At 40.8% G+C, this 144179-nt stretch overlaps 3 protein-coding genes, 1 long non-coding RNA gene and 1 pseudogene across 9 annotated transcripts; 3 read left to right on the forward strand and 2 right to left on the reverse strand.

Annotated features, from left to right (window-relative positions):
- Positions 1 to 7318: 7318 nt before the first annotated feature.
- LOC113444883 (nuclear receptor subfamily 1 group D member 2-like) lies at positions 7319 to 70085 on the reverse strand. Of its 4 annotated transcripts, none has more exons than XM_087925394.1 (8): positions 69532 to 70085; positions 19768 to 20058; positions 18629 to 18717; positions 17288 to 17432; positions 15519 to 16039; positions 13763 to 13948; positions 12758 to 12968; positions 7319 to 10508 (listed from the first exon to the last, which is right to left on the reverse strand). In XM_087925394.1, exons 1-8 carry the CDS (start codon positions 69593 to 69595, stop codon positions 10312 to 10314), a joined length of 1704 nt encoding a protein of 567 aa, XP_087781520.1. In that variant the 5' UTR covers positions 69596 to 70085; the 3' UTR covers positions 7319 to 10311. The 4 variants fall into 4 exon arrangements, with proteins under 4 accessions (XP_087781520.1, XP_026569597.1, XP_087781521.1 ...); XM_026713812.2 differs by lacking the exon at positions 69532 to 70085 and adding an exon at positions 48247 to 48745; XM_087925395.1 differs by lacking the exon at positions 69532 to 70085 and adding an exon at positions 46883 to 47124.
- On the forward strand, positions 49174 to 54624 carry LOC113444885 (uncharacterized). The gene is made up of 3 exons (XR_003375308.2): positions 49174 to 49323; positions 50825 to 50858; positions 54336 to 54624. It is a non-coding gene; the product is annotated as an uncharacterized LOC113444885 (long non-coding RNA).
- A 14180-nt stretch (positions 70086 to 84265) lies between the features above and the next one.
- Positions 84266 to 88624, forward strand: SLC61A1 (solute carrier family 61 member 1). 2 transcript variants are annotated; one of them, XM_026713718.2, is made up of 2 exons: positions 84266 to 84410; positions 86685 to 88624. In XM_026713718.2, exon 2 carries the CDS (start codon positions 86734 to 86736, stop codon positions 88090 to 88092), a length of 1359 nt encoding a protein of 452 aa, XP_026569503.1. In that variant the 5' UTR covers positions 84266 to 84410; positions 86685 to 86733; the 3' UTR covers positions 88093 to 88624. The 2 variants fall into 2 exon arrangements, with proteins under 2 accessions (XP_026569503.1, XP_087781531.1); XM_087925405.1 differs by having other exon boundaries at positions 84398 to 84721.
- A 6769-nt stretch (positions 88625 to 95393) lies between these two features.
- On the reverse strand, positions 95394 to 96208 carry LOC113444831 (pseudouridine-5'-phosphatase pseudogene; annotated as a pseudogene). Its single transcript, XR_015741461.1, has one exon. The product of XR_015741461.1 is annotated as a pseudouridine-5'-phosphatase pseudogene (transcript).
- Positions 96209 to 97954: 1746 nt separating this feature from the next.
- Positions 97955 to 143586, forward strand: ESPL1 (extra spindle pole bodies like 1, separase). The gene is made up of 31 exons (XM_087925385.1): positions 97955 to 98048; positions 101015 to 101104; positions 101893 to 103008; positions 103527 to 103631; positions 104794 to 104914; positions 107441 to 107571; positions 109109 to 109302; positions 110219 to 110461; positions 111428 to 111572; positions 113642 to 113798; positions 115942 to 116081; positions 118550 to 118684; positions 119959 to 120078; positions 122771 to 122942; positions 123864 to 123992; positions 124898 to 125054; positions 125455 to 125564; positions 127380 to 128518; positions 133153 to 133534; positions 134423 to 134575; positions 135809 to 136022; positions 136743 to 136930; positions 137915 to 138042; positions 138135 to 138257; positions 138871 to 139026; positions 139322 to 139495; positions 139621 to 139725; positions 141298 to 141413; positions 141592 to 141675; positions 142590 to 142748; positions 143065 to 143586. The coding sequence occupies exons 2-31, from the start codon at positions 101024 to 101026 to the stop codon at positions 143264 to 143266; spliced, it is 6579 nt and encodes a 2192-aa protein (XP_087781511.1). The 5' UTR covers positions 97955 to 98048; positions 101015 to 101023; the 3' UTR covers positions 143267 to 143586.
- The last annotated feature ends 593 nt before the right edge of the window (positions 143587 to 144179 follow it).

Raw genomic sequence — 144179 nt, forward strand, 5'->3', positions numbered from 1 at the left:
AGCACACACCCCACTCCTAGAAAATTGAAATATCCTAGGAAATATTAAAAAGACAGAATATTTCCCCTAAAAAGAGTAGAAACTCAGAAGCAGAAACTCATCTCAGAAGCAGAAGCTCACCCCCCCACCTTTGTTAATGGGTGGGCCATTAAGGCCTGGGCCAGAATATTTTACATAACAAAGATCTCCAGGTAAAGCTGTAGCAATTGCCCAAAGCCCTTTTTATTACATCATCATCCAGCAAGGCTCAACCAAACCTGGAACTCAGGACAGCCTACTGAGTTCCCCTGCATGGCCCCATGGGAGTCTGACAACCAATCAGAATACAAGCTCAAATTCAAATCTCAATAGAGGGTATAAAACCAGGCACTTTCAGCCCTTCTCCTTCTTCTTGATCTTTTCCTTCACCTTGAAGTATTATGTAATCATCCTTTTCATTTTGGAGCTCCAGGCCATGTGGTCCTGTCCACCATTAAACCATCTTCCCAAACAGCCTCCATGTTTCCAGTCTTTTCCCCCACTTGGAACTGAACCCAGAAGGATCATTCTTCCAAGACTACAAACAATTTTCTTGTCCGCATTTTGTTGTGCTAAGTATTGCCTGACTCTTCGCAACCCAATGGACCATATCATGCTGGGTCCCTTTACTGTCTGCCAGCATTTGCCCAAATTCATGTTTATCGGGTTAATGACACTACCTAGCCAATTATCAAGCCCAACTGAGCCCGCTCTGGCTTGTGGCAGGGAATCAGTGTGTATGGATTTTGCCCTGTGGCAGGGATTCAGTGCATATGGGTTTTGGACCTACCAAGTAAAGCATCTGGTGGATTCCTCCAATATTGCTCTCCCACCAGCAAGAGAAAAATTATCATCTAGTCCAGTGGCCCCCAACCTTTTTCGAACCAGGGACCGGTTTCACGATTATTTATTCTTCCACGAACCGGTACCTGAGTAATGCAAGACTCCACCGCCATCGGGACGGCTCTTTGTTCGAAGCCGACCCCACCCCCCTCAATGAAACTAAGGCGCGAGCACCCAAATGCCGCTTTCCAACTGAAAAACCAGAAGCACTTTCCAACCGAAAACCCAGAAACGCTGTTGAAACAAGATGGTGGCGCCCCAGCTTTGCAGCCCGGTAAGAAATGATCCACGGACCGGTACTGGTCCGGGGACCAGTTGTTGGGGACCCCTGATCTAGTCACAGCAGGGCTGTAACAAAAGGAAGCCTGAAGAAGAGTTTCACCTTGCCTGAGATTGTAAAGCTTGAAATCAACCTGAGCAGACAAATTGTCATGGATGCTGTCCTTCTAAAGGTTCAAAAGACAAACTGAATTCAGATAGTCCTTGTTTAGAGTCCCAAACCGGGGAGTGGTAAGTCAGTCACTAAATAATACAGCTGATAAGTGAAAGCATGTGTGTGTTTATGATCTCACTTCAGCTTTGCGTTATGGACCTACAGACTTACAATTATTTTTTATGACTGTTGAAAAAGTGGTCATTACATGAGGCAGTCACTAAGTGGGGACTATCTATTGCTCTCTTTGACCCCATGGCTATTTGCACATTGCTGCATCATTCTTGCACAATAATAGCTGTTTTGTGCAAGCCCACTTTTGCAGGTTGTTCTCGTTTATCCTTCCTGTGGCCCCAGGTTATAATCAACCACAGTCAATCCAAGGCTTTCGAACTGACTGGGTGATTGGGAGACTGACATTCCTTACATGTTCCTGCTTCTGTAACATGGCAGAGGATATTCCAATGGAGTTTCTGAGGGCATACAGTATCTGTTATTTCAACCTCCCTGGAAACAATTTCTCTGCCTTTGGGTGTTGCTTCCAGCATGGCTCATATAGCTAATGATCCAAGAGCTTAGTCACAGCATCCTTTGCAGTGTTGAAGTCTCAAAGGATTCTGGGAGATGACCATGATAGTTTAGTGGGTGCAGACGAAATTATATTACCCAGCGTGATCAAAAACTGATGGTACAGTATGTTTACCAGGCAGGAATAAAATAAGTAAGATGGCCTTGAAGTGCATAGCTTGGTCCATTTCCATAATTTATGTTAAGAAGTTACCTGGTTATCCAGCTGTAATAAGACAGTGGGAAGAGCGGAGGGAACTGATAAGGGGCAGATGAGCCTCAAGTATTTTAGAAGGGACCCGCTCCCTAGTTTCTTGGGCCATGAAGGTGAAAGGAAGAAATATATGTTCAGACTTACAATATTCTATTACTATAACTTTACAGTAAAAATATATTTAATTCATTTGGGTATCTTCCTGTCTGGATAAACCTGTTGTAAGACTAACAGTGTCAATGTTTTGCTTAGAGCAAATAATTTACAAAGAATGGGAAGTTCTGAGCTTTTAATTCAACTCACAGTGACTTCTAACCAGTGGTGGTATTCAAATTTTTTTACTACTGGTTCTGTGGGCGTGGCTTGGTGGGAGTGGTGTGGCTTGGTGGGTGTGGCATGGTTTGTTGGGCATGGCTTGGTGGGAGTGGTGTGGCTTGGTAGGTGTGGCATGGTTTGTTGGGCATGGCTTGGTGGGAGTGGTGTGGCTTGGTGGGCGTGGCATGGCTTGTTGGGCGTAGCTTGGTGACCATGGCAGGGGAAGGATACTGTAAAATCCTCATTCCCTCCCCACCCCACTAACCTGCTTTCCAGCTCCGTTCTCTTGTGCAGGGCAACAAAAGAAGATCAGCTGGGGCTCAGGAGGCAGAGAATAGATGCGGGTGGGGCCAATCAGAAGTGATATTTGCCGGTTCTCTGAACTACTCAAAATTTCCACTAGAACCTGTCAGAACTGGCTGAATACCACCTCTGCTTCTAACATGGCTCAGTTCTCTGTGCTCTGAGCTGACCAGTTCTTATTCAACAAATCACAACTGACTGCAATGTGCAAATCCATCCCTTATGTGATCCTACACTTGCCATAAGCCTAGCTGCTTGAGTTCAACCTAAGCTCTCATTATTGGATTGGCTTCGGCTTGATATAACCCAGAAATTGTGGTTTATAAATCAGTTTATGGTTTAGCATGAAGGGGGAAACCTATCCAATTTGGCCAGCAGTGATTTAAAAAATCCAATCACTTAGCTCACTCAAAACAAAGTGAGTATGAGTATAAAGGCAGTATAAATGCTGCCTTAACATGTATTACAGTATCAGCAACAGCTCAACATTGAAACTAGTTAACTTTAGTAATGAAATCCAGTAAGTAAATCCAGTTATATTCTTATTTTTAGTCATAAAGGGCTATTTTGTACCATGTATGTTTACAGTGATCGATAGACTTTCCAGCTTATTTCAGCTCTAGGAATTTGTGCCATATGTTTTGCAGTGAGAAAAAAGAATAAATCCACAGCCGGAGTGGAACTCACATAGAAACGTTTGGCTTATTTAACCTTTTTCAAGTGTTCAAGGGTCTGGAATAGTATTAGCACTTTGAAGAGACAGGTATGATGTACAGTATGTTTAATGGTGATTTCAAGGGGATCCTATTAAAACGTCAAAAATATCCATGAAAATACATGGCTAGCATCGGTAATTGCTAATACATCATTATGCAGAGAGATACGAGTTGCAATGTTATGGTGTTTTCCGAGAGATCATTTATCAAACTCACAAGGAACCTTGCAGATCTGGCTTTTATTCAGATGTCCCTTTTGGAAGGATCTTGGAAAATAGACTCCTTGTAGTATGCTTTACACCTTAGGCACACGCCTGTTCTATCCTTCCCTACAGTGCGCAATGAGGCCTAGAAGAGGGGAGAGAAGGTAAGCTCTGGTAACCGGATCGCAAATCAGAGGAACTTCTCTCTCTCTCTCTCTCTCTCTCTCTCTCTCTCTTTCTCTTCTCCAACCACCTCCCAAACTCTTAACAGTTCTTGCCTTGTCCAGACCTTTTGGCTAAGTCTCAAGTCAAATAAAGTAGATGGCTGGTTACCGCAGGCTGAGGTGATGCTGGGGGCTGCAGAACCAAGCTAAGCAGCCAAGGAACAAGAGGCCTATTGAGGAAAGGGGTTTTATGTCCTCAGCTGGGCAAACACACAAGCTTCGTGTCTGGCTAGATTGGACTTCTGGGGTTTGATGGGCAATGAATGTGTGCAGAAATAGGAACCCAGGTCATACCATAGAGAGTGTGTACTGCAATAACACAAGGAGGCAAAACTGTTTTAACTGTAAAAGGCATGGCTCAGTTTCCAGGATGCCAATATTTAGTCTTCATTTTCCAGGATGCCAATATTTAGTCCTTAGATTCGAGACAACCTCACCCAACTCTGTATGTTTTGTTCTGTGTTACAGATCACCACAGTAATATGTCCAGTGAAGATGAGAGCTATAGGCCAACACATCTGGAAGAACAAAAGCAGAGCTAATCCTAAGACAAAAGCAAATTAGGAGTATATTAGCACCTACCAAACAGAGTTCTGTTTGTTCCGTGCAACTGCATGGAAAGTCAATTTAAACCAGGAAAGAAAATCAAGTTCTGGGTGTTTCTCATTCTATCCTCAGCCTCTGCTGATTTTGCACGACTACACTTTTTGTGAGGTCCTTGATGCTTTCTCTGCTTGGCTGTTTGCTTCTAGACATTTCATTACCAAGCTAGGTAATTTCATCAGTGTTGCAAAAAACAAACTCAGAGAGCACCACAGACCCCACAGTTCAACCCTGAGCGACAAATATTCTCTTCGATCAGCTATACTTATTCCTTCATCTTATTAGGGGACAGGACAGCACTGTTTTGTCTTTTCCACCACCAGTTTATGTGCTATTTCTAGGTGCTACCAGACACAGTCACTTGCTCCTTTGTACCCTTTTTGAATTCGTAGTAAGTAGGAGCTGGAATGAAATAGGTAAGAACTTTGTCTGATTCTCCTTGTAGCTCAATGGATGAGAACAGAACAGAATAACAGAGTTGGAAGGAACCTTGGAGGTCTTATAGTCCAACCCCTTGTTCAGGCAGAAAACCCTATACCATTTCAGACAAATAGTTGTCCAATCTCTTCTAAAAAACTTCCAGTGTTGGAGCATTTACAACCTCTGGAGGCAAGTTATTCCACGGATTAATTGTTCTAACTGTCAGGAAATTCCTCCTTAGTTCTAGGTTGCTTCTCTCTTTGATTAGTTCCCACCCATTGCTCCTTGTCTTGCCCTCAGATGCTTTGGAGAATATCTTGGCTCCTCTTCTTTGTGGCAGCCCCTGAGATATTGGAACACTGCTTATCATATCACCCCTAGTCCTTCTTTTCGTCAGATTAGATATACCCAGTTCCAGCAACCGTTCTTTATATGGGTTAGCCTCCAGTCCTCTAAACATCTTTGTTGCTCTTCCCTGCGCTCTTTCTAGAGTTTCAGCATCTTTTCTATATTATGGCAACCAAAACCGAATGCAATATTTCAAGTGTGAGCTTACCAAGGCATTATAAAGTGATATTAACAGTTTGTGTGATCTTGATTCTACACCGCTGTTAATGTAGCCTAGGGCTGTGTTAGCTTTTTTGCAGATGCAGCACAATTTGGCTCATAGTTAAGTAATTGTCCACTAGGACTCCAAGATCCCTTTTGCAGTTACTACTATTGAGCCAGGTACCACTCACAGCAACAGCAGGAGAAAGCATAAGGAGGACGGTTCTTCCTCATACACCTCTACTGCCCAGTGACATACCACTGAGACTATTTCTGAACCCACACATACGAAGAGCCCACTTTTTTTCTGATCAGACATGATGTAGGAGGCAATGTCTCAAGAGGCAGATGATCCAATCTCTCCTGCAGCACAAGCCAAACTGGCCATGGTACCTAGAAAATGGGAGGGGGATACTGCTTGTACTTTGGCACCAAGAGTAGTTGCTGGGCATATTCCAGCCTAACCTTATCTTCACTAATGTCAGAGACATTGTAGATCACGTGCCTAGCAAAACTTTTGCTAGGAGAAGTCCATGGAGATTCAGTTATCCAGGTCATAGTTGTCCCAAAAGTGCTTTTCCCAGGAGGCAACTGGAGTATCTTTCTTTCTTTATAAAGACTCCATAGATTTTTAGCATCCCAACAGCCTGTGCAGGGCAGAAAACATCCTTCAGCCAAGAAGGCTCCACACCCATTTGCACAACTCAGGTGACCCTGAGGACACAGATAAGCCCTCAAGCGGCCTCAATGACTCTCTTAAAAAATGCAAATGACCGGCTGTCTGCAAGGAATATAAATCCTTCCATTCCCCGCCATCCAGTCTGAGCTGAAGAAGCTTCTTGGATGAGAAGTGAAATGTCTTCAAAGCAAAAACAAGAAAGTCCAGTTGCCTCCTGAAAAAGCACCCGTGTGTTGGGAGAAGAGGGACATTAGTGCTTTCAATCTGGGCAGCTAAAGACAAATTGTAAGTTGGCTGTGCTTCAGGCTGGAGATAAAATGGTCGAGAGACCATCTCCATACCACAGTCAATGGGACATGAGGATGAGCCTTCATTGTATCATGAGAACACAGCAGAAGTGGAGGCACACAGATAAGTAGCAGTCAGCTAACAATAGACAAGTGCCTGGGATCCATTGAAGTAGTCTATGAATTTAAGATTATCCTATTTGTGTATAATATTTACAAAAGTCCTTCAAGGGGGAAAGGAATATTATTGTGGCCTTCATTGGCCTCTGGTGGTGAATAGAGGCCATTACAGTTACAAAAAAAGCTAACTGCAGACCATAAACCACTTGCCTAAAATAAATGCAATATAAATCCCGCTTTGGGACATTTTTAGAAATGAAAAAAAAAAAAAAGATAAAAATTTAATAAATATATTGCTTATATGATCTCAAAAAACATGGGAAAATCTCCAGAGAAGGAAAACCCCAGGATACAGAGGAGCAAGGACTGAAATAAATCAGACTAATTCATTATTAGCCATGTTAATACTTCCACCTTAAGCAGTTCCTCCTATTTAGCCCAGGAGAACAGCAAGGCACTGCATTTTTGGAATGGCCAGGAAGATTTCCAATGCAAATCTTCTCAGTGCATACATGTTACAAATACACATTCCAGAATGCTGGACAAAGGAACTGCTTTTCATAGCAAAGACAAATACTGGGCCTCCGTCATTACTTGTCCTTCGAGCATCAGAATTCGTTTGTCCCCTGCTCAAGCAGGAGACTCTATACAACTGGCTATCCAGTCTTTTCTTAAAAACCTCCAGTGATAAAAGGACTTCTGCAGGCAAGCTGTTCCACTGGTTAATTGTCCTCACTGTTAGGAAGTTTCTCCGTAATTCCAGGCCTTTTTTTTTGGACACAATCCTAACTCCTGACGACAAGAAGGACAGAAAGCTTGTACTGTTAGCAAATATTTATTTTATTTCTCTTTTTCATTTATTTATTGCACTTCAATTTTAGACAAAAAATAAATTCTCTCTTTTCTCTGCCTTGCCAGCATCTTTTAACGAGTCTTTTGGACTCCCAGCAGTAGCAGTAGCAGCAGCAGCAGCAGCAGCAGCAAATAAACCCCTCTCCATTTTCCCATTGCAGCAAATATACTTCAATTCAGGGAGGGGACTCTTCGTTCCTACATACATCTCTAAGAAAAAGTGCAACGTTTGGTTTCATTTCAAAGCAGTGTTGAACAGCAGCAGCAAGTGTCCCTCCCACCCTGCAAAGAACACCAAATACTCCCCACATCATGCAACAGGAGGGTGATTCAAACATGCTATGAGAACTCCTGTAAATGGGATGGAAAGCCTGTCGTATATCAATGTAGAGAACCAGGCAGGGCTGACCACAACCAGACAGGGACACTGGGAGATCCTACTGGAGAGAAAAGGGAGTCCAGGATCCCCACCCCACCCCATCTCTCTCTCTCTCTCTCTTTTTTTTTTTTTGTCATCTCCAAGTCTTTTAAAAACATCCCAACAGGTCGGCTTCTTCTTTTAAATCTGTAATTCGATATGGGGGAAAATAGTTCCTAGGTACTCAAGGGCTAAGAGCGCTCAAGCACTCTAATTAAATCCATGCATCCCGCAGTTCCATCTTGTTCGTGGGCACAGAATTTGGGGTTATAGAAGTTAGCATCCTGAACATCTCTGCTTTCATTCTGTTTCTATTTGTCGTGGGAAAACACGTTTTCTATTCTTTCAAGGTTGGGCTTCAGCGAAATCCAAAGCCCCAAATACACATCAGAGCCATTTCTCCATGCTGTGTCACAATCGGGCATAAATAACCATAATAATAAAAAAAAATCCAGAGAGTGCAATTGAATCTACACACCCACGTGACCCTTTGGTGCTCCTAACCACATACATGTTGCTCGAGACGCTGATGTGCCATTGTGATGTACAGTCTCAGAAATCCAGAAAAAAACATAGCAGAATTTTTAGAGATTTTTAGAGAGGATGAAACTTCAGCATTCAACATAGCTTCCAGTGCCACCTTCATCCTCACTGTCCATACTAGTGGAAGCAGAATAAATTATACAAAATAAACAAATATGGCATCTGTTTAAGTTGAATAATTTACTCAGGTCATAATTTACACATTGCTTGGCACAGAATCTGGTTGCTTAAAAAAAAAAAAAGTAATATAAAGTGCAAAGAACACATCACTCCCCAAGGAAGGCAGTCTACTGATGAGTGGACTGAGAATTAGCCAATAAATTCTGGATTTCTATGGGAAATCTAAAATAAAAGACAGTGCTGAATAGAATAAGAAAGGCAACTTGGAGAGTGCTTGGGATTCTTGGCCCCATCCTTAAAAAAGGAATGGGATCTGGAATTGAAATGAGAGGCCGAGGGTTTCTAGGATAAAATATCTCAAACTTCACCCTTTAAAGGGAACATATAAAAAAGCACCAAAGCCAAGAAGTAATCAGAAAAGCCTGAGCAGAAAAGTCTTCGGAGTGTTATAGGCCCTTTCTTCCTTAAGGCTGAACCTTACAGAGTTGGAAGGAAGACCGGCTAATCCAAATCTCTTTCTCTCTTCCAGTGCAGGTAGTCCTCAACTTACGACCACAACGGAGTCCCAAATTTCTGCTGTTAAGACATTTGTTAAGTGAATTTTGCCCCGTTTTACCACCTTTCTTGCCACCGTTATTCAGTGAATCACTGCAGCTGTTAAAGATAGCCACGTGGTTGTGAAGGGAATCTGGCTTCCCTATTGACTTTGCTTGTCAAAAGGTCACAAAAGAGGATTACAGGACCCGAGAATCCTGCAGCCGTCATAAATATGAACCAGTTGCCAAGCATCTGAATTTTGATCATGTGACCATGCTGCTGCTGCAATGGTCGTGTGCAAAATGATCCTAAGTCACTCTTTTTCAGGGCTGTTCTAACTTCGGTCACTAAATGAACTGCTGTAAGTCGAGGGCTACCTGTGGCTCCAACAACCATCAAGTCCCTATCACTTGCTGAGAAACTAGACTTCCAATCAATTGACATTATCTCCATAGCTTTTCTCCTCCATTACAGCCTCTCTTTAATTTGCTATAGGCGCAAACAGAGAACGGAGACCAAATCCGCCATGAACTGGTGGAAGACCTTTTTGTATTTTACCTAGGCACTCATACCTGACAAGATGACAGAGAATGGGGGCTTTTGCTTAATCGGTTGCCGAGATGAGGTGGGGGGTGGAAAACTTGAGTAGTTCTAGTTCCTATTTGATGAGACCATCTACTTAGTAAAATCTCTTTCGTGGGTGTGCGTGTACACAAACACACATACATACTTTCTGAGAACAGCAGCAAGGGAACAGAGGCTAACAAAGGAAAAGGGGGGAAAAAAAAGAGTTTTGAGATTGGGGCTACACTAGTGCGCAGATTAAGCTGGGTTTGGGAGTAACTGCCTTACCAGGTGGTCCTACATTTGCCCCACCCTCAAAAGATTACTGTTATGTACAATGTAGCTGGTGCTTTTATATACAGGGTAGAGCCTCAAAAACAACACCGTATGGAAATATATGTGTGAATATATGCATGCGTGTGTATACACACCCACACCAGTTTAGAAACAACGGATGTGTCCAGTTTGTTTGCCTGATCTCTCTTGGCATGTAAATGATCTTCAGTCTGCATTGTGCTGTGGAGAGCGCTATCTGGGAAATGCATCCTTCCTCCTTTATCCCATTTCTCTCCTCACTGGATCTACTCCAACAAGCGGCCAGGGGCCAGGGCCTTCCTGCCTTTGTCGTATCCTTTCTACACCTCTTATTTCATCATTACCGTCATTTCCCAAAGAGCAACATTTAAGTCCGCTGCAGTAAATTTACTTGATGGTGGATTCTTTTGTGTGTGTGTTTCCTCTCCTTGAAAGTCTTAGGAGCTTTATGAGATCGATGGGCTGGAATTAAGGGTTGATCCAGAAGGCAAGAGGTTTCTCTGAATGCTGCTTGTTGAGAGTTCTCAAGTCGGGGAGACGGAGAAGCAGCTTGGGGAAAAGCGTGGAGTCATCGGGATGCTTCTTGGTTACTAGAGTTCTCAAGGCCCGGATTAAAGTCTCCTGAAGAATTTCGACAGCATCCACATCGGAGATCCCAGAGCGATCTGGGAAAACCAAAACAAACGTGTTAAAAATTAAGAGGAATAAAGAAGACATTAAAAAGAGGGGGTGGGTTTAGCTGTCTTGAAAAAAAAGAAAAAAAGACAACGTACAGGTGTAGTCCTCAACTTACAACCACAGTTGAGCCCAAAATTTCTGTTGCTAAGCACGGCAGTTTTTGCCCCAGTTGTTAAGTGAATCATTGCAGGTGTTAACTTAGTACCTCCATAGTTAAATAAATCTGGCTTCCCCGCTGACTTTGCTTGTCAAAAAGTTGCAAAAAGTGTTCACATGACCCCAGGATACGGCAATGGTCATAAATATGAGCCAGTTGCCAAGTGTCTGAATTTTGATCATGTGACCATGAGGATACCGCAATGGTCGTGTAAAAAATGGTCATAAGTCACTTTTTCAGTGCCATTGTAACTTTGAATGGTCACTAAATGAACTGTTGTAAGTAAAGGACTACCTGTATTAGGGAGAATTAAACCACTTATAGTCCTCAATTTATGAGCAAAATGGAACCTAGAATTGCAGTTGTATGTCATTGCAGTTATAAGTCGAGTTGCCACATGACTAAACTCAATTTTATAACCATTGTGACATTGTCATAAAGTGAGTCATCATGGTCGTTAAATAAATCAAATGGTCGTTAAGCCAACCACATAGTCCTTAAATGAATCCTGCATATCCAAGTGGCATTTTTGCTGAAAACCAGTAAAAATCACAGTCACATGACCATGGGCCACTGCAACCAATTGTAATTTGGCCAAGCGCCCAAAATCTGATCACTTAACCAAGGAGGAGGGGGAGATAGCAATTGTAACTATAAGAACAGGTTGTAAGTAGCTTTTCTGTCGTAACTTCAAATAATCATTAATTGATCAGTCATAAATCAAGGACTACTTGCACTATTTCACTAGACTGTCAGTATCAAACACAGCTATTGGAAAGATCCTGCTATTATCAAATATATAAAATGCAAAATGGAAAGTGATTTGAGTTCTACATAAGATGATGCGCAATACAGTGTATACGCATGCATGGAACGTAACTAGAATTACACAGTATATCTAATTATATTATATTGCATTGTACTGTTTTTGACCCTTCATGATCAATCTGTTTCTTCAAGATGCACAGAAAGGACAGAATAGACTCTTCTGATAAACTTAATACTTGTTGGGACTTCTGAAATTTCAATAGGTATTTCTCACACACTTTCTTGCTCACTAGGCAAGAGGAATTTTAGCAGAATCCTAAGAAATGTAATCTTGCATCTTGTGATTATAGCTTTAGCATAATCACAATCGCATCCACATTTCTAAATGCCGAAGCCATTAGAACCTGCCTGTAAGTCCCTATGTTGACTTTTCTTTATGTGAATTACTTAAATCTTTCATCAGAAAATGTCCAAAAAACCCCAAAAAGCAGCTTAATTGCCCCTACTGCTGGGATGCACTGGGGGATTGTTTTTTTCTCCCCAGACTCCAACTGAATTTATTTCTTAATTCATCCTTCCTTTTGTAGGCTTCTTCCATCATACCAAATTGGGTTCCATTCTGTTTTGGTTACAGAAATGACCTTACTGGCAAGACAAACTCCACCTACGAGATCCTCCAGAAGGCAGGTAGTCCTTGACTTAGGACCACTATTGAGCCCAAAATTTCCATTACTGAGCAGGACAGTTGTTTAGAATAGAATTAGAATTAGAATCAGGATTTGGTATAGAATAGAATAGAATAGAATAGAATAGAATAGAATAGAATAGAATAGAATAGAATAGAATAGAATAGAACAGAACAGAATAGAATTGAATTGAATCAAATTCTTTATTGGCCAAGTGTGATTGGACACACAAGGGATTTGTCTTGGTGCAAATGCTCTCAGTGTACATAAAAGAAAAGATACATTCATCAAGAGTCAAGAATCATACGGTACAACTCTTAATAATAGTCATAGGGTACAACAAGCAATCAAATCATACGAGGAAACAGTCAATGTAAATTATAAGCATACAAGCGACAAAGTTAACAGTCATAAGTGGTCGTAAGTCACTTCTTTCAGTGCTGTTGTAACTTTGATCACTAAATGAACGGTTGTTAAGTCGAGGACTACCTGTACGGCCTCCAACACAGGTTTACAGAGAGGGAAAAAGGCCTTTAGCAAAGATTACCAGAGCTCTTGCAACAAGTCCGTATCATTATCCAAAGCCTTAATCTGCTTGTATCACTGCAACAAAGCTGACACCCACCTGCTGAGACGAGGACTACCGCCATGAAGAGGGCCATCTCCTGTGCATCCAACCCCAAGGAACTGAGCTTCTCGCTGAACTCAAACATGGCATCCAGTAGAGAGCCCATGCCCATGGAACGCAGACTGCCGAGGGAGTATGTTTCTCCACTCAGAAATGTTACTTTCTTCTCCTTGGGACTGAAGAGGGTGGAAAAACGCACCATCAGCACCTAGGAAAGGACGAATGGTGGAACAGGGTCACTTTAAGCAAAGACACCCGGTTGTTGTTTTTTTGACTCAAACACATTCTCGACTGAATGAAGAAACAACGAGCGACTCATAATTTCCCAGAGCAAGCTTGTTTTCATCTGCATTTGAAGAACCACAAAAAAAAATTTGGGGGGGAGGGGGTGTGTGTGCCCAGCCTGGAAAAGTGAGGCGGCATCTAACATGCGTGCTGTTTACATCTTTTGGGAGCAAGCCAAGGCCTAACCGGTAATCCAGTCCAAGTATAAAATTGACAAAGATTTGTAGGTTCAACTTTCTTGTCCTTACTTGCTTGTTTTCCACAGTTGGGCAACTCCTGGAACACAAGAATGCTATTTGGAAAGCGTTCCAAATTCTGAGGAGAGAATGCCCTACTTGTAAAGAAAAACTCCCTGTTCCAATATTAAAAGCAACAAGGATGCAGTCTGCAGGGAGGTCTCAGCTTCAGCTCCCATGAAGCCTTGCCAGCAAGAGTTATGTTCTCCAGATGATAGCAAAACTATTTGACAATTAAAAAGCAATTTCATAACCCTTGAGACTGTGGAAAACAAACCTATCCCAAAAAGAGCCGTATCATCGTGCTTCCTCATTCTTGCTCTGTGCCCTCATAAGTTTCTCTCCAAATCAAAAAATTCATGCTGAACACTGTTGCAGCGCAGAAAAGAACTTGAGGCTAACTAAGGTTGCATCAATCGTTTTTTGCACAGACTTTTTTTTGGGGGGGGCTGCCCACAGAAAGGACGCACGCAGCGCTGACCTGGAAAGTGCCTGCTTTGAGGAGCATGACTTGATCCTGTTGGCAGAGTGACTGGAAGCCCGGGATGCTCTTGGCAAACTCGACCACCTCCTTGACAGCTGGTGTGAAGCATTGTAAGAACTCTTCCCACACTTGCTGGCTGCTCTTGCCACTGCCACAATAAGGGGTGGCATTCAGAGGACACGCCTAGATGCCACAAAGAGATTGGTAAGAAAGAGGTTATGTTTGGTCAAGCAAAGCTCAATGCAAACGATCCATTTTAACACTCCAACGGTAATTATTTAATACTTTTAAAAGTTGTTTGTTCTCGCAACACATAAACAGGGTGGCTTTGTTATTAGAATACATAGTAAACTAGTTTCACTACAAAGGCGCATCCAGATATAATGAAAGGACAGAATTGGTAAAGGGATACGAGGAGAGGGAGAGAGAAGAATGATAAAAGGGTAATTTGCCTCACTGGCTATTCTTTTGGAAAAAAGAATATTTGTAATTCCAGCCCCCCTTGCAGTCAAGGCTATTTCCAAAACACACACACACATATTCTCTCTTTCTCTCTCTCTCTTCCTCTCTCTCTCTTACTTTCTCTTTCTCTCCCTCTCTCTCTTCCTCTCTCTCTCTCTCTCTTTCTCTCTCAATCACTCTCTCTCCCCTCCTTCCCTCTCCCCCCCCACCACACACATGGAATGAAAATATTTTAAAAAATATCTTGGATTACTAGAAAACATTGCTGGAAGGTAAAAGGGATCCATTTGCCATTCTTCACTTGAAAACCCTTCCACGTGCCACCATTTCAAACAGTTTTAGCAGTAAACTCTGTAGCTTGCCAATGTGGACCTGCCATCAACAACTAATTGTCATTTTTAAACTGTATTTGAGAAGTGGCCAAAATGCTTTTATAAAAACAATGGATTGGCTCAAAAAATTGTTCAAAAAAGAAAACACTAGAGTTTTTCATGCAGATGATTTAAGAGAAAACACCGCATTTGTGGGTTTTATTTCTTACTTTCCTTGGTAAGCCTAAGAGCCACGAACAATTGCATAATTTGCCAACACCCGAGGCTATTTTACATTTGTGGTGGCAACTGCTTGTGGCACACAGCTCTTTACCTTGTACCGTCTGATCTGGACATAGCCATTCCATCTGGAGGGCACGCCTTTTACTATTCAATCCTGGGGTTCATGTTTTTAAAAATTAGAAGAGCAAGAGTCATTCCTGACTTAAAGCAGGGGCAAAGATGGGAACTGGCAATGGGAACCACAGATACTAGGCCAGCTTGTTCTGCCAATCCAGATACAAGCCTGTTTGGTTTGCTTTCTTATTTCCACTGCACTACCAATACTATACAGCAGAGGGAGGTCAAGGATTTGGAAATCGTTTTTCTATTGGCAAAGCTGATCTTTTAAATCAGGTATCTAAGGAAGCAGACCCAAATCAGCGCTCTGCAGGCTTTTCTCAATTGTAATATCTGAGGCTTTAAACTTCTGGAAAGAAACACAATGTGGCTCAAGCATAACCAGCAGGGACACCAGAGTGTCTTACTATTACAGCTGCTTTTTGGCTGAGTTCTGGTTGAACAGAGATTCTCTGGGACAAGATGGCATCAGTCATCCCCTACTATTTCCCATGATCGTTTGCAGGAAATAGTTCCAAAGGGTGTGTGCAGAGCGATTATTTCAAGAAAGCTGCCTGTATGCAGGCGGATCTCTCCCCATCCCCAGCCACCACTCCCCAGTATAAGTCTGGCCTACTTACAATGCCTCTTCTGCTGGTTCCCCGCCATGGACAGCTCCTCTGGGCATTTTCTTCAGAATAACCAAAATCAAAGGATGGGTAGCATCCAGCATTTTGCAGATAATTGGCCTGCTGGGTCTGGAAGATCTCATTGCCATAGCACGAGGGACTGTTGTCAACATAACAGGACGGTTCTTGAGGGCTGTAGCTGGAGAGGCGAAGAGTGGCTGATTCGTATTGCCCATAACCCAGGGAATGATTCAGCTGCGGCTGTTCGTTGTAGTTGGTCAAAGGGGCAGCCTCGGCCCCTGGGGAGCTACTACGCCTGCCCAGACGGTCCTGCCCACTGAGGAAGATGTCATGGTAAGCCCTGGAGATGGTGTTTATTGCTTCCTCTTCCTGGGTGTTAGGGCTGGGTGGAGCATCCGCCTCAGAGCTCAGGCCCACATCCATGGGGACCTCATTCAGGCTGTTCATATAGCTTTGCATCTCATCCAACAGGCGCTGCTTCTCTCGCTTAGGGATGCGCCCAAAACGCACAGCTGTGGAAGGGGAAAAGGAGCGTGACAATCTGAGGGTCAGGGAGACATTAAGCAGTAACAAGCAGCAATAAAATAACTGAACAGGCAGAACCTTCTTCTGTGTCCTAGCCCTACAGAAAGAGAAGCTGCACCCTAATATGACAGTACCGCAGGTGGCATCTCTAGCTGGGGAAATAAGGAAAATGGCACAATTCGTAAACGTCACTTAATACGAAAATGATGACGCTCAGGGAAGCCCACGCAAATTCTCTGAGGCACACAAATGTACAACATGGTTGTCTTCCCCAATTTAGGAGGTGGTGGCAAAGCACTTTGTCTTTGTTCATTCTTCTCCAACAACGAGAGGGAAGATCCAACCCTGCTTCCCAAACCAGCAGGGCCGCCACAAAGCCAAAATTATACGCAGATTCTCAGGCCTCTGGGTCATGTACTTGGGAGAGGCACTGTGCCATTAATCAAAGGACACTGCTTGGTCTCTGCATGCAAGCGGCTCTTCCCCATCGTTCTCTCCTGCTTTGCAAATTCTGACACAAAAGCATTAATCAGCCCAGGGTTTCATTTATCAACCAAGCATTTGCTGACATTGTACCCTTGTGGGAGAATGACTGCAGAGGCAGCACTGCAGGCCAAGAGATGGGACTAAGCTTTTATCCCTCTAAATACACGAACAGCAAAGCATGCCTTGCTATCAGCCCGGCCTTTGCTTGTTTCCTTACCGCTCCCTGACGTTTCCCAATCATTTCAAGCAATGGCAACTACCAAGTTATTGTTCCTTCAAAAAGGGGTGAACAGCCTTCCCAGAGCTGGGGACCGCTGTATTTTATAACACTGGGGAAAGGGAGGAACAGGAGGCAGGTTTCTCATTTCCATCACTGAAGTGCTTCAAAACAAATCGTTCTGCCAAAATTCAGTAGCTAAATTTGGGCAGTGCGATTTGGGGACATGGGAGGAGGGAGCTGAGCCGGTTTTCCATTCCAAGGATGGAAACGGGAGCACGTTGCCTTCTCCTGCTTCATGTCGTCTGTCTCGGGAGCTGTTCAAGAAAAGAGAATCCACTTGAATGGCTCTCAGTGTTAGCCAGTGAATTCTAATGCGCTTGAAAAAAAAAAATGCCCAAAGCCTGATCATGAAGCAAACATTCATGACTATAGACTGCCATTCAAATGAATTCATCATAAATGCCTTCAAGCCTTTAGTTACAGAGCCATGCTGCTGCAAAGGAGAGACCAACCCTACCCAGATGCTTACCATCTCTTGACATCCCCACCGCCAGACATTTCTTGAAGCGGCAATGCTGGCAGCGGTTGCGATTCATACGCATGATCATGCAGTTTTCATTCTTCACACACATCTTGTAGTTGATGTTCTGCTGGATGCTCCGGCGGAAAAAACCCTGAAGGCCCCAGGAAAGAAGAGTGAGGAGAAGGGAGGTGAGCTAACGAATGGACACGTGTCAAATGAGTCTACTGGTTTTCAGATTTCTATTCTGGTGTCAGCTTTGGAGTATCCCTCATGCCTTTTTTCTGAATGCTGGATGAAGGTATCTAAGGAGACAAAAACTGGTTTGTCTTCCCTTGGATTCCAGGGAGTCAACTAAACAACTAAGAAGTTGATAGGCTCTAGCTCAGAGTCCTCAAACTTGACAGCTTTAAGACTTGTGGACTTCAACTCCCAGAATTCCTCAGCCAGCTATGAGTTTAAGTCCACAAGCCTTAAAGTTGCCAAGTTTGGAGATCTCTGCTAGCTACTTGGAAGAAAATACATGACCGAAACATTCCTTGTTTTGTCAACTGAATTGCTGGAAGACTGGAGGATACTGGCACAGTGCTACTGCTTTACCAATGGAAATTCTGAATCCAGTTGTGGCCATAAATTGAGAATTATTGGTACTGTAGTTCTTATTTTAGAGAAACCAAACAGCCAGTGTAGAATCCAACTTGTGGATTAATAAATTAAAGAAATATGCGTGTTGATGGAGAATCCATTAACTAAAGTAATTTCTCTTTAGCCTGGGATTGAAACCAAAACCCTGTTTCGATTCAGGTTGCACATGCCACCAATAGGCCTGCCAGTGTAGGATTTTATATTAAGTATCCTAAATATTTTGGACTTTGAAAAAACAGGATAATTGACTCTTTTGAACACTAGCATTGGAAAGGCTCCTGAGAACATCAATGGATAGCTAATAAAACAAACTTGTGGATCATCAAATAAAACTACCCAGAGTTTACAGGGCAGACTGAAGTGACCAATTCAAATTAACATACTTTGGAAACTTATATGCTGGGCAAGGTAGCAAGAAAGATAAGAAAAGGATAAGCAGCATCAAGGTTGATGGACTCAAACTGTGGTGGTAATGGGTACATAGGGAGACCTGAAGGGCCAGATTAGGGAAAGGCCATCCTGGAGAAAACCCATCTACATGGTCACTAAAAATTGACACCACCACACTTCAGGGCACGTAATCAACCAATCGATCCTGAGCGTTTCAATGTGAACTATTTATAAACAAAGATGTTTTTAAACCTTCTACAGTCTTGTCATAATAGAAACAAACAAAAGAGAAAGAAAGCAAGGGGATGAACCTACCTTACATCCTTCACAAGCATGAACCCCGTAGTGGAAGCCTGAAGCAATGTCTCCACAGACTTTGCAAAGCAACACCATCCCACCGGTCTCTGCAAAAGAAGAGAGGAACTGATCTTAATTCCCTGCCAGGTCCAGGTTTCTGATCCAACCTCCCTCTTCTCTGACCCAGCCCACTGGTGTAACTTTCCCTAAATTGTCTGTAGAGATTCTCAATCATCCAGGTCATGGTTGCCCCCAAGGTGCTTTTTCCAAAAGGCAGCTGGGTTTTCTTCTTCTTTTTCTCTGAAAATGATTCACGTCACATCCAAGAAGCTGCTTCGGTTCAGAACGAAACGTTTTCCAAGAAAAAAAACCCAAGGAAATCCAGTTGCCTTTTGGAAAAGGGACCCTTGGGTTTCCCTCAATTTGCTGTCCTCCAGAAATAATAAAAGTTAACTCCTATAATCCCAGTCAGCATGCCTTTATTACCACAGGATTATGGGAATGGAAGTTCAGCATGCTTGGGAGGCTAACAGTATGGGAAAGGCTGAGCGTGCCAGATTAGCTCCATCAGAATGGAAACCATCTGAACTTTATTTAAAATGGAAATCACATCGGTCACATGCACACCTGTACAGAAAGATTTTGCACGTTGGATTACTGCACATTTAAACATGTTTTACTGACTAACTCACCAATGACTAAATTCACCTCTCACATTCAGTAGAACTCAAAATTCAAAAGCCATGATTCACCATTGTAACTATCACAAGGGACCAAACCACAACACAGCTTAGTACTGCATGGGAACCTTGCAAAAAGCTACTGTAAATAAAACAATAGTGCTATGCTTCCAATAAGGTGAGCTTTTGAAATTTCAAGGGACTGGGCAGAGATCTATGCCCTCTCTAATGGTTCACTTTTTTGCAAGATTATTTTGAACAATTTTCAACATTTATTTTCAACATTTGATTAAGTCAGAAAATGTGTGCACACACACACACACCAAAAAAAAACAACCCCAAGAGTCACTTTCAAGGAGAATTAACAGTTGTTGGTCTTTCTATCTAGATCCCACGTCCGTACAGAAACAATGATTATTATGTCATACCACCTAAACTAAACTGAGAAGAGGAGGTGTATGTGGGAGAGTCACTTACTTGTGAAAGTGCTGGTGGCTCCATTCTGCTTGGCGGCAGGCACCTTATTTGGTGTTGGGGGGAGCTGGCCCTTGCTGGGGTAGCAGATCCCTTCAGGAAACTGGAAGGCCACCTTGGGTGAAGAGGGGGAGCTGGCCTGCTGAGGCTTGATGGCTCCAATCTCGGTCAGGGTCAGTTCTTCTAACGAGGATGGCAGCGAGTGTTGGGGTGAAGACACCAGGTATCCACTGGGAGGGCTGCCTGGAGTGGGGCTGGAGCCAGCTGTTGAACCCACATAAAGGATCACGCCACCTGGTGCATGAGAAGGGAGAGGAAATTTACCCAGTGCAGAGTAAGAAAGATGACTTTGGTGGAGATATGCAGGAACTATTTACCTAGGCAAAAGGGACTGAAACGTTGTTTAAAGTCCAGAACAATGAAATAGCATTTGGAAGCAGGTCAGACAGAAAACTCCCTAATTTACTGAAGTATAAGGAAGAGGAGGAGGAGGAGGTACAGCACAATCAGACTTACAAGATTCTAGTTATTATAGCCAATCTAAAAGTAGTTTTATCCTTCCTGAAGAGTTGATTCCTGGTCTGGTGTAGCTGACAACCAGGTACTATGGATGGCACTGCAGAGGGATTAAGAATCTGCCAAAAAAAAAAATGGCTGCCTTCCAAGTCAGTGTTCTGGCTGAAAATCTCTGCAAGGGCACACATTTGGGAAAGATAAAGAGCCACTGAACCCATATCCTGTCCAAGGATGATGCTACCCATACTCCACAGATTAACTCACACAATTCCAACCATGGTTTGCCTCAAGCCACGCCACGTACTTCAAACAAAATAAAGTTAGTCCCTTTATAGAGGGATACGCTGCTACTAACCCACCATCAATCTGATCATCCCACTGGATCATGGCCTGCGCAATTTATGCCTGACTAAAGCGAATACCTGTGAGGCACATATTACAGCTGGCCTACCAGAGGCCTCCCTGCCTTCATTGCAATTCCGAGCAAGCAGGCAGGCAAGTTGTTTCTGAAACAAGACTGGTAGGTTGCGTTTGACTCGATGGGTCAGAAGCTATGCAAGCTTCCAATAGTCTGTTGAAAGAAAGGAGACCTGCATTTCTAGGTCACTCGTTCAAGAAATACAAGATCATACATGTGACAGAGGGAAGGATATTTCCAAGCAGCAACAAACTACACCTGAACCTTCCTTTCCTAGCTTTGCGTACTGCATTTTCTTCTTCTTGATGGCCGCAGGAGAGGGAGGATCCAGGCACTTAGAAGCTCTCATTGTCTGTGAGTGAGCAGAGACACAGGATGGAAGCAGTTTCTACAAATGCAGGCGCTGCTGTGTTGCATTTCCACAGGCCTTAACAGCCTGCCTACATAAATGACATTCTTAGTTGGAACACACAGAGGTCAAGAATCTACATTCACATTATCAGAGTGTGCTTCCGGACAAGGCCTTGATTTTGCAATTCCTGTGAGTTGTTCACAGCTCTCTTGTGGGGGAGGTGGGGGTGGGGGGTAGAATGGGGATGTAAGCAGTCAAGCCACAGCACCTTCTCACTTTCAACCTCCTTGCATTTCCTAGTTTCTTTTAAAAAAATAATAATAAGGATAATGCAATAATAACTGCACAGACAGCCACAAAGCAAACAGATTCTTCTTATCCCTCAGCTGCCATTTAGAAATGGCAAACAAACAACAAACAACCCCCACCCCAAGCCTGGCACTGCTGCAGAAACAGAGAAAAATGATGACTCCATTTCTCCTACAAAGACAGTAGGCCACCAACAGAGTCTAGGCTTTGTGCTACCGAACTGCCACTCAGTCCTAGCAGGAACAAAAATAAAGACTCTGCTCTGTACCCAGATGGCAAGCTTTTCTGCCCAAGAGGAACCTCTGCCATACACTACAAGCTGTAGTAGAGGAGATACACACAGCTAAATTGCAACAAGAGCATTTATTCGGCACTCGTGGTTTAAGGCCACTCTTTTTATTCTTGACCCCAGTAAACAAGTGTTTCATTTTTCCAGTCTTCTTTCTGCCAACAGGTTGACCTGCCAAATTTTATAGGGGGATGTCAGAGAGGAGGAAGTTAGGAAACTGGATTTGAATTAGGTCATTACCACCCAAAATCATCATTCCCACCCCCACCTATTTTTTTACCTTGAAAAAAATCACTTCGGGGGCATGGCTCTGATCTGTTCTGTGTTTGTTGCCAAGTATGACTCAAGGTACAAAGCCAACGACCAGCTGAATGCATGCAGGCTCCATGTGACTGCTGGACAAGGCCAGAGAAACAGCAGGAAGCATGGCCCAAGAGGCCCAGTCTGCAGAGAACTAGGGCAAACAAATGGCACATACAGGCAAACAACCAAACCTCAGAGCTCTGCAGAAAGTCATTCCAGAAAGCAGCACCTAAGCCAGCCTTGCTTTTGCTTCAGGGCAGAGCCCTTCACCCTGGTTCCCAGGGAATATTTATAAACGGCTGGATTATCGCTCCGTATTTTTAGATAGCAATCTAAGACTATTGAATAACAAAGCAACAGCTTGTCATGAAGTTGCAAATAGAGGAATGTCAGGATGGAGCTCTAGTTTGCACACACATCCAGCCAAAACAAGGAATTAACTAGGGAAGGTCAACTCACAACTAAAAGTGGGCCACATCAGGTGATAGTCCCTTATCTGCTAAAGGATATCTGGTCAGATTTGCAGGCTAACCTGTGCTCCTAAGGCCTATTCCTCAGTTCCTCATAACTGTAGCCTAACAAGCTCCAGTAACCACTTTTGGGAGGGGGGGCACACATATGTTCACAAGATCGCTTTTGTTTCATCTCCAGTTGATTGAGAGAAGCATCTCTGTCATTCTCTGCTCTTGTTTTAAAGTAGCATTTTCTCTCTTCTCCCAACACAGTATTTAGGTTCACTGTTGATGCAGTTGTTGATACCCAAGTTAGGGTGTGCCCAACTTCAGGCCTCCATCCCTTTAGGCTGCTGCAGGCCTCACTTTTCCCTTTTAATCGTTGGATGTGACTTGAACTGCAGGCAAAGCTGAACACCTGGCTTCTGCTTAACCAGTATTTTTTTTTATAGCGCTTGTCAAACCTTCTCCTTAAAAATACAGGGCTTAGTTCTTTTCTGAGAGCATGCTGGATTTGTATTTTTTAAAATCTTAAGGCCTAGCCTTATAATGTACAGTTCACTTTAAAACAGGAAACAGACTTTGTTTTTGGTGTGAGCTGTCTATCAACATTGGGTGCGTACTACAGGTTTTCCACTACTTTTGCCAAAAAGTAGGCTTTGCATGGCCATATTTTTAACTGTTTTCTCTTTTTGTTATTTGTGAGACTTTCACATGAGTACCGGAACAGTTGCATTTAAGTTGTCCTAACTGGGTAGGGAGAAGGTACCTACTCCATTCTCGGCAGCACTCAGTGCCATGGTGATAAATGCTATTTCATGGAACCTTTCACTATTATATGTTCTACTGGTTCTTTCCAGACACTGCCAGTCGTGAGGTCAGAACGGCCCTCCTTGGTCAATCACGGCTCACTTGCTGACTGCTCCCTTCACCTGCAACATGCCTGAGAGCTATCAGATAGATTGTTTTTAAACACGGATTTAGCTCTCTTTGAGGTGTGCAGGAGGTGCTGCACTAAGCAGCAGCAGAACATCCACCTGCCTCAGCCTGCACCTGCCACCCAATTTCTGGGCATCGTGACAGGTGGTATAAACCTATTATTCCCAGCATCTGGCTAGGTTGTCCTACCTGCCTACTCAAAGGAGTGGTTAACAGCATGTTAAAGCAAGTCTTCTGAAAAGCCTCCAGATTTCAATCTGGCTGAACAGGAACAGATCTAACCATTTCTCCATCCAGCCCAATATTGCATGCTCTAGGCATTTCTGCGAGGTTTAAGCCTAGTAAGATATTCCATATCAACTAGAACATGATCCTCCCCAATTATGGAGATACCAGGGAAACAAAACATATGCCCTTTCTACCAAAGTTTGACCCTCCCCTCAGACTGCTCTCCCTTTCACTATAAGCTGCCATATTGTTTTGTTATTTTTCTGAATACAATTTTTCTTATCCCCTATCTGAAGTGGGCCACAGAGGTTTAGCAGAAGCCAATCTTGTGCCCAAGCTTAACACATCCACAAGAAATCCAGGCAAATCTGGAAATGGACTTGTCCGTGTGAACCTCTCCACATTCATCTTCCCATTGACCAAAGGGATGTCAGCTGTCTCCATGACCAATTGTGGCCAGTCAACTCTGTCCTGCAAAACCTCTGACTTGAAAAACATGTTCCCAAAATAAACAGCCTTTCTTTTCCATTTTCACAGGGATGGTGGGGCTTAAAAGGGCAGCAGCCATTCACTCATGCCTCAGTGAGTGCTGCCAACTTTAAAACCATTCTGGCCTTGTATCCAATGAGAACTTGCTCAGAGGACGGCTGTGAGGCATCAGGAGTCTTTCGGCTTTGGCCTCAAGCCTACATGAACTCAGCCTCCCTAGATTAGAAAGATGGCCCAACTAGGTTCAAACACACAACAGTAAACTCAAATAATGAGAAAGCTCAGCAATAACAAAGCTGAAATACAGCTCTTGGCCTCAGCTTTAATGAAGTATCCCTTGATTTTATTGTCAGGTTTGCAGTGATCAAGGAAGCAAATTGTTCCTTATCCTGAGAAGGCCTAAGGATCACTTTGGAAGCACCAGAGATGCTAACACAAGAACAGAGACGTAACATTTTCAGTAATTTTGAAGCTATGAGAAAAAAACAGTTGGGGTGTTTTTTTTCACCTGGGAAAAAAAAACAGGGAAACTTTAAAATGTTTTAATTTTTTGCCTCAAATGAAACTATAAGCTGCAGAATCCTAAGAAACCTCAGCTTTGTTAATTTGGTCAGTTTGCCAAACCAGAAAACAGCAACCATGAAGGCAGAAATAAACCATCTACAGATCACAAAACAAAATTATGTCCTCTGAGGCCTAATGGAGAACAGATCCAACAAGCTCCAAACTAAAATATTATCAGCAGACAATCCCATAAGCAACCTGGGAGCTGAATTCTTGGAAGGGGGGAAGAGTCTGGAATCAGATCACATTTCAGCCTGAGAGCTGAATTGTCCCTACTTGTCCTCTATTTAGAGAAAATTTAGCACTCTGGAATTTGAGATAAAACTTATTATAAATGAATAGAAAACATATGGAAGGAATAAAGGATATAGCAATCCAGAAGCACTTTGTGATACTGCATTCATTATTCCAAAGAAATTTCATTGGTGGCTTTTTATTCTTGCCATCATTTTTTACTTTTCCTGAAAAAATTTTTTTTAGAGAAGTCTGGGAGAAAATGAAAATTCCCTCTTTTCTCAATTTTTTTCCCAATTTTCTTCTACCATTTGCACAAGAGAATAAATCTATTATCTTAGTCCTAGGTAAATCCAAGATATTTTTTTCCGCTCCCACACGCTTATCACTTGATTTGGTGAAGAACGCTAGCATTGCTCAGAAATTACCTCAAACTCTTTACTAAAGTAATGTTTGAGAGACAGTGGGCAAACCATAGGCACCAACTGCTTAGGATTCTGCCATTGCAGAGAGGGAGGTAGTCCTTGACTTACAACCTCAAATGGAACCATTTCCATTGCTAAGTAAGATGGTTGTTAAGTGAATCATGCCCAATTTTATGGCCATTTTTGCCAAGCTTCCCACAACTAGCCCCAATCCATTGGGCTCACAACCTCTGGTGATCATAGAAAAAGAAGTGCAAGATCTATTACACAGGCAGAAGCCAGGAAAAGCACCAGGGCCAGACAAGTTAACTCCTTCTTGCTTAAAAGTCTGTGCGGGCCAATTAGCCCCCGTCTTCACCTGAATCTTCAATAGATCACTAGAGATGTGCTATGTTCCTTCCTGCTTCAAATGTTCTACCATCATCCCAGTGCCAAAGAAGCCCTCCATCAAGGAACTGAATGATTACAGACCAGTTGCTCTAACATCTGTACTTATGAAAATCTTTGAAAGGCTTGTGCTGTCCCACCTGAAAACCATCACGGATCTGCTGTTAGATCCCATGCAGTTTGCATACCGAGCAAATAGATCGATAGATGATCCTGTTAACATGGCTCTGCATTACATCCTACAACACCTTGAATCTCCAAATAAGGGTCCTCTTTTTAGACTTCAGTTCAGCATTCAATACCATCATTCCAGACATTCTTCTAAGTAAATTAAACCAACTAGCAGTACCTGAACACACTTGTAAGTGGATCATAAGCTTCCTAACAGACAGGAAACAGCAGGTGAAGCTAGGTGGAATCACATCGGATACCTGCACAATCAGCACAGGGAGCCCCCAAGGCTATGTGCTATCTCCACTTTTCTTTTCCCTATATACCAATGACTGCATCTCAAATGATCCATCTGTTAAAATACTGAAGTTTGCTGATGACACAAGAGTGATTGGTCTCATTCGAGACAACGATGAATTTGCATACAGACAGGAGGTTATACAACTTGCCTCGTGGTGTAACCGGAACAATCTGGAACTGAACACACTCAAAACCATAGAAATGGTGGTAGACTTTAGAAGAACCCTCCCATACTACCACCTCTTACAATACTAGACAACACAGTATCAACAGTAGAGACCTTCAAATTTCTAGGTTCTACTATATCAGGTGACCTAAAATGGACACCTAGCATCAAAAACATCATCAAAAAAGCATAACAAAGAATGTTCTTTCTTCACCAACTCAGGAAGCTCAAACTGCCCAAGGAGCTGCTGATACAGTTCTACAGAGGAATTATTGAGTCTATCATCTGCACCTCTATAACTCTCTCGTTTGGTTCTGCAACCCAACAGGACAGTCACAGACTTCAGAGGATAATTAGGACTGCAGAAAAAACAATTACTACCCACCTGCCTTCCATCGAGGACCTGTATACTGCACCAGTCAAAAAAAGGGCTGTGAAAATATTTACAGACCCCTCACATCCCGGACATAAACTATTTCAACTCCTTTCCTCAAAACGACGCTATAGAGTAGGGGTTGCCAACTTTTTGGACTTCAGGGACCACCAAACTCATAATTTTAGATCCCAGGGACCACTAACCGGTTCTGTGGGCATGGCCTAATTTGTGGGTGTGGCTTGGTGGTCATGTGACTGGCTGGGCATGGCTTGTATGTAAATATTGTAAATATTTATATAAATATTGAATTTTTTATAAAAAAAGAGCAACTTTTACCCCAAATCAGGCAAAGCAGGCAGATTGACTTTCTCACAGAATCATTCAGTGATCTATCTGCCATCAGCTAGCTCAGTCTCTCAAATTTGCTTGCCATGAGTCTGCACGAATTTGCTTGCAAGCAAACCCTCAGTCCTAAGGGAGGTTCAGCTGTGCTGAGCCGAAGATCTAAAGACTAACTAGAAAGCAAGAAATTCAACCATTTCCTGCTTCCTAGCTAATCTAAATCTCTCAGCACAGCAAAACAGATGATGGTTGGAAAAAAGGAAAAATAGCAATTTAGCAGGCAAGTTTACCGGGTGAGGAATGAGTGGGCGGGGAGAGTTCCTGTGGGCCATGTGGGCGGTGCAGCCTTCTTTCTGCGCAGCCTGGATTAATTGCTTTGGAGGGGTGCTCTGGGGATGAGATTTCTCTGGGGCCCACCAAAATTTTCTCGCGGCCCACCAGTGGGCCGCGGCCCACCGGTTGGTGACCGTTGCTATAGAGTACTGCACACCAGACTAGATACAAGAACAGTTTTTTCCCGAAAGCCATCACTCTGCTAAACAAATAATTCCCTCAACACTGTTCAACTGTTTACAAAGTGTACACTATTACTGTTAATCTTCTCATCACTCCTTATCACCCATCCCCTCCCACGTGTGATTGTAGGACTGTAACTTTGTTGCTTATATCCTTACAATTTATATTGACTGTTTCCTTGTATGATTTGATGGTTGATTGTACCCTGTGACTATCATTAAATGTTGTATGTTATGATTCTTGATTCTTAATGAATGTACCTTTTCTTTATGTATACTGGGAGTATTTACAGCAAGACAAATTCCTTGTGTGTCCAATCACACTTGACCAATAAAGTATTCTATTTATCTATCTATCCATCCATCCATTCATCCATCCATCTATCTATCATAAGATGGTTACGTGAATCATGCCCAATTTTATGGCCATTTTTGCCACAACTGTAAAGCAAATCACTGCAGTTAAATAAATCATTTGGTTAAGCAAATCCAGCTTCCTCCATTCCTTTTCTGAAACTGTCTGGAAAGATTGCCACTGCAACTATCATAAATGCATGCCAGTTGCCAAGCACCTGAATTACTTTGATACACATGACTAGGGGGATGCTGCGCAGGATTGGTTGCAAGTCCCTTTTTTCAATGCCATTGTAACTTTGAAAAGTTGCTAAATGAATGGTCGTAAGGGAAGGACTACCTATATCTGCTCACTTCAATAAAGGGAGACTCTATGCTCTTTTGCAATGGAATGCAACATCCTAAAGTAGTAGATGGTCATGTGGTCCCACCGTTTTTCAAAGATCATCCCCTAAGGAAATCAGGATAGGCTAGACAAGTTTATAAAATATCAGAAACCTTTTGTGCACTTTTTAGTGAAAAGAGGGTATAACTGAGTTAAAAGACTTGAATTTGCCAGTCAAAAAGGGCTGGATATGAGAAGTGATTCTATGCAATGTAAGTTCTTTAAATACCTCTATTACTTTTTGCACATTTTTTCTTTATATTCCTATCTTTTTAAAAAAAACTCACTTCATTTAATCTTTTTTTTTAATTACTTTTTAAAAACTTCCCAAATTAAAAAAAACAACCCAGCCATAAAATTTAGTGAAGGTTGAGCCCTTATGAAATTCCATCCATTCTATTATGGAAACAATGCACGTACAATACTAAATCAAGTCCTTACTATGGAATTAATGATACTTAACCTTCGTCCTGCTTTTCTTCAGAGGAAATAATACTGCATGAAAAAAGCATTTTAAATCACAGGAAACCACACACACACACAAAAAAATAAAAACAGCCTGGGGAAAAGGGACAGGTTTACACTGAGCTCAGAGAAATTTGTGTGTATGTGTACAAGAAAAAGAGAGAAATATTACTTCAAACTGAGCTCTCCTCTTGCTATGTAGGGTTTTTTTTAGCAGTATGACCAAGTGGTTTGACCCTATCTTCTTTTGATAAGTTTTTTTCAACTTCCTACTTCAGTCTACAACTCTAGCTCTTCCCCATTAAAGGACTAACCCAGGCTGCATCTTAGTTTCGGATAGCAGCCACGGTTAATTAGGTGCTGCCATCTCAGCAGATGTCTACACCTTCAAAATAAAAGCAATGCAGTTCTATTTGCATGCATGGTGTACATTTATTTATATTTAATTTCTAATTTCCAACTAACTTCCTGTGGGTCAGACAGGAACAACCAAAGGGCAGAATGTGGCTCCGGTCTGCCCTATAGTGACCAGGAGGTGAGCTTGGCTTGATGGCATCTTCTTGAAAATAAACCTTCATCCACTGCCCTTTGGAGAGTTTGCGTGTCCAGGCATTCGAAGAGATCCTGTCTTCAGGCAGGCCTTATGGAGTCCAGGTAGGGAAAGCTACCTTAATGGCTTATGGGCTGTTTTGTATTTGGGACACGTTTTATTTGCAGCAAACAGCTGCTTCAAATGCATCTGGGTAGATGAAATTTCTCCGATTTCTGTTCCTAACTGGCCAAGGTCCTCAAAAGGGGAAGGAAAGCAAACCATGATTTATTTTCTATCTTCAAAACAGCACATATGGAGTCCCCCCCCTCCATCTTCTCTTAGAGGAGTAAGAGATCCGCAGCATCAAAGGCTGCGATGACCTAGTTGAGATTTTAGCAGTTTTAACGTGCATGTCCTCAATTCCAGTTAACCCCTAGCCACTGCATTAAAAAATAAATTTAAAAAGCCTTGTAAACAAATCTCTCCCACACACACCCTCCGCACTTGCTGCTCTCATTTTCACCCCCTTACCAAGTCTGACCTATTAAAACCACCTCCTCCTCTCCCCCCCGCCAAGAGACCACAGTACTGACCCGCTCCTATGCAACAGGGCTGGGGCGTGGGGTTAATCAAGGCCAACGGCGCCACTTAAAACCGTCCCAGTGTTTGTGGTGAGTCAGTGCCAAGGGAGAAGCTTTAAGTGCTGGTTATTTTTAGCCTCTGCCAATAGCTGGAGAAAAGTTTGGACTGCGGGTGAGGGAGCAGGTTGCCAAAAAAAAAAAAAAAAAAACGAAAGGAAGAAAGAAAAAGAAAAAAATAGCTCCAGTTCCCAGCTCTTCTTTGCCTGCAAATTCGGGTCAGCGCCTCACGTGTCCTCCTCCTCTCGCTCTCGTTGAACGAGTGTCGGGAACAGGCAACGTGCTGGAGTCGAGCCAAAGCGGAGCGAGGAGACACCTGACTCACGATTCACGTGGCTCGGCGGCGCAGGCCATTCCGATGGCAGGCGGGGGCTTTTTCGCCCTGAATCGCTCGGGATGCAAAAGGAGAGAGAACAAGGGAAGAGCCCAGGCGCGCCTCGGAGGCTTACTTGCACATTTCATTACGGCTAGGAAGGAACCCAAAAATATCACAGAAGGTGGAATCCCGGAATGAATTTTTTTTTGGGGGGGGGGGTGGGGGTGGAAATTCAGCAAAAGAGAGGCGCTTTTGCATTCGCTTCGTGATATCTTATGTAATCAATTAACTTGGTTAAAACGGGGTTGCCTCGTTTTGTGGTTCTGTGTGTTGTGCAAACAGGGCCGAAGATATAGCACAGCAGCTGCAGAGAACTGCACGATCCCAAGAAACAGATGCTTCCCCACGTTGTAGGCAGATGCCACAATGTACGGACACACTCGCTTGTTATATTGATATCTTTATTGTTTCGCAAAATGAGCTCCTTAAAGCAGCAGTATCTCCCCCTCGAGAAGAATTCGCTTATTTAATGAATACGTTCGAGGTAGAATTTTTTAATTTCAGCTGTCACCTCCCATTTCCCCCACTGTTTTGCAATCCAGCTAAATTACTTGTACGAATCTAAAATAGTAGGTTGAGTCCATATATCACACTATAGGCTATATATTATAGTATGAGTTTGAAGTCAGAATGTAGTCATCTAAGTCTACAAGCCATGGTTCAACTGATGTAATTTGTTACTTGTATAGAATATGTTCCAATAAGTGGTAGTACTTTCTAGCCAAGCTTGTCTGATTCTTACTAAAAGTTAAATGGGATCATTCCTAGTTATATTTGCATGGGATACCACTAGGAAATTCCTGACTATGCAATACACTAGGAAGTTGGGAAAAATATCCCAAAATGTTTTGAAAAGTATCTGGAAGAACCATTTCAGATGTCACACAAACCCAACTCTAGGATTTGTTACTCACTGAATCAGTCCATCTTCAGGCCTGGAAATTAAGAAATCTGCAACTTTTAAAACAACTTTTGAATTACACAGAAGCCTGAAAAAAGCTAGACCACTTTAATAAGTAACAGAGTACTGACTGCTCTGTTGACACAAGGGCTGAAGCACTTCCAAATCATCTTCAAAGCTTGTGTGGCTCTATATTGGTTGCCAAGAAATCTATTCATGTAATGATCAGGAATCAAAACAAACTTGAGAAGTCAAATTTTACAAAATTTTTATCCCATTATTTCGTTATTAAAAACAATTCTCAAATCAGATTGTTGTTTAGCATTATTATTTAAATGATGCAACCAAAGATTGGGAAAGCAGGGAAATATTGATAGGCAGACAATATAAAAAATAATATGGGAAGAAATCCAATGGCACAACGGGATCACAAGGAAGTGATAATAACAGTGCACATTTTTTCCATAAGTAATTCAAGGTGGTGAACAAACCCTTATCTTTTTCCCCAAAACAATAACCTTATGAGAAGTTGGGCTGATAAGTTAAAGTCACCCAGCCAGCTTTCTTGCCTATGGCAGGACTAGAACTCACAGATCTCCTGGTTTATAAGCCATTATCTTCACCACTACATCCAAGAGCAGGGGGTCTCCATACCTGACAACTGTAAGACTTGTGAACTTCAATTCCCAGAATTCTGCAGCCAGCATGGGTGGCTGAGGAATTCTGGGAGTTGAAGTCCACAAGCCTTAAAGTTGCCATGTTTGGAAATCCCTGCCCAAAGAGGCTTGGAGACTGCAACTTTTTGTTAGTTCACAATCTCAGCTGTTATCTGAGCAACCCGTATCTAATTCTGAAAATGGTATTTAAATTGCATTCTCTGCCCATCTCCTCCATGACAAAATATGATGAAAAATTAACATGGTATTCGTAACCATCAAGCCAGATTCCCTCCCAGCATTCCATGAGAGTAGGGTTTCCCAAAGTAGTCAATATCAATTCCCAAGGCTGGATGGGATTATCTATTGCTGTTATTGAGTTATTATTTGCAGTACTATTAATTAAAGTATTTTTATACAATAACTGGAGGTTGATAAACAATCTGAAACTTCATGAAGAGATTGATGGGCTGAAAAGTTTAAGGACTCCTGCATTCAACTAAAAATGAGTGTACTAGTTCCATACAGATCCAGTTCAACCAGTAAGATTATTTTTACTTAACAGCCCTGGTGGTGCAGTGAGATTAGAAAGCAGTATTGCAGACAAACTCTGCCCACAGCCTTGGGTTTGATCCTAATCGGTTCAAGGTTGACTCAGCCTTCCACCCTTCCAAGGTTGGTAAAATGAGTGACCCAGATTGTTGCTTTCATCTGGGCTTTAAATGTGTGTATGAGTGAACCCATTATGAAATGGCCTTGCCAACAAACCTACCAATTGAGTCTATTTGTCATACTAAGCCAGAACTAAGTGAAAGACAGTATGGTTAAATTTGAGGAATTCCATGGCTGTTTGCAACTTGTCAAAGAGAATTGCTATACACAAGGTCAGTTCATCTGGTCAGTGTATCTTCACAGCTGTCAACCATTCTCATTTCTACACTGACTCTTGCAAGGTTTCAAAACCTGCCCTTTTTTAAAAAAAAATATTGCAGCTTTTTGTAGCAAAAGGGCCTCTCTGCAGAAGCAATCCCCTTGCTGCATTGCCCTTCTCTCAGTTGCATGATTTTCAACCGTGTTGCATCTGCCTCATCCATCACCCACCATTACAGGATCCGTGCTGCTGATACTGCAGTTTGTTTGTATGCAGCAGTGTGGAAGAAGGCAGCAGTGGCAGCCACCGCGGACAATTTCTGAACCTCCGGCAAGCAAAGAACACGTATGGCACCTTATGTGTTTCAGCAAGAAAAAGGACTACTGTTGCAGGATACCCACAGAGATAAATCCTTGGCAACCTCCAGAACTGCTGTGCCAAAGATAGCTTGCTGTGCTGCTTGTTTCTGGTGACCTAAATTTACCTGATAAAGGCAAATTGAGCTGTGCTCTGAATTGCCTTTAAAGCTAACAACAGCTGGGGGGAGTCCTGCCTTATGTCAGAATGTAGGCCAAGAAGCTGCTGCTTTTTCCTTCCACCTACCTCTTTTTATTTTATTTTTTAAAAACAGCAAATTTGATTTTCCTCCCCTCTGCAGATATGAGCGATGGCCCTATTTTGAGCTCATATCGGAATCACTTTGAAGCTGACCTTTGCATATGTTATTTCCTTGGCTCTGCAGTTCAAAAGGAAAGAAAAATTACTCAAATTTTGCTTACATAGCTGAATAACAGAAAACAGCAACCCCAGTCAATTTTTAATAGGGAAATTCCTGGTCCAAATTTGGAAACTATCTTCCACCCAAAATAACAAAAAAACATTGCACTGAAGGAATGACATTTTTCGAGCCTCTGTACTCCTAGCATAACAACTCTACCACAGGATTGTCTGGTGGCAGACAAAATTAAAGAAAATCAAAAGGACCTGATAATAAGATGAGATTAAAAGCTTACTAAAAGGCGGGGAAGATCCTCCTTGTAATTATCAAAACCCCTTTTCCAATTCTTCGGGCTAGTTAAAAAAGAACTGAAAGTGTTATTACCCAAGTTACAAAGACGAATGCATTATTTATTTTACCTTACTTGGAGCTAGGATCTCTCTCACACACACACATACACACACACACACTCTCTCTCTCTTCTCTGAAGAGAATAATTTTTTTTTCTCCTAGTATAGTTGTTATTTCTTCCTCTGCAGCAAAGAGCCTTTAACGCAGATAGCTTTATTCATGTGATCTGATTTCAGACTCCTCTCATATGTTCAACCCAACGCCGCAAGTTTTCTCCCTACAGAAGAAATGGCTTGGCATCCAAAGCTTCACAAATTCTGCCTCTTTATTATCCAGTCATGAGAAGTCCCATGTAAAGCAATTAATCAAAAATAATGACTCTTCCTCACAATTTAAGAAAGTAAAAAGGAGTTTTGGCCTTATGAGACAAAACTCTCCCAAGCATGCAGCCAGGGCTTCAACATACAGAAGGCAAAAACGTCATTCAGTTAATATGTCTATACCCTCCATCAGTGGAACAGCAGCTCATTTTGGGGGGCTTTAAATAGGTTGAACAAATCAGAGTACATTAATGAGCTTGTCAGAACTGTAGCTACACTCCTGGAGTGGCTAGGAAAGAAATGTGATATTAAAGATATCTATTTTCTTAATAGGGCCAGATATCCCTTCGGTAACAGGGCCAGATATCCCTTTAGTTTAGAATAGATGAATCTAGGTTTCCAAGGATCCAGCGTTTGCAGTATTGTTTATGTATTTTACTGTAAAGGTCAAATTAAAGTTCTAAACAAGAGCTATCCTTGTACGAAACTTACGCTACAAAGTGCTGAGTTGGAAGTTGGAACACTTTAGAAAGAAGAGTTGTGTGGGAATTTATTCCATACTAAGTTTGAACATCTAGCCTAGTTTGTATTGGCAACCCTGACGAGTCATGGATCTCCAGAATTGCAAGTATAAGGCTTTCCCGGGCCTACCTACAGAAGTCCGTATGGCCTTATGGCATGTGTAGTATGTATGAACTGCTGCTACTATAGGACATCGTGGGAAATTTCATTCCCTAGCTTAGACATATTTGAGCTTCTTTGAAATCTGAAGACAGCAGAATCCAGCTTGCTCCTAGTGCAAGCCAAGAGGTTGTTCAAGTTCACTGGTAAAATTCAGCTAGGGAAAATAATGTAGGCAACAGTTTACTGCAAGTATCTTTGAATCATTTATTTGTTTTACTACATCGTAGAATGCAAATATCAAGTTGACTTTTGGTGATTTCCAAATAAGTTCAAGGTAAGAACTGGGACCAGAGAGACTGTGGCCAAGAACTCATCCTTGGGCAACATTCCCAGCAGATTCTAATAGTGAACACTTTATTATCTATTATTATGCATAAATTGCTGTAAAAAAGTCTCAACAGATTATTCTAGGTCAAGAAGTAGGTTTTGTTTAGCTACAAACCCCAAACATTCTTAGTCAACCTTGCTCTTAGAAAAAGATAGAACAAATTTGTCAGCAACATCTGGAAAAGTATACAGGTTGCCCTCAATTTATGACCACAGTTGAGCCTGAAATTTCCACTACTATGCAGGGGAGTTGTTAAGTGAGTTTTGCCCCACTTTACAATCTTTTGGCTGCAGTCATTAAGCAAATCACTGCAGTTGTTAAATGAATCATGAGCTTGTTGAGCAAATCTAGCTTCTACCATTGACTTTGCTTGTTGGAAGCCAGCCTGGAAAGTTACAAATGTGATTATGGGATCCCCAGAACCAGGGGTGGGATTCAAATTTTTTAACAACTGGTTCTGTGGGCATGGCTTAGTTGGTGGGCATGACTTGGTGGTCATGTGACTGAGTGGATGTGGCTTGGTGGTCATGTTATTGGCTGGGCGTGGCCAACTCAGTATCATTGAGGCACACATCTCTTGCCTGGCCTCTCATGACTGTGGGGATGCTGCAACAGTTTTAAGTGTGAAAAATGGTCATAAGTCACATTTTTCAGTGCCATTGTAACTTTGAATGGTCACTCCACACAAGCAAAGTACCAGCAAAGAAGGGGAAAAAAACTCCAGAGAAGTTCCTGAGACAGGAAGTCTAGTGCTGCCAAGAATGTAATAAGGGTTAACGGAGAGGCAGTTTCTGTAAGCAACACCAGAATGTTTCCTTCCTGCCTTCCTTACAGGATTAGGCCAGTAATTTCTTCTAACAACCAGTTCTCCAAACTGCTTAGAATGTTAACAACTGGTTCTAGCAAATAGGTGCGAACTGGTAGAATCCCACCCCTGCCCAGAACAATGCAATTATCATAAACATACACCAGTTGCCAAGTGCCTGAATTTTGATCATGGGACTATGGGGATGCTGCAACGGTCATAAGTGTTAAAAAAAAAAGCCATAAATCTTTTTTTTTAATGTCCATACTAACTTCAAAAGGCCACTGAACAAATAGTTGTAAATCGAGAGCAACCTGTATATTCTTCATTGCTGTTCTAACTGAAACAGTCTTGTACCTGTAAATTAAATGTAGCCTTGCATTTCTAATCCTTGTTGCTCCATAGACCTCACTGCTTCTAAATTAAGCTCTGAGGATATCTCCTTTTCATACAACACAGCATTGTATAGATCTATCAAGAGCTGTTTCCTTGTGAGTCCAAATCAGAAAGAACGAAAAAGGAATGGGCTCATCCTCTCCTTTCTTCCCTTCAGCTTCTCTCACACTCCAGGCAAAGCTTTTTCTGATGCTCAAATGCTACCAAAGTCCAAAACATTTCCAGCAAACGTAAGCTACAAGCTGCTTTGCTGAATCAAAGAAACTCCACGCAGGTGGCAGGCCTCTGCCCAATCAGAGCTGGGTTGCCATATCTTGCCTGCTGCAATGCATTATAGCTTTGATCTCAGTCTCTCTGGCACCTGTGTAAGTGTTGTTGATGCCTGCAGTCAGCAAAGTAGGTCAAAGTCACCCATAATGGGAGAAAAGGGCAGGTTGAGGTGGCAGAGCTCTTAAGTTGGGAAGGAAAGAGTATTTTTGATATGCAAAACCAGCTCTCTGTGAGAATCCGGTGGAAATAAGAAACTAAAGCAACCTTACGCACTGTTGTTCATTTGAGAGAAGGAAGCACCAAGCTCACTTGACAAGGCTGTCATAGTCCATTGTCATAGAGTATTGCCTAATAAACAACAAGCAACTCCTTTCTGGTTTATAAAACTTATTTGCTCTTCTGTGCTTGTTTGTCCAGAACTGATGTTAACTCACTATAAGTATACAGGTAGGGTAGTCCTCAACTTATGACCATAATTGAGCCCAAGATTTCTCTTGCTAAGTGAGACATTTGTTGAGTTTTGCCCTGTTTGAGACCTTCCTTGCCACAGTTGTTAAGTGAATCACTACACTTATTAAATTAGTAACACAGTTACTAAGTGAATCTGGCTTCCCCATTGACTTTGCTTATCAAAAGGGGATCACATCAAACCACCCCCAGGGTCACTGCAACCGTCATAAATATGAATCGGTTGCCAAGCATCTGAATTTTGATCGTGTGACCATGGGGATGCTGAAACAATTGTAAGTGTGAAAAACGGTCATAAGTCACTTTTTCAGTGATGTAACTTTGAATGGTCACTAAACGAACTGTTGTAAGTCAAGGACTACTACCTGTGCTACTAATCACAAACCTGCCTTGGATTCATATCTTCCTTTCTTTCCCTCGAAGTTTCTCTCCCTCCCTTTTCAGGCTGTCGTCATGCATCAAATGCATAAAAGCTTTGTGTAGGCAGAATTTGACAATGTACTTATAAATCTGAACTCTGCATGTTCCCCAAGTCAGTGGTCGCCAGCTAGTGGGCCGCGAGAAAATTTTGGTGGGCCGCAGAGAAGTCTCACCCCCAGAGCACCCCCCCAAAGCAATTAATCCAGGCTGCACAGAAACACAAGCCTGTGCCACCCGAAGGAAGCCTCCCTACCCACTCAGTTCTTACCTGGCAAACTTGCCTGCTAAATTGCTATTTTTCCTTTTTCTGACCATCAGCTGTTCTGCTGTGTCGGGAGATTTAGATTAGCTAGGAAGCAGGAAATGGTTGGATTTCTTGCTTTCTAGCTAGTCTTTAGATCTTCGGCTCTGCTTTGAAGCACAGCTGAACCTCCCTTAGGACTGAAGGTTCTATTATTCAGTGCAGACTCACGGCAAGCAAATTTTATGCGACAGACTGAGCTAGCCGATGGCAGATAGATAGATCCCTGAATGATTGTGAGCAACTCAATCTGCCTGCCTGCTTTGCCTGATTTTGGGTAAAAGTTGCTCTTTTTTAATAAAAAAATCAATATTTGTATAAATATTTATAATATTTACATATAAGCCATGCCCAGCCAGTCACATGACCAAGCCACACCCACAAATTAGGCCATGCCCACAGAACTGGTTAGTGGTCCCTGGGATTTAAAATTATGAGTTTGGTGGTCCCTGAGGTCCAAAAGGTTGGCGACCCCTGCCCCAAGTGATGCTATTGATCACAGGCAACCTGTATTTGGGGTTGCAATTCTTGTGTAAGCAATTGACCCCCATTTTTATATTTGGGGAAAATGTCAGAACTACCTTTAAAAAAAAAAATCTGCTGATAATACCCATAGTGCCTTAAAATCCTTCTCATTTGGGCTTGAAGACCGGAGACCAACTTAACAGAATGACCCAGAGGATATTCAAATCCAGTTGTGTTGATTTCCTGCATATAAAAATGGCACAAATGTACATTGCCATCTAAAGAGGCATGGCAACAAGACAGCTGGGTGATCAATACAATAGCATAGAAGTGCAAAGCATGTTATTTTAACTAACATCACTTAACAAGTGCCAGAAAAATATGCACAAAACAAATAAAGAAGTGAGCTCCAACTTTTTCAGTAGAGACAATTATGAAATACGGCAATCTCTTAGTTTTGAGGTTGCCATATTGTTTTATGTATTTATATTTTTTCTGGCACTTTTTAATCTTTCCCTTTTATCTCCTTCCCTTTCTTCCATTTGTGTTAGTTTGTATTTTATTGTTTTGTTGATTTTTAATAAAGCTATGTGCAAAAAACTCTTAATATCACCAACTAATTCCTGGCCCATAAATGGCATGTCTGTTGGCATTATCTATTTCATTCCATCACTCAACTTCTTATCTTTTGTGTTTCCTCCACCCCACCCCAATCAAATTGAGAGGGCATTTTGGCATCCCTTCAAGAAAATGGGCTGTGGATTAATCAATGTAACATATAGATATGTAATCAGTGCTGAGGTTTTCAAATTATTAAAATAAATCCCATAAAGGATTAGCTTTCTCAGAGCATAAGAAAGCCTGTATTCTTTTATACAAACTAATTCTGTGGGTCTGTCCTCTTCCTCTAAGGCAGAAAAGGTTCCTCCTGATGCTGTGTATCACAGGGGTCCCCAAACTTGGCAACTTTAAGACTTGTGGACTCCAACTCCCAGAATTCCTTATCCAACTTTGCTGGCTGAGGAATTCTGGGAGTTGAAGTCCACAAGTCTTAAAGTTGCCAAGTTTGGAGGCCTCTGCTGTATCACAATAGCAGCATTTGGGTGAACATGCAGACCCCAATCTTGTTCCCTTTTCAACTCCTCTACTGATAGCCCTGTCCTGATCCTCACTCCCTAAGATCCTAAAAGTCGGGACTAGCCTTGAAAAGCAAGAGAGATGCATGAGTAGGGACACATACCCTCTTCTCTTTCATTGGTGTGAGAGCCGTGGTAGAGCAGCGGTTAGAATGCAGTATTGTAGTAAGCTAACTCATAGCTCATAGCCAGGAGTTCGATTCTGACCGGCTAACTCAGCCTTCCATCCTTCATTCGGTAAAATGAAGATTCAGATTGTTGGGGGCCATATTCTGACTCTGTAAACCGCTTGAGAGAGGGCTGTAAAGCAGCGTGAAGTGGTATCTAAGTCTAAGTGCTATTGCTATACTTCTGCTGTCTGCTAAATATCTTGGCTTAGAAGAGCCCAAGAGGTCACCGTAAACTAGGCACTGGCCTTACTTAAGGAAAGGCAAAAAGACAAGGAGGAATTCTTCTTGGGAATTATCATTTTGTGCAGATTATAGAAAATGTACAAATCCCTAATTGACTGCCTTTATTTTCAACCCCTTTTGAGTAACAATCCGTTTTATATCCTTCTAACAATATGAAGCCCCCCCCTGTATAGCGGCTAACAGGTATCAAGATCCTCTCTTCCACATAACCATAAAATATGCAGGGACTCCATCTATTGCTCCCTACCAACTGCAGTATCAGCTTCAGCAGTAAAATTAATTGCCAATGCTCTTGACTGCCCAAATTCTGTAATTTACACAGAAGTCTAATAGTACATGCATGCAAACATGGGGGGGGGGGGAAGCATTTGGTATTTGTGGAAGTATGTACTGTGATGTGATTTGTAGAACCACGAACTGAACGCACGGTGCATTTACTTCGTTGTACTAGCTGAGCCTATAGAGCTGTGAGAGAACGTGTTATTTTGAGCATGCAGAGCGGGTCAAGGAACTGTGGGGAAAGGACAAAGCACTAGTTAATTTTCTCCTTAAGAGGAAAGCTGCCCATGAAAACCACTGATGGTTAGAAACTAAATGGATTCTGGAAAAACAGGAGGAGATTCCTGGTTTGTATATACCCAAAACAAAACAGCCTATGGAAGAAAACATCGAATGATATCAAAAGCAGAAAACAGTGTTTTGAATACACCTAGATCCACAGACAGATTCTACTGAAAACACAGAGAACTCTTTGAAATGAATGAGGATATGTATCGGCACAATAGGGTATTCTGTGCCAAAGTTTTGGTGCAAAAGATATTGGGGCCAGAAAGCTAAAAATATTTCATTGGCACCTGGAAACAGTAATACCAGCATATGAATAATACAGTTTACATAACGTTATAGTTCTAATTCATTACTCTTTTGAACAAAACTTCCTTGTTAAAAAAAAAACTCTTTAAGGGTACAGATAACAATCTGGCCGTAACGGTGGGTGGAAAGAATGGTTTAATGAAACAAGATTTCCTTTAATAGTTGCAATGGCTTCTGGCTAGCAAGAAGCCACATTTCACCATTCTATGGCTGAAAATTGTGCAGCTACTATATTCTCTAGACTTGTAGCCTGCAACCAAAATAATATTTTAAAGCATAACTGAGATACAGATATATCTCTCCAAATATTAACAGCCCGTGCTCCATCCACTCAGATCTAATACCCATGAAAGGATTAATATTATTTTAAATATATATTTACAGAATATACCTTATTCAGGTAGTCCTGAACTTACAACCATATCTTTAGCAGTAAAAATAATGACTTATGAACATTTTTGATACTTACAACCATTGCAGCATCCCCATAGTCACGTGATCAAAATTCGGATGCTTGGCAACCAGTTCAAATTTATGAAGATTGCAGTGTCCTGGAGAGGGGAGGTTTCATTGATCACCTTTTGCGACCTTCTGACAAGCAAAGTCAATGGGGAAGCCAGATGTACTTTACAACAGTGTTACTAAACTTAACAACTGCAGTGATTCACTTAAAAATTGTGGCAAAAAAGGTTGTAAAATGAGGCAAAAACAGCTGTCTCACTTAGCAACAGAATTTTTGGACTCAATTGTATTTGTGAGTTGAGGACTACCTGTATAAGGTACTGTTCTGTATCTTAAATATCTGTGATTACCACAGCACAAGGAACAAAAGCAATGCTTTTAATTGCAGAATTTACAGAATGGTATAAACCCAGGATGAACACATGCCAGCCCAGAGGAACAATCTGGTCCTAGATCTGGCCACTATGATGTGTTCAGCCGAAACACACACCTAGGGTGATTTAAGAGGAAGCAAAAATCCTAGAATAAACAGGATTATTCATTTCCATGTTCTATTCCCATTGTGTCTCCTTCCAAGGAGAGCAGAATCAAGCTTTTGAACATTCATCTTCAGCAAGAACCATCGGTGAGAGAAAGATTTGATTCTTTGCCTTTGAAATCCAATTTAAATCTGTTTGCAAACCAGTCTATTTGCTAACCAGTGCCATCGCAGTGTTTCTGTGTCTTTCGCTTCTGAGTCTGTTGTACCTCTTAAGTGGGAATTAATTTTGAGTGCTTCTTCATAGGACAGGCCATTTTCCAGCAGTACTAATGTACAGGATGCTACAGCTACACTAAGCATAGCATCCTTTGACACTCTGGGCAGCTTTGAAAGCCCACAGCTTCTATCCACTCCTGTGGGAGAAAAGGTGGCAACAACAATTCCTTTTAAAATCGTTGTAAGTTTTCCTTTTTCACTTGATATGTTCTCTTAGTTTGCCATATACGTGCAGAAGCAGGAGCAAACAAAACATCATTTACACAAAGTTTCCAAAGACAACCCAGAACACAGTCCTAAGAGTCCCACAATTTAGATGGAGGTTACTGAACTAAACAAGAGTTGCAGCAGAAAAATATGACACTCGAAGCCAAACTATCTGCTAGTCCCACCTGAAAGCCACTTTTCTACTTTTTGTCCTCATCAACACCTTTTTCTTATTATTTATATTCCATCTTTTTTATTTTAATATAAACAACTGACGGCACTGCATATATCTAACACTCCTTCCTTCTCTTATTTTCACCACCACAACAACCGTGATAAGCAAATTGGGCTGAGACAGAGTGATAGGTCCAAGGTCACCCAGCTGGCTTTCATGACTATGGTAAGACTAGAACTCACAATCTCCCAGTTTCTAGCCCATGCTTCAACCACTAGAGCAAACTGGCTGTCTTCCAAAACTCAGACCCCATAGCTAGTAAGGGTGAAGCCCAAACTGGGGCAGAGAGCATGGAAAGCCATTAGTTTCTCGAACTAGAAAACAGAGGAGAAACCTGCTAGAATTCACATTCCACCAGATAGGGAAGCACATGAGCGAGTGAAAAGAATTATTTTCCAAAGCTGCAGACAAGCAAAGTTTTTTGTTCCCCCAAAATATCAACAGCTGCTTTGGAACCAGCACTATTATGTTTGATAACAAAGATGGGGAAAAGTCTTGTACAGAAGACAGTTTTGTCCTTAGGGCACTCTGTGTGATTGTTCCTGTATTACTTGAACAAATGCAGGTAATCCTTGACTTACCACTACAACGAACCCAAAATGTTCACGGCTAAGCAAGACAGTTGTTAAGTGAGTTATGTCCCACTTTATGATCTTTTTTGCCACAGCGAATCACTGCAGTTGTTAAGTGAATCTAGCGCCCCTGTTGCCTTTGCTTGTCAGAAGACAGCTGGGAAGGCTATAAATGGTGATCACATGACCCCAGGCCATGCGACTTTCATAAATACGTGTCAGTTGTCAAGCACCCGAATTTGGATCATGTGACCATGAGGATGCTGCAACGATCGTAAGTGTCAAAAACAGTCGTAAGTCACCTTTTTTCAGTACTGTTGTAACTTCAAAAGGCCATTAAGTGAATGGTTGTAAGTTGAGGACTACCTGTAAGGTGTACAGGCCCATGACACGCCTCGTGCAGAAATCAACAGGCAATGCCCGTTTTCCGAACATGAAAATACATGAGTTTTGCTTGCTATTTCCTATCCCTAATGTAGATTTTTAGAGAATTTCCCTGTCAGAAATATATATGGATGCTTTTATCTTAGTCTATCAAGACACAAACTTGCAATGTTACCCAAACCAAAATTTGTACCTAGTTCCCAATTCTGTTCAATTCTTGGCCTATAATATCAAATGCTGCTATCTTTGACATGCTTGACATGTTTAGCCACACGTTATGACATTACCATATCATACTGAATTATAAAATATCCCCCTAGGGACTGGCAGACATCCATCTAGGAGGCCAGCAGACAGTTGAGTAGTTTGGAATTCCGTGTGCTCTGCCAACACAGCCATCATAAATGCCATAGGAACTAGTATGTATAAAAGAATTTCAACTACCTAAGCTGCCTGAGGTTGGACTCATCAAAGGATCACCTGTTTCCAGCTGGAATCTCCATTGCAGATTCTTCTCTGGCAACAGAGTGGCTGTCTAGATCTCGTGGACTGCTCCCTCCATCCCATTAGCCAGGATGACTAAGGGTTTCAATTCCAAAACAAGGTAACTAAGGAATACTGCCACAGAGGTTGGGATCCTTTATTTTACAGTGTACAGAATTAGTTACCATATCCCAATTCCGAACCTTTGCTTATCTGGGCCAAAGATGTTTACTGCGAGAAACATCCTCCTGAATAACCTACAGAAAACTGCAGCCTTTCCCCAGGGTATGAAAAACAGTTGGAGAATGGTTGCAGGAACCATTATGGTATGGCTAGTTTACTGAAAATAAGGGCTAAGGGGGACATTATAGCAGTGTTCCCGTATTTGAGGGGCTGCCACAAAGGGGTCAAATTATTATCCAAAGCACAAGACAGCAAGACAAGAAACAATGGATGGAAACTAATCAAGGAGAGAAGCAACCTGGAATTAAGGAGAAACTTCCTAAGAGTGAGAACAATTAACCAGTGGAAGAGCTGGCCTTCGGAAGTTGTGGGTTCTTCAATACTGAAGGCTTTCAAGAAGAGAGTGGACAGACAATTGTCTGAAATGATATAGGGACTCCTGCTCAAGCAAAGGGTTGGACTGGAAGACCTCCAAGAACCCTTCCAGCTCTATTCTGATTGAAGATACATATGGCTTTGCACTGAATTGTGGTCATTCCCCAGGACTGCCTGGAATGGTGGCAAAATGGGAGTTCTTTGACTGTATCAGGGAACAACCTAACCCATCCAAGTCCTATCTGACCATAAATATCTCCTATGACTTTCTTTTTTGGTTCAGCAGAAGGCTGTCTCATACCTAAGCCAGCCAGGGAGGAAAGGAATCTGAGGAGTAAACTCTGAACTTCCCCTGAGCTGTAGATGGATATATCTCCCTTGAATAACCTTAGTCCGTATAAATAGAATCCACCAAAGACTGTTTTGGTAACTAAAACATTCCTGACCTGTTCTGCCAGCCTCCTGGCCCCCCGAGGGCAGATGTAACTATGTTTGGCCTCCTCTTTCTCAGTGAATCACTATGTGATTAAACTGGAGGAATTCTCGGGCACGTGCAGGTGCCAAGCTTGTGTTGTTAGAGGACTGCACTCGGGATTAGTTGGTATAGAAACATATTTTCAGCCCCCACCTATGCCCTGAAGAAAACCTTTCAAATACAAAAGCTGACCCACCTCAAGAAAAGGGGAGACTGGCAGTGATTCAGTTCCTAGTGATGACTGCCACTCTTGCAAAATTCCTATTTGAGAACAGGATCATCTCTGATAGAATCAGTATTGAATGACAGCCCTCCAACAAAAATCACACTAACAAATGTGATCTGTCTGAGATGCCACTACAATGGTAACTCATTTGGTTCCGGGAGGTGCAATAAGAACTTAAAAGGATGTGTGTCAAACAAATTTTTCCCATAAGGAATAATATAATGAGTCACAAGGCAGCCCACACCAACAAGTTCTAGCTTGTGTGTTGAGTACCAAACAATGAGAACCGGGCAAAATTTTTGTGTTAAAATGTGTTGAGTACCAAATTTATGAGTTTCAAAGCAGTTGATTGCTAAGGTATCACTGGAGCTGGCAAAGGATTTGAGTCCCATGTCGATGTGAAACCTGAAATTATCATAAATGGACCCCCTGAAATGTCAAAGAGCTTAAAGAGGCTACATATAGTAGCAGGGCAGGCGAAATAATTGGAAATATTAAAATTTCGGGACCTTAGGAATAAAGGATCGTGTCCCATTATTTGGCTGGGTTCATACATCATGCCAAACCCTGGCTGTGCTACTTAATCACCAAGTGTCTGGGAAGTTCACACACTTAAGTCAAAACCAAACAACCAAAGTAATGGCTTAGCATAGTGTACAAACTGGGTCACTCAGTGAAATCTCTTGCTCAATACTGTCAGCTCAGCACACAATTACTGTTGCAGGGAACTCCAAAACTTCTGGGAACCATTTTTTTCCCAACCCTCCCTGGTGGTGGAAGAAATTGGCAGCTAAAGCTTCCTCCAGTAAAAGTGGTGCTCTACCAGCAAGCCATGAACACCGCCTCAAACAACTGTCCTTTGTAGTGGCTCTACTAAGATACAAGACAGAACACTGCAGACATCAAATCCCCTCTGGGAAGCAGTCTGAGTCCTCCCATGTGTCCCTATCTCCCGTTTTGTGGCAGCAGCTTGGCAATTCCTGTTGCCAGCATCTCTTTCTACAGGGACAGAGAGACAAGGTTATCCCAAACAGTACTTTAACCAATGTATACAATCAAGGTTGATAGGAGATAGGAGATGGAGCACTAGGAAGTCACTGCATTCTAATGCTTTAAAAAAATTCCCCATATGGAACTGCAAAAGCAACTTTAAGATATAAAGCGAATAGGCAGCAATATAAATTCAATAAAATAAATAATAAATGTACGAACTTCAATTCAACTCCCAGAATTCCCCAGCAAAAGCATGCTGGATGGAGAATTATGGGAAGTGAAGTCTGCGCATATTAAAAGTCACCACAGTTGGGAAACACTGGTCCAAAGGACCAGGATAGAGAAATAGAGATTTGGATCTTACTGTGAAAAGAGAGCAGAGTTGAGAACGTCTACCCCGGTTTTCCTGCACATTTCAAACCTTTACAGCAAATTTAAGAAACCCAGCAAGGAAGACATTCTTACATGGAAGTTAATGCAATCTAGGTTTGTATGCAATCTACATTAAACCAGCGGATACACATACGAGGAACAAAATTAAGTGAAAATAGAATAATATTTTATTCTTTGGAATAATATGCTAAATCTCCAGCAGCAAAAGATAAATGTCACCTGCATGAAACAAGCACATATAAGCTGCGTCTACCAACATTTGTATCGATAGTGTTCTGCTTCTGAAAAGTTAGCATCCAAGTCGCTTTTGCAGATCAATGAAGTTATGGCTCCTTAAAATCTTGTTTAAATTACCCTCTTGCTGCAGAAATGTAATCAAAATCTATCTTCAGCACCTTAAGGACCAGAAGCCTGTTTTTTTTTTTTAAACAAAAAACAGCAGAATATCTCATTCTGTCCAGGCATTCCTTACCCCTTTTCTTTTCTCCCTGCTGGCTGGGGAATTCTGGGAATTGAAATCCACCCATCTTCAAGTTGCCACGGTTGAGAATCACTGTTCTTGGATGGTTTGGACTACAATCCTCATTGATGTCTGATCTCAGCTTATAAGGGAGTTAAAATCAGCACCTGCTCGCAGGGTATCAGATCATTTTACCTCTGATATATCAAAAAGTGGGCTGGGGGTGGGAGGGCTAGCCCAGCAACCTAGTTTATCTGAAGGGAACAGTGGCTTCCCTTGCCTCAGCGCTTTCCCGGTTTTGTTTTCGACTATTTTAGTATTTTTTTTAGTATTTATTTGATTTGTCAATCGCTTACAAGATACAGGTATAAGAATATAGTTTTGAATACATGAGATAGATACTTATAAGAAAAAAAACAATAGGACTATTGACTGCAAACTCTTCTCCTACATTCCACAACAGTCAAATCGCAGTGACCCCACCTAACCTCGCCCGCATCCATACAAAAGGCGGCTGTTAGGGAGCCTTCCCACTCATCCCTCCCCCCGCCCCAAATTCTTCCAGCCGAGGATAACGCAAAAACAAGAAGCCGCTTTCCAGAATCATCCATCAAACATCGCTGGGTTTGTTTACCGAGAGACACAAATTGCAGCGGTACCCACGTGACCCCCATTTCATTGTAGACAAATTAAAGCGATTTTGACAAGCGATTCTCTTGCGTGTCCCCCCCACAACTCCCCCCAAAGCCCCGGTCCCTCGCCCAGTCCCAGTAAAGATCCGCAGTTTCCAATAATTTGCATTGCACCAATAAGTCCCCTCTTTCTTTGTATCGCAGACGTCTCCAATCGGCTGTTTGCAGCTCCTTTTCCACAACCATTTCATTATCAACAAACTGTTTCCCCCCACCGGACTCCTCTTCTCCCTTCGCTTTTGCTGTGCATTCCCCCCCACTCCACCCCAAAACCTTTTTTTTTTTGAACCCGTTTCCAAAGACGTTGGCGACCCAAGAAAGGCTAACAATCTAAAGCAGAATGCAAAAGAATGCATTTCCAGGTTGCTGTTGCTGTTGTTTTTTTAAAGGAAAATGAATTAAAACCCCAGACTTAGGCGCTCCTCCCGTGATAGTGAAGCTACAATATAGTGGGCAAAGCTATAAGAGTGGAAAACGTTAAAAAAAAAAAAAACCGGCCGTGATGGCATGAAAATACAAAACCCCATTCAACATCCTAGCGAGCTTCTTGGCTACTTCATTTCCTCTCCCTCCCTCTCTCGACCTCCCTCGGTTCGCGCCCATCAGCCCACTTGCAACCCGGAGGTTTGGTGAGGTGGGGATAGAAAGGAGAATAAAAATTGCTGCAGAAAACAAGGGGCTTACCGGAATTGTTATCCATGCCTGGGTCTCTCTGTCTCTCTCTCCCTCTCGCCGTCCTCCCGTTATTAGTGCAAACCTGGTTCTCGGGTTGCCAAATTAAAAATAAAAGCGGGGAGGAGGTAGGGAATTCGCCTCGAGGGAAAGAGGGACAGCTGTGAAGAGTTGCGCGTTGGGGTTCGCTTGCTGGCTTTCGTAAGGGGAAGCGCTGGGCTCTCCCAAACCGAGCCAAGAAAAAAAAATAAAAATAAATAAATAAATAAAAAACTAGAAAGGGGGCGATCTGTAGCAAGCCGGCTGTGCGCGATGAGGGAATCCTCCCCGCTGTGCCCCCTCTTCTCCTGCCGGTGTGTGTGTGTGTGTGTGTGAGAGAGAGAGAGAGAGAGAGGAGTGTGTGAGGGAGAGAGGAGAGCGCGCGCGCGTGCTTGCCGACTCCTGAGCCACCGCGCTCTGCAAAATGGTTTGTGCTTCCAGGAGGCAGCAAGTCGTGTTCTCCGCTGCGACTTCCACGTGCTTTTTTTTTTTTTTTTTGAAGCAAGGCTCGGCAAGAGGCTGAAGCCGAGCCGTCCGTCTCCGTCCCCGCCCCTCCCCCCCGGCCACAACCCAGTTCCCTGAATTCGAGGCTATGTGGGTGAAGCTTTCCCGCTGGGGTTGGGTTGCTTTTTTTTTCTTTTTTTTTTTGCTCCTTCAACTCCCAAGATGAATCGCTCGCTCTTGTTTTCCAGCCAAGGCAAAGAGCGGGGGAGTTTAGGGTCTGGCGTACCTCAGCGGCTGGCTCATGTGTAGCCTACATGTGACAGAATCAAAGGCTTGCCCCACTGACACACATTCGGGCAGCCCAAGCGATGACATCAGCTCCGCGGCTTTGCACATGGGCAGGAGGCGGGGCGGGAAGGAGGGGACGCGGCGGAGCTTGGGGTAGGGAAAGGGTGGGGGAAGGAATTCGCACATACGCACCGGCCTGACACCGTCCCCGGTCGGACGCTGTCGAACAGGAGGGTACAGGCTTTGGCCAGCCTAAAAAAAAAAAAAATGGAACCGGTGAAGCAGACGCTCCGAGCGAGGACAAGAAAATGGGCAGAGGTGAGGCGCACCGCTTTGCGACTTCTGCTAAGTGTGCGTAAGGGACGCTGCAAAAAAAGCACCTCTTATTACAGTCAAAAAACTGCCAAAGAGCCATCAGTAAATAGCCCAACCAAAAAATACATCAGACCGCGAACCCCCCACCCACATAGACAGGCAAGACACCACCAGAGTATAAACTGACAGCAAGCAGCATTTCTTACTAGCACTGATGATGTTACCTACTTAGGGTAGTGAAACGTCTGCAAGAAAACAAGCAAGCTCAGCACCAACCCTAAGCTACAGATATTCTTTATTGGACTCTTATTACCTCATAGAGGTTTTTGGGTTTGCCCCCTTCCTCAGTTCCTTCTGGTGGGAGGAGGCATAGCTTTCTACAGCAGTTTGTTGTAAATCACCCATTTCTTAGGAGAACTGGGAGGCATACAAGTTTCATAAACTTACTTTATTCTGGTTGGTCACACAGTCGGCCAAGGCCCAGATGTTAAAACTCAATTTGGCATTTTTATCAACCGATCGAATCCTTCCCAAGGATCTGGGATAGGCAGATGCTTTGGAAGAAAGCTTGTTGAATTTGTAATGGTACAGCTGTTTGGTGTGCTTTTCTGCATATGTTAGGAAAAGAGAGATAACGTTCTTATATAATTGCAAGTTTTGCCCTTTGGACATGATTCAGCTAGGTTATGGAAAAAGAGTTGTATTGTCTCTGCTAAATACCGTGTTTCTCATATAATAAGGCTGGGTCTTTTTTTTTTTTTTTGAGCCCCGAAAAAATGGCTAGGCCGTCTTTTTAGGGGTGACTTAATTCCCCCCCTTGCATCTTCGGGCGGGCGGGCAGCGATGGCTTGGATGTTGACCTCGGCGTTGGTGGGGCACTTCATATCGGGGTCAACGCAGGCAGCACCATATCCGGGTGTGCAACAAAAGTTCTTCCTAACGGCAAGCCCCCCCACCATTCCCCCCATTTCGCATGTTTTAATATAGCCTTAATTTGGGAGGAGGAGCTTAATTTCATTTCATGCCTATAAAACATGCTGGGACTTCCTATTGGGGGAGGCCGTATTGTTGGAGAAACAGGGTATGATTTGTAGTTATTTTCCAGAGAGGGGTTTAATTAGGTTACAATTGTAAACATGTACCTGAATGTATGTTCCATTGCACCTAGTTAGACTTACTTTTGAGGAAATACATGAAGAATTGCAATGGGAATTCCAGGGTTAAAAGAATCCCTTAGTTCTTTTAATTTATCTAGAACTAAGGATGGATACCATCAGCTAAACCATACACAGGAACATCTATTAAAGGTAAACTGATGCACAAGAGAAATTAAAGTCACTCCTATGCTTGCTCACTGCAACCTGAAATGCTATTGAAAGATATCTGTATACCCTAGCTTTGCTAACATAAGGATGGGAAATAGATAGCTTTTGTTCTAATTTCTAAATCCTAGACCACAATCCCTGTAATCCCTGCTAAAAATCTGCCTAATCTTTCCTTTCAGATTTGGAAAAAAAGAAGAGAGATGCCAAAAAAAGGTTTGCTTTTGTTCCTTTGCTTCTCTCCTATCATTCAAGGGGCCCTTCAGTGGGGAAAAAAATGTTTCCTGTTATAACAAAAGGGAGAATGATGACTGGCCATTTTAAGAGCCCACAGAGCCTATTCCAAAGGAATTTGAGCATATTTAAATGCGTTAAGGTTTAAGTGCTCAGAATGGCAAGCATTTTTCCACATAATCACTAGGAATAGAATCTAATGTTTCCTGTTAGTGAAATAAACTTGCTTTACATAAAAACAGCCACAGACATATACACATACATGTGTGTGTGTGTGTCTTCATATATGTGTGTGTGTCTATGTAGATATGTGCATGTCTATGTCTATGTAGTCCTCAGCTTATGACAATTGGGACCAGAGTTTCCATTGCTAAAGTGATTGTTAAAAAGAGTTGCGCTCCGTTTCATGACCTTTTTTTGTTTTGGTTGTTAAGCAAATCCCTACAGCTGTTAAGTGAATCATATGGTCATTAAGCAAACCTGGCTTTTCCCCATTGATTGTGCTTGTTGGAAGTCGGCTGGGAAGGTCGTCCATGGCAATCACATGACCCTGGGATGCTGCAGCCATCATAAATGCATGTCGGTTGCCAAGCAACCAAATTCTGATCCCACGAACATGAGAATGCTGCAACATTCATAAGTATGAGAACTGGTTTAAGTCAGTTTTTTCTTTGCAACTATAACTTCAAATGATTGCTAAACAAATGGTTATAAGTCAAGGACCACCTGTATATATAGTATATATACTAGGATAGGCTAAATGTATTCCTCATGAGCAGATAGGCTGCAGGAAGTTGGCTATTTCCATTTTTCAGTCCACAGCACTCCCCAAGATCATGCTACTGAAATTCAGTGGCTGAATACTGATTTTCAGCAATGCAATTCTTCTTTTAATTAAGTAAGGCTGTAAATAGGTTTATAAGGCCTCTGTGAAGTTATTTGATCTTATTTCTACCTCAAAAGCTGAAAATGTCAATCCATTCACTCCAAGGACATTGTCGCATCTTCCTGCAGTTCTTGGGAATACTTTCCCTAATTTGTTTTGGTTTTTTTAATCATTATCTTCGCCACAAAAATATTATACGTTCTCTGTAGTCCAGTGTGATGTTCTGCCAGTAAGCATCCCCATACTTATGAGAAATCCCCAAATCAATACCAGTAGAATAGAAATTGAGCAGTATAGGGTAACCTTCTCATCAGATAGCAGAAGATGTTTGTTTGTCTCCCTATCTATTTATTTATACATAGATTTTATATGGCTACCGCTTTCGCAGGAATGAATCTGGGAGATAACAAAGGACTAAAACCAAAAAAACCCCCAAACATCATGATTAATAAAAGTAAGCTCAAAACTACCAACATAAAGGGTGCCCTTGACGAGCATTCAGAAGCTGTAATTAATCCAGAATGTAGCAGTGTGGGCAGTTTTGGGGCATTTCATGATACACTCACATATAACATGACACAAACTGTGGTGGTGCAGTGGTTAGAAATGCAGTATTGCAGGCTAATTCTGTTGACTGCCAGCAGTTCAGCAGTTCGATCCTGACCAGCTCAAGGTTGACTTAGCCTTCCATACTTCCGAGGTGGGTAAAATGAGGACCCAGATTGTTGGAGGCAATAGGCTGACTCTGTAAACTGCTTAAAGAGGGCTGTGAAGTAATATATAAGTCTAAGTGCTATTGCTATTCCATAAGCCACTTCTAGGGATCGTCTGAGTGCAATTGAAGATGCTGGTTATCATCTACAAAATAAGACATGCCTGAGCTTTTTTTAAAAAAATCATTCTATAACCAATAAAAAGGCAACTGCCAAACAATGCAGCCAGCAGTTTGTTTAGCACTCCAGCCCAAGTGCCCTGAACCAACGCTTTAACACTGTACAACAGGACAGGGCTGTCTAAAACTAATGGGGATGCTATTCCAACAGGACAGGTGTTTTGACAGTCATGATTTCTACATCCTGCTTAATTGAAGGAATGTAGAGCATGCCCACTTGATTGGCTCAGGTGGGGCAAGCAGAAACAGAGACTAGCAGTTTCACAAATAATCTGATCCTGTGCCTTGGATTTTGTAGATAATAACCAACATCTTGTATTGAACTCAGAAAATCACTAGAAGCCAGCTTGGCTTATGGAGTAGTGGTGTTATATGAGCATTACAAAATGCCCAAAACTGCTTACACCATGGATTAATTACAGCGTCTGAATGCTCATCAATGATACCCTACATACAGCACATTATGGTAATTCAAGCAGGAGGTGAGAAGAGTGAATTACTGTGAGTTAGAGCATCCTGATCCAGGAATGGACACAATTGGTGCACAACATGAACCTGGGCAAAAGCTCTCCTAGCCACAGCTGTAAAATGTAACTCCAAGGCACAGCACTCCCTCGGATCCTTCAACCACTGACCACTGCAGCATATTAAAAGATAAGGCCACCAATTCCACTGCAACACGGGGTATCTACAATAAAATCATTAGTAAAAACACAAATAAAACTACAGGCATCAGGAGAAAGATTATTCATTCTGTACACAATGCAACCCCAGGATTCACCACCCAGTTTAACCCAAGGACTGCGGGAACAGCCAGATGTAAGTGCTCTCTTAATCATGGTCAGAATGGGGTCAGATCAATCTCAGCAGGGATATTGTTCCAGAGAGTGAGCCTGCCACAGATAAGACATACTTCTTAGATCTCAATAGGGCAGCCTATTAGTAATCAGTGCAACTCGTAAAGCAAATATGTTACATGGGCATCATGTGGCATGTCTATAACCAGCGGTCCCCAACCTTTATGGCTTGGCGGTCCCCAGCAGGGAGGAAGAGAGGAATCGGCCCAATGCTCAGACAAATCAACCTGTGCGTGCATGTGTGTGTGTGCCAACCTGTTACACAAGTTGAATTGCACACATGCATGCATGTGCTGGCCAGCCGCTCACATGGCCCAGTTCTGAATGGGCCACAGCCCGGGAGTGGGCTGCTGCCTGGGGATTGGGAACCCCTATCTATAATTGTCTGTGTCAGCGCAATCTGGATCAACTGTAGCTTCCAAGGGGTTTCAAGGACAGCCCCGTGTATAACATATTTATTTTATTTATTTATCATATTTAAGAACCATGCATCTCCCACTCAGAGATCCTGGGCAATGTACAATATTGCGGCAGTCCAGGAATGAGGTGGCCAAAACATGAGCAACTTGTCTGAAGGGCTCCTTGGTTCAGGAAAAAAATACAATTGGCACACAAGATGGATTTGTGCAAAGACCCTTTTAGCTTCAACTGCTACTTTACAGCAGAAGCAATAAATCCAAAAAGACCTTCACACTGTATATTTATCCTGAAGAGGAAACTGCAAACCCATTCATGACTAATATGGAAAATCACCAGTCCTGTAAAAACCCACAATCACTCAGTTTTAGTTAAGGTTGAACCCGTGTCTGTTTTTCCCCATCCAGGCTTCTACAGCCTCTGGATACTGAAGAAGATCATGACATCATCACCTAGTCAGGCTGGAGTTGAGATGTACAATTTGGTATCACCATCATCATCCTTACTGACCACAAATTGATAGATGACCTCATCCAGTGGTTTCATATAGAAGCTAAACAGAATATAGAGCCCTGAAACAACCCACAAATTAGGGGCCTCAGATAATGCTTGAGCAATGGAAAAATGTGGACAAAAGGTTTAAAATTTATATTAAATTAAAAGAAATTTTTTGTAAGATTATATACGGTTGGTACTTAACACTGGATAAATTGTCAAGAATGTATAAAGATAACTCGAATGTTGTAAATGTAAAGAAGGCACTTTTTATCATTTATGGTGGACACATGACAAAGCAAAGAAATACTGGAATAGGATTCACATCTCAGTACATTAGATACTTAAAGTGAATATAAACATAAAACCAGGAAGTTTTAGTTTAGGTTTAATGGTTAAAGAACTAAAAAAAAATTGGAAGCTTGCTGTTATACATGCTGATAGCAGTGAGAATGTTCTGTGTATAAAAATGGAAGGATAATTTGATTCTCACAATGGATGGATGGGGTGGAGTTAGCAGAGATGGCTAAATGGACTGTTTTGATTAAAGAAAAGAATACAATTTTGCTTCTACTTGGAAACCGCTTTTGGATTTTGTACTTGAGGTAAAAAAAAAAGAGGGGGGGGGAACGTAGGTTTTGGGTTTTGCCAATTAGGTTTGTTGTGATAGAAATGGCTTGTATGTATTATTTTATAAAAGTAAAAAGTCAAGGTTTTATTTTATTATCTTATTTTATACGCCAAAGGGAATTGGAAGTCAATGCTTTTCTTTTCCTTTTCCCCTTTCCCCAAAACTTTTTCTTTCCTTTTTCTCTATTTCCCCATTATCTTTATTTTTCTTTGCATTTCTGTATTTTATATTTTGATCAACTAATAAAAATATTTAACCATAAAAATATGGGGGCTTCAGAATAGAATAGAATAGAATAGAATAGAATAGAATAGAATAGAATAGAATAGAATAACAGAATTGGAAGGGAGCTTGGAGATCTTCTAGTCCAACCCCCTGCTTAGGCAGGAAACCCTATACCATTTCAGACGAATTGCTCTCCAATCTCTTCTTAAAAGCTTCCGGTGTTGGAGCATTCACAACTTCTGGAGGCGAGTTGTTCCACTGATTTAATTGTTCTAACTGTCAGGAAATGTCTCCTTAGTTCTAGGTTGCTTCTCCCCTTGATTAGTTTCTACCCATCGTGTCTTGTCCTGCCGTCAGGTGCTTCTTCTTGATTGCTTCTTCTCTGTCAATACCACCCTGAACCTAATGATAGAGAAAGGAGGAGAACCATTGCCACACCATGATGTCCACACTCCTAATTCCCTCAAACAGGCTAGAAGAATATGCTGGATGTTGTTGAAGGCCAGAGAGATCACGTAGAATCAGGATAATTGCACTTCTTCCTGGCTCTGCCAAAAATCATTACGGTAATAAGCTCAACCAATGTTTTCTCAATACAATATCTTGGCCAAAAACCTGACTGAAAGGACTCTACCTAATCAGTATCCTCCAACACCTATTTCTGCAGTCCAGCAACCTTCTCAACCACCTTCCATAAAATAGGAAGGTTGAAGACTAGAAAATTGTCCAGTATAGGTGAGTCCAGTCAAGGCTCCTGGAACAGGGATGTGGCACTGCCTCCTTCAATGACAAAGTCAATGGGAAACACCCTCTCCCTCAACAAAGAGGGTATTATTACCCTGTTACATGTCATCTCCCAGGCAACCTTCACAACAAAGAAGGGCCTAGATCTAACAAACAGGTGACTGAGTTAACAGACCTGAGGGAGTTACTGCCACAATTGTATCCTCCTTATGTTCAAGAGACAAGCATTAGAATATCATTCGGTTCTTCCTGAGGTTTCCAAAACAAAATCACTTTTGGTCTTTTCGGGCAAGATTAACGATGATTTTTTTTTGTGTGAATTTTTGCCAGGAATTCCAATTTTATTAAACAAAGGCCATTATGGAGAGAAAGAAAAATAGCTCCCTGATATATTTTTGACAGGGACAGTACTTTTTTAATAATCTAAAAGACCTCTTTGTTCTCTCCCAGCCACTATTAATATTCTAGTACACCTAGAGGACCAGTTAGCTTTTCTAGGGGTGAAATGGTCTGAGCCAGAAGTAATATATATCTAGGGCACAGAGAAAGACCCTGCTGAATATGAAACTAGGACAACGGCTATTAATAGGACTCCTTTTCTACTTTGTAAAACTGGGACAGTGCAGTGCACTATTGACACATTGCCAGAACAAAAGATTACAGAGTAAGGCAATGTGCATATCCAATTTTAGTGGCTTGTAAGGTGACTTCTTGTCCTCAGCTAGGTGGATAGACCTAGTTGACCTTAACTGATCTTTAAAAGCAAAATAGAGGCAGACCTAGTTAGTACTTGGATGGGAAATTACCAGGGAAAGTTAGAGCTGTAGATTAGATTAGAAAGGTTTTGTTTTTTTAAATCATGGTAGAAAGCAGTGAAAATTTACTTTCTTGATGTTATTGCAGGGGAAACAATATGGACTTGTCCATGAAGTTACCAACATTCAGGCCTGAATTAGGAGAAGATTAACTAATTCTTCTACGCTGTTTGTTTTGCACTGGAAATCTTTGGATTAAAAGCTGCACCACAGAAGCACCAATCATTTACATAGCTGAACATGCTGTTGGAAATGCCTGTACTTTCCTCAAAGGACACTGCAGTCTGTCATAACAGGCAGAGGAATAGCAACATAAAGCAAGATGTCTTAGCAAAAACAAAAAATTTTCCTGAGTATTCCTCAGTTCCCTGGAAGTTTTTCTATACAAGTATTGAAATGAGTAAATGCTATGCAGAAAAGAAACTCATGTTAATTTCAAACATTGGGGATCAGAAGCAGAGGTGAAGGGACTAGATTTGTGGCTTTTAAAAGAGATTTGGCAAAGTATTAAAGGACAGGTCTTTCTCTGCCAAACCATATGCCAAACTTCCAAATAAATATGCATCCTTACAGGAAACGGCCATCATCTTCCTTCCCTGCACATAGGTTTCCTCCTGTGGCATCTGTCTGCTCTCAGAGAAGACAAATTGTGAACAATCTTTTCATGGATCTTTTCATCTTCTCTTATGTCCTAGTCCAGAGGTCCCCAAACTTGGCAACTTTCAGACTTGTGGACTTCAACTCCCAGAATTCTTCAGCCAGTCTGTCTTTTACTGGATCTGATAGGATTGCTTCTAATACAGTAATAGAATTACTCATCTCCAGAAAAGACTATTATCTATTTGTGCCTCTGAATAAGTCTCTCCTCTGGGCATACTTTCTTCTCTTCAATAGGCATGGTTGTATCAAAGAGACACAGGCTTTACCACACAAACCTATTCAGGTCTTCTACCATTTGCAGTGAATAAGTCTCTATGAGCTCAAGGTATTCAGTTCTAGAACAGTGACTCAGAAACATGAAGTCTGATTGCAAAAACTCATCAGCTTCTGGTAAACACCTGAACATAAGTCTGATTTTAATTCAGGCTTGGAAACATTATTTACACCAGCGGTTTCCAGACTTTCTCTTATGCGAACTACTATGTTATAGTTAAAGCTTGAGAGGCCATCTCAGAAACTTGGCCCAAGCAGTAAGGCATTTCTAGTATATAGAATACATCTGGATAATATCTGTAGGAAAGATATATATGTATATAATGTATGTATGATGTATGTATTTGTGTGTGTGTTTGTGTGTGTATGTGTGTATGTAAGTATATATATATATATATATATATATATATATATATATATATATATATATATATATATATTTTTTTCTTAAGTTTTTGTATTTTGGTATTCAGCTTTGTTCGGGTATTTTCCCATGTCATTATAGTTGTGCTTTTAAAGTTGTAGCGACATTTCGGCAGAATCTCATCTGCCATCATCAGGCTTCTGTATTGTGTTCGTCTGTGAGTCAGGCTTTCACAGCCATTTCTGTTTTAAATTTGGTGCTAGCCTACTGCTGTGCCAGAATGTTTTTTTCTTCATCCTGATTGGTTGGGAGTCTTGGTCTGTGTTTATTGGTCTTGGAGTTTGCTGTGTTCTGCTTGATTGGTGTTTCTAATATCTTCTGTCTGTTTTGTAACTTTTTTTGTCTTGATGATAGGACACACCATATACCAGAAGAAAGCACAAACCAACCGCTACCTCAACACCCAATCCCACCACCACCCAGCACAGATAAACTCTGTGGCCAAAACACTAATTGCCAGAACCAAACGCCTGGCAGACAAGACACACATAAAGACTGAACTATGCACCCCGACTAAAGTACTGACAGCCAATGGCTTCCACAAAAGCAAAATCACCGGCTTGATCTACAAAAACACACTGAGACATAATGGAGACCTAGAAGATGAACAGACCCATGGAATAGCTGTCCTGCCCTACATAAGAGGTACTACAGACAAAATCAGTAAGATACTACACAGGCATCACATCAAGACTGCCTTCAAAACAGACAGAAAAATAGCAGCCATCCTAAGAAACCCCAAAGATAAAAATGACCTGGAAAACCAAGGCATATACAAAGTCCCCTGTGCATCATGCCCTGCCACATACATTGGACAGACCAATAGAAGATGGATGAACACAAAAATGCAGTCAAAAAGCTGGAACACACTTCCTCACTAGTCCAACACATGAAAGCCACAGGTCATAGCATCAACTTCAATAGCACCAAATAGCACCCTAGCCAATATAGAAAACCCCAGCTACAGAATTATCAGAGAAGCCATAGAGATTGAAAAAATACCTGAAAGCATGAATAGAAGAGATGACTCCACCAGACTGTCAATTATCTGGAAGCCTGCACTTACAAACAAAAATATCTCCACACCACAAGCCAAGCAAACACCTGGGCACAAACAGACACCCCCCCACACACACACATACCTCCAGCTCAAACACATCCCAACCAGGCACCCAGATGAAACCTAGCTTCCTAATAAATGATACCTGTCCGTTTACTCGGAGCCAAGCTGCACTAAAAACCTCCAATACAGGAAACACAATGTTGCCAGCCAATCAAGACAAAAAAACGCTACAAAACAGACAGAAGATATTGGAAACAGCAATCAATCAGAACACAGCAAACTCCAAGACCAATAAACACAGACCAAGACTCCCAACCAATCAGGATGAGGAAAAAACCATTCTGGCACAGCAGTAGGCTAGTCCCAAATTTAAAACTGAAACAACTGTAAAAGTCTGACTCACAGACGAACACAATACAGAAGCCTGATGATGGCAGATGAGATTCTGCCGAAACGTTGCTACAACTTTAAAAGCACAACTATAATGACATGGGAAAATACCCGAATAAAGCTGAATACCATACATGTAAGTACCCACAAAAACTTAAGAAAACACACACATATATATATATATATATATATATGTATAATATAAATATATATATATATATATATATATATATATATATATATAACATATATATAAATAACATATATATAAATAACACATATATAAATATATTATCTATAATATATATATATATAATTTGTTTTCTTAAGTTTCTTAAACGGCTGTGAAAGTCTGACTCACAGACGAACATAATACAGAAGCCTGATGACTACGTCGCTACAACTTTAAAAGCATAACTATAATGACATGGGAAAATACCCGAACAAAGCTGAATACTATATATGTATATATATATGTATGTATGTATGTACGTATATACGCACACACACACACACACATATATTTTATAGAATAACTGGTAGTCCTCAACTTCGGCCCATAATTAAGCCCCAATTTTCTGTTGCTAAGCAAGACATCTAAGTGACTTTTGCCCTGTTCACGACTTTTCTTGCCACAACTGTTAAGTGAATCACTGCAGTTATTAAGTTATTAAGACTTCTGTTGTTTCTTTGGCTTGGTCACCACCTCCTCACATATTTTCCTAATATTCCCTACTGCAGTTAACATGTTAATTCATTCAGGAAAGAATTTTGCTTTCTGGAAAGAAACCCGACCGCTGCAAAAGAGCTCAGAGGAAAAGAGAAAGGAGGGTTTTTGAAATACGGATAATGGCCATCCCTGAGTGAGCCCAGCCTCTGTTGGATGTTTGTGGCAGTTTGCAAAAACTGCACTCTGCACCAGCATGGTCCAGAAGTCTTGCCTTCCCACCCTCTTCAGGTGACCCAGATTTCAGCAGTGAAACTCTTCGTTTTGTCCTAAATAAAAAAAAAGGCAAGAGTTTTTGCAGATACAAACAAAAGAGACTGTTGGGCAGGGAGAAGAGACTCTTCCTTGATGTTTCATCGGGACAAAAGAGCCACTTGTCTCCAGAGATGCCAAGAACATAATGACAAGGGGAAAGATCATTCTGGCCTTATTCCTCTGAGAGAGAAAGGGCACAGCTTGCTTCCCCGGCCTTTCCAGTAGGAACGCTCTGCTCCAATTCTTGCTTCCCTCGCCCCTTTACCTCATTTTTCCCCCCTTTTGTATTCTATCTGGTTCTAAACCTGGACATGCACTTTGTTTTGGGATTACTTAGATATGCACAGTATCCACCTTCTTTCCTGCCAGCATCAGACAACAGAGAAAGCACTCCCATCTCTCATTTTTTCCACAACAACTCTGTGAGGGAGGTTGATCTAAAAGTGTAAATAGCCGAAGGACACTGAGGGAGCTTCCATTGCCTACTTCCAGATGCCGACATCCCTATATAGGTAGTCCTCGACTTACAACATTTAGTGACCGTGTCAGGGATCCAACAAATCCCCCTCATTCAAAGCAAAAGTCTCTAGCTGCATTTCAGAAAAAGTAAATTGGTTTATTAGAAATTGCCATGTGGGTGTGTGGCTGGGTGCAACCGGTACTAAATCACATCATACATTTCCCCCCTTGATCCTGGTCTTTCCCCCAGCCCCTGGATGTGACTTCTCCAATAGGACACATCAGTCTCCACAAGAGTCATCCATCATGCTCTCCAATAACTTTCTTATGCTCCGACAACTTTTGGGCTGCTGAGTTGATTATCTAGGCATTTAAAAAATGCCTTGTTTTCCCTCCACTCCCTTTTTCTGGCTGCTAAAAAGACCAAAGGAGTATCTTTTTAGTTGATAGACCGTTTGAAGTCACAACAGCACTGAAGAAAATGATATGGCCATTTTTCACACTTACGGCTGTTGTAGTATCCCCCATAGTCTCTGATCAAAATTCAGATGCTTGGCAACGGATTAATATTTATGACAGTGGCAATGTCCCGGAGTCACGTGATCACTTTTTGAGACCTTCTGACAAGCAAAATCAATAGGAAAAGCCAGGTTCAATTAACAACCATATAACTGACCTAACAACTGAAGTGATTCATTTAACAATTGTGGCAAGAATGGGCGTAAATTGGGGCAAAACCCACTTAACAAATGTCTTGCTTAGCAACGTAAATTTTGGGTCAATTGTGGTCATACAGTAAGACAAGGACTGTCTCTTCAGCACTAGTCAAGGGGTGAACTTCCTAGTTATTAATTGCTCCCCTCTGTTCTACCTCACATTATTTCTCTGTGCCTGCAGTCCTTCAGCTGAACTCTGTGGACAGAGATTGAGCACTCTTTTAACAGATTAACAGAGTTGGAAGGGATCTTGAAGGTCGTTTAGTCCAACCAACTCCCCCCCCCCCAAGTACAGATGTACAGATAATCAGAGTTGGAAGGGACTTGTAGGTCATCTAGTCCAACCTCCTGCCCAAGCGGGAGACCCTATACCATTTCTGACAAATGGCAGTCCAATCTCTTCTTGAAAGTCTCAAGTGATGATGCTTCCACAACTTCCGAGGGAAAGCTGTTCCACTGGTTGATTGTTCTCACTGTCAGAAAGTTTCTCCTTATTTCTAGGTTAAATCTCTCCTTGTTCAGTTTCCATCCATTATTCCTTGTCTGGCCTACAGGAGCTTTAGAAAATGGCTTGACCCCTTCCTCGCTGTGGCAGCCCCTCAAATATTGGAAGACTGCTATCATGTCTCCCCTGGTCCTTCTCTTTACTAGACTAGCCAAGCCCAGTTCCAGACTAGCCAAGCCCAGTAGGAGACCCTACACCCTTTCTGACAGCAGTCCAGTCTCTTCTTGAAAGCTTCCAGTGATGAAGTTCCCACAAACTCTGAAGGCAAGACTCTTTCAGAAGAGCATTAGATCCATGTTCAGAATCAGCCTGACCAGAGAAGTCACAGATATGGCACATGTCACCACTGTTCTACCCACAGTTGCCCAACCCTTCCCTATACCTCATTAGGGAAAGTGATTGCTGGTGGTTTTCTTGCCACCAGGCAAACTTCGTGGGAGGGAGAACAAATGTGGGAGAGTCCACCAATCATTTTGCCTAACTTGGTTCTCCGTTAAAACAGAAACAGCACCAGTTGCCTGTCTCATTACTGTGGATAAATAAGGTACAGCAATCAGGACAGCAAAATGTTTTGCCTTTGTATTTTTCTTGCAAGTCAAAGACTGGTGATAGTGTATAGATTATAATGCAGATTATAATGCAGCCACTTGGTTGTACTCTCAGTCTGCAAACTCCACCTTGGAATCAAGAACACCTGGCCTAATTTCTGGACTTTCTGTTTCCCATAGCCAGTTTTGGGGGGGCTACCTCACCTGATGCATGTTTCTTTAGCACAGGTAGTCCTCGATTTACGACCACACCACAGTCGAGCCCAAAATTTATGTTGCTAACTGAGAAATTGGTTCAGTGAGTCTTGCCCTATTTTACGACATTTCTTGCCATATTTGTTAAGTGAATCACTGCAGTTGTTAAATTGGTAACGCGGTTGTTAAGTGAATCTGGCTTCCCCCTTGATTTTGTTTGCCAGAACGTCACAAAAGGGGATCACATGAGCCTCGACACTGCAACCGTCATAATGGTAAATCAGTGGTCGAGCATCCGAATGTAAATCACGTGACCATGGGGATGCTGCAATGGTCATTAGTGTGAAAAATGGTCATGTCGCTTTTTTCAGTGCTGTAACTTCAAACAGTCACTAAGCAAACTCCTGTATGTCGAGGACCATCTGTATTTCAATGGGCCCTAACACAGATTTTGCTCAGTGGTCTATTGTGTATTTTAATTTCACTGGTTGTCTTTTTAACAAAAGTATATATTAGATGCATTCAAAATGCGAAGTAATAATTGTCATGCTATAATGCAAGACTGGGCACATTTGAGAGTAAATGCCACTCTCAAATATCATGGGACTTGTTTCAAGTTTGAATATCACTGTATAGTTTCTACTTGGGGATAAAATTAGTGGAAATTAATATTGATGCAAAGAGTTGGCTGCAAAAACACTATAATTTCCCCAATAGAGATGCATGGCACATGGAAAAGCATTGCCTTGTAAAGTATGTAATCTGTTTCCTAATTCATACTAAGTAGATTCATATGAGTGGTGAAAGAGAAACTGCCCCGGGGATCATCTAAAATGCAATTAGGCGGATCCTTAACAACAGCACGATTCTATAGGTATTCTTGGAGGTAGACCAAACTTGATTGCAGAAAATATGACTTCAGCAACAGAGTGGTCAGTGTTTGGAATACTCCACCTGACTCTGTGGTTTCTTCCCCAAACCTCAAAAACTTTACCTTAGACTGTCTACTATTGACCTCACCCCCTTCCTAAGAGGCCTATAGGGGGCATGCATAAGCGTACCAATTGTGCCTACTGTCCCTGTCCTATTGTTTCTTTTTCTTATACATATCCATCTCATGTATTCAAAACTATGTTTATACTTATACCTGTTATCTTGTAAATGATTGACAAATCAAATAAATAAATAAAATAAATAGACTGGCCCCATGCAATATCTGTGCCTAGCACCAGGGATCTAATAGTATATAACACAGCCCTCCCTTTTTATCAAATTGTATATTTCCACCTTCCACCCATCTCTCCTTTGGAACAAAGATTAGATTTATTTAGATCCAGATCTTGCCAGCAAGTCTCCATCATAAGACTCATTTTCAAGGACAGGCTGAAATCATAGAATTTAACTCCCCATCCCCCGCCCCCCCGTAGACAAACAGAACCTTCCAAATGAGAGCAGCAGTGCTGTGTTTTGCAGGGACTTGCGTTTGTGGGTGTTTGCTGCTCAGATTTTGAACACAGGAAAGACTATAATAAGCAAGATATTTATCAGGCTCTGTTATCAAGTCTGTGCATGTTGATTGCTTTAGTAAACAAGCCATCCATGGCATCTAGTCAAGTGGAAAGAATTTTCTAAACAATCAGGTACAGAGGGTCACCTGTATGTCTCCACTGCCTTGGCAGCTTTCCTCATTCCTCAAAGCAGGTAGGACTCCACCGCTGATCTGCCAAGGGATGTGCCAGTTAGCACATAACCAAAACTGCTTCTGAGTCAATGGTGAGCAAATTCCCCTCATCACTGAGTCAAGCTGTGAATCAAACAAATATGTGTCCTGCACAGACATGTTATGATCAATACATCCATAGGAACAACAAAGTTATATTAAGAGGCTTAAATTTAATTAAATTGTAACTGCCCTCTCAAAAACAACAACCCCAAAACCCTCTCTGGACAGCTTACAAAACCTAACACAAGTTGAAACAATTGAAAATAGAATACTGTAGTGTAAATAAAGGGCTGCATAGTTTGTGAGCAAAACTGGGCTTCTGTCATTAAGTTTTAAAATTCCTACATTATATGGAGCAAGCCAGGTTTAGGATTTGCAAGAAGCGGGGAAGGGGAGGTGGGGGTCTAGTATTCAGCAGATCTGAAGCCCAGTATTTATCTTCCTTCCCCCTTTCTTTTCCTTGGTTTCCTACAAACCAAGGGTCTTCAAACTTGGCAAATTTTAAGACTTGTGGACTTCAACTCCCAGAATTCCTGAGCTGACATGACTGGAGGAGGAATCCTGGGAGTTGACGTCCACAAGTCTTAAAGCTGTCAAGTTTGAAGACCCCCTGCGAAACCTTCCAAGGGCAGAGCTGAAAATAAAGGTACCATACAGACTTTGGGCTGTTTTTAACTTCGGTTCAACATTCTCAAGGAAGGGAGCGATTAATAGGAGAGATTTAATTATTCTCAGGGGATCTCGCTTTCTCCCCTCCTACGCCCTTCTTTATTTGATCCCGTCGGTAAGTGTCGCGACCTCCCAAGCCGGGATGAGCAGCGGCTGCGATTGCATGTGAGGAAAAGGCGCCAAAATGCCCCTTTTCTTGAAAGTCTCGGTCTAATTCTGCCCACCGGATTCAGGAAGGACTGACCGGTCAGGCAGGCGTAACTAACTGTTGCAGCTGCTTCGGCCTTCCGGATCCAACTTCAGGCAAAGCGGGGCGATTATGCTAATTCCACGAGAAGCTGTTGGCCCGGATCCGCCAGGGCGCTGCGGGATTAGGGCGGCGAAGCCACATGCCGAAAGGGAGGGTGCAGCGTGACTTTTTTTCCCCCCGCACGTGGCTAGAGGTCGGGGAAGCCCGCGAGTGGCACCCGGGGATTTGAATAGGATAAGCGTCAAAGCGTGGTGCGTTCGGAAGGTAGGGTACAGGGGTAACTTAAATGTGTGTTGTTGTTTTTTGGGTCTTTGTGGTATGCAAACTATCCTAGAGGCCACTCATTCTCTTCTTACCCACATTCGGGCACAGGTATATTTCATCTTTTTTGTCCCTTTCCCTGAGTAACACAATAACAGAGTTGGAAGGGACCTTGAAGGTCTTCTAGTCCAACCCCCTAGGAAACCCTAGACCTATGTCATTTCAGACAAATGGTTGTCCAATCTCTTTCTTAAAAAACCTCCACTGTTGTAGCCCCTGCAACTTCTGGAGGCAAGTTGTTAAAAATAAAAATTAAAAAAAAGCATTGCAAGCGTTCAAATGATGATGATATGCCAACAAGTCAGTATCAACTCCTAGCCACCACATATAGACTTCCTTCAGGTGGGCCTGTCCTCAGCCTGGTCCTTCAGATCCTTCAATCGCTATGACTGAAACATCCACCTTGCTGCTGGCCATATGTTCTTTAGTGCAGAGCTCCCCAACTTTTCCAGATTTGTAGACTGGTGGGGGAAGGGGGAAGGGAATGGTTCCAGAGGAGCAGTGGATGCGCATGCATGCACAGCTCAATTTGCCCAAGCAGTAAGCATGTGTGCCTGCTGCTTGCACAAATGGAGCGGTGTGCACGTGCGCTCATCCGCTGCTCGTGCAAGTGGAGATGTGTGAGCACACACGCGTGTTCGCCTGCTGCTTTGGCCAGCCCAGTTGTGAATAGCCACTTAGGGTGGGCTGTGGCTGCTTTAGTGCATGGACATAATATATCTAGAAGTCCCTTCCAAAGTCTTTTCCCCCAGACCATTGGTTAAATTGATCAGCTGACTGCTTGTCTGAGTTCACACATCACACTAAAGCACATTTGTTTAAACATGGTTTAATGCATAAACCACATTTCAGTATGTACAACATGAAAACTTGGTTTTATAATCCATAGGGCTGTATTCATACCACCACATGCTATTTCAACTCCAAACCAGTAAAAGTGCAATGTAAGGAGTGAGGAAAACTGCCCAAAGGGGAGCAGGCCTTGCCAGGATTCATCTGTTCTCAAGTGGGTGGGTGGGTGGGTGGTGGGGAGTATAGCTCATCTTCCCTCTTGGCATTCTAGGTAACAAGTGGCAGCGTTTTGCCTTGTGCTTAATTCCTGGACTTGTGGCTTCACTCTTCTAAATTCTGTTGCCTGCCACATCCCAGAGAGGGGTCCTCTCCATGAAAGCCTGAAATTGGTTTCAGCTCACAGGCTACATAAGATGTTGGATTGCTGCTGCTTCTGCATTGAAAAAATAATAACTAGTTTGTAGCAACCGATCTGAATTGGCTATTTATCATGCTAAACTACAATGAGGTTTATTTGATTTTGGATTAGCATGTGATAAATCCAGCCATTGTCATGAAACACATTAACAAAATCATTGTAAAGTATGACGCATGAAAATAAGCTCTTATTAACTTCTATAACCATTTGTTTTTAATGTTATATAATAGAGCTTTTCTCCTAGGTGGTATATATACCAGTAGCATTCCCGCCTCCATTTTTTCCCCCACAGCAGGATAGAGATTGTGACTGACCAAAAGTCAGCCTGTGGACTTCCACAAGCACCAATCTTCCAATCTTTGCTCTGGTATAAATACAGCAGAATAACATGGATGAGGTTCTTGCCATTCAGATATGTTGGCTCTTAACTCTTATCCTGCCTCAGAAATAATCTAGAATCCCACTGGATTGAGGCAGTGTATGCATTTCATAAATGTAGGAATCCAGCTGGCTAGCTTTGATGAGAATAAGAAGCCATCTGATGGACACTAGAATAGGGAAAGGCTATAACAAAAATAATACTTCCATAATAACTAAGCTTGCCAAGTTTCAAATGCTCCAGATATTTCATAAATAATCAGAGCAATTGACAATAATTAAAATGGCCTTCAAGGTAGGCCTATGTTTTCATTTCCCTGAAATGCAAGACTAACAGAAATTCAGCCTGCCCCTGGGCACTGAAAGAGAAAATTTGAAAGAGAGGATTTCCTGGCTTATATTTATTTCAAAAATATGCACATGAAGTACTAAATAGTATAGTTATATAATACAAATGTGTGCAGTGGATATGTGTATATCTCTACCTACCTCATTTTTTAAAAAATTTGAAAGCTGCTATGTGATAAAGCACCACCCTCCAGCATCCTGTTTATATGTAGCAATGCTCTTGGCTCCAAATGGACCTCAAAAATTTTCTTACAAAATAAAATACAGCCCAGTACTTCGTGTGGAAGTATGCCAATCTGCCCAGAAATAGAACAGAGATAACCTGGCATTGTAGGAAGTGCCTTACTAAAGATCAAGGCTACAATGAATAGCAAGAAGCATTCCATAAAAAACAGGTTTTTGTGAATGGCCCCAATGACAGCCCTGTTATGAACAAACAAGCTCCTTTCCCTCAGAATGCCAAAAAAGCATTTTCAATATTTAAAATGTGCTCGGCGGCTTCCCAAAGTTTTAAGGATCCCTGCTGTCCACAGAGCTTATTCTGCTGAAGCTTCCCCATCTACGCCTGTGCAGTTAGTTGCCTGCCTCCCTGCTGATCAAAATTGCCTAAGCCACAATTTTGTTGCCTGCAACGCTTTTCTTCAGCTTCCTCCAACTCAGTGCCCTTTCTTTGAGAGAGTGTTATTCCAAAACAATCTACGTGTGTGGGAGTCTCTGCTGGGCACTGAGGTTGGAAAGCTCACAGCCCTGTTCTCCAGTTCTGTCAGTTAACAAGTACTCACACTGAGATGCAAAAGATTTGACAAATGGTGTTCTTTCTCCTCATTGTCTGGGAATTAACTCTGTGTGTGTGTGTGTGTGATTGTTTTGTTTGCTTATATGGGGGCCAGGGGGCCAGCAATGCTGGTTCTGCTCCTTGGAGCAGGAACCCTGGCCCGTTCAGCCCCTTTCTCCATAAACAACAAGCAGTCTTTCCTCATCCGGTCCTTCATGGCTGCCCTTCCTGTTCAAAACACTGGGAAGTTAAAAGGAGTCCTCGGAGGGAAAGAAATGGGGTTTAGTCAGAGTTCTCCCAAGGCAGAACAATATTAAAGTTGACCTTTGAGAAAGGCTACGATGGTCTAATGCTGAGGTCCCAGAATGGGTGGATAGAGTGTGGTTTGCTAGGCATTTCTCACAGACCATACTACAGACTCTACACTGCTATCTCCTACACAGTAGTATCTCCAGTCCCATAGAGATCCTAGGGGCGTATTGCTTGCTAGGATCATTTTAAGGGTGATCAGGCAGCCTTTCAGAAACACCAGAACGAGATCTTTTCCCCACCTCCCAGACTATCCTTAGGCACTGGGGGGCAACCAACCCTGAATCCTCCAGAGTTGCTCCCTCTATAGGAAGATTGTCGAAGTAGGCTGCCCTCCCAGCCAATATGTTGGCATGCCTCTCCCCACCCTTCAAAAAAAGAGCTGGGTGGTACCTTCCATAAGCTGGGGTGGCAGGTGGGTGGGAATGATGGGAGGTGGAGCTCAACCGTTGGATGGGGTGAGTAGGTCACTACACGGAGAGGAAGGATACTTACTAGAGCCTGCACTGTGTGGTAGCCCAGCTGCTTCTGTCATCGGGCCTGGGGTTTTCTTCCACATCAGAGGGAGAGAAGCATCAAAGGCAGCTCATCTGAAGCGGGTCCCTGACCTCCGACAAGCTGGGCAGGCAGGGACGTAAGAGCGAGAGGGCAAGCAGCAGCCAGGACAGGCTGGAGGAGGACAACAGGCGGGGCAAGGATAGCAGCAAGAGACAGGCAGGCAGCAGGTTTTGGTGCAACAATTGGAGTGGCAGCCGGGAGACCGGTAGTAGCAGCAGCAAGGAAGACAGCAGCCGGGGGAGTCGCAGGGACGAAGGGAACAAGTAGGGCAGGAGCTCCAGAAGCAGCCTGGACAGCACCTGCCGCAGGAGCGGGGACAACAGCCAATGCTACACATGAGTCAGCCTGGCGTGGGAGGAGAGAGGTCCTCCAGATGCTGGTTCCCTTAAGCAGGGTGGGGAGTAATTTGCAGGATCTTTGCTACTGGAACACAATAAAGGCATCCAGTAAGGGAGCCTTGTGGCTCCCGAGAGCCTTCCTTCACTTCCAGAGCATTTGGGGCCGTGCACAGGGCTAGCAAGTCCATAGGAGGCAGCTGCCCGCGTGTATTTTTAGCTCCTTGAGGTCAAGAGGACTAACTTCTAAAGCCAGCTGAGCCAGCACATGGCCACAGCTCACCAGGCTCTTTTGCACCCAGCAATGGGAGGCACTCCTGTTTCTTGACTTTTTTTTTTCTTCCCCTAAGGATGTTCCTTGCCTCAAAGGGAGGAGGAGGAGGAGGACAATGACATAAGGTTCCACACCTCTGAGACAAATGTTCCTCATTTTCACTTGCATTGGGATTGCAATGCCTGGAATTCTCATACCAGGATGACAAATTGGGAATCCTATAACATCAAAACATTTTTGAAGCTGTCAGATTAGGAAGACCAATTAAAGGATCGCATGAGATAGGGATCTTTCAGTGGGCTTTCCCAGCACTGAGGTATAGTGAAAAGATTGGGGTGCAGAGATTGCTTCCAAAGTTGAGATCATGGCCTGTCAAGGCTTTATTTCTTGTGGCTACTAAATGTTTGTGACAGTTAATCTCAGATGCATTCTTCTTCACACCTGAGGTCTGAAGGCAGTCTTCAGATTTAAATGCTTCTGTGTCTGAGCAAAAAAAAAACCTGTTAAAAAACAATTCTCTATACCGTTGCAGACGTTTCTGGTGATCAACAAAGAGGTCATCTCCAGCAAAACAGAATAACAATCCTAATCTGAAATTTCTGCCGCAGTTTTCCAACTTAATCTAGAGCATATTTATACCCCAATTACTGTTATAGAGAATAATAATAATTGTCCCCCACTAATAACTGTCCCACCACTGGACAGTTACTCTATTGTACTCTATTTTTATTCAAAAAGATATTAGAATGATATATTTCCTTAATGTGGCAGTACTCTATTGTTATTGTTAGTTACTCTATTATTGTTACTCTTGTTATTCAAAAAGATATTAGAAAGATTTCCTCAATGTGGCAGTAAGCCATGTTGAAACACACTTCACCCATTCACAGGACAGAAGATTAATTTATTTTTTAAAAAAGATACAAATATTTGAAATCAGAATATCTTATCTTACATAATTAAAGGTTTCAAGTTTTAAAAAATGCTTATGTTTCAAACAATTAGTAAAATATCTTATTAGATATTTTGCCCCCCTTAATGGGTATAATTAAAAGTGCCAATTTGAAGAAATGTTAGTACAGTACATACGCTTTGGGCATATTTCCTGATTGTTTCTTATTCATTAGAGGGTAATTGCTATAGTGAACCAAGTCCTAGGAAGGAAGCTAAAATCGAAAGATATGAACGAGCTCTTTAAATTCTATTAGTTTGTATGAATATGTTTGTGTATGGACAGTTCCAAATATACAGTATAATGCCTAGAAAGTAGCAAGAAAGGTCATTTTATACTCTTGGAAAACATATGTGCATTAATACGGTAGATGTTAAAAGTTTGTTCAATTAAATTGCCAGCTCTCAGTTTTTAAAAAGGCTTTGTATTGACAGAGAGGCAAGGTTGGACAACATGTTTCTGTTTGGCCTGCACTTAATGATTTATTAAAAACTGAGTGTAGAACTGCATTGATAGGAAACCTATTATTAGAAAAGTATTTTTCTGCCTTTTTTCTTTTTAGTTTTCATTATAAATTTTTATTTTATAGCTTTGTGATCCTAGTTTAAATGAAATTTCTCTGTAATTGTTATTATATCTATTATCTTTATTATTGCATGTATTGATTGAAAAATTAATTAAAATAATATTTTAAATGTTCCTTTTGTTTAGCTCAGGGTGGTTTTGTTCGTGTTTTGTTGTTGTTGCTTTGAAGAATCAGTTCAAAGAGCCGGTGTATGATGGGAAGAGAGCAGTTTTTCATTTCCACGCTGCTGTTCTGTTTTAAGATTAAAGTTTGCTTGGGACCTGTGAATGCACAGATAAGCGGGGGGAGGGGGGTGGAACGACTCACTATACAAAACCAGCCTGTTTTTTTTTTCCTTTTCCTCTTTCCATTTTGGTCTCTGCGCATCACATGTATGGTTGAGCAACAAGGAATGCTTACCTAGAGGTCAAGTAAGAAGGTCAATCAAGCACTAATGATAGCCCAGCCTGACCCCAAAAAACTAGCCTGTATGTTTGTATGAGTGATGGATGAAAGCTGACACCGAGGTCAGAAAGCAATGTGCTAAACCCCGAGCAGCGGGATACCTTGGAGAGCTGCCACCGAAATGGTCGCTGTCCTCCTTGAAGAGAGTCCATAGCTCACAATGGAGGAAGCACACTTCAACAGCAAGAAAACAAATAGGGTGCGTGCGAGGTACCCAGCATGCTGTTCTGTGAGGAAAGCATATTAGCAAATGCTAAATCACTGAAGTGGTTGCATCTTGTTTGAAGAAAAAGTTACAGCATGATAGACATCTAAGGCAGACAGTGGTACTGTATAATTGGTCATTCCATCTCGGCTCCAATGAAAATACAGGCAGTCCTCGACTTACAACCACAGTTGATCCCAGAATTTATGTTGCTTGGTTAAGTGGGTTTTGCTCCATTTTTACCACTTTTCTTGCCACGTTTGTTAAGAGAATCCCTGCAGCTGTAAAATTAGTAACACGGTTGTTGAATGAATCTGGCTTCCCCATTGACTTTGCTTGTCAGACGAGAGCAAAATATGATCGCATGACCCCGGGATACTGCAACCGTGATAACTATGAACCAGTTGTCAAAGCATCTGAATGCAAATCACATGGCCCTGGGGATGCTACAATGGTCATAAGTATGAAAAATGGTCATAAGTCACTTTCAGTGCTGTCATAACATCGAACAGTCACTAAATGAACTGTTGTAAGTCGAGGACTACCTGTAAAGCTTGTTATAGAGAATCTGATATTAGGACTAAAAAGATACCTTCTTAGTACAGAAAACTGTTTAGGATCCATTGGCTCAAAGATCTGCCACTTCAACAGTTTGATGAGCTAAACCATCACCATGACAAAAGAACATTTGTATAGCTGCTTACTGGAGCATGTAAAACCATGTTAACCAAACAACAAACCTTTAGGATATAAATATCAAGCTTCTAGAATGTGAAATAAAAAGATGAAAAATCAGCCCCATTCAAAACAACGAAGTCAGTTTATAGCAAGGGCAGAGATGCTGCACAATTGCGGTTGCCGCCGCCATGCGGTCAAGCAGTCTCAGAACAAGTGATGATTTAATGTCAAGCTCTTCCGTAGCAAATACAAACATGCCAGAAACTTCCCTAAGATGCAGTACAATGCATCTTAGGGCTTATTTTTATTGTAGCTCAGATAGGTTACTAAGTTGTAGACCAGACTAAGTGTAAACGGGGGGCCATGCCCACCCCTGCTCTGCAAAGGCAAAAAATGTTGCAATACGTCACATGTCGTCAAGTGACGTGATCGAGTTTGACACCCGTGTTGTGCACAGTCAATGCGGAACCCAAGTTTGTTCTTGTGGTTAAGGGATCAGGCTAAAAACCTGGAGATTGTGAGTTCTACTTGGGGCACGAAAGCCAGCTGAGTGACTAAGAGTTGTGGTGATGGTGGTGTGCAAAATGGAGGAGCACAAAGCATTGTGTGTGTTCTCCACCTTGAGTTATTTATAAAAATAATAAAGGCAGGAAATAAATAAAATACCTTTTTTTTTTAGTTTAAATCCTTCTCTTGTTTCCGACCTCTGTGTTTCGGCTCTGGGTGTCAACTCATAAAATATTTCTATGGTCTTTTTAGAGTTGCCAACAGAAAGGGGAGGGGAAGGGGTTTTGAAAGAACAGTACGGCAGCTTGGAAATCGAAAGTGCATTCCATAAATAGTTTTTCAAAGATAGTAACCAGGTGACTGAAGTTTCTGCCACGCAAATATCTTATTAGAGAATATGAATACACCCAGGGGGTGGGGAAAAACCAGGGTCAAGGGTGACAATGAATTATGTGTCTCAGAGTCGGCTACACCCAGGCAGTGCCGGACATGTTAACTCCTAATAAATCCCTTTGAAGTTTTGGAAGTTTGGCTTGAGACTCATGATTTAATTGGGGTAACTGCCGGAACCCTGACACCGGGAACCTCTATCAACTAATATAACACTAGGGAGAAGGATACTTTCGCTACTCTACCATCCTTCAGAATCATAAAATAACAGGAATAGAAGTATTCATAACATCATCCACCCACCCATAGCTGAAGTGATACCCAGTGGCAGATTAAGGTTCACTGGTGTCCTAAGCACTGACAAACTGTGGTGCCCACCTCTTTTGTACATACTGTACAAACGAAGCCGTATTCTCAACTTTGTGGTGCCCCCTTTGGGCCTGGTGCCCTAAGCACGTGCTTAGTCTGCTTAATGGTTAATACACAACTTGTGATACCAGCCTATCCTCATTATTGTTATTTTAGCGCAACAGGACTGGATGTCTATAACTCGCTAGCAAGAAATTATCTTAGGGTTGCATAGGCATTCGGGCAAAAATGCCTCCTGTCCTAGCCTAGGCTGATGCAGACAATTGTTTCTGTTATTGCTTTCTGCAGAACTGGATGCAAGAGCTGTCATTGTTGATGAAAAGAAACCTTATCTCTAAGGCTGGGATATCAAATATTGTAGCCCGGCGGTGACAGACCAAGGCTGATGTGATGAGCTGCATTCCATGGCTTGTGGATGTGATCCCTAGCATCATCCATCTTTAAGCAGAGCAGCCATCACTGTGAAAGACAGTTCATTTGGAACCAAGGCAGGTCCCTGACACCCGAATGATACTGAGTAGGCAGGTAACCAACGTCCCTTGTTAATTCTGAGGAATGAGGCAGGCAGGACAGCATAAGGCCACAAATCCTACCCTGATCCAAGAAGCACACTGCATGATGTTGCAGAGTGTTCATTTGCTGGCACACTTAAAGGGCAGCCTCCTTCCTCTCCAGGATTGAAACAAAGGGATGGAAAGAACAAAATAATGGCTGTTTTTCACAACAGCTTTTTTTTAAAAAAAATTGTGGGGGTTCTTTTTTCCTCTCCCTCAAGTCCTTCAGATATTTTGATCCAAATGGTTAAGGGCATAACTTCCACCAACCCTAGCCGATCTCTGCATAGGCTGTACTGTTAGGAAGTGATGGGAATTGCAGTCCAACGCATCAGCAAGGCATCAGGTTAGGAAATGTTGAGAGACTGGGAGCCTCTTGCAAGACAGAAATACGAATCTCACTGAAAGACAACACAACACTGAGTCTCCTCGTCTTAAAAATGGAATTAAAAATAAGGATCCTGGGGCATCAGCTAAGGCCCTTGGATTCCTTAAAGAATGACTCCCTACCCACCATTTTTAATCCGTAACCCAGCTATATGAGATTTTGTGTCGGTTGCATTGGTAGAGGCACACAGTCTTTTCTGTTGCCTCTTTAGGACTCTGCCAACTCTGGTGTTCAAAACAATACCTAGCTTTCATCAAATTTTGATTGCCATAGAAGCTTTAAAAAGTTGATGGGTAGTGAGACCAATGGTCTGTCCTAGCTGCCCCTCTCCAGCTTTACAGAGATTTTCCCCACCCTACCTGGAGATGTCAAAGTCAATCTGGTTAGGTAAAGCATGGGCCTTGCACCTGAGCCATGGATCTCTTCTTATCCCTGTCCTTAACAGAATGACAGAGTTGAAAGGGACCTTGGAGGTCTTCTAGTCCAACCCCCTGTTCAAGCAGGAGACCCTACGCCACCCCCCAAAAAATGGCCATCCAGCCTTTTCTTAAAAACCTCCAGTGATGGAGCAGCCGCAAGCTCTGCAGGCAAGCTGTTCCACTGACTGGTGTTTTGTTTTTCCTAATCGTGAACGACAACTTTCCTTTGGAGCACAACGGAAAGCTGGGTCAGTGCTGCTACAGTGACTGCATAGCCCTCCCTCATGTGTGAACCTGATGGTTCAAATGGGGATGGGGAATCATGGACACTGCAGTGTCCGTGTTTGGGACTTGCTTGTCTTGTGGCACTCTACAGAGGATTCTAAATATAACCAGCCAACAGTGAAAAGAACTGGGTCAGACATAAAGGCTAGAGGCTCTGCAGTACAACCTTATTTAACCCTTCCTCCCTTTGCTCTTTTGGCTTTTATGGAAGCATACGCACAACTTGGCTAGGCTTTCTGCAGCTTTCTCAATCTTCCCTGTTGCTTCTTTACCATTTATTCCTTTCCTATCAGCCATACAATATATGGCTATGTGGAATGGTGCAAGGAGATAGCCTTTACCTAGGAGAAGATATACATTAGAATGAAAGGGAGCAAAACCTGAGCTCTTGGGAGAGAAGCGCAGAAAATGAAGGTGATGCTAAAAAAAAAAATCCCTCCACAAAAATTAATATTAAATTACTAGAACTAAACAAAACCTTTACCGGTATTTCCTCCTCAGAAACTGGGAAACTCTGCTTAATTTGAATCAATCAGTTCAACAGATGCAGTCTCTCTATAAGTGGGAAGCCAAAAAAACCCTTCTGGGGCAAATTCTGCAGTCTGAAAAAGACACGAGGTACTGCTAGGGAGGGAAAGGATTTTAATTCTACAAGAGTCAAAAAATATCAGAAGGAGCCTGGTAGCACCTTTTCTAACTAACCAATTTTACTGAAAGGCATATATTTTTTGTGAGCTGTGGTTCACTTCGTCGGATGTACAAAATAGCTAGATTGATGTAGGATTTAAATTGGAATGATCCTCACTGATGGAACAAGAATTGATTTATTGGCCACAACCATGCAAGATACACATGACGCAATGGTGGGTTTCAAATTTTTTTACTACCTGTTCTGTGGGAGTGGCTTGGTGGGCGTGGCAGGGGAAGAATACTGTAAAATCTCCAGTCAGAGGTGGTATTTACCGGTTCTCCGAACTACTCAAAATTTCCGCTACCAATTCTCCAGAACTGGTCAGAACCTGCTGAATACCACCTCTGATGTGAGGAATAAATGGTAAAGCTAACCTTGCAATCAATACAAAAGCTATGAGTGGCGCAAAGAGCCATGGAAACATACATGCTCAGCATTACAAGACAAAATAGGAAGACCTGCACATGGAATAGAGAACAAATGAAAGTATACAATATCATTAAGAGAGTAAAGGAATTGAAAGGGAAATGGGCTGCTCACAGAGCAAGAAGAATTGATGGCAGGTGGATCAAGGCAGTCATGGAATAGATCCCGCTTGTTAAAAAGTTTTCATGAAAGAGACCTAAAACAAGATGAATCAAGGACATCAACAACCATTGCAGGCCCAATTGGCAAAAGAAAGCCCAGAATCGTATAGGTTGAAAGCAAAAGAGGCCTTCATCCTGCAGTAGACGATGGCTAAAGAGGAGGAGGAGATGGAGGAGGAGGAAGAAGAGGAAGAGGAAGAGGAAGAAGAAGAAGAAGAAGAAGAAGAAGAAGAAGAAGAAGAAGAAGAAGAAGAAGAAGAAGAAGAAGAAGAAGAAGTAGTAGTAGTAGTAGTAGTAGTAGTAGTAGTAGTAGTAATGGTAAAGGGAATCCGTTCAGTTAAACCTTCAGGTTGTGTGGCAGCCTGTGGCACCGGAAATATTGTGCGGCGGGAAGAAAGAGTAGGTTCAAGTAAATAAGAACATATCCTACAGGCCACACAGTGGAGAAACTGAAACTGCATATTACAGCAAGACAACATCAGTCTACAATAGGGGTGTCCAACCTTGGACAGCTAGTAGTGTGACCTCCACAAGATAATAAAAAATGTTTAAAAAAAACAAAAGTTTGTTATATATATATATAAATTATATATTTTATATATAATGGGGCAGTGGTTAGAATGCAGTATTGCAGGCTAACTCTTTGCTCACTGCTCACTATCAGGAGTTCAGTCTTGACAGAGCACTAATTTCAAGCAGCCTTCCATCTTTCCAATGTCAGTAAAATGAGGACCCAGATTGTTGGGGGCAATATGCTGACACTGTAAAACACTTAGAGAGGGCTGTAAAAGCATTGTGAAGTAGTATATAAGTCTAAGTGCTATTGCTGTCGCTATAAGGCCCAAGACTGTCTTCACTCAGTGTGTTCCAGGTAAGCCAAAAGGTTAGACAACCACGGTCTACAACAGCGGTCCCCAACTTCTTTGGCTCCATGGATCCACAATGGTGGTGGTGGGGATGGTTTTGCATGTGTAACCTAATCATGTGCATGCACAAATGAAGCTTCGCACCTTGCCCGCCACTGAACTGAGGACTGGTACCAGTCTGTGGACTGGGATTGGGGACCCCTCTACAACATGCCTTAAAATCAACCATGAATTACTTACAGGATAGAAAAATACAGTAAATGCTCTGGAATTGCCCTAGCCCCGAGACTTGAATATTATTGAACATCTATGCAGAAAAGTCAGTTGTACAGTGCAAAAAAGCAGTCCAATGAAATATTTCTGAGGTAGAAAACTTCAGCAATGAAGAATGGGGGTAAAACACTCCATTAGCTGGCTACATTTTTAGAAAAGTCTGGAAACTTTTCTACTGACTGAAAGGGTACACAAAATTCTATATCTGCCCTATTTACTGTTTTGGTATTTTGAATATCAGCTACATATAAATTGCATATAGTCAGTGTCCAGAATGGGTCTGAAATGTAGACTAGATCCACAATGGTAGACCTTGAGCGACATTTGGTTATAATAGAGCAGCTAAAAGTCTACACCCATTGTAGATTTTTGGACCAAACTGGATACAGGTCATCCTCAACTTACAATCAAAGTTGCAATACCACTGAAAAAAGGGATGATCATTTTTCACACTACTGTTGCAGCAGCCCTGTAATCACAATCAAAATTTGGACGCTTGGGAACGAACTCACCTGTACGATCGTTGTAGAGTCCCGGGATCATGTGATTACCCTTTGCAACCTGACAAGCCAAGTCAATGGGAAATCAGATTCACTTAACCATATTACTAATTTAACAACTGCAGTGGTTCACTTAATAACTGTGCCAAGAATGGTCATAAATAGGGGGTAATTTCTTACTTAGCAAATATCTTACTTAGCAACAAAAATTTGGGGCTCAGTTGTGGTCATAAATAAGTACACGTATTGCATCTCTCATGATCACAAACTAAGAGGCAGCAATTAGAATACATGTCATACACTAAATAAGGTGTTCAGAAAAAAACATTGTGATTAACTTTGCACCATGTGGAAGCTATGCCAGTTTCCCTTCAGTTAAGGATTTAAGGGTGCCTACTGTTTTGCCTGCAATTGCATAGGATAGTCATTGGATAATCAATTCACATGTTTTTTTTTCTTAATATGGATATTTTTGTGCAATTAAACGATGGAATTAGATCACAATTAATACAAGTAATGAATTCCCAGATGGATTCATGAGACAGTACAAATTACGTATGTGCTGAAAGCACATCCAATCAAGTATCAGTTCCCAAGTTTAGCATATATATAGACATGATAGCAAAAATACTTTTTATCTCATCAGATCATCAAAACACACTTCAGTCTCTTCCAAATCAACCTCATTTTGTTGATTGGGTGTTTCCTGCCACCTAGTGGGCAAGAGTAAAATGTGAATTTCTGAAACCATGTTTAACTTAATTGACATGAAACCCAGATTTGCAAATCATGCTGATAAACCAAGGTAGTCTATATGGAGACTGAAGGACTGCGAACCCAGTCATTGCTTTCAAGACACTATGGTTTGTGAGGTATTTGGTGAACCCAATGTATGATTTATCCAATATAACAAGCTCAAACCATATGAACCTAATCTAAAAGTGTGGCCTTATATAGGTGGTCTTGCATGACATGGCTAATCCTGTCTGAGTAAGGGCTGTATGATAAGCAGCCTTCGCGAGCTGTCTCCCAGATATCTTAGCAGGCGTCAGCAAGTGTTTTAACAGATTTTGTAAATACTTTTAAAAACAGGTAGTCTTAAAGCTTTACCTTCCTTAATTTTTTTTCTCTGTCCGGCAGCAGTTTGTGTGCATACCAGTTTGTGTGTGTGTTTAAATCCTGAAAACAAGCAAGTCAGCTGCATTTCCACAGTTGCTCCAAGTCTCAATTTTAGTGGAAGAGGCTGGAATAGAAATCTATCTGGACCTTTGTTTCAGAGGCCAAATTATTGCTTTTGATGACGGGGCTTGAGACATTTTAATGTGAAGCAGCTTAATCTCAGCACAGCATTAAGATCCGCTTTTGCATATTGCCTGCTCCCTTAAGAAAGAAAACTGAGATTTCACAGTTGAAAGAAATTCCAGTATGGTCACCCGCAAGTATAGGACACCAACGGCAACTGGGAAGAGTATTCAGCCTTGTCTGACTCCTTTGCTAGCTTGGAGCTACTGTTTTGCCACGTTCCTTCTCTGGCTTCCTATTTTGTGCATAGGTTTTTTTATGAAGAAAATGAGATGTTTTTCCCATTTACCTAAGGAGATTCCACCAGTTGACATGCTCAACACAATCAAGGTTCTTTGTACTTGGTGACCAAAATGTAGAAAAAAGATATGGAGACTCCAGAAAGAGCGCAGAGAAGAGCAATCAAGATGATTAAGGGACTGGAGGATAAAACATATAAAGAAGGGTTGCTGGAATTGGGTATGTCTAGTTTAATGAAAAGAAGGATGGGGGGGGGCATGATAGCAGTATTCTAATATCTCAGGGGTTGCCATAGAGAAGAGGGAGTCAACCTATTCTCCAAAGCACCTGAAGGCAGGACAAGAAGCAATGGATGGAAATTAATCAAGAAGAGAAGCAACCTAGAACTAAAGAAAATTCCTGACAGAACAATTTATCAGTGGAACAACTTGCCTCCAGAAGCTGTGGCTCCTCCAACGCTGGAAGTTTTTAAGAAGAGATTGGACAGCCATTTGTCTGAAATGGTATAGGGTTTGCTGCCTAAACAGGAGGTTGGGCTAGAAGACCTCCAAGGTCCCTTCCAACTCTGTTATTCTATATTCTAAATATCTTAGGATACATTTTTAAGAAAAGCCACTGTGGGGATGGGCTCTTGTGGGTATCTAAAAATATCTGCACTTTGTAAAGTCAAATGAAAGAACAGTTATGCAGATTAATTCTGATTTCATACTGCATTCTTTGAATGTCAGTCTAGGAACGTAGGCTAGTCTATGCAACAGCGAACCACATTAGAGGTTATTGGTGGCACCTCCACTGCTGGAGGCAACAATTCTGCTGCTCTAAATAGATATTCAGGTTGCAGAAAGACTTGCATCAGTCCCTTGTGCAAGCAAAGGACTGCCCAACTGAAATGTGTGAATTGCACTGGACATCCAATAAGAGGCAGTCCTTGACTTATGGCCACAATTGGAACCAGGATTTCTGTTGCTAAGCAAGGTGGTTGGTAAGTGAGTCATGTGTCATTTTACCTTTTTTCGCTAGAGTTAAGTGAATCAGGCTGTTAAGTGGATACAAATTCCCCCCATTGACTTTGCTTGTTGTAAACTGGCTGGAAATGTCACAAATGATGACCGTATGACCCCAAGACACTGCAATCGTCATAAATACATGGCTGGTTGACAAGCACCCAAATTTTGATCACGTGATCGTGAGGATGTTCCAATATTCATAATAGCAATAGCACTTAGATTTATATACTGCTCCACGGTGCTTTGCAGCCCTCTCGGAGCAGTTCACGGAGTCAGCATATTTCCCCCAACAATCTGGGTCCTCATGCTACTGACCTAGAAAGGATGGAAGGCTAAGTCAACCTTGAACCATGAGGATTGAACTGTGGGCAGAGTCAGCCTGCCATATTGCATTCTAACCACTGTGCCATCAGGGCTGATAAGCTTGAGGACTGGTCATAAACCACTTTTTTCAATACTATTGCAATTTCAAACTCTAAACAAATGCAGGATCCAATCTAGGTCGGTCATTGAGTCCAGAGGTTTTGTCTTCCGAGCTTGAGGACTAGTGCTGGAGCTCATCTTCAGGGAATTTCTCATCTTCAGGGAACTAGTCTAGCAGAGTATGTGCTTTGGGTTGCCTGTTGTATGTGGCTTTTTTGATGTTGTGATTGGGGGGTTGCTGGCTGACTATTAAGTTGTTGCCAATTGTCTCCTTGTGCTGCCAAGCCCTCACCTGTTAAGTACTTGATAAGGTGGTGATAGATCAGCATTCCTGTTGAATGACGGGGCCTGTTTTGTAGGCTTCAATCACTTCCCTGGCTGTTTTTGTGCTTGCTCGTCCAACAATCTTAGTAGCTGTAAAATTGAATGTATATTCTTGTCAATGCAGTGTGAGGTTACCAACGAGTTCAGGTCTCATCTGACCACTAGCATTTGTTCTTGCAATCTGGTGGATAGCTTCCTTCCCATCTGTCTTACATAATCACAGGGACAATCCATGAAGGGGATTAGGTCAACTACATTGCAAGTATCCCCCACCTGCAAGTCATTTTTACAATGAATAATTTGTCCTCATATGGTGGCGTCTGGGGTGTGTGCAATGCCCACTTGCAGATCTCATAAGCTGCATTCTACAGCTTCCAAAATGTTTTTGATGCGTGGCAATAATTTGCTACAAGATGTCTGTGCAACACGAGGAAAGAAAGGAAAAAACGAAGTACAAGACCAACCACATCCTGCCATACATCAAAAACATTTCAGAATTTTTCAGCTACTAAGATTGTTAAACAAGCAGGCACAAAGCAGCCAAGGAAGTGATTGAAGCCTGGAAAACAGGTTCATCAATCAACAGGAGTGCTTGGCTTATCAAGCAGTTAAGATGCAAGGGCTTGGCAGCCCAAGCAGAAAACGATCAACAACAGCAGCCATCAACACCCCAATCAACACTTAAAAAGCCATAGACAATAGGCACCATATTAAGAACAGCCCAAAGCACACACTCTGCTAGAGAGAAGTTCCCTGAAATGGGCTCCAGCAAAAGTCTGAAAGCGCAGAAGACAAAACTTCTGGTTCCAGTGACCAACCCAGATTGGATCCTGCAACATTATCCCGGGACACAAATATTTGCCTTCATTTGTGCTAAACAATTGGTTATAAGTAAAGGATATCTGTACTGTAAAATCTCAATTTTTCAAAATTATTGTATACTTTTTATGTCATTACAACAGAAGATTAAATTAAAAATTGCCAAATCCCCACTGAGCCTGATATACATGAAATGTGAATTGCAATAATGGATCTATAGATATCACATTACCTATAACTATTCTGGACATAATTCAATTTCATATTTACTTCAGGTATGGCTTTATTACTACATTCATGCTTCTGATTCATTTTGAAATGCAGTACATTAATAACTCTGAAAATAGAAAGTCATTTCAGTAGAGAAAGAGCAACTCTGAAAATGAGAGGAGGTGACCTCTTTATCCTGTGATAAAAGCCCATATTCAACCACTCCTTTCTTATACAAAGAAAAGAACAGCTATTTGTAGCTAAAGTTTGTCTTGCTTTGTATAATACCCCGAACCACAAACTAACAAACCACATTCTGGCCTAACATCATGTGAATCCATTGGCATTTTAGTTCATGGTTCAATGTTCAAATCTAGAATCATGGGTTAATTTCCTAAGCTACTATTGAGTGAACCATGGGTGAAGGTTATAAAAGACAATCATTGTTATTAAAGGTTCAGAAACAAAAGTTCTGGGTCTTTTTTTTTTAGGTATCCACTCTTCTTCTACTGCATTAAAATCACCTGCCATGTATGACAAACTTTTCTCTGCTCAGTACCATTTACTGAGGACATAAACTGCAACCGTTGTCTTGGGCTATCAGAGTAGCAAGTTTGAGACATGTACAGCAGAACTTCCAGAATTCCCTAGCCAGCTTGCTAGGATGGGGAATTATGGAAGTCGAAGTCCACCACACTTCAATTTGCCAAGTGTTGAGAAACACTGTTCTAGAGAAACAAGTGAGCACGTCAGTAGAAAATAACTGCAGCAATTAAGGAAAAAACGCAAAGAAAAAGAAAATCCCCGCAAAAGCTGCAGTAATTGCAGAAAATAATTGCAATTCATCCCACTCCTGAGGCTTCCCCCTCCTCAGCGTTGGGATAACTGAAATTGCAACGGAACATCAGCTGGATGGGATTTCCCCTCAAGTTTATTAAAAAAAGTAAAAAGAACCATGAAAAAAGTGCACCAATCAGCGCCGTTCTACCCAGGCTGCAAACAGCACCCCCTCACTCCCCAAGGTTCGAGCAGCGTTGACTGGCAGGCTTTTGTCATGTGACCGACCAGGATGGTGGCTCCTGCCGTACTCGTGTTGTACGGTCAACCATTCCAGGCGGAACCGGAAGTGCAGCCTGCGCTCGGCTAGGCTGGAAAAGCGGCGCTGAGCGGTTCGCGTGAGTCCGGCAGGTGGGTTTCAGGGGGGAAAGATGCGTGTTTTTAAAGCGCGCGTGTCAAATGCGGGGAGGCCTGCTGTGGAAGAGTCCTGGGTGATCTAAAGGACCAGGGTGGTGGAAGCTGAGTAGGGAAGGGAAGAGGCGCATTGGTTTGGGGCAGAACTAATCTAATGCCCTTCAGATGCATCGGGCTGTGAGTTTCCTATATTCCTAACTGGTGGCAGTGCTACTTGAGCCTTGGGAATGGTGTAGTACTTCAAACGTACCTGGAAGATCTTTGATTTGGAGCGGGATGGATGGATGGGAAGGCTTACAGTAGAAGAAGTAAGACATAGAAGTGGAAGGAACATGTTGATTTCTTACGATCTGTACTGGATATTGGTTTAAATGGCGAGGGTATTTCTCTGGGGGATAGTTTTAATGGCAACACAACTGGGGAAGCTCCTTTCCGTCGTTCCTAACTGTACGATCCCTTTTGCAGATTTTGTACTTGTAGAAAATATAAGAAATTCAGGGCTTGGATGTATCAAATACTGTCTTTCTTCCTTTCTTTTTAGTTTTCGCTAGGCAAACCTGTTTTGCTGAGTTGTCCTTGTTGGACAAACACATATTGAACGCCTTTCAATATACTATGAATCTGTATTTTAGATTGTGATATTAGGATTGTATAGTGTTGAATAGTGTCATTCAACAGGATGGGTTTCTGAAAGCAATAATTTCCCGTTTTAATATTAGGAAATTATTTTCCAGAAAGTAAAATGTTAATATAGTTTATAGTTAATAAAACTAGCCCTTCTTTTTAAAAGCTCATTGCAAAACCCAAGGATGCCCTCTTGGGTGTTACTTAAGCCTAAATCTTGAGGTTTTTATTATTAATATCTGCATTTAATGGAAGTATTATTTGGAGTTTAGCATGGCAGCTAAAAATGAAATCCTGCATTGTTTGATGCAGAAACTGTGTTTTAAGATTGCTGCAATAATGTTACTTTAGTAGTTTAAGGTTTTAACATCTCCCTCCCTGCTATGGAGTTATTTGAGACCACCTAACCATAGCCTCAGTAGTCTCTTCAGGAAGACAGTATTGCAATCCACTGATTACCTTCCCAAACCGGTGGGGGAAGACACCTGTCTTGTCCAGCTGGTAGATCTTGTTTTGCATTGCTCATGTAGGAAGCGGTGAAACAACATAAGTGTTCTAATATCCGCTAGTAACCTCAGTGTCATACAGCCTTTTCCTTTCCATTGCAATTCTTGGCAGATGTGTGATGATTTCTTCATATTACTTTTGATTATTTTTCTTTCCAGCCAAACCTCCTTTGGGGGCTAATCTTTTAGTGTGCCACATTTTTAATGTGGATCCTAAAAAAGCTAAGCAAGATGAGAGTTAAGTTAGTAAGAAATTGTAGATATGAAGGTTATGCTTTGAAGTGGACATTAAATATAATCCATGTAGTCACCAAAGATTAATTCAACTTCAAGTTGCATTTACCTTTTATTTAGCTGATCTGTTTCACTCCCATGATTGGAAGTTATGAACATAACTGTTACAACTCACCATAAAGATATATAACAGTATGCTCTAAATGTGCAGATATTTGGAGGACATCATTTCAAAAACAGGAGTGGACCACCAGTCTCTTTCAAATCTTCAGAAAAACTTCCTTTTCACCAAATTGTGAAAGTTATAAAGAACATGAATGGGAGCAAAAGAAAGAAAAAAAACCTCTCTCAAAACACTGAGATGAGGAGTAAAGCTGACTAGAACAGAGGTCTCCAACCTTGCCAACTTTAAGTCTTGTGGACTTCAACTTCCAGAGTTCCTCAGCCAGTTTTGCTGGCTGAGGAACTCTGGGAGTTGAAGTCAACAAGTCTTAAAGTTGCCAAGGTTGGAGACCCCTGGACTAGGAGGAGATTTAGAATAACATAACGTGCTTAGAATTACTTATCATATGATATGGTGAAGGCCACTAACTTGAGTGGCTTTGAAAGGGATTGGATCACTTCGCGAAAAATGGGTCTCTCAAGGGCCATTAATCTTGAAGTCTAAATACAATCTCTAGATTAAAAGTAGCATGCTTACAAATACTAATTGCAGGAAGGAATGCTAAGAGAAGGCCAAGTCTCCCATCTCCAGCTTGTGGGGTTTGCAGAGTAACCTCTTTGGCCATTGTGAGAATTAAAATGCTGGATTAAAATGAACCTTAGCTTTATTTAGCAACATGGTGGGTTTTTTTTTTCATATTTACCTGATTTAAATGTCCCTTGAACATCTCTTTTTCTCTTTCAGCTGTGCTGGGAATAGATCTTCAGAGATGCACAGGATGATTTGAAGCACCATGCTGATTGCTGCCTATGTCGCTTTTGCTTTGCTCCTACTGATATGTTTGGGCTTGGAGTTCTCCGCCTGTCGCTCCAGGCTCACCAGCAGGTCTTACTCCAACCCAGCCTTCTTGCAGTTCCAGCTAGATTATTATCAAGTCTATTTCTTGGCTCTCACAGCCGATTGGTTGCAAGGACCTTATCTTTACAAACTCTACCAGCATTATAACTTCTTGGAGGCCCAGATCACCATTATTTATGTTTGTGGCTTTGCCTCAAGTGTGTTGTTTGGGCTGGTTTCCAATTCCTTGGTTGACCGCTTGGGCCGAAAAAAGTCTTGCATCCTCTTCTCCTTGACTTACTCTGTCTGCTGCCTCACAAAGCTCTCCTGGGATTATTTTGTTCTAATTGTAGGAAGAATATTAGGAGGGCTGTCCACTGCTCTCCTGTTCTCTGCCTTTGAGGCATGGTATGTGCATGAGCATGTGGAGCGCCACGATTTCCCAGCTGAGTGGATTCCTGCCACCTTCACAAAGGCTGCCTTCTGGAATAGCATAATTGCTATTGGAGCTGGTGTAGTTGCCAATATCTTTGCTGAATGGCTGGGATTTGGCCCAGTAGCTCCCTTTATGGTCTCTATTCCCTTTCTTGTGCTGGCTGGTACTTTGGTTATGAAGAACTGGGATGAGAATTATGGAAAGAAGAGGGCGCTGTCCAGAACTTACACTGATGGCTTGAAATGCCTTCTCTCCGACCGCCGTGTCCTGCTTTTGGGGACTATTCAAGCCTTATTTGAAAGTGTCATCTATATCTTCATCTTCCTCTGGACTCCTGTCCTGGATCCCTACAACCCACCTCTAGGTATTGTCTTCTCCAGTTTCATGGCTGCCAGCATGGTTGGATCCTCACTGTACCGTGTGGCCACATCCAAGAAATATCACCTCCAGCCCATGCACATCCTGTCTCTTTCAGTCCTAATGGTGTTTTTTTCACTCTTCATGCTGACTTTCTCAACCAATCCTGGGCAAGAGAACCCATCGGAGTCCTTCTTGGCCTTCCTGCTTATTGAGCTCTCATGTGGGCTCTACTTCCCTTCCATGGGTTTTCTCAGGCAAAAAGTGATTCCTGAGAAGGATCAGGCAGGTGTGATGCATTGGTTCCGTGTTCCATTGAACCTACTGGCTTGCCTTGGGCTACTCATCCTCCATGATAGTGATTATAAGACGGGTACTAGGAATATGTTCACTATCTGCTCTGTTATGATGGTAATGGCCCTCTTGGCTGTTGTAAGCCTCTTTACTGTTGTCCGAAACAATGCAGAGCTCAGGCTGCCCAGTTCGTCTAGTCAGGCTGAGATATCTTCTCCTGAGCTCTGATCGATAGTATGCCAATTGTCCATAATGTGTTACAGAGCCAGTACTATATATATACAAGGAGTCTGCAAGGAGCCCACTGAGCATCTGCCAAGTCCAATCTGGACCTCTTCCACATAACCAGAGGAGTAAAGCGGATGCACAACTAATTTTCTTCTTTTCAACAGTGATGGGCCACATTAGGAACTTGGATACATCTATGTCAAGCATAGCTTTTCCCCCTTTCTCCTCCCCACCCCCAACCTTGGAGTTTTGAATTCCAGTGGCTGCTTGGCTTCTGCTAGCCAAATGTGGAGGCTGCAGTCTACTACTTCATCCTGAATTGATGGTGACAGACAACGGCTTACAAGGACAAAGCAGGGTTTCTTTTTTTTTTTCTTTTAAAAAAGGCAACAGTGAGGTTGATAGACTGATTGTCCAATGTCAGTATTGAACTTGGTAGCCGGATCAGCTGTATTCTATAATCAGCAGTATCATCCACATTCTATGATCTTCTGCTTTTTTAAAAAAGTAATAAACTGAAATTAAACATAAAGATTATATCGAGTCAATTTTAATTTTGACAGTATATAGCCAGAATTGGTGAAATATTTCAAAATGAAGGTAGAATATTTTGAAATTCCAAATTTAGACATCACAAGGCTTTTATTGTGTTTATATTGGTTTCACAATTTCCAGTATTGCAGTGATAAAGCATTGGTCTTCCAATTTCCATTTTCCTCATTGTTTTAGCTTCTGTTTCAGTTTATAGTGAAAAGTATGTAAATTAAGCATCTGTTCACTATTTTAATCATATTTGTGAACAAAATTTAAAAAAAATACTGAGACTCAAACAGGAAGAGTAAGTCTTAGATTTTATTTTATAGTGCATCTTGTTTTGTTTCATTGTCTATCCCAGCACTCAGCAACCAAAACATTTGCTTCCGTTGATCTTAGCATGATCCATGACAAAAGTATATGGCAACTGTAGTCATATCTGGAGAACTTATCCAGAATTCATTTCACCAATAGCCATGAAACCCTGCACTTTACAATATTTAGATTCCTGCGCTAGAGCATCTAGCTTGTAGATTTGTATCATTTAGCCAATAAGTGCCTTTGAATAATAATTATTTTTACCAAAAACTACAGGCAAGCAATAGCTACTACTTGAGAGAAAGCATTGCCCCTTCTCTGCATTCATAGAGAAAGTCTCTCTTGACAGCTGCATGCTGCATCTACATGGGAAGTAAATGTATTTGCTTTTCTAATGCTAATGTGAAAACAGCTTTATTTAACAGTCTGTACAGTATATTTTAATGGTTAACACCTGAGCCAGTTAGTACAGTAATTAGCATTTTTTTTTCTAAACTGCTATGAAAGTGGGTATAGTTTTGCCTAAGGCGATAGACCTTGATTTTCTCTGCTTTTTGTCCTGCCCAGAATTAAAAGTATATTCAAGTGGCAAACAAAAGGTAAAACAATGTTTCAGTGTGTTTTTGTCTACTTTTTTTTAGATCTCAGCTTTTATCTTTTTTTTCTTTTCTACATGTTGCCTCTCTTTCCACCCAGTTTTTTAAAAACTTTATTTCAGGAGACAACTTTTAAACCAATTGTTCCTTTTGTAGCCAGGTGAGGAGTGGTACATTTCTCAGTGATTTCCTGTAATTTTTAACAGTTCGGTGTTTCCTCAGTTTTTGACAAGTTCTAAGGATGTAAAAATGTTACCACTTTTCACACATTCAAAATTTATTTACCATTCAAGACCAAACAATAAAAGTCCAGTATAGATAGTCCTCAGATTACAATGACAGTTTGGAATTTCTGTTGCTAAGAAGTGCTGTTGTATCAAAAGAAGAGAATATTTGTAGATCAGGGTTGAATTGTGGCATGCTCTGAGCTTGGTGTGAGGGTTTGGGGTTTTTTTTTAACAGACATTACCAAACTAGGTAACATCAGTGCTAGCATTGAAGTTGAGGCCTTTCTGTGCTCTACAGTAGATAGTAGACAGCGAGACATGGTGACCAGCTGTTTATGCTAGCACTGATGACATTACCTAATTTGTTGATGGAAGATCTGCAAGAAAACCACCAAGCTCAAAGAACATCAAGGATCTGAAAATGCTGTTGTAAAGCATGATGTGTGACCACATTGCTTAGTAACGGCAATTCTGACAGCCCTACTTGCTGTTGTAACCTCAAGGATTGTGCAAGTCATTATATACCATAGGAACAGTGTGAGATGGTGCTGGGGGCATGTGCTGCAGAATGCCATGGGGTATTGTGGGAAGGCACTATGGAATGCAGGTGGGCCAGCAGGTGCCACAAGAAAGTGCTATGGAACATAGGCGAGTAGGATGTTATAGAGTATTGTATAAGATCCCTGGTATCTTGTATTCTTAACAGGGGTTCCTCCTGCTGCTTCCCTATTGCAAAATTATTTTTTGAACCTCTGGAAGTGAAACCTGAGACCATTCAGGAAGAAGTTCATCAAATAGCTGTTAGGAACTTAAAAGGTTTTCAGTTGGTGTGAAAATTATAGAAATGTCCAGAAATATCCAAGCCAAAACTTAAGAGGAATTATTGTTGCTACTAGCATTTCTTTTGGGTAAAAGTGGAGACAAAAAAAACAATTGTCTTTATTCACTATTGCTTGTTGGATTCTGGTCCAATTCTCAAGAGTGTAACACTGCTTTCAAAAGTTTATTTCTTATAGTCCTTTTTTACAAGGTAAAAGTTTTCATACGAGGTAGAGTCATTATGGATACAGGAATTCCTGTAAGCAATAATTGCCTGTGCTTGGACCCTTTTACATCTCAAACCAGGCTTTGGGGCAGGGGTTAGTTCAACGTAATGAGGGCTGTGTGAACTTTTGAGTAATGATTTCTGATGAAAAAGGGTTATACTTACTGATTTCCTCAAATCAACAAAGAGAATAAAAATAAAATGAGATCATATCCAATCTGTTCGTCCAGACAGGTCTAAGGAACCTGTCAGTAGAGATAAACTTGGCCCAGTTGAATCAAAAACAATTGAACCCACAGTTGGGTAGGCAGTCACCCTCTGATGGAAGATCACACTAAAGTCTTTGCAATGGAAGGCAAAGGTACTAGTAACTAGCATGTAGTCCAAAGTTGATACCCTTCTAGGATCCCTAATATTGAGTTCCCCCTCTGGATCTTCCTGGAATAGATTCATTAAGAATTCATTAAGAATCTTTAAGTCAAATTTTGTTGCCAATAAGAAAAGCTTCCAAATCTGTGTTATTGTTGGAATCCTTAGATTTCTGGGAAGTCTCAATCGAGGAAGATCATGGGATACTGTAATGCAGGAGAAAAGCCTTATCATTACTTCTCAATCTGGCATTGAAATTACCAGTGATTATTACTGTACAATGTGTAAAATGAGAGGTTAAATTCAAGAGCCAAGAGCCAAAACTGTCATATCCACTACTGATTTGAGAAATATGGGGAGCTAGGAAACACTTCTAGAAACAAATTGGGTAGGCTAATTTTCAGGGGAATAGCTATAGCAAATTGTTTACAATATTGTAAAATAAAGTGTAAGCATGGAGCATCTCAGAAATAGGTACGTATGCTGATTCTTCATAATGGACAATCACTCTTCTGGTTAAGTCTAGGCAAGAGGGGAATAAGAGGTGGTACTGTTTAAAATATAAAAGATCTGTATTCCAAGTCTGTATCTTTTGTAAAAATAAAACTTCAGATTGTTTTCAGCAATCTGTAAATTGTATTGGTCTGACAAGGGAGATTCCAATAGTAGGCAGGACACTGATATGTATCACAGTTGCTCATAACATCTGCCTCTGGAACTGTCTCTGCTCCCGAGTCAGTCAGACCACTGAACTGATTACTCATAATTCATCAGTAACTGTGACTAGCATGCAATTCAGTTCAGGGAACAGATCATTAGTTAACTGCTTCAAGGATTTTCTTGTGCTTATATGTGTAGACTTAAGAGTGAATCCTCTTTTTCCTACCCATTAAGATTTTTTAAAAAGAACTGTGGTAAAAGAAAACCAAATACATGCCAGTCATCAGGATAAAAGTTGGGAATCAAAAATTGAAAGTTAAACAAAGTTAGAAATGATTTTTTAAATGTATATTGGAGTCAGAGAAAACCAAAATGTTGGAGTCAGAGAAGACCCTTGGCTGTGTTACACCATCTTCAGAAAAGAAAAGAAAACCAAATAGCAAAATATGTTCCCCCAAGTTTGCTGATTATCACTAATTTTACCTATTTGCCCAGTCAATTCTACAGTGATTTTTGATATGGTAAATAAAAACTATATCAGATGAGATAGAATGGGTAAAATGCCTCTTTCCTGTATCACATTTTAGCCCTTCCGTGTATACACTAAAGTTGGAGAAAAAGAAGATACTGTAGTTAGCGTTGTTCTGTTTGGTAGCTGTTTTAGGTTTTTGTCTCTGTCTAGAGACCTGAAGAGTATTAATCACACATTAGTTATCTACTTGGTCCAGACAATATGAACAGCTAAAGTTAAGATAAAGGGGGAACCAATGACAATGCTTGACTTGGCTGTGCTCAACACAGTTGACCTAGGTTCTAGATTCATTAGGCTTGTCAAAAAATTAGCTCTTGGAATTATGTCAAGATGATGAGTACCTGTATAAGCAAATTCCAACCCTACAGAGGAACATTTAGAAAACTCTGGTTCTATTACATGGATCCCAACAAGGCTCCATAACATGTTTTTTAGCAAGTTATTACCAACTGGGAGCCATTTACGGTTTGCTTTATGATTTGGGATGGGGTAATTTTGTCAAGAACTAGAAAAAGTTAACATGTTACTACTGTACACTGTTATCTGTGGCACATTCATAGCTAGAAAACATAACAGTGAGGACCTACTTGTCCAGTAGATCATCTCCTATTCAGGAGTATTACTCGGGATAATTCTTAATCATAAGCAGACAATCAGTAATAGTTTATAACTCTCACAGTAATTATTATACTCTTAGTAAGATAAGAGTTACTGAACAAACCTTTAAAAGCCACATGGAAGCTGTGGTTGTGTGAAGTTTGATTAATTGTAACCTAGGTTAGGCTTTTTGAGGCTTAGCATATTCATACAAAACAACATAGTTAATTTTTGGCTGAGTGTCATATTGATAGAAGATACGGACAACTAAACCATAACTACATTAGTCATGGATAAGATTGCACAAACGCTGCAATAGAAAAGCTGCTTTGATAAGAATCAGTAAGCATGCTACAGTCATTACATTCTGGTTTGACCTTTTGTTCTAATTATACCTTGAGAAAATCCTACAATATATGGAGGTGATCTCAAAAAAATCTTACGTAACTTACATTGCCTGTCTTTTTCATCTACCCAATTAACTTATCTATATGCCAATCAACTTATGAATATGTATAGAGTTGGGAGAAAAATAATACTTGATAAACTAGTCAGGCTACTCTCAGCCAAGAGCTATCACTTGTGGAATTAGTTTTGCATTTTGCATTAGTGTTAACACCCACAGATCACCACCCCATGTTAGTAGTATTGAGCTTGCCACAGTGAAGCATAAGAGCTCCACGTGTTAAGACATGATGATGTAGTATTGCGCATTTAGAATATACTGTATATCAAAGGTATCTTTACAGTAATGTCATTTTATTAAATTGTTCTGAGTGCTTTTATGAATCAATAACCTCTTTTTATTCTGGAAGGGCTTCTACTTTTATTTATTATTATTTCTATCCTGCTAAACTCCAAAATGGCTCTGATACATGTTCAATAAAATAACTCTGAAGAATCAGTCAAAAAAAACCCAATGTGGTTTTCTCTTAAGATTCCCCATCTCTCCCTCTCTCTCTGTTCTAACTCTCTTGTGGCAGATAATTCCTTTCAACCCTTGTTTCCATTTGAAAACATTGACATATTTTTTCTTTACAATGAAAAAATCAACTTAGAAGATCTACCCACATTATCAATGAACATATCTGCATTTCTTATACTATAAAACTGCTACCACAAGATTATCTGAATCTCATCTTGAAGATCTTTGACATTCAGGTATTCTTATGATAGCAATCTTTCATATATTCAAATATTGAAGACTGGCATTGTTCTTAGAATAGAGACATACGAACAGTTTCTTTTAAAATAAACCATAATGCTTTGATGATAACTTCTATTTTATAAAATATCTAAATACTTTAGTGAAAGGGTATTTAAATGGACATGCACGCATGGACTACACTACAACATAAAACATTAGTAAATTAAAATACCTGTCTAAATGCTGTTACTTACCTATAGTACTTTTTTGTTTTGAATCTTTTGCTTCAGTTTCATTTAATGGATGTATAAATATTAGCTCTCGTTCTGTCTTAATCATCTTCCTCTGCAGGTTGTCAATTCAATTTACTATGGACTATGAAGTTTTCAAAGCAGTACCCAATGAGGCTATTGACATCTTCCTCTGTTGGGGGAGGATCTGTCCTACCTTTAGGATTATGATGGAATATCTGATGGGCAGAGATCATGCATGGAAACAAGACTAAATCATAAGTACTTTGGGGGTGACAATACAAATAAATATTCTAAGTAGAAAAACTGAACAAAAACCCTATTTATTACTTCCTATGCTTATATCTGCCTTTTTCACTCTTTTCTCCATGTTACTACTATTGCTCCAACTGTCTTGGACTTTCTCCCCTTTCCCCTCTGTAAAGATTTACTCAGTAGATTGTCAAAAAAAATGCAGATTTATCATTTGTATTGTCTACCTTCTCAGCTATTTTGTTAACAAAGATGAGCTTTCAGTGGAGCCATTTTGGAATAGTGCCTATTTATTCCCCACCCCCCAAGTTTCACTAGCCCAAAACTATTGGTCCAGACCTAAGTGCACCGATTCTTGTTACTTATATTAGATTATGGCATAGGAGTCAGAAGTTAGTAAATCCATGCAATTGACTCATGCAATGTTATAGTTAACAGACCATGGTTAATCATACTGGAATTAAGTTATAACCTGAGCAGTAAGTGGATGGACTGCATCTTATTTTGGGAGGATAGGGTATCAATTGGAGACAAGACTGCAGCATTCCCCAGCTAGGAATATCGAATGTTGTGATGAATCACAAGCAAAGATAAATATTATTTTGTATGGAAAATTACACTTCCATGCAAGGAACCAGTTTATTCCTTGGCAGGGTATTTGTTAGCAACATAGGAATAACAGATACAACACATCTTTTTCCACCTAGCAGTGGTGTATTTCAATAAGGAATTATCCAGGAATAGAGAGCATGCTGTTAATAGTACCACTTAGGAATTTTTGGAATGCTTTTAATACTGGAAATGGAAAAACCTGAATCCGTAAGATCAACAAGACAAGCAAATGTCAATCAAACTTCGGCAAGCCAAACATTTCTGGCTTGAAATCATTCATTGATTGTAGGACACGGGTGGCTTCTTTCGTCAGTTCTTTCGGCAACCCGACGTCGGGGACCATGACTACTTGCATGCCGGCAGCCAGGGCCGCTTTGACCCCGTTCGGGGCGTCTTCAAAGACGAGGCACTTTGCCGGAGATGCCGGCGGTTCGAACCTCTTGGCGGCAACCAAAAATATATCGGGCTGCGGCTTGCCGTTTTTTACCTCGGGGTCATCTCCCATCACAAGGTGATGGAACAAACCGAAAAAGGGCTTCAGTTGCCCCGTCTTCATCTCGAACACCTCGCGAACGGAGCTGGTGCCGACGGCGATGGGGATCTTGTGCCCGTGCAGATGGCGGACCAGCTTGTCCACGCCGGGCATTAAGGCAGAGGTGGGATATAGTTCTCGTTTCTTTTGGGCGGTTTCGCGGAGGATTTCTTCGACGGTTAAGGGCAGATCGAAAAGCTTTCGGAGAATCTCCAGGCCGTTCGTTTCTTTCATCCCCATGATCTGGGACCTTTCCTTCCAAGTGTACGTCTTCCCATAGCGGCTGCAGAGTTCTTTCATGATGTTGTTGAAGATATCCTCGGTGTTTATGAGGGTGCCATCCAGGTCAAAGATGACATGAGTAACGGGCTGTAGCGGCTTGCCTCCGTCGGAGGAAGCAGCCATCGGCCTCGACCACCGGCTCCCGCGCTAAACCAACCAACCGCCAAGGAAAACCGCGGAAAACGAACTACGCCTGCGCAGTGCTGTTTCCCAGTCTCCGCAATGGACGCCTCGTGTCTTTGAGCGTTCGAGAATTCGTGGTTCGGCCGCCTGTTTCGAGCCTTTGCGAAGATGGTCGTTGGGGGTTCGCTGCGTCTCCTTCTGCAAAGACGTTCTAATAATTCGTAGGAAAGAAGAGCCGGCTTGTAGTATCAAACTCTGCGGTCCCAGAATTTTGGTTAAAATAAAGAAGAGGCGTTAATTAAATCAGTTTGCTTTGGAGGGCAGCTATAAAACAATCTGCAAGCCCGCGCTGGAGATCGAATGGAACCATGCCCCTTTCCCGAATCCAGCAGTCCATGGATCCAGTGCTCTATCCCAGACTTCCCCAATGTGATGCAGCAGAAATTGCAATTTCCATGCTGGGGCTTGAGTGGTGGTTTCAACATACTTAAAAGGCACTGGGTTGGAAAGACTGATATAGGTTGTTTTTAACTTACAACAGCTCATTTAGTGACCATTCAAAGTTAAATGGCACTGAGAAAAGTGACATAACTCTTTTTCACTTATAACCATTGCCGCATCCTCAAGATCATGCGATTTTCATTTGAATGCTTGAGAACTAGTTCATATTTATGACAGTTGCAGCCCCGGGGTCATGTGATCGCTTTTTGTGACTTTCGGACAAGCAAAAATCAGTGGGAAAGCCAGGTTCATTTAACGGTGTTACTAATTTAGCAACTGCAGTGATTCACTTAACAAATGTGGCAAGAAAAACCATAAAATGGGGCAAAACTCATTTAACAAATTCCTTGCTTAGCAACATAAATTTTAGGCTTAATTGTGATCATAACTCGACTACCTGTATTGTGTTTAATTCAAAACTGAGGTCTCACTATATAGACTCATTTTATTTACTTAGTAGATTTTTATCCTGCCTTTATTACTTCATGAGTAATTCAAACTGGCAAAACCTTGATCCTCATCCTATTTTCCTCACAACAACCATCCTATGAGGGTAACTGACCCAGACATTCAGTCAGGGCAGAACAAGAACTCAATCTTCTGGTTTCTAGACCAACAGTCTCGCTGTTACATCAAACTGGCTCATATATATGCCCATATACAGGTAGTCCTCAATGGTTTGTTTAGTGACAACTGCACTGAAAAGCGGCATGACTGTTTTTCAGTTGCAACCTTTATAAAATCCCCATGATCATGTAAGTAACTTTTCAGTGAATGGTCACTAAGCAAACTCTGTAAGTTGAGGAGTACCTGTATTCCATTTCACTTAGTGGGACTTTTGTCTCAAGAATGTGTGCATGCATATTTATACATTAAATCAGTGCTTCCCAACCTTAGTGAAGTGTGTGAACATCAACACTCAGAATTCTGGGCTTATTTTAAAGTTGCCAAGGTTGAGAAGCACTATAAAGTATCAAGGGAAGTTTAATTAACAGTTTGTAAAAAAACCCCCACATATTTAATTCAAAATAATTAAGCATGCACTCAAGACATACATAAAGAAACCCAAATAAGTTAAACCGCAGATATAATGTGGGCCTATTTAAGAACGCAATCGGAGGTTAGTAAGCATTGCTGGCAGACTACGAGCTATCCCGCCTACTGAAGTTATTGAAAGACTGACGCGACGACTCTCGGGCGAATTCCCAGCAGGCAATGGGCGGGGAAAATGGGCGGAGCTACGTTGCCGCTTTTGTGATTGGCCGCCATTGTCGATTTGAACGGGGCGCGGGGCCGAGTCTGTTCTTGTTTCAGCTGCCGGTCGTGGCTGCTTCAGAGAGCTAGAGGCCGGTTGCAAGGAAAGACTTTCTGGCGGCGGGTAGGCCGAATTGTGGGGGCGGGAGGTGGGTGGGGAACGGGGGGTGGGGGGCTCTTCGCACTGGGCGCTAGAGAGGGGTAGTCGGAAATCATGCGGGAGATCCCCAGAACAGCGACCGTGTACTGTATTTATCACTCATATTTTCCCAATACTAGTCTGGGACCACAACTCCCATACAATGTAATACCAACGTTAAATTATGCCCACTCTCCTGAAGGAAAATTATGCCCACTCTCCTGAAGGAAACTGCAGACCAGTAATTCGAAATAGCAATATCTTCCGCATCTTTTTTAATAAACTGGGAGGGAAGCCATAAACGCTTTTGACTAACTCATGGGTTTATTACACCTCTAAATGCAAATTTTGCAATGCGCTGAAATAAGATAACCTTTATTGTCATTTTTACCGTGAAACACTGGCACACATTAAAAATGAAATTGTTCTAAAAAAAAAAGTACATACCCATACATAACACGCATATACACATGCTAAATACACACACACACACACACATATACATAAAACACACACACACACACACACACATGTTTTCACGGGTATTTATATGTATGGTATTTAGGTTTCTTCGGGTATTTTCCCACATCTTAATAGCTGTGCTTTTAAAGTTATAGCGACATTTCGGCAGAATCAGCCTGACACACACAATTAAGAAAAAAGCCAATACACAAACCTGAGGATGGCAGGTGAGATTCTGCCGAAATGTTGCTTAAACATCGTTTAAAAGCACAACTTTTAAGATATGGGAAAATACCCGAAGAAACCTAAATACCATACACACACACACACACACACACACACACACACATTGAGGACTACCTGTGTGTGTGTGTGTGTGTTATATATATATATATATATATATATATATATATATATATATATATATACACACACACATTTATATATATACATATATACACACACACATATATATATATATAAACACAAATATACATATATAACATTACATATATTACATATATATTACAAATTGGTCAAGTCTGTATTTTATCTAGTAGACTAGACACTAGAGGGTGTTTAAAGGAGCCAACAGATGCTTCTAAACCGTTCTTTGGGTTGGGATTAGTTCATTGGACTTGGGACATGTTTTGTATATGGAGAGAAAACGTCTTTAAATGAACTTTCTGAGACTATTCATAAAATAGCTGTTCTATGAGTTCTCTTTCACACTTTTTGTGGCGTATTGGGCTCCACGTGTTGTACACATTCATCATGTGTAATTAGCCCTGTTGTCAGGAGATATGCAGAATAAGATAACCTCCACAGAGAGAGAGACTTTTGTAAAGACTAAGCGGTTGGAGCATCTATCACAAGATAACATTTGGAAGCAGAGTGAGAAGACAACTCCCTGATTTAGTGAATTAGGAGGAGATGATGGTACAGCATAATCAGACTTGCCACAACCTGTTGTTATAGTCAGTCTCAATAAAAAGAGGCTTTAGCCTTTCTGTGAGCTGATTTCCTGGACAAATCTAACTAGTAGCATTAATAAGAGATGGCGGCCCAAACTGTACATTTGGAATTAGCTGATTGTATGATGCTTTACTAAAATGTCTCATATGGTTTGCAATCTGGGGGGGAAAGTCCAGAGTGACAGTAGAAGAAAATACAGTATTGATAGATTCCATACAAAGTGAGATGAGCCTGAAAACAGCTTAATAGCAGTATATTGAATGAAATGGGATAAAACAAAATGCATCAAAAGTGTGAAATAAGCTTAAGCAGATACATTTGCAGCTTTTTATAAAAGTGTGGCATGACAATGGAATATGACAAATATAGTTTTACTATGTGTCCATAATCTACATTTTTCCAAGTGTTCAATTGTATAATTTTTGCACTTCCAACTGTCCCTCATTCCAGGTTGTCTCCTAGACTAGAGGCTTAGTTAGGGAAGCAGATTTTTTGTGTTAAGAATAATAAGTGAGAATAGATAGAAAATCTATGGGAAAGGGAACTAGATGTAGGAATGTGTCTGTCAGATTTTTATGCTTTTGACTTGCATAGGTTTTTATGACTTACGAATTTACTACCATTCTACTTTTTGGGGGGGGGTTCTCTCTGGTTTTTACTCCTTCCTCAATAAGCCAGACAGGTTCAGCTGAAAAAAATTGACTGGCCTCAAGTCACCCAGTGAATTCCATGGAAAAAACTCAACTTGAACTTCTAATACAGTTATGGATATTAGAGTTGAATGTAAAGCTTGCTGCTATGGCCTGATAGGAAAAGATATAACACAGAAAATTCTAGCTATTATCTTATGATTAAAAGTAGGGGAATGGAAATTTATTAAAATGATATAGGTAAATTTTGGCTAAGTGTAAATAAAGAAAAAATATGAAATAGTTATATGAACATCTCTGGAATAAATATAAGATATATTGTAGATTGGGGGATATACCGTGTGGATCCTAAATATATTAGTTTTACTTTATATTTACTCTTTTTTGACTGTTTATTATATATCGGTCTTGAGAAAGTTAATGAAGATAATGTAAAATAAAATAGGTGGTAAGCTGAAAATGGAAATAATGGGGGAATAAAGAATTGAAAATATATGTGAGGATGAAATGATCTTGATATTGAATTAATGAATTGAAATGTGAAACAAACATTTATTTAAAGATTAGTGGAATGGATAATGATTTGATGTGATATTAAATAAGAAAGTTGAGAAAGTAATTATAATTACATTTAATTTAATACAAGTTTGTTTAATACAAGTAATTATAAATGTTGTAATCTGGAATCACATTGCTCACATGAAGAGATGTGTAAAAAATAAAAATAAAAAACTTATATTAAAAAAGAAAATTTCTAGCTACTATAAATTGTGGTAAGGTACAGGTGGGAGATATAGAGAAGCACCGGGAAACCCAGTGAGACTTGGCAGTGTCTATGTGGCTAATTTTTTTTTCTTTTTTCAGGCATGCAAAATGAAATTCCTCAAAAATGTGGATTTTGTGGCACAGACTACTACTATGCAAGAAACTCTGACTTTGTTATCACTGCTGAAGGTAAGAAATCTGTATGGAGTGTTGCTATCCAATGACTTTAAAAAAGATTAAATGTATTCAAGGATGTTAGATCTGAAAATGCCTGTTAATAATAACTAAATTTTGTTGTATTGTATTTAATTCTGCTTAGAATAGACTTAAAACATTTTGAATCTTAAACATTCACTGTAGACCCAAGAACCTTATATCCTACTTTCTGAAATGGACTGTTCAATTACAGCTGGAGATTACTTGAAATTTTTGAAGGCCTTAAAACACTGCAAAGGACCTTTAGGAAATAATATTTATTTGCCCTTTATACAGTATAGGTTTCTTTTATGTTATGTCTTATATTGATTGCTATATTGTTGCTGTTATTTGCATTATACTGCATTGCTTTCCTTGTAATAAAAATGTATTCCCATCTGTGAGCACCTGTTACTAGTTTTCTTGCAAGCTTCTTACAAACTGCTTGCTCAACTCTGCTGGAAATAGATATCTGAATAAATGTTGTAGGGCAGGAGTAGAAAATTGGACTGTAGGGTGTTCATCTTTCCTTCAACCAGGGTATATGGTTGTTGGCAATTCCCAGAGTTCTCAATCAACGTAAGCATTGTATGGGAATGATGGTGGTTGTGGTATAATTGGAGGTCTCTAGGCTTCCCATACCTGCCTTACAGGCTGTATGTTTTGCCAAATAATAGGAGGCCATCTGGAGGGCACCAAGGTAGAAAAGATGCTCTGGATGGTGGTGGTGTTTTTTTTTTAAAGAAGGCTGCCTTATTAGATATAAGATATTTTAATTTCAGGAATACCTCATATGTGGGCCTAAAAATGCAGACTGTCCAAAAGAAGCTTCCACGCAAACAACAGCATGTGACCGGGTCCTTCGGGCTTGCATCTACAGGTTTGGAGAAGGCTTGGACTGCCCTGGTCATTTAAAAAGCCTCCAAGCCCTAGCTGACATGGCTTATCATGGCTACGTATCTGCAAGACTTCAATATGTTCCTCTGTATTTGGAAAGGCTACTCTACCATTTGCTGCGGGGAGCGGCTGCTAACGGCCCATCTGATACTTGCCTGGGATTTGCTGACCTTCTCTATGCTGATCTGTTGAAGCACCAGCCTCCCCAAGTGCCTGTTGATGACTATACCTCTATTGCCAAAAGTACATTTAGTGTGCTGTGGAAGACCACAGATGCCATGGCCAAAATGGAAAAAATGCCTGCTGAATTTAAACTTGCACTCTCCACCCAGCTACAAGCAGTGCGTTTTTTAATACTCTTGGAGCATAACTCCTTTGCCCTTCTGCTCCATGAACCTCCATTCTTCACCTCCACAGTGGCCTGGCATGCTTCGGCTGCCTCTGTTTCTTTTGAGACCCGATGCAGCCCTCTGAAGAAGGAAGAAGCCTGTTTTCTCAATGAGCAGCTTTCTCATCACTTGGTGGCAGCCATTTTGGAAAAGAATGGTTCAAGTGAACCTTTGCCCTTCCAGGACTGCCTCTGTATCTTTGAGCTTATGGTGATAAGAGTACGTTACCTCTGCAAAACTGGTTGCTTCAGACAGAGCAAAGAAGTTATTCAGCAGTCTAGAGGCTTCTTAAGAAAATCCAACAATGAGTCCCATTGCTTAAAACTCACTTTAGACATTCTCTTTGCTGGTGTTGAGCTGAATAAAGCACTGTTAGTTGCCAAAAATCCTGTAGGTCCTTTCTTCAGCCAAGCAGCAGAAGCTCTAAACTGTTCTGTGGGTGCTCCAGAACCCCTCCTTAAAGTGCTGGCTGAAAGTGGCCAGTTGCTTGTAACTCCTTTATATGAGCATGCCAAGAAAGATAAACAGACGTTTTTTGATTTGGATGATACCCTGAAGGTTTCTACATTCATGGAAAGTTATTTCAGTCTGCTCTGCAAACTGCTAGATATGGTAAGTAAAGCTGTTTTTTAAATTCTTTTGGTTGAAATTCATGTTGCATCTCTTTGGAAATTTATGCGATTTAGATAAAAAAGCCAATTTTTCAAAATGGCTTTGTTTTGGAATGGATGGATCTGGAATGCTACTAGGTTACAGGTGTAGTGATGATGGAGAGGAGAAAGCGTTGACACTTCACTAATCTGTCTTGAGGTCTAGAAAGTTAGCTTTAAAAACAAGCTATTGCAGTTTATATATACATCTGAGATTTACTCATAACTGCATTCCTCATATATAAGGTTTCCCCCCCACAAAAACAGACATAATTTACCAATTGCCATCTAAATGTCATATTGGGCAAAAATAGGGAAGAATGGGAGATAAATCAGTGGCTGTTACTTTTTCTGGATTAAAAAGTCAGGAAGTCTAGTAATTAGAGCATCAGGTTTTTTTTAAATTTCATATATTTCTGGATGGTGGTTTCTGCTAATTAAAATATGAATTGTCTTTTTCATTTCCTTTTATTTCCACAGGTTCCAAGAGACAATGTGAAACAGCAACAAGTTCTGGCGAAGCTACTATATCATTATTTCCAATTATACACAACTGTGGTGCATGATTCTTTTCAGATGCTTCCGGTAAGGGAAATTCAGGAGTTACTTTGGTCTAATGAAATCTTGAATAGCAAATTTCCAGCCTGGGAAAGCAAGGCTCGGTTTTTCACCTTTGGGGAAAATACCTTTGCACAGGAAAAAATAAGGGGCATGATTCTAAAAAGCCACCAAATGGGCTAATATAGCGCAAAACATAGGTATGTGTTTCTTTTAATGCTAGCTCAGAGCAGAGACAAAGATAGTGCCTTCCTTGCCTCTTTTTATTTTCTACCTTGTCTGATAGGCTTTCTGTTGGGATCACAGCAGATCTTGGTAAAATGATCTTTGCAAATAGAATTTAAGTATATTCTAATTAACATGTATTCTTCAGATTTTCTACAATTTATAGTTTTGGATTTGAAAGAATAAGTAATTTAGAAATAGGTTTGCTGGCAGGAACCTGCTGTCTGCCCATTCACTTAACAGTATGTGTTTTTTGTAACATCTAATGTTCCCATTTTGATGTAGCAAATATAGTTCTGTGATTCCAATTAAAAATTAATGACAATTGTTATCACTGGCGTCCCCCTTTTAAAATGGTTTCTTTTACCCTGGTATGCCTGATTCAGCTCTTTTCAAGTGGCAGTCGTTTCATTATCTAGGTTCTGAAAACAACAATTTCTATATTAGTTACCTTATTACAGTTATTCACACCCTCTTTGCTAGCACTCATGATCATTAGAGCATCCATGTTTATATCTGAGTAAATAACACTACAACATCCTGCTGTAGTTTTGCTTATGGTTTGTTTGGAATGAGGACAAATCAGTTTTAAATAAGGCTAACCCAATCACAGAATAAAAAGAGAATGGAATTGGCCTAAGAGTAAAAGGAGGATAGTCTGACTCCATTACATACTCATAGTGTCCTAATAATAACACATGCAAGAAGTTACAGAGTGTTCTAACGTGATTTTCTTCCCTTTTCCTCCCACTTCTCCCTTTTCAATTTTCTAATTATAATAGTAAAACTCAGGTTAAAATTTACATTTGATTTCATGCTAACTGCCTTTGGCTTCTCAGAACTGATTGCCAATATAATTGAGGTGGCAGTCCACAGTCAGTCATAAATGTTCTGCACAGTGTCACTTTAGTTTTGGAAGTTTTACTCTTGTTTCTCATCCTAAAACTTATGTATTAACTAACAGGGATTGGATTTTTGTGGGCTGCCACAGTTATTAGCATCTTTTCAAAGGATTGTTACCCGAATGCTAGAAATACTGGAAGGACTCCCTAAGACAGACCAGGCTGAATATCTGGATCTCTCAGGTTGGTGTTTGGAGTAAGTTGCTTATATTTCCGGTTGTTAGTAAATAGGCAGACATATTTCATCATAAAATGCAAGCCAATTTCCTACCAACAGATCTATCTTGGCACCTCAGCTCTTAATTTCATGTCTTTGTCCCCTTACAAGCAAATAATAAGCAATCTAGATTCTTAGATAATTGTATAAATTACTGATGAAGATGAATAGCATCTTGAATTGGTCAGTCAATGATTTAGTTCATGCACAGGCCACGATATAACTATTAATAAATAATATTCATTATGCAAACTGTTTTCAGAGCTAGTTTTGGTAGTCACAAGTAGTTTAATACCACTTTAGTCTATTACTAAAACAAAAAAAGTTGAGAATTTTATCCTCCCTGCAAAAGAAAATGGCTTCTAGCTTGGTTGTCCCAAAAGTGCTATTTTCAAGAGGCAACTGTGCTTTCTTGTTTTTCTTTGAAGACATTTTGCTTCTCATCCAAGAAGCTTCCTCAGTTCTGACTGTATGGTGGGTAAGGATTTATACTCCTTGCAGACAGCTGGTCATTTGCATTCTTTTAGAATGCAAATTTAAGCCCACCTGGAGGTTTATCTGTGTTCTCAGTGTCACCTGAGTAGTGCAAATGGGTGAGGAGCCTTCTTGGAACTGCTGAAAGGACCGTGTTGTACACTGATAGATGATGTTGTACCCCTCCCCCTCTGTTGAGAGAGGGCTGTTCGGTTTTGACACAGATGGCCTCTTTGACCATCTTTCAAACCAGTGGCCCTCCCTGTCCAAAATGTGGACTTTGCTGTCTTCAAAAGAGTGGCCTTTGTCTTTTAAATGCAGATGGACTGTTGAATCTTGTCTTGATGGGTTTGTTCTCCTATGCTGTGCCATGTATTTATGAAGTAGTGCTTGTTTTGTTTTCCCAATGTATCTGATCTGCAGATGGCTCACTCCATTGTACTTGTATGTTAACTTTCATTTCCTCTGCTGATGAGGCTATTAGAAAGGGTAATGTTGTTTTCTTCTTCCCTTGTAAATTTTATTCCTTTGAAGATGTTAATTGTTTCTTGTGTCTTCTCTAGTTACATTTTTTATTATGAAGGTGTTATTTACAAATCGAATCCACACTTTGGATTATATGTGTGGGTGTTCTGTCCCACCTGTATCCACAGATGAAACTTCAAGGTATATAGTTCAAATACTTTACGTAAACAAAACCAGAGGCAGAAGATTCAATTGCTCTGTTATCACAGTCCTTTGGCAATCTTCCTAGAATCTGTCCGGCAATTCTGTAAAGTTCGTAACTCACAACGCAGTAAATCAGACGCAAGTCTTTCCAAGGCAAGATTCACTTTGTTTCCAGCAAATATTTCAAAGTCGTGCGCTCCCTTATATCCTCTAAGAAAGGGCGTGTGAGTCTCACTAATTAATCCTTTGCTGGACGTCTCTTTTCTAATTGAGATTGACGTCTCAATCTTCTCCTAGGTCTGGCATCCAGCCAGCATCCGGCAGTTTCATCACAGCTTAAATCCTCTGATACACTTTCCTGATTAACAGTTAACACCTGAGGTGTAATTAGGGAAGTAGATTCAGTGGACTCTGAATCTTCCAATAAATCAGGCTCATATCTCGAATCCAACTCCACTCCCTGTACCTGACTCCCCTCCAAGTCACTTAATAATGCAGGCTTAAATCTCAGTGCCTGATCGTCTTCCTCGCTCGAACCCACATCTGCTGACTGATCAGGTTCAAGTCTCGGAGTCACAACATGTGGGTGTGCTGAAGTTTTTAGATGTGTCATAAGAGGCTTCCTCTAATTTAGATAATCACTTTTGGATGGCAGTTTAGATTACCAAAATAGATCACCACTGTCAAGAGTGAATACAGGTAGTCCTCAACTTACGACCACAATTGAGCCCAAAATTTCTGCTGGTAAATGAGACATTTGTTAAGTGAATTTTGCCCCATTTTATGATCTTTCGGTGAATCACTGCAATTGCTAAGTTAGTAACATGGTTGTTAAGTAAATCTGGCTTCCCCATTGACTGCTTATCAGAAGGTCACAAAAGATGATCCCATGATCTAGGGACACAGCGACAGTCATAAATATGAACCAGTTGTCAAGCATCTGAATTTCACATCATGGGGATGCTAGAAAGATGATAATTGAACAATTGTCATAAGACACTTTTTTCAGTGCTGTTGTAACTTTGGACAGTCATTAAACGAACTGTTGTAAGTCAAAGACTACCCATACAGATTATTTGATTTATTCATTTAGAAACTGCTTGAGATCTGTCTATGGCTTATCATGATATATGAGCCTTTTAAGAAAGAACAAATGTTGGTCGTCTTGTCTTGGTTAAATCAATATATTGCTTTCATACAAATCTTTTTTCACCCAGGTAACTGGAAACAACTTACTGTTTGTTTAATGAGATTTATTTACAACATACAGTTTTCTACAAGAAATACTACCCAAAGCAGATTTATTAGTCATTATGGATAGTTTACAAATGTTTTTGTTCTTCTTACAGCATATTGTGTATCCCGCCTGGCCTATAGATTCTATTTTCATAAAATGTATGTAGAATCTAACTCCACAATGGGGCAATTCTGCGGATGGCTAGTCAAAAAGGCCAAATGCACAGACTTGCCCGCAGAAAAGGTAATTATGTTTCATTGTAGTCTGAATGATGGCTATAGCATGAAATGAGAGTGGTGCGTGGGGCACAGGAACTATGAAATAAGACTGTAGATTTGCTGTTTTTGAGACAACCTCTAATTTTATATGACAAAGGTCTTAAGCCTCCTATTTTATTAACGAAATGAAGCTAAGGTTTTCAGCTTAGTTAAGGATTTTGGCAAATCACTCTTTCCTAGACAGAACCTGTGGATGTTTCCCCCTCCTCCCATATTCCAAACAAATTCAAATTAATTTATTTAGAGAATTTTTAATTTTATCTTAAATATAAATCTTGCTAACAAGCAAATGTTTTACAACCATTCTTACTAAGGTTAAGTGAATAATCACCGGTCATTAAGCAAATCCAGCTTTCTCAACTGATTTTTCTTGTTGGAAGCTGGCTGAGAAGGTACAAATTGCAATCACATGACCACAACTGCAACCATTGTATATATGAGTCAGATGCCAAGCAACGGAATTGCAATCCTGTAATTGTGGGGGTGGTGCAGCAGTTGTAACTTTGAGGACCATTCATAGGTGACTTTTTCTGAGGCTGTTTGCCAATCATAATCAGTTTTGTTAACCATATCCATCTTCAATATAGCTAATTCTCCACTTACAACCACAATTGAGCCTAAAATTTCTGTTGCTAAGTGAAAAATTTGTTCAGCGAGTTTTGCCCCATTTTACGACTTCTGTTGCCCCGTCTATTGAGTGAATCACTGTAGTTAAGTTAGTAACATGGTTGTTAAGTGAGTCTGGCTTCTCCATTGACTTGGCTTGTCAGAAGGTCGTAAAAGGAGATCATATGACCCCAGGACACTGCAACCATCATAAATATGAACCAGTTCTCAAGCATCCAAATATAAATCACGTGACCTTGGGGATACTGCAACAGACATAAGTGTGGGAAACAGTCATAAGCCACTTTTTTCAATGCCGTTGTAACTTCAATTGGCATTAAGCAAACTGTTGTAAATCGAGGACTACCTTACTTTCCTGGATAATTTCTTGATCTCATTTCCCTGGACCATGCAATTTTACAAAACTAATTTCATGGGTTTACACCTATATCTAATCATTCCCTTCACTCTTAACTTTGGATTCCTCTGATATGGTTGCTTAAAGTCTAATCAGCATAAAGAGCCTGAAATTCCCTAGGGCTTCTTAATTTTTTATTGTTTTTTATTATTCTTTTTAGTATGGTTAAAAGATTTTTGTTATATCTTTAGTTATTTTGTTTTATTGTGTTTTTATGTTAACTTTGTGCACTGCTCAGAATCATGCATGTGAGATGGTCAGTTATGTAAATATACAAAATAAACGCATAAAAATTGGGAGAACTACCTCTGCCTGACATCCCATTATTTTCATTGAGTGTTGAAGTCCTAGAATGGCTTAGTAATTTAAGCAAAGTCTTATAATTCACAGTTGCTTGATATGGGAGGAGCTTCTAAACTTTTGGACTGTTGGAGGAGTCTCTCTTTGCCACCCTGAATGTTTATCTTTCTCTTTCCAGCTAAACAACTGCTTTAAGCTGCAAGTAGAAAACTACAGGAAGCTGGGCTTGCTAGAGGAGAGTCTTCAAACTGTAGTCCTCTGGTTGGCTTCTCATCATAGCAAGATTACAGAACAGATGGTGGAGCCTGTCTGTTTCTGGGTCAAAGTCAAAATGGACGCCAATAAAAATGGGGCTGATAATTTGAGATTGAAGTAAGAAATGAATTAAAAATTGGGTCTCCTGTTCAAAACTGTCAACATTGGAATTGTTTCTTTAATTTTTTAATTAGGAATTGATAGTGTTTTTGTTTCTTGCCATTCTAGTAAAGTAGAAATAATGACACTGATGTTTCTTGCCATTTAAATTTTTCTTCTGCAGGAAGAATCTGTTGTTTTCCTTCTTAAGAATTAAACATTTACTTTATGTTACTTTACTTTGTTTATTTAATTTTTCACCCGTGCCACCCATCTCCCTCAAAGAGATGGAAATTTGCATGTTTTGCATTTCTACAAGGGGTCATCCTCCTATTCGGGGCCTATCTAAAATAAGAGGGCTTCTGTTCATAGAAATGCTATAAGGCTGAGGAACTTGTAGTACTTGAAGGATCCCAGATTCCAGTGCCCTTCAGCACTGGCCATGTCAATTGAGGCAAATGTGAGCTGGCAAGATAAATTTGGAAAGAATGCTATTTGGTGCCTTAACCAGCCAAATATTTTTTTTATGATAGATTGCTGTTTAATAAGGCTGCTTGGCTTTTTCAAGGTCTGCCAAGATTGGCTTGACACTGCCATCTTTTGTGACTATAGGGTGATTTTGTGGGGTGGGAGATGACCTTAAACCTAAAAGGTTTTATCAGTAGAAAAAGATGGTGCTGAAAAGTATCCATTTTAAAGCACTCTCTTGAAGAAGATGCACCTTAAAAATGCTGTTATATTTAAAAAATGCATTGAATGACCCAAACACACAAAAATGTTTTATAGTGAAACAAGTATCTCTGCCCATTTATATGAAACACCCTCAAAATACTAGATAAAGCATGGTGTGACACTTTACTTGATAGAAGCTGCATGTCTTTGTTTTACGTCTTTTCTAATTTCTATTCTTGTTTGCCTTCTATATTGATTACAGGACTCTGAAGGAAGGTCTTGAAGAGTATCACTTAGACGATGAGATCCTTGTGAAAGTGCTGTTGGAGGAACTGAAGGCATACAAAGCTGAGCGAGTTGACACTGGCCAAGAGCGCTTCAATGTGATCTGTGACCTCCTAGATATATGTTCAGAAGGCAGCCAATGGGTCCATGAAAGAGCTTTCATCCTGGTAGAATTGGCCCAGGTGCTGTGCTATCATGATTATAGTGAGCAGACAGAATGGTGAGGATGTGTTTAATATAATTTGATGATAGCTATATTATTTACCCATGAATGGGATGCGGTGGCTCAGTGGCTAAGATGCTGAGCTTGTTGATCAGAAAGGTTGGCAGTTTGTGGGTTTGAATCCCTAGCACCTTGTAACGGAGTGAGATCCCGTTACTTGTCCCAGCTTCTGCCAACCTAGCAGTTCAAAAGCATGTAAAAATTGAGGTAGAAAAATAGGGACCACTTTAGTGGGAAGGTAACAGCGTTCCATGCACCTTCGGTATTTAGTCATGCCGGCCACATTACCATGGAGATGTCTTCGGACAGCACCACCCCCTAGAGCCAGAAACGACTAGCATGTATGTGCGAGGGGAACGTTTACCTCTATATGATTTACCTCAAGTCCTACTTTGGATACCATTCCATTGAAGTGATGCTCAGTATTTAAAAAGAACTTGAAGTGGAATCTGCCGGAACTTCAGTGTCTTGTTTCTAGTATCTTGTTTTCCTTCTCTTGGTTTTGTCTTGTTATGGTTTGAGTGTGGACTTTTAAGTGTAGAAATGAGTTAGGAGACAGTCAACCTTGCTTGCTAACAAAAGCTTGCTGGCTGATGCTACAAAACTGATACATGTAAGGATCAGTTGCCACTTCAAAAATACTAATACTAATAATTAGGGTACTGGACCTTTGCATATTTTAAGTGCTGCTGTGCCATACTTTCTGATTAAAGTACTCGTATCTCTTATACAAAAAAGAGAAGGATCATATCAGTTATTTATACAGGGATTGAATGCATTTAGATATAATAATCTAGAACTGATGAAAATGCTAGCTAAACTAACTTGAAATGAGCAAGCAATCTTCTGACCATATCACTTATGTTTTCTGAGCATATGAGAGCCCAATTACAAAAAAAATTCTCAGCAATTGTCTGTAATCATTTCTGAAATGATTGTTAAACGTAGTCTTCTCTCTTGTAGTTCTGCTCTGGATTCTATAAATGAAGCCCTGCGGTTGTTAGAATATGTGCCAAAGACTCCACAGAATGAGGAACAGCTCCAGGATAATAAGGCCCAGGCTTTACTCTGGCTTTATATTTGCACAGTTGAGGACAAAATGCATGAGGTATGTGTCTTAAAGCAAAATAGCACAAAACTCAACCAGCTCAATTCTGATTTGTGTGTATTCTATTCTCCAGAGAGCAGGGGGACTAAAACGGCTAAGAAAGCCACTGGAAGAAAGATAATGTTAGTTCATTTTAACTAAAAATGAGAAAAGAATGCAGAAATATTTACTTCGCTATATTCCTGGTATTAAGTGACAGTATAATTTAAAGTTATCCCAAAATGTACAAATCCAGGATAGATTATATAACCTGAAACAAGGAGAATGTTTTAGAAGTAACTACAGTCACTTAGTAACTGTTCAAAGTTTTCCAGAGTTCCTTATGTCCTGGTTTGACTTTTCTAGTTCTGACCACCACCACCCCAACAATAATGTGAGTGTGTTTTGAGTGCATGGCAACTAGCTTGCATTTAGGACCATTTGCAGTGTTCTGCAGTCACATGACCACAATTTATCATTTTTAGGAAATGAAAATTACATTTACTCCTGGTTTCTGGCAAAAAAATGCCCATTGTCTAAAGGGGTTTGCTTAACAACCGCAGTGTTCGTTTAATGTCTGCAGCATTAACTGAATGGCCTCTGCAAAAAAGATTGTTAAAATTGGGCAGCGAACTGCCTAACAAGCATGACTTTTGACCCTGATTCTGGGCTCAATTACGGTCATAAGTCGAGGACTACCAGTATAAAAAAATCATAAAGCAAGCAGTCCCGTGAAATTAAACTGGGTCATTTAAAGGTCTGGCAACTTATGGTGCTTGACAAGCTTTCAAACTAGCACGGTTTTCCAAGGACTTCAACAAAGGTGTTTCACATCATTTCTTAGCCTTTTGTGACTGGAAGTGTTGATTACAATAATAAGTATTGTATCCATCTTCTTTAAACATTGAACTGTTCCAATGGACTGGTCAACTTAAGAATTTGTTTCCATAGTAATAAAGTCATATATAATAATGATGTGGTCTAAAAGTTTGTTAAAGGATGAAAAGAATCACTTGGGTGTAGTGGGTTCAGGTGCTGGCCTAGAAAGCAGAAAACTGAAAACCTATGACATCTTCCTATCCCAGGTCCTTTGGAAGGATTCAATAGGTATATAAAAATGCCAAATCCAGACTAAACATCTGGCTGATCATGTGATCATAATAACAATAACCACCATCATCAAAATTGCCATATTATTTTGTATGAATTGATAGTAGGAAATAATATCTCAAGCATTCATTCACAGATGAAACTTGAGTTTAAAACAAGATCCCCGTTAGCATATAATATAATTCAGGGGTGTCAAACTCACATCACGGTGGCGTCACATGACATATCGGGGCTTTTTTTCCCCCTTCGCTAAACCGGGCATGGGCTTGGCCAGGGTGTGACGCATCCGCCCCACAGTCCAGGAGTTTGACATCCCTGATTTAATGCATCTTGTAGGAGGGGCTCAATGAAATCTCTCTGGTAGCTTTGAAGTTCTCTTATCCAAAGTTGTGGCATAAGGCAGGGGTCCCCAACCACCGGGCCACGGACCGGTACTGGTCCGTGGAACATTTCCTACCGGGCCGCCGGTTTGCTGGGCGCCGCCATCTTGTTTGACGAGAAAGTACTTCCGGGTGAGCTTTTTCGGTTGGAAAGCAGCGTTTGGGTCCTGAAGGAATCCTCGCGCTTTAGTTTCATCGAAGGGGGGGGGGGGCTTCTAACGAAACTAAGGCGCGAGGACTCTTTCAGCACCCAAGGCAAGGCGAGCCGAGCGACCGTCCCGAAGCGAAGCCCATCGACAAAGGTACAAAGGAGGAGTTGAAGGTGGCGGGGAGAAGCAGGGGACAGCTGGCTGGCCGGTCGCTCAGCTCGCCTTGCCTTGTCATGAGTGCTGATGCCGGTACCGGGCCGCGGATCATTTTGTGATGCCGGTACCGGGCTGTGGCACAAAAAAGGTTGGGGGCCACTGGCATAAGGGACATAGAGGAACAGAGACAGCAAGAACACAGTCTGGCTTACAAATTTGTCTGGCTTATTTATATACTAAATATGCTGTTTGCAATACTTAGTGAGTTTAATGTCAGTTCTCCTCTCTCAAACAGAGTATCAAGCAAGAGCAGAGAACCAGAAATACTCAGGGACAAAAAGACACAGAAGTTCTTCAGAGCTTTGAAACCAATGATCTCACTTATGAAGATAAATCCCATGATGACAAGTTCCTGTATCTTGGCATTGCATTTAATCTATGTGCAGATTCTGGTGAGGAAATGTATTTTGCTATTGGACAAGGGAACTGTTAAATTCAAAGAGGCATTGAATTAAATAAAAAGAGTAATAAATAATAAGACTGATAGGGTTCTTGTAATCCTGTACCTTTCTGGGAATAAACAGCAGACATGGGTCTTATTAGTGATATTATGCAAGGATAGGAGACAGGAGACATATTTATGCTGGTAGAAATGAGAGGATATTTTTTATTTCTCTTTCTAAGGCATTCTTTTTAACTTTTCAACATTCAACTTTCCTCCCCTTGGACTACTTTACCAAGCATAAGTTTCCATTTTAGTTTGAAAACAATGTCATAAACAGGGGTCCCCTGGTTGGGAACTAGGCCACGCATGCTGCGGGCAAGTACATGAAACTATCCCCTTATTGGTTTATTTGTTCAAAGTTAAAATAAGACATTTTGCAATAGTCTGGCAACCCTTTATGGACTTTTTGCTAATGCCAGGAATGAAAAGCTAATACTTCATGGATTTGCTTATAGATAAGGGATAAAATATTGAATCAAGAGATACCTGTTTAACTATAAGGGATGAAGAGTTATTAAATTGTATATATTTGTTGTGATGAAGTTTAGAAGTCACTTCTTTATAATTTTTTTCTCTTTTTTTCTTCCTTTTCTTTAGTTCTTTTTTCCATTCTCATTTCTCTGTATTATTTTTACTACTGTATTAAAACTCTTAATCAAAATTATATTTGAAAAACAACTTTCAATATCCAATCAAGATTAAAATCAGTGATGCCTTTTATATCACCTCAATCCAATATCATTCTGAAGCTTTGTAACTAAGCAAAATAGTTAATCCTGCCTGGAAATTTTCTATTGGAAACACTTAAATAGAAAACAGGAAGTCTGAATTTAGACTCCATAACCAAGTTATGCAATAACACAAAGATTTCTTAATTTCAGATTTTCTTCTTTATAGAAGTTCTTTTGCTGGAAAAAATTAAAAACAAATGAGCATAATATAAAAGTGTGCAACTTGTAGCAACAATAACTATAAACACAACATATTTTTAAAAAGAAAAGATGTTTGATACTGCAAATTCAAAGGATTTGCCAAGGAGCAGCATTCCATGCCATAATTAAGAAGTACATTGCTTCAGTTGTTAACCCTGTTACCTCACACAAGGGTAGTAAAGGAGAGTTTGTTACTACCCTGGTGTTTTTATCCATATGGGAGGCAACAGGCTGGAAAAAACCCAAAATAATTGAATTTCAAGCTGTGTTTAGTGGACATATATATTGTTCGCCTGCGACTTGCTGCTGAGGTCATTAGGCAAATGTCTTCAGTTCTGTGGTGCTCAGGGAATGATTTTACCTGTTCTTTCTCAGGTTGCTTAGTATGCAGCAGATGAGCTCCTCAGAGAGACAAAAATAGGGTTGGGTCTGGCTGTTTGTAGAAATGCACATATAGACAGTCCTCAACTTATGACCACCACAGACCCCAACATTTCTGTTAAGTGAGACATTTGTTAAGTGAATTTTGCCCCATTTTACGACCTTTCTTACAGGTCAAATGAATCAAATGATTCATTGTCAAATGAATCACTGCAGTTGGTAAGTTAGTAACCGGGTTGTTAATTGAACCTGGCTTCCCCCATTTACTTTGCTTGTCAGAAGGTTGCAAAAGGGGATCTTGGGACACTGCAATGATCACAAATATGAACCAGTTGCCAAGCATCTGAATTTTGACCACATGACCATGGGGATGCTGGAAAGGTCGTAACTATGAAAAATGGCAGTCACTTTTTTCAGTGGTGGTGTATCTTTGAACAGTCACTAAACATTGTAAATTGTGGACTGTCTATATTCTGGCACTTTCACACAACATTACTTGATTAGCAGAAGGCAAATATAGTCTTCTAATTGTTCCACGCTTTCCTCTCCTTAGACTACTTTACCAAAATTTGGCAATAGAATTGTAACAGATATGAGACATGACTTGGTCTCTTTTGAAACAAGTTCTCTTCTGTTCGGATGGGACATGTCTTGGTAATGATATACTTTTGACGATGGGCTGGGCCTATGCTGCCTACACTGAAGGCAGAATTGAGCTACAATATTCCTATTAAATTTGCAATCTGTCTTTGCCTAAACCCTTTGCTTGCTTTCTAGCGCAATCCAGATGTTTGGACGATGCCCTTGCCTTGTGGAAACAGCTCCTATCAAAAGGCAGGATCCCAGCTGTGCGGAGCATTGAACAGACAGCAGCATCCCTGCATATCATGGCAGCTTTATATAGAATGATGGGAAAGGTATATCAAATGCTGGCCATTTTGTCTGGGGATTTTTTATAACCTGATTTTGCTCCTTCAGCTTTCTTGAAGGTTTGCTCTTTTTTTTTCCTTTCCTTCCTACACCAACCCTCTCTTGCCTGTCTGGGATACAGGTAGTCCTCAACATACGACCACAATTGAGCCCAAAATTTATGGTGCTAAGTGAGAAATTTGTTAATTTGCCTCATTTTACGACTTTTCTCAGCACATTTGTTAAGTGAATCACTGAAGTTCTTAAATTAGAAACACGGTGAATTTGACTTTCCCATTGACTTTGCTTGCCAGAAGGTCACAAAAGCTGATCACGTGGCCCAAGGACTCTGCAACCGCCATAAATATGAAACATTTGAATTTTGATCACGTGACCATGGAGATGCCACAATGGTCATAACTGTGTAAAATGGTCACAAGTCACTTTGTTCAGTGCTGTTGTAAGTTCAAACAGTCACTAAGTGAACTGTTATAAATCTAGGACTACCTGTACTTAGGTAAAGTCTTGTGCCTCAGGAATTAAAGAAGATGAGAGATGACAACTGTTTATGGACCTCACAAATGTGATGCATCTTTTCTGCTCTTAACTACAAATGTTAACTCTTCTCAATCAGATTATAGGAGAAAGAGTGGCCTTCAACATGTTGCTATTACCTGCTGTTTTGTTCTCCAGCATGCAGTGTTACCAGTAGAAAATTTCCAAGCAAGATTAACTATTTTGCTTAGTTATAATAACTAAGAAAGATATTGGATTGAGGTGCTCTAAAACAAGTTCCCCAACGTTTCCGGCTTTGCAGATCTGAGTGGGGGGAGGGAGAAAGAGAACGATTCCATGTGAGCAGCCGGCAGTAGTGGTTTACACGAGTGGCATACACATACCCCTGCCACTCGCTTAAATAGAGTGTGCCTGTTTGAGCAAGTGAGGATGAGTGTGCACACTCAAAGGGCTGTTTCCATGGCCCTGGCAAACACCTCACGGTCCACAGGTTGGGGAACCCTGCTCTAAAAAGCAGCATTGATTTTAACCTTGACTGGTTATGAATTACTAGACTAGTGAAGGAAGGAGTGGAGAATCCCTGGCCTTCCAGCATAGCCAGTGGGCAAGGACTGTGGGAATTATGAATAGGAGAAGACTCGAAGCTCTGCAGGTTTCCCGAATGTATGCATGGTGGAAATGTTAATACTGGTTGCAAGAACTAAGTCAAAATGTACAAAGGAGTTTGGGGAAGTATATTAGCCATAGAACAAACTTGAGGTAGTCCTCATTTAAACAACTTCAATTGGTTTTGGTGAAATGGGCGCTAAGCGACATGTTGCAATACCAGTGTTACTCTCCAGCATGCATTGCTGTCAGAACAGCAAAATTTGGGTATAAATGCAGACATTGGTGAGAATTTTTTTTTTACCTTTATTACTGCTATATGTGCAAACAAGGCAGTTGCTAAACAAGGACTACTTCTGGTTTTATTTGTAGCATCCACCTGTACTTTTTCACCCATTGGCTGTCATAAAAGGATGCTAATTGGCAAGTTTTTTTAAAATAAAAATGTTTTGAATCTCTAGCATTCTGTGAGTTTTTGTGAGATTGTGTAGTCTGTCAGTATACTCATGTTTTTAAAAAACACAATGGGAACATTAGTCATAAAGATCTTAAAGCCTGTAAAACTGAGTAGCAGATGCTTAGAATTATGGCTTTCCAGCTTCTTGCCGTTGTTCCTTTTTCTTGCACTTCTGTAATTGCAGGAACATTAGAAAAAGTAGGTGATGCGGTTTTTTCAAAGCAAGCACCGTCATACATACTTATTTTAAAATGGAACACCTTTCCAAAACATTGAGTCGGCATTTTAAATGAATTCTTGCATTAGAATAAAATATGACATGCAGTATGTATGATAGTTCTCTGTATGATTTCTGTTCTGTCCAGGTTTATGTTTGAAAGTTTTTTCCAATCAGAAAGAAAGCAAAGTAGATGGCAAGCTGGTGACCAGTGGCTATGGCAGCTTTATTTGGAAGTTAATGGCCATAAAATTGCTAATAAAGTACTAACAGTTTCAGTTTTTGTTCAATTTCTGTGAAATGAAAGTCTCCAGCAACACACTGTATGCGTTGCTTGTTTTGTGGCCTTCTGCACTGACTGAATAACCAGGCTTGGAACTTCAGTTTGTTTCTGGTTCAGGAAGAAAAGAGAAGAGTAGGTTATTCAACTCCAGTAATAATTTCCAAAGTACATATTGTTTTAGTTTATGTACTTTGAATCTAAGACAATCTTTCTGTTTAAACAATGGCAACTTTCATCTCAGTTCTGCCGGAACAGGTTTGGGCCATCGTATTTTTCCAGAATGTTATAGCTGGTCATCTCTATTCCACATATTACATTACTATCCTCTACATGTCCTGTTTTACCCTCCCCCTCAAAGTTATATATCTAAATATATTGTTCTGTGTTTATTTTGCAGCCACTAGAGGCTATAGAGAGCTTTTCCCTCATAACAGCTCTTTCTGGTGCACTTAAAGATTTTGTTGGAAAAACCAGTGCCTTGTGCCAAATAGTTAAGCTCCTTCTTCAGCTGGAGTGTCCCAGTTATGCCAAGGTGAGTATGAAGTGTGGTCACAACAGACTGCACATCACAAGCCCTTTGTTTATAGCCAATTGTTATGCTGTTGGTCCATTTAGGTCTGCCCATGCATATAGTAGTACTAAAATTCTGCAACAGGAGATTTCTGGAATTGGACCTTGAAGTTTATGCACCCAAAATACACGATTTGCTAAAATGATCTCCAGTATTGGAAACATGGCATTTAATGTATTTCTCCTGATTGTTATCACGTTCTGGTTTACTGTTTTTAATTTTTTTTTAAATACCATAAAAGAACATTGCAAGTGTAAAAAAAATCATAATATAGCTAAAATCCAGATTCAGGTGTCATAAAAGAATATTTCTTGTCTCTCATGAAGGAGGAATAAGAAGGGGAAAGTAGACTACGTATAAATGCAGCATTTTGTTTGTTCATAGTAAACTAAGGCAAGCCATGAAAGCAGTAGATTGCCATATGTCTCCCAATGACTGACTCCCAATGACAGTTCACGTCAATCAATAAAGAAATTAAAATATAATCAATAAGATGTAAAAGATGGCGGAAAAAGCTGGAATGAAACAAAAAGAACCCATTCTTCCTTGCCAAAGGCCTGCTGGAGAGTTAGGTCTTGATTGCCCTTCTAAACAAAAACAGAGTGTGGACCATCCGGATTTCACAGGCAACCTCATTCCAGAGGGAAGGAGTGCTATTGCAGAGAAAGTGCAGTTCCTGGTCCTGAGAGATGATGTTTAATTAAGGAACCCAGAACCCATCAACCCTGCCAGATTGGATTGCCTGGGCAAATGCTATGGAAATCAGATGGGCTTAAGAAACAAGGTTCTTTGCCATGTAAGAGTTTATAGGTAGCATCTGAATCACACTTAGAAGCAAACTGACAACTAGTGAAGCTTACAAAGCATAGGCGGTACATGCACATACCAAGACATGCCCGTTACTGCTTGTGCCGCTACGTCTTGGACCACTTGAAGCTTCTGGAGGGTGAGGGGTGTCTTCAAAGGCTGGATCATGTAGAGTGTTGCAGCATCACCTTTGCTTCTATTATGTAAGCTTCTTGAGAGGAAAAGTCAACCTTACATTCTAGAAGGGAAGGTACACGAAGGAACAGTCTCCTCAAAAGATTTTTCACAACTTAAGAGTCTTTAGGGCTTAGACTGTTGAGAGATGAATTGCTGGTGGTCAAACATTCTCCTTTTAAATGCTAGTGGGCTACCTGTTCTGAAAATGTCCTTCTGTGCCCCCCCCCTTTTTTTTTTTTGTTTTCTTTTAGACTCTCTTGGAGGAAGCTGAACTATGCTTGAAAAATGTGGATGGAAATAATAGCTCCTACTTGCTGATGAATCAAACACTGGCTGTGCTCCATAGCAAGCTGCATTTAGCAAACTGCAAGGTATTTGTGGTAGAATGCCTTTCAAATATAAAAAAAAATATCAAAATAATTTCTGTAATAGCCTAACTTGGTGTTTAAGCCTTACTCAAACTTTCTGGAAACGGTGAGATTTGACCAGTTCTAACCACCCTTTGCTGCTGACACCGGATTTGAACTCTAAAACGACTCTTGATTGTGGTTTTGTATGCTCTATATCCTCTAAGCTTTTTAAAAATTGGTTTGTTTGACTACAGCTCTTCCATCTTGTGTGAACACTTGGATAAAGCACTGAAGTTAAAATTTAAACAAAATTAAATGCATTCAATATGAGTGTTCCCTCATGGATATTAGAGTGGAAACCCTTCTGTCACATTAAGGAATTACTAAGCAGTAATAAACTCTGGAGGCCTGAAGCCAAGGAACAGGGGTTGCAACTGAACTGGGGGTCATTGGTTGTATGCTCCCACTTTAGAGATAATCAGAAACAGTGGGCATCTGCAATTGAGTCAACAGTCACAGCCAACCAATACATTGGGAAGAACAAAGGAGTACAACTAATGAGGTGGTTTTTTTTCTGAAGTACAAAAAAGAAGGAAGAAAGTCTCAAAGCAGAGATATATGTATACCGGCAGAAACAGGTCACATCTCACTAGTTTCTCCTGGGAGGAGGGAAGTCTTCAGATCTTACCAATGTTTGTCAGCCTACAACTTACAGAGCCACACTTAAGGGAGCTCCAAGGTCACCTGCTCTTTTTTAATTTTTTTTTTAACGTTTTGGAGTCATAAATAAACTGTTGTAAGTTGAGGACCACCTGTACTTCACAACTATTGCTAAAAGCTCAGCTGGTGTAAGATGCAAGCAGGCCTATCTGAAACTGAGACATATAAGCAGAACGCTGCTGTAGTAGAGCTATAAGATCTTTAGTTTCGTAGTAATTGGGCTATTTAAATAATTCCTGTCAAAGCAATGCCTGTGCAATAGCCTCCTATCAAATATAGGATCTACATCATTCCTGATACAGTGCTTAGAAAAGCTTTTGAGTTCGGTTTTTCCAACCTTCATTCGGACACTAAGGTGTTCGTTGGTTAGAGGTTTATGGGATGGGTGATGATTTAGGTTCTGATGATGTGTGGTGTTTAGTAATGCAATCAGAGGATTTATTTTTTGATGTGATTTATGTGGCAGTCGGTCTCACTTCTGTCACTCTGGAGGTCTAACAGTAATTAAAATCATCATAATAAAACCTCAAATGTGAAATAAAAATAACTACAACAATGACTGGTCCAGGAGTTGGCACAACTACCACACCAGATGAATTTGTGTAAAGCTTTCTAAGTCATGGCTGCCATGGCCTACTCCTTGAGCTGGACCTGTATTCCTGCTGGCTCAGGAATTAGATACAGATAATCAGAGTTGGAAGGGACCTTGTAGGTCACCTAGTCCAACCCCCTGCCCAAGTGGGAGACCCTACACCATTTCTGACAAATGGCAGTCCAATCTCTTCTTGAAAGTCTCAACTGATGGCACTCCCACAACTTCCGAGGGGAAGCTGTTCCATTGGTTGATTGTTCTCACTTTTTATATGCATTGCTGAACTCCAGGATTAACAAGCTGGTATGCTAAAAAAAAAATCTGTAGTTAAAGGTACCTTGGCCTTCATCTATGTTAAATCTAGTCCTCTAGATTTGCTGAGTTCAGCTGCTAGTCAAGATGGTCATTGATTCTAGTTGTATCTAGTATAACACCCTAGAAAGCAACATGGATATCCTGCTTCTGTAGAGTCACAAAGGGAGACTATTGTAATAGTTACTATTTGGCTCTGCTGTCAAAAGTTAGTTAACCTTGTTTAGTCTTCTTGCCTAGATACTACTACTTCAGCTGTGCTTATTTGTTGAACTGACAAGGAGATTCATCATAGCTAGATTACCCACTGGTTATCTTCAAGATATACAGTACCCAATTGAGTACCTATACAATAAATAGCAGTGGCACCTTCCATACCTAGAATGACCATAATTCTACCACAAATGGTGCACCCTGCCCTTACAGATGCTACTGAACTACCTCCCAATGACTTGACCAGTAGTGAGCGATACCAATTTTTTGTGCAGTAACAATTGGAAATTAAATCATTTTTTAAAAATGATTTTTAAAAAAAGTTATTCTTGAGGATTGTACAGTAGCTTATATTGGTAAATTGAGTGATAATTGTTAGTGAATCTTGTTAGTATTTTCACAGTCGCATTACTCTTATTTTTAACATTTTATCCTTTACAAAGATTGTTGGCATACTTTTGGGGAATGATTATTAAAAATATTTTCAAGCGGCAATGATATAAGGCCTTCCTCCTGATCAACAAGAACTAAGATTAACTCGATGATAAAACAGAGAACCACATGGCTTAGTAGAAAAATAAAGAACCGATCTCTGGCAATATGAGCTTGGAACTTCAAAGGCCCCAAGCAACCAACTTTCTGGGAAGCAAACTACTGTAGAAAGCAAGAAATTGACTCAGTCCCCTTTCTTAATTTATTCAATCTACTAACAAATATTGGATAGAATTTGCAGTTTGTGATTCTCAAGAAATTTCTCTGGAGTTGGCAAATCCTCTGCAATCTGAAACATAAATGACTGAAAACGGCTGGCTGATTTCCAGAATGGAGAAGAGTCTTAGCAATTGATGTTTCTTTATCTTTTCTATTTATGAACAGATTGAAGAAGGCCTCAATCTGTTGGTAGAAATCCTTCAAAATCCAGTTTTGCAAAGATCCTCTAAGGTCTGGTATCTGCTGCGAGCCAGTGCTCTCCAGCTAACTGCTGCTTATCTCATCCTACCTTCTTCCACTCTCCCACTGACACTCAGGCAGAAGCTCTCTGTTCAAGGTGAGTGTGAAAAAAAACTCTGTTTCCACTTTTTCTTTCATGTGCAATATGCTTCCTACTATAGAACCTGAAGCACTGTAAAACGGCAGCGCAATCTATTCAAGGAGAAAGTTTTACCCTATGGTTTTTAAGACCCTCGACTGGTCCAGAAACTGACATTCAAACCTTAGAGCAAAAAAAGCAGAATTAAAAATAACTGCTGTATGTTTTTAGAGCAGCTGCATTGGTAGCAGTTGTGGCCATTTGGAGAGTCCATCTTGCAGGGGAAGATGGATTGTTAAAGAGTAAGAAATAGGTCTTGCCTCCTGGAAGCTTTCAGCTCCCATTCTCATCCATAAAATATTAAAAATGGGGTATTTGGGAAGGTGTTTACAAATATTTTCATTCTTTAAAATCTCCCTCCCCACCAAAAGACGCCATGCTTCTGGAATGCTTCACTGTTTCCATTAAATTGCCTTTTTCTCATCCTCGGAAGGTTGGAAAACTATGTAGTGGTGGATTTACCACTATGAAAACCAGCTTGTTTCTTAAATGTGCAATCTTGGAAAATATTGTAGGTTGCATTCTTGTGACTAAGGTTTGGTGTGTGGATTTCATATGTGTCCGTAGACAGTGTTGTATGAACCACTACATTATCATCTAAAGGCAGACACTGTTCCCCCAAATAAAATATAAATTCATTAAATTACTAAAAGGAAGAACAGTCTGGTGGGATTTTGTTTATTTAAGTTGTGTTCTTAATTTTGGCATTTACAGAAATTAAAAGTCTGTCTGCAGCTATTGTCCCAAGCCACAGGTCAGAAGAACGGTTCTCCACAATACCTGTAACACTCCTCAGAAATAACAACAATGCATGAATTTCTTGAGGAAAGTGTTTGTTAAAGTTTACAGGGTGTAATATTTTTCTCTTCTACTGTACAGGATGGAAGACGCCTGAAACAGCTCTAAGTGATGCACACAGAGTGTACCGTAGCATCCTCTTGAACTTTTCGCTCATTACCAGCGATGCATCAACAAAAGAGTCTATTGAACATCCGTTTATAGATCATGGTAAATTATTACTGTTTTTCTATGTGTATTAAGAACTTGCACTGTGGCTAAAAGCCTGTGATCTTGGAGCCATTAGCTGTCTATGGGTTTTAAATTAAATTTGTCTAGTATAAAGACTGAACAAAATATTTTTTGTACGCTGTCTGAAAGTTAGGCAACTCCTTAGTGATGAAATTCCCTTTTCTAAGGATTTAAAGAAAGGGTCAACACAATCACATTGCTTGCTTCTTTGTTCTCTTGATCCATTTGCTCTACTAAGTTTGCATATTTTTAAAAAGTAGCCTTAGGAATATGTGGGTAATGCTCACCTAATTTTTAGAAATCTGAAAAGTCATTGTGAAAAATCAAGGCTGACAACCACTATGTTCCAAGGGAGCCTGCCATGTTTCACATTTAACTATGATTACCTATGTAGTGATTGCCTTGTATGTCTGTTTTGGTTAAACCAATAATTCAACAATTATTGGATAAACTTAACATTTAGGGAAAAATAAATACCAGAGTAGGTTTGAAGATGATACAAAGTGGGAAGGACTGCACATATCCAGGCAACCATTTTCTCTTTTTTTCCTAGCTTTGGGAAAAGGTTTGGTAGTTTTGGAGTTTCATTTTGTATGTTAACCTATTTATAAAGTATGTACCATAATTATAACACATTTTGGTTTCAAAACAACAAATTTATGTTGTTCATTTGGCATGAACAACAAATTTATGATAATGATTGGAAGAGACTTTATGGAATCTCAGAACAGCTGTTATGTGGCCCAACTGTGAGCGATGTAGAATTTTGCTCATATCCCAGAATGCTTCACTAACCAAACCATTTAATATCTCAGCTGATGCTCATCTTTGCTATCTCCACATAAAGCTTTTCCTTTCCCTCTTTATTCTTTCTTCCTTCTCAGGTGATAACCTGGTGCAGAAATGGCAGGTGCTGGCAGATATGTTTGTTTGTTCAGAGCGTTTTGTGTCTCTCCTTAGCAAGACTGAGATTGTAAGTGAAGCCAAAGCTTTTTGCTTGGAAGCACTCAAAATTTCCATGAAGGTGCAATCCATTCGATGGTAAGAAACAGGTAGAAAAAACAAAAGGGGCAGAATTATGGGAAATTAGTCTTTGAATTAAAATGAACCTCTAACCCTTCACTAAAACATAGACAACTTCGGGGTTTCTGATTTGTCTTGACAAATACAAATTTGAAATACTTTGGGATCCAGAAAACATTATACTTGTTATCGTTACTGTTGCTCTTACTACTCATTACAGCACAAATACTGCTAACAATAGGACTCTGAATGATTTCGAAGGAATTGTGGGTAGTGTATATAAAGTTGGGTGCCTCTGTTAATGAATGCCAGTTGGAAGTCAAAAATTTGAAATGTTAGGGTTGCTTAGGGCTGCTAAGCCTACCGAAACAATGAAGGATACAGAGGATAACCTGTGGCTTTTTACTTTTCTTCTTAGGTGTGCTCGCTTTCTGGTTCTGAAGAGTGAGCTGGAGCTCCAGCGCAACAATCTGGATCTGTGTGGCTCAGATCTTGAGCAGGTCCTCTTTCTTCTTGAATCAGGCACAGGTGATAAATCTAAGCAGGATTGAATTTATTAATTTATTTCATTTCATTTACTGAAGACGTTTACATGCTGCCCAATTTCTAACCAACTCCGGGCAGCTCCTAATCAAAAGTGGAAACGTATAAAACCATATTAAAACTATTAAACTAAGCACATTAAAGCATTAAAAGCAACAAAAATCATGGCAGCGCTGCGGGCTTTTTGTTGCCAGGAGTATGTTGGTTTGAGTGGGTCGATCAACCACTCTATTAAAAAAAACACCTCAGATTAACTGAGGACTAACTGAGGTTCCAGGCTGATAGATTGTATTTCATTTCAATTTATTTAAGCTGTGTTTCAGGAATAATGAAGGCTTTAAAAAAAGAGCAAACATTATGTTGCCCTCCTGATGAGTGGTGCCATCTCCCACCAGCTTATTTTGTGGATAAGAAGCTAGGATTTGCAGGACAGGATTCATTGTCGAATTATGAAGCAATAAATTGAGAGCCTGTTCTTAAGATTTGTGCTCAAATTCCAGTAATCTTCACAACAGGGGTAAATATCAGGAAGCAAAACATCAGGGGATGCTGTCCTGGGGACTTCAACATAATTCCCCTGACAAAACCGAGCTCTTTGATCAAAAACGTCAGATTTTTTTTCCCTATCTTGCTTCCACTAGCATTTCATTGCTTGTTATTTCTGAAAAAAAGTACATTAGACAGTTTTTGAGGATCATCAGCACAGCATTTCAGATTTTAGACCTGAACTTAGTTTCTTTAGAACTTAAATTTAATTTCCGGGTGAAATGATTTGTTTTTATGACTAGCAAAAGAAGTTGAATGTGGTTGAGTCTTGAGTTTTTTTCCTCACTCCCTTTTCTCTTTCAGGGCTAAGATGCTGTTTACATAACTGGTCTTTGTACTCCTACATCTGGAGCCCAAAGAATTGGGCTAGGCATCTCTGGCAGTAGTTCTTGACAGAAACTTTGACAATGAGTTCTACTCAGAGTCTGTTTCTGAAAAGATCTTCCCTGGAGTAGGAGAATCTTTGCAAGTCTTGTCAAGATTAGTGGGAGGAAGTACATTAGTAGTAAACCCAGGGGTGGGATTCTACCAGTTCGCACCTATTCACTAGAACCGGTTGTTAGAAGAAATTACTGGCCTAATCCTGTAAAGAAGGCAGGAAGGAAACATTCTGGTGTTGCTTACAGAAACTGCCTCTCCGTTAACCCTTATTACATTCTTGGCAGGACTAGACTTCCTGTCTCAAGAACTTCTCTGGAGTTTTTTTTTTCCTCCTTTGCTGGTACTTTGCTTGTGTGGAGTGACTATTCAAAGTTACAATGGCACTTTAAAAAAGTGACTTATGACCATTTTTCACACTTACGACTGTTGCAGCATCCCCACAATCATGAGAGGCCAGGCGAGAGATGCGTGCCTCGATGATATTGAGTTGGCCACACCCAGCCAATAACATGACCACCAAGCCATGTCCACCCAGTCACATGACCACCAAGCCACGCCTACCACCTAAGCCACGCCCAGAGAACCGGTTGTTAAAAATTTGAATCCCACCCCTGAGTAAACCTGAGGGTAAAGGTTAGATTCTCTTGAGTTTTTCCGAATGTTTCATTACTGGGCTAGGTAACATCTTCAGTGGAATTTAGGGGATGTCAATGTTTTGTTAATAAGGGCTTCAAGTGTGGGTGTGTCAAGTGAGGGTCTTGTGATGGGTCACAAACATGTTTAAGCACTTAAGAAAATGTAGGTTTTTCATTCTGTTAAAGTTCATTGCAAGGAGAATAAATAGCTGAACGAACTTTTCTCTTTTGTTTCTAGTGTTTGAAACCAAAGAAGGAAAGGGGGAGGTGAGAATTAAGCCCAAGAAAGGAGGCCCTAAGGGCAAAAAGCTTGAAAGCCTGCACTTGGAGTCTACTGAGGAAGAGCAGACTTTCCTGAAAGAAGCCTGCCTTGAATTCATCGATACAGTCCCTGTACAGAAGACAACTACTTCACCCGTATTGAGGCCAAAGCTGAAGAAACAGCTCAGCTTCTTGAGACACTCAGATAAGTGCTTTTGTTTGCTATGTTCTGATGTGATTCTCTCCACCATCTGCCTCCGTTGGCTGATCATCTCTGTGGACGGAGAGCTGACATTTGGGAACAAAGGGGAAGGATTGAATCTCCTTGAGGCCATTCTGCAGAGGTGCACCACTGTGGCTCAGCGCATCGCCCAGAAGGTAGCATGTGTATCTCAACAGGAAGGGAAGAAAGCTGTCGGACCATGTCAGTCCACCGTTGGGCTCCTTGATGGTCTAATGGCCCACATCTACGTTCTTCTGACAAAGCAAAGCATGAACAGCAGTAGACCAGGGAAGAAACTCTGGAAGTTTCTGGAGAAGGGTTTGACCTTCCTTTCCTCCAAGGGGCCTCAACTGCTTGAACTTGAATACTGCAGGGCCCGACTCCTACTTGCCAGAGCTGTGACTGCAATTTCTGTTCTCACCTCTAGACAAGACAGTTATGGAGAAAATATACTGTCCAGTACTTGGTCCTGGAAATCCCCACTGCCCCTTAATGGAGACCAAGAAATCAAGCCGGGAATAGCAACAGAAGAGACTTTCAATACAGTTTCTCTGAAAAGCAGAACAAAGAAGCAGCCAGGACCTGTCTCAAAATCAAAGCCTAAGAGAACCCGGGGTACCAAAACTCGGCCTGTGATCAACCTAAATGATCCCTTTGCCCTGGCTGACTCTGATTCAGACCCTTCTCCCATTGTTCTTAAGCCCCCTACCGAGCCCTTCTGCACCCCCGCGCAAAAATCCCTTCCAGTCTCCAAGAAAAACCTGTCCTTAAGTACCAGGTCCATCATTACCCCCAAGGCTCCATTTGTGGTGTTTGAGGAATCCTCTCCAAAACTGAACACTGAACTATCAAAGGCTCCCAAAGTAACCAGGAGAATGAAATCCCGAATTAAGGTAATTAACTAAAGGGGTGGGGTAACCATGCAATGAAAGGAGTTTTGACCTTGCAAATGAATAAAGATGTTATTTTCATAAAGCAAAGAATGCTTTCCTTAGCTTGTGCATATGTATGTCTTTTTTTCTCCAAATTTTTTTTATTTCAATCTGCATATGCACAACAATACATTAACAGTGTGGCATCAATATATCATACATTTTAGTATAGGCAAAATTAATAATACCAAACATATCTCTCAGTGCATATATTTCACATAAATTCATAATCCTTCAATGCTTATTTTCAGCCTTTCAAAACTCTTCAAATGCCTACCACCATATCAGTTAAACATACCTAGGAATTCCATTATTCAATTTTCTCCCTGCTTTTATTTTTTAAAATAAAAAATTCTCATTTGGCAAGCAGTGTGGTTCCAGGTTTCAGATCTCAATACAAACATGACCATAGTTACCTATTCGTTATATTTGTTTAGTTTCATATTGCATCATCCTTATTATTAAATATTAAACTTATCCAGTTCCAATTCATGTTATATTAATAAATTCTCATATCTTATTTTACAGTGTTATCTAAAATTCTCATCATTTCTGTTGTCATTTCTCATATTACTTTTTTCTGTCACATTTGTCATTTTATCAATCCTTATCTATAAATATAATTATCCCATCTGCTTAATAATTCGAGCTAACTACCATCATTATATATAAATATATACACACACACATATTTCTCAGATTTCACATTATATTTTCTCAAACTTTATAAAATACTGTTTTTAATATATTCTTATACATCACAACATATTACCTTGCGGAATCTCCTTCCTTATCCTTTTTTTTTTTCACCCATTATCTCTCACTTTTTGGACAATATACTTTCTTTTCATCCTTGTTTGTTTTCTATTCCTCTTTATTTTCTAGTCCTTTCTCTTAGTTCCCTTTTTTCCCATTCTTATTCCTCTCCCATTTCTCATTCCAGTTCTTAAATTTTTCTCTCTCCCTCTTTTGATTTTTCTTTTGCCCTTTCTTTTTCTGCTTTTTCCCTTTCCCTTTATCCATTTTCCTAACCATTCTCCCTTGTATCATCCCATCAGAACACAAATTTTTAATTCTAATTCCTTCCCCACCCCCACCCCCAAATAATTGTTCGCTTTGTCCTTCAGTGTTGGCTTCTTCTTTATAGAACTCCTCTCCCTCTTGATTATTGTGTATGCTGAGTTACCATTTCTAATTTCTGTAATACATATAATTGCACATTTCAAGTTTAATTTTTATCATGTCCCTTATATCTTGCAAATCCAATCTTGACTCTTGTAAGTCCAATCTTATATCAACAAAGAGTTTCTCCATTATATCTTCTCTTTTGTTTTCCATTTCTTTCCTCTTCCTTAATAGTTAAAATCTTCTTTAATAGATATATTCAATCCCAGAATTCAGTATATTATTTCAGCCAATATCTTTTGAATGTATTTTCAACAATCCATACTCTTGAGTCTTTGTTCGGATGGTTCTATAACAATAATAAAGTTTCTTTTATTTTCTTTTAAGTTCCAAAATCCAAACTCTTGAGAAGACCAGACACTAAACGTACTGAAGTTTTCCTGTACAATCAGGTGGCGCTCTTGAGTCTTTTTACCTTTAACTTTCTTTATTGAATATAATACTTTTATTAAGTTCACTAATTTCAATCATTAGCTATGATTTCTTTTCTTTTGAACACACTCAATTTCAGCATTTGATTATGCCCTTTAAGTGCCCATAATTCAATAGTTATCCAGTTTAATTTCTAAACCTTTGTTGTGTTAAAGTATTTTCCTTTAAATTTTCTCCTCCAAATTAATCCAATCCAAGTTTTATAAGATCCAATTTCTTTCTCACTTTCTCTGGTCGCCGCTTCCACACACTTCCCTCCAAGATACCCCTTTATTTTAATACCGGGGTACCTCAAAAGCGATGTCCTTTGCCTGGTTCACACTCTGCTCACTACTTCTCTGCTCCAGCACAGAACGTAGTTTCCCGGAGTGTTCTTTGTCTTCGTGGTGGCCTTTTTAGGACCACCGCTGCAGCTTACCTTTGGGAGGGATTTTCCTGTCACGGAGGGGAGTTGCGACTCCCCTCAACCCTCTAGGCGAGTTCACCCTTCACCACCCCACCAGGGTGGTTCTGGTCTTGATCGGGACCCTCCAGCAAGTGAGTTAGGGTGAAACCACGCACAATCACGGATTCCGCTCAGACTCTGACGAGAAACAAACTGGAAGTCCATATGTATGTCTTAATAGATGCTTCTTTTAGAGATAATTTCTTCCATACGAGGATGAAAAAAATTTTTTTACTTCATGCAAATATAGATCACACGTGCTTCTTGGGGTTGGCTTGTTAAAAATGTATTACAACAATAATCAACATGTTCCTTGTGGGTGTTGATATAGTGGTGGTATCAAAAGCTCCAAAAACCTTAACCAGTGGTTGGGCAGGATGAGAAGTTAATGGCTCATTCACACAGTCAGCCAGATGTTTAGATTAGATTTGGAATTTTTATCAACCTATCGAGCCCTTCCCAAGGAACTGGGACAGGCAGATGTTGGTGATTGTTATCTTCTTTCTCTTCTGTTGTCTCCAGGTACTGCCACATCCACTATTCAAACTTTTTGTGTGTGTGTGTGTGTGGAGGTCTTTCTGATAAACAATTGTTTAAGTCTGAGATATTATATAGCAGGTACCTGTTGTTTGAATTCTAAAGTCCCAGACTACTTTGGCTTCTTCATTTTCAATTGCTGTCTCGGTTTTGTGGTCCCATCAGTTCTTGCTTGCAGACAAATGGTATTTTTTGCATATCTTCCAAAGCATCATTGTTGCTACTTTGTTGTACTGTTGTTTGTAGTTAGTCTGTGTGATCTTTTTGCAGCAGTTAACTAGGTGGTCCACTGTTTCTTCAGCTTTGCAGAAGCGGCATTTACTGTCTTGCTGTCTTCTCAATTCTGGCTTTCTATTCATTTGTTCTTAAGGCTTGGCCTTGTGCAGCCAGAACTAGCTCCTCTGTCTATTTCTTCAGTTTTCCTGCTCTTAGCTACGGCCAAGTCTTAGTATTATCTGCTTTGCCTATTTTTTTTTAATATACTGACCATGTAATACTTTATCTTTCCGTGTTTGTTTTTGGTTGTTATTACTATTAGATTTTTATCCCAACATTTTAATGTATATTTTGGTCAACTCAAGGCACTTAATGTACCTCATTCCTGCCTCCTATTTTTCCCATATCAACAGTACAATGAAGTTGGTTGGGCTAAGAGGGAGAGCAACCGGTCCAAATTCTTTCAGCTGGCTTTCATGTCTAACTGAGGTCAAGAACCCCAAAATATCCTGGTTTCTAGACCAGCACCTTAACCACTATACCAAACTGGTGCTGTATTCCAACCCCCAACCTCCCCCAAAATAGGTTCCCTTGCCCTGATTAGGGAACATAATTAGGGAATATGAATAGTATATGGTTGATGTAAATATATGGTGTTTAGCTTTTGTACAACAAAAAACCAAAGGAGAATATCAGCATTCTTCACTTCTGCATGTTAGAATTGTAATTGGTTGCTTGGACCATTTTGTACAGTATATAGTTTTTTAATACAGTATATAGTTTTTTCCCTCATGCCATCACTCCTGAACTCTCAATTCTCACAGTGCTGATTTATGTCTACATATATTTATCCATAGGGACGTGGTGGCTCAGTGGTTAAGAAGCTGAGCTTGTCGATCAGAAAGGTCGGCAGTTCAGCGGTTCGAATCCCTAGCACCATGTAACAGAGTGAGCTCCCATTACTTGTCCCAGCTTCTGCCAACCTAGCAGTTCAAAAGCACATTAAAAAATGCAAGCAGAAAAATAGGGACCACTTTGGTGGGAAGGTAACAGCGCTCCATGCGCCTTTGGTGTTTAGTCATGCTGGCCACATGACCACGGAGACGTCTTCGGACAGCACTGGCTCTTCAGCTTAGAAATGGAGATGAGCACTGCCCCCTAGAGCCGGAAACGACTAGCACGCATGTGCAAGGGAACCTTTACCTTTTTACCTATATTTATCCATGTTGTATGGCTGTACTATTGCTATTACCCTTCCCATGTTCTTTAATACCCCCTCCTATTGGTAACATGATCATGCTTGTTATTATTATTCTGTTGCTTGCATGTACACTGAGAGCTTTTACACTGGAGACAAACTCTTTACGTGTCAAATCACACCTGGCCAAGTAAAGGCTATTCTATTCTAACTCTTATTCTTACTCTACTCTCATTGAAAAGAATACAAATCTCTTTGTTTCTAAATTTTTAAAATACAGGCACTTCTTGCTTAACAATCCTAAAATTGGGACAGGAACATCCATCACTAAGTGATGACGTCATTAGGCAAAAAAATCACATGACTGCATCGCTTAGTGATGCTGATTTTTGATAGTCATTGGGTGAGGACCTCATGCTTCTCTTGCCTTGTAGCACTCGCTTCCACTTCAAACCCACCCATCCACCTAACTCCCTTCATCTCTGACCCTTTTGGCCATCCTGTATTCCACCATCCCCGCTGCTCCTTTCGCCTTCTTTTCCAAGACAATAAGGAGAAATCCCGTCCTTTTCTCATCCCCAGATTCCCTTCAGCGATGACAGTGATACTGAAGGCCATCCAGAAGCGGGGCCAGAATCCTGTGTTGAGAATGAACCAAGGGCTGCTACTCGCAGGATGGGACGGAGGGTTACATCTAACAGAAAACCAGCTAAGGCAAACCTTGCTAAAACAGAGAGATGCCGCGCTGGCTCCAAAATGGTAAATCCCCAGCTTGGGAGGCCAAGCACTAGAAGAGGCACTAGACAAGAAAAGCAAGACCTCCAGAAAGCTTCCAAGGAGAGAATTCTTCAGAGAGATCAAGAAGGAGGAGGAGGAGAGAAAGAGATTCTAAAGACAGACGAGGAGAGTTCAGAAGACAACATTGAAGTCTTGCGAGGTTCTGATGAGGAGAAAGTTATTAACGGTAGGATTTATGTTATGAAAATGTCAAGAAAAAATCAAGGGGTGAGCAGGCTGCGGATTCCTATTATCAGCAAATATGCAAAACACTGACACAGAAATAGGAAATGGAGCTGAGATTATAAACTGAGATAAATAAGCTCCATCTGAACTAAGGAACTGGAGGATACATGGTTTCTGTCAGTCTCTTCTCCCCATCCGCTTCCTTCCTTCCCTTCTTATGCTTTATGCTTTGAAGCACAGCACACACTGGGCTCCAGTGGGTGTGGAGAGTCATTAAACACAAAAGAGATTTGGAGAAACATAAAGGCAAAAGGAAGGAAAGCAACAGAAAAAAAATCTGTTGGCTTGCGTCTAAAATTTATCATAGGAAGTAATACTGATTTGTGATCCCAACTTCCTGCTTACAGTAGTTCAAATTCTTCTTGCCTGCCCCGCCCAACAGTTGTAGTAACCAAGTGAGAAAGGAAATGTTCGGGCCTTGCTTCTTTAAAACTTTGTATTTCTATTTGGGCTTTTTTAAAACTGATTTTTATGAGACTCGGCATGATCATTTCCATCCACTGAGATCGCATCATATATCATGTAGCTGAATATTTCAACTCACCTGGGCAGAAGCCTCCTTACGTTCAAGTACATTACTGTGGATTTGCAGCAACAGGTCCATGTAGATGATGCACTGTAAATCCATAAATCAACCTTTTCTAGATGTTTACTGTCCAGATTAACATATCTTCAGCAACCCACACCAGAAGGTATCAAATGTTGAGTTTTCAGCCTTTGGAATTACAACAAAGGCATAAATTATGATCATAGCCTCAAAGGCAACATTTGACATCTGGTTTGGGCAAGATGGACAAGTTTTGGTGTTCTGTTTCTTTATCCTCTGCAGAAACCCGAGGACAACCAAGCACAGAAGATCAGGAGGTCCTCCGGAGAGATTTTAGCACTGTCTTACAGGGAGGGTTTTCAGCTACAGAGAAGAAAACTTTGGAAGATGCCTTCAACCTGCATGTACTTTCCTCCTCACTAGATGCACCTGCTGGTAAAGAGCCATTAAAATCTGTCAATCTTCCTTTAAAAATTATATTATTTTTGGAAAGACTTACCTTAACCATGGCCTCCATAATATACTGTGTGAAAACTCTTTTATGTTTTTTAACAAAGAAGTTTGAATTCTGATATTTTTGTGGATCATTTATTTTTAAATTTATATCCTAATTTTCACTGCTACAGTTGACCAAATTCAATCTATTGCCTATGCTTCTTTTCTAGACTAGTGCCCTTTGGTATAGTTTCTGATCATTCCATAATCATTGGTTGTATTGGCTATGGCTGCTGAGATGAGAAACTAAGCATCATTGCATTGGGCTGGGGAAAGCTGAATTAAGAGTATCAGCAATAGTTTGTGCAAGCTGCCTTCCCCAAGCAAAAATCCACAGATTTCAGCCTATGCTTGCAATGCTCGACTCAGAATGCTTAGATTACTAACAATTATTTGTTTTCTTGGTACTGATTTAGTAATATTGAGACATAAATTAACTCTTTGGGCGTCAAAAGTATTTATAGATTGTAGGGCTGTAAGACAGGAAGAGTGAAGCAACTAAGTCCACCCAGTTCAGCCTTATATATAACAATTTGCTTGGTTAGCAAAGGAAATTAAGAATGTCCTAATGGCTCCATATGGTTAGGAAAGTTTCCATAATAGCCATAGGCAAAGGATTAATCTAATCTACTCTAATCTAAAGAGAGATGACTCGGTTAACATGGGCTTCATGCTAGCAGGAGAAAAAGTAAAAAGTTGTGTCCCCATGACAAACACAGGAATTGAGTTGGCTACTTGAGAGAGAGTAGTTTAAATTTACTGAAATGCTAGTTGTCTGGGTGCAGAGGTATGTTACCCCTTTGTAATGTTTAAAATGGGAAATGAAGAATCATAACTATCTTTGAGTTACTACCGTAGAACGATGTGGAGTGCAGATATAAAAACGAAGCTTTATGAAATAATAACTTATTTCTGAATGGATTCTGGCCAGCGTAGTCCAGATGTATTGCCTTCATCTCCTTCCTAACCTGGAATTATGACAGTTGAATTCCAATACATTTGGAGAGGGAACCGTGGCTAGAGAAAGTGGGTAAATAGATTGTTATTGCAAATTTGAAAGGAGAACTAACACTGCTTGAATATGAAATAGACTGACTAATCTGAACATAACCACATTCAGGTTTTCACTGACTGTCAGGTTTTGTTTTTCTTCTCTAACTTGCAATGTTACAGACATCTTGTCCATGGACTCAGTCTATGATTCCCTGCAAGCTGCTTTTCATTCAATTGCCCATTATCCACTGGGTGCCCTCTACAGCCATCTCTGTCAACTCATGGCGCTGTGTATTGGGAACAGGGACCCCATTGCTACTGCCTATCTGGTTTCCGAGTCAGTCTCTATTACTCTTCGTCATCAGGAGATGTCCATGATTCATAAGAAAGTCAAGTAAGTTCATAGTGATGGAAGGGGAAAGGGGGAACATGGTATCTATCAATTTGACAAGTGTGGCAAGTGCAAGAATATAAAAACAACGCCAAACAATCCTATCCTTATTCACCAAGCTGGACGGAAAGAGATAATCCCACAACAAGAGTCCATGAAGGTGCTTATCAGACAAATGTTTTCAGGAATTTTGCTATGATTTTACACCAAATGGAAGAAAAGTTGCAAGAGATGCAGCAGAACTGTCTTATTACTGTGAATCTTCTGGCAAGTATATTAGTAAAATGCAGAGTTACAGTGGGTAGCCTCCCTGTGGGTATATATTGGAAGCTTCCCTCATGCTTGAATGCACTTGTTTCCCATCCCAGTTTTTAGCTGAACTTTTAATAAACTGCAAGCTTTCAAAACTTCATGGCCTAGAATTCAGAAAAAAAATTTGCATGGTCCAAACTGTAGATGAAATCTTAATACTACAGTAAATAAGTCCATCGGATATGGACAGGTAATGCATTCAAATAAATAAATAAAAAATCCAACCAGATGGAGTAGACTTCTGTGACTAACGTGAAATTTTTAGAACTGTCTTTAATATTAGTCTCTTTACCAGTAACAGTGTGTCATATTTATAGAAGGGAATACATCTGAAAGCGTATTTCTGCAATAAAACAGAGACGCATTTATTAAGAATGTCTTCATAATCTTAATGCTACATATCCTCCTTAGCAAAATGAAAAAAACACCAGTGGCCGGTGTTTCCAAGCAACTGGAGGCACTTACCCTGCAAGAAGGAAAAGCAGATTCTCAGCTTCAGCACCTCTTAGAACTTCAGAACGTCTTTGAGTTCAGTTGTCCCAACTCAACAGGGTTGGAAACTAAGAGATTCAGAAAAGGCCTGCAGGAAATCCCCCCTGGTATGTAATGGATATGTAAGATGGAATTATAATTTGATTGTGATTGGCAAGTACTACCAAAGGAAGACCGTTCTCAGATATATAAAACGGCCTTCTCAGGGATGTGCGTTAATGTTGTATGTATGTGAATATATGTGTGACTTCAAGTCAGTTTTGAATCTTTGTGACTGGACTAGCCCTCCAATTTTCTTGGCAAGGTTTTTTTGAGGGGAAGTGCTTTGCCCATATTTGATTTCTAGGGCTAAGAGAGAATGACCGGCCCAAAGTCACCCAGCTGACTTCATGCCTAAGGCTAGACTAGAACTCCTCGTTTCAAGCCTGGTACCTTAACACTACACCAAATTGGTTCATGTGCATTAATAAAGGTAGTCATCGACTTACAACAGTTCATTTAGTGACCGTTTGAAGTTACATCACTGAGCAAAGTGACTTATGACCGTTTCTGTCCTGCCCATCTTTTCTTAATTTTTTTTTTTTACTGCTCTAAAAGTACAGGGTTTAAAGCAGGGGTGGGATACGACAGGGTTAACTACTGGTTCAGGATTTACGAGCTTCCCTGCACACTGTGAGCTGCGCACCTGTAAATCGTCATCAGCATGCCTTTGAAACAGCCCTCCTTTCCTGCTTTTTTAACTGCAGCTGTGCCTCGTTCGGCAGCTGAAGTTGAAAAATCAGGAAATAAAGATCAGGGAAGAGCCCAGGTGGGTGGGAGGGCAAAAACATCAGCAGACATAGAACCAATTCTATGTCTGCTCCTCTTCAGAGCTGCCGGTTCTACAGAAATGGACAGAAACAGTAGAAACCCACCCCTGGTTTAAAGGAGGAGAGTGATGAGCAGAGATGATGGCCTAGTTCAAGATATTGAAGTAGAGTTTTGTCTGTGTTGTGCTTTGGCAAACAAAGACTTGTTTTAATATGAAGTCATTTCCTCATTACATTTTCTCTTTTCAATTGACTTATTTAAGAGTTTTGCTGTCTTCTTAGGAGTCACAGTGTGCATAATGACTCTGGTGAGCACCCAGCCAGAGACCACTGGAGACATCCTCTTATTGACAAGGTTAGAGAAAGATGCTACCCCTGTGAACATCCAGATACAGACTCTGCATGCCAAGGTAAGAACAGCAAGAAGGAGAACTTTATATAGAAACATTCTGGATTTAGACCATGTTTTGTCTCATAATGTTCCTTTTGGTGCTTTTCTCAGGTATCCTTAAGTGCAGCTCTAAGTGAATTTGAAGCCATCCTGCAAAAACAAAAAGAGATCTCAAATTTCACACAGAAAGAGGATTGGTGGACTGGCCGGATAGCACTGGACAAAAGAATGATGGTGAGGTCTGCTCTCCTGCTGCGCAGAGTTCTCTTTCAGATCAATGGCAAAAACCCTTGATTTAGCAGATTAAATTAATCCAATTTAGCACATTTGTTCTGCCTATATTAAAACAGCTTTCCTCCTTCAGTCAAATTAAAATTTGCAGTTTGAGGTCCTGTTGGTGGCTTCATCTCTGCTCTCTAGTTTTCAAGGAATATAATGCCCATGATGTCCATGATCCTCTGGACATAAATTGTGTTGAATGGGCATAATGAGATTGGTAATCTAAGCACATGAAAAAGGCACTATATTGGACAAAGTTGAGCTCAGTAGACAAGCTTGAAACTTGAGTTCAACAAAAAGAATGGGAAGAGGAGATCAAGATTGTCAGGACGACTCGCTGTCTTAATTGTGCAATCACACCCGATTCCTTCATGCTCCTTTCTTTACAAGTTCTTCTTCACCCTCCCCAACACTGCCCATACACATGTAATGAACTTTCTGCCTTTGGTGGGAATCAGAATCTGGTTGAAGGTAGCATCTTCCAAGCCACCCTGCTGTTAGGCTGTTCTGCACCACCGCTGCCCCCACCCCAACCCTATTAAAAGGACTCTTCTACTTGACTCCACAGGCATTGGTGGATTCTCTGGAGACACATGTGCTGAGTTGCTGGAAGATTGCATTACTACCAGCCTGTGAGAATGACAGCTTGGTGGAAGAAGCTTCCCATCTCCTAACACAATTCAGAGAATGTGGTTGTGAAAAGATCGACCTAGCTTTGCTTAAGGTGAGGAGATGGGCAGGTTTTGACCATAGAAGATGAGATTAGACAGGTACACCTTGTCTTCAAAGGGGTGATTCCTTCTTAAAAATATAGTATACAATCGTGTGTGTGTGTGTGTGTGTGTGTGTGTGTGTGTGAATTTTAATAAGCCTCCAGCCTGCAACGTTTTCTGTCTCAAATGAGAAATCTGCCATGTTTTTAATTCCAATTGCCTTTTTGTTTTCTACTGTTGTTATTGGCTCAGGTTATTATAATCAGGCAGCTCCAGACATGGGAATTTATTATTTTTTTTTAATAGGTCATACTGTCTGGATCCCATCTGTTAACACCACAACTTGTGGAGAACTTGGTACGGGGCCTTCACCCAGCTCAACCTGAGAGAGCCTTGAGCCTTCTACAAGAGGCAGTGGGCAAACTGAAATCATACACTGGCCAGGCACCAAGTGGCCACTTGGTGCTTGTGCTGGATAAAGTGAGTAAGGATGGAGCCACGCTGTTTTACCACAGGGATAGCAAATGGCGACCTTATTGACTTGCTTCATCCGATAAATGTTTTATGAAAGGGGACCTGAACATTTGATCTTTTTTTTTTTGCAGCATCTCCAGAAGCTTCCCTGGGAAAACATACCGTGCTTAAGCAACCAGTCAATAACCCGGTTACCATCTCTACACTTTCTACTTAGCTACTCACTTACGAAAAAGGTGAGGTATCTATCTTCCTGGATGCTGAAAGCTTGACTTAGATACATTCTTTTCTATCACCTTTTGCTGATGCATTTAATAGCAACTTTTACACTATCATTAAATAACAGTTCTTTTGCTTCTTAGGGTTCTGCCTCATTATCGAAGTCTAGAGGGAAAAGGAGTGTTTAATAAATATTAGGAGACACTATTTTGCAAAAATCTGGGGAGCTTTTTAGGAGATAGTATTCATTTCCTTGCTTCCTCTCTGGCTGGCGGCAAGGAAGATTGATTCACTTAAGCTGGCCAATGCTATTAGCATCAAAGCCTTTGTCTCTGATTTGTATAGTTTAGGCATTAGGACAAACAAAAATTGAGTCACCTAGTTCTGGTACTGGGTGAGAGTGCCATTATTATTATTGTTGTTGTTTATTTACCTCCTATCTTGCCATGGACTACTCTAAGTGGCTCACAATCATAAAAAAAAAATGAAGCAATAAAAAGGAAGTTTAAACAAAGTGAAAGTAAAATAACAGAACAATAAAACAAAAGTGAAAAAGAAAACAAAGAAAATACGTCGATATGACTATAAAAAAAGAAGGGAGAGGGGAGGGGAGGTAGTTTGCTGGTAATCTAGCAGCCACCTCCAGAGTTGAATCCCCCCATTGGATCCCCAGGCCAATTTGCAGAGCCAGGTCTTTAGGCTTTTATGGAGGGAGACTGGGGGCAGATCTTACCCTGGAGGATGTTCCAAAGGGCGGGAACTGCGGCAAAGAAAGCTCTTCTGGGTCCCGACAGTTGGAGCTCTTCAACCATTAGGCTTTCTCTGCTGGCTTAAGTAGAGCAATTAGGCTGTTTTGAGCTAAGAAAGCTAGCATAATTTCTATAGCTCTAAAAACTCATTTCCTTGACTTGAGAAACCAGCGTCCAAACTAAAAAGGATTAATGTAGGCTGCTCTTGATCACAAGAAGGAACAATCAACTCGATTTGAGAGTGAAATATTGCTTACAACAGGGATGTCAAACTCGATGCCTGCAAGCCAGATGCGTCATGTGCTGGGCCTGCCCCCGCCCACTTTAGCAATGGGGGAAAAGTCCCGATACACTGTGATGCAATGAGTTTGACACCCCTGGTTTACCAAGGATGCAATGTTTGTTTAAAGAATTTGTATGCAATTTCTCCCCAAATAGTTTAAAATAACTATCAAACAGTCCTTTAGAAGACTGAACCATATTAAGGGAGACCAAAGATGGATGGATAGATAGTATAAAGAGACAGATAGACACAGATACAGATAAAACTATGGCTGCATTAATGCTTGAGATACTGCAGGTAAGAGGTCATTTCAAAGCGCAGTAGAGTTTGTCTGTCTCAGCTCAGAAGCAATTTGCTAGCCATAGCATGAAGCCCACAGTGGCCTTTCTTAATGTTCATTGGTGCTTTTACAGCTGATAATAGAAAACATACCCACACTTTCTTCTCATGGACTTTGGGTAATCAAGTGAAAATCCTCACATGCTAAAATTAGTGCCTGATTTGATGATGCTTTGTCCCCATCTAATGAAGCAACTCTTATAATCTCCCTCAAACAGTATCAGGAAGAGACTATCCTCAATCATGGAGTCAATAGCAGCAGCACCTTCTATGTTCTGAACCCACACAAAAATCTTCCTGGCACAGAGAAGATGTTCAAAGAATGGTTTCAAGGGTAGGTATTTGCACCATGTATCTATCACACAGATTTTGGATCCTTCAGGGAAGCCATAGCATCACACAATCTGTCCACAGGCTTCCTTTTGAATCAAGGTTGCTTACCATGTGGACACCACTAAACTCACTCCAACTCATAACTATATATTTTTTTCCCTTTGCTTATTACCTGATAGTGAACCTGGATGGACAGGAGTGGTGGGAGAGGTTCCCAGTACAGACCAAGTACCACTGGCTCTCAAAGAACGTGACCTCTACATGTGAGTACAAGACAGGGTCGCATAGCCTATACTAGAGCCAACAAAAAAGTTTGAATGCTTGAATGAATTGCAGATAGAAAACCTGCGTAATGAAAGCTATTAAAACATAGAGGAAGTGGATCCTGGGTCTGATGTAGTTACTCTGAGAATACATTTTTCTTGGTTATGCTCTTAATTGCAAGTGTTCTTGCCTTTAAAAAAAGTTTTTAATACAGTAGATCTCAGCTACAGAGGCTCATTAGAGAAATGGTATTCACTGCCTGAGAAGTATGTGAGCAGAGGCCTAGAAAATACAAGAAAATGGAAAAAAAAATTAAAAAGTTGCTCAGGAATACATTTTTCTCTGAATGTATTTAAACACTGTTTACTGTTCCTTAAGTATTTATATATTTAAAGTCTCAGATAATAGTTAGTTTTGATACAATATCTTATTTCAATGCAGTGATATTTATATAATTAGAGTATTAAATGTAGATGACAGAAAAAAGTAGATATTCCAATAGTAGTAATCGGTTTTGAATATTAATATTGCGAGCATTATTTGACTTTTTCTTCAAAATTAAATATAACATTGAAAATGAAAGATTTAACAAAAACACATATCAAAGTGTTTGTTTTATAACAGATTTTGGTCTAGGTTAAATTACTTGATATACATGTTAATAAATGGAAATGCACACATCCCTTGCTGGAAGCAAACTTCTCACTCCCTTTTGCCATGGATAAGTTGAACAAAAGAGGGTATGCAGCCTTCTAATATGTGATTGAGAGCCCAGCATTTTAAAAGATTTTCTGGTGAAGGTATATTATTTAACATTCAGATCTACAAATGAATGGGAAACAAGAGACAATCAAGAAATTACACAATGGGAATCTGCCAGATTTTTTGAGGTGTCATTTTTTTCTTCTTTTAGCTATGCTGGTCACGGGGCAGGTGCACGCTTTGTGGATTCCATCTTAAAAATGAATTGCAGAGCTGTGGCTTTTCTTTTTGGCTGCAGCAGTGCTGCTCTAGCTGTACAGGGCAACCTGGAGGGAAATGGTGCTATCCTCAAGTTCATTATGGCAGGATGGTAAGTTGCTAAAGCTTATTCAATCATCATGGTAATTGCCCAGAATCATAGTTCCTAAATCCTGATACACTGGCTTCCAGGCTATGATGGAAAGAGGCCAATGCTTGGGAAATTTTGAAGCCAATACTTGGGAAATTTTTGCTATCCTAAAGCTTCAGGAGCAAGGAAACACCATCCAATATGAAATGCTTGGGCAAGCCTAAGGGTTACTCAATCAAACCTTTTGCTTTGTTTTGCCTACCAATTGATACATCCAGGATTCTGTTATAAACATGACTTGTGCTCACATGCTTCTTTCCTATCCCTTGTTTTCCAGTCCCCTGGTGCTGGGCAATCTCTGGGATGTAACCGATCGAGATATTGATCGCTATATGCAGGCACTTCTGAACAACTGGCTCAAGGCAGGTTCTAGAGCCCCTTTGCTACAGCACATCATTGAATCCCGCCAGGCTCCCAAACTCAGATACATGATTGGAGCTGCTCCAATTGCATATGGCTTACCAGTATTCCTGAAATAAAAAAAATTCAACAAAACATGAGATCCAACATGTGGGGGTTGAATGAATTTATTATTACATTTTGAATTGCCTCAAGTATAAATTGTGTTTAACTGTGTTTGAAGAGAAAAGATAAACATTTAACTTAGGCAAGTATGTTTGGTCAAGGCTGCCTTGCCTTTTTACTGTAGCAGGCCTGCATTGCTCTTGTAGAAGAACCTATGTAAGCTGCTATCTTTTGAAATATGTATCACATTTGTACAGAGGAAATGTTCAGCAATTATTGTAAGTTATTCTTAAATCTATTTGTATTTTAATGTTTCAAAACCTCAATAAAGGTTAAAAGAAAATAACTTCTCTCTCTCTCTCTCTCTCTCTCTCTCTGTGTGTGTGTGTGTGTGTGTGTGTGTGTGTGTGTATGCATGCATCCAATCCTGAACTTGGGGCAGGGGATATGCTCTAGTCTTGACTGAGGATGTTTTGAGCTGACTTGTCTAGGCTTAGGTGACTGGGCTAGTATGGAAAATAGGTAAACAGTCCTGCTAGACTTTGTATTCCAACTTTCAGCAGCCCCAGCCAGTATAGCCATTCATTAGGGATGCTTGAGAAGGCACGCAATTTAAAAATTTATATTCTACTAGACAATTTATGCACCCTTCCTTGGAATTTTAGTTCTACCTTTATAGCTTTTTTAAAAATCATAAATTAGATAAGAGCTTGTTGGCAGCATAGACTTTAAAGTGGTTGCTAATAGTTAAAAAGGTACACAAGTGTATTGTGTACAGCTTCTATATTTTGCTTTGGCATTTCTTCTGGCTTACCTTGGCACAAAAATTTCCTTTTTATGTGCTGATAAGCAAGGTCTTGAGTATATGAGCAACAGCCCAGTGCTGGATAAATTATTTACCATAATATGGGAAATTAACACTTTCCT

This window comes from Pseudonaja textilis, chromosome 2, assembly GCF_049901715.1.
Source record: "Pseudonaja textilis isolate UNSWEBS1 chromosome 2, rPseTex1.2, whole genome shotgun sequence".
Lineage (NCBI taxonomy): Eukaryota > Metazoa > Chordata > Lepidosauria > Squamata > Elapidae > Pseudonaja > Pseudonaja textilis.

Bases quoted from the DNA above. Each gene is read 5' to 3' on its own strand.
- LOC113444883 (XM_087925394.1), bottom strand. From the start codon at position 69,595: ATGTGGAAGAAAACCCCAGGCCCGATGACAGAAGCAGCTGGGCTACCA. The intron at 20,059-69,531 runs GTAAGTATCCTT...CTCATGCACCAG, and splicing joins ACCACACAGTGCAGGCTCTA to GTGGCGTGATCCTTTATGTG. The intron at 16,040-17,287 runs GTAAGCATCTGG...CCCCTTCCACAG, and splicing joins GGTGGGGATGTCAAGAGATG to CTGTGCGTTTTGGGCGCATC.
- SLC61A1 (XM_026713718.2), top strand. From the start codon at position 86,734: ATGCTGATTGCTGCCTATGTCGCTTTTGCTTTGCTCCTACTGATATGT.
- ESPL1 (XM_087925385.1), top strand. From the start codon at position 101,024: ATGAAATTCCTCAAAAATGTGGATTTTGTGGCACAGACTACTACTATG. The intron at 103,009-103,526 runs GTAAGTAAAGCT...TTATTTCCACAG, and splicing joins TCTGCAAACTGCTAGATATG to GTTCCAAGAGACAATGTGAA. The intron at 125,055-125,454 runs GTAAGAAACAGG...TTTTCTTCTTAG, and splicing joins AAGGTGCAATCCATTCGATG to GTGTGCTCGCTTTCTGGTTC.